The following is a 144,179-nucleotide window of genomic DNA, read 5'->3' on the forward strand; positions in this document are numbered from 1 at the left end:
AATTGGTTACATTAATCGTCATTATTAAAGATTGAAATTTCAGGGAAGATATTCCCTTGACACTCTATATAAGAACACTAAATTAAGTTTTTTTTTTTTTGTATAAACACTGCCTCTAAAAAATATATACTATTTTAATTATTCTTTCTCTAATGTAATGGAATATACGTAGAATTAACCTGTGTTGAAATACAGATACTTTACCAATCTTAGCTACAATTTCACCAACTTCTTGCCAAAACATTTCCTTTTTTATGGGTCTCTGTATTTTTTTAAACTCATATCGTACAGAGCAGAATGATTGGAAACATGATTAATTAAAGTTTTATCATTTATTTGTAATTAACTGCTAACTACACGGTTTTGCAACCATATTGTATTATCGTCCTTTGTTTTCTAAATAGGGCTAAATGACGAGCATCGCTGTCAATTTAAAGCCAGGTCAATCCAGAGTGATGAATGCCACTGCAGATCACTGTAGCCCGGTACTTATGTTCGTAGTGATCATGAATGTAGAAGTTTGTGTGACACCTGCAAAAATACGAAGAGAAAAAATTGTCACGAATTGTTTTAATTAAACAAGTATGTTACAGTACTTAATTATTTATTTATTAATCTGACCAAACATTTTGGGTTTGCCTTGCAACACAGAATAGCTCACAATAAAATTTAAAATGAAAAAAATATATAAAAAGCTTTCAAACAAAAGAAATGAAGACATACAAAAATGAGACCTAGTACAATTTAAATTGAGAGTACTCCATGAAGATGCTGGTGAAATATCACTACAAAAAATTGTATTATGATGGTGATGATGGCATCTTGAAGTTCTCTCTTCAACTTGTATTTTTTCCTCCACTTTTCAAAGGTTTCGAAATAGTTCCTCTCACTCCAAAGAAGAGACCAGTAACTTTGAATGTTTTAATGTTGTACTTGACTGATAAGAATGGAATGATAGGCTCGTAGATTTTCATTTTCTCTTCGTTCACTTCAGATGGGTTGAGTGGCTGAGTTTTCAAATCTGATCGTAGGATCAATTATTTCGGCTGTTTGTTTGTTTCTATTTATAGCTATGATATTAGATATCCTACAATTGCTCCCACCATCAGCAATACATTGATCTTCCTTGTGGACTTCTAGATTTTTTAATCGAAGTGCATATGCGATCATAGAACATTGGTGTTGTGACGTTTTATTCTGAGTACTCCTCCCTGAGGGCAACTCCGAAGCATATGTGGTAAAGTTTCATTCTCACTGCATTGTCTGCAATGGGTTGTGCCTGTAGCGACCAGGGAGAGAACTTACTGGTGCCACCATTGCAATCATTTTTAGCATTTCTCTCGTCTCAGAACTTGATATTCCTTCATGCTTGATGATCCACGAGTTGGCTGCAGGTACTTCTTCAAACAATACAGCTCGTTTTCCTTTCTGGGGGTATGCACACCAGGTTTTAAATTCACAGTGCCGAAGATGTTGTCTTAATTGAAGACCTGAGAATGATAAGTGGATAAAGACCATTTTTTATGAAATTGAGATTTTAATGCGAAATGCAACTATAGCCCTTACTTCATATACTTGTGTGAAATGATAGTCAAATACTTCGTACAAAGGGAGCTACATGGCTCTGAATGTTATCATTTTCTAGATTTCCACTTTTGTTGAGAAGGAGAAGTGGACAAAGACCAGACTTATCCTGTTCTTACTGTCAGTGTTACAGCAGGCATGTCTAAAGTATGGCAATTTCGGTCCTGGCCCAGATCGATGGCATTTAAATGTGCTTAAATGCGACAGGCTCATGTCAGTAGATTTACTGGCAAGTAAAGAACTCCTGCGGGACAAAATTCCAGCACATCGGCGACGCTGATATAACCTCGGCAGTTATGAGCGTCGTTAAATGAAACAATTGACCATTTTTTCTACTATTTGACGTGTAGAATATGTAAAATGTTTATATATTCAGGTGAAAATATTGCAGTATCTGAGACACAACATGCTCGTATCTGATACTTTTGTTGCTATGAAGAAAAAAGTGCATGTGGATGAAATTAATTTGGATTTAGCTGGAAATCTGTACGAATCGTCATTACCAAGAAATCAGAAAAAAATTGAGTGATATTTTGAAGCTTGAGAAGTTCATTCCTCCAGTGTATAAACTGTGGTATAATCATATTCATGAGTAGATGTGGATATTAATAAAAAGGACATAGAGATGCACTCAGAGTCAAATACTAGCATATAAATATGTTGTTTCCTATTCTTTTAACTAACTGCAGACATTAGTATTTTAGTGAATAGTATTTACATTTACTTACACATTTTGTCTTGAAATAATTTGAATTCTTTCTTTGAGTGTGAGAACTGGATACGTTTATACTTATATTTGTTAAAAATAATATAAAGGGAATTAGTTAATTTTTACTATAATGGCATAAAATGATTTTTAATTAATGTTAAAACACATTTTAAATAAAGTTATTTATGTAGCTAGTGTTTAAGTTCACATTTTTGTCACTTTGTATTGAAAGAAATTCAGAATTTTGATTGAGAGTGAGAACTGGATAATTCCATCGTCATTTTTTATTAATTGTTGATTGGAAATTCAATTAATATTTACTTTAATGGTATAAAATGTTAAAAGATGTCCGAAACTTTTCAACTTTTTTCTCGATTATCTCAAAACTACTGTCTTGGTCTTTATCCACTTATCATTCTCAGGTCTTCAATTGTTTTATGGATCCTGTCACCTCATCTATGCTAAGGCCGGGTGCACACAGAATCAGACGCGGCGCGGCGCGACGCGACATTTTGTCTCGTGGTACTTGTCTCCCATTGATTTCTTACGGTGCGATGCACACAGAATCAAACGCGGCGCGACGGTCGCGAGGAGACACAAGGAGACACGAAGAGACAACTTCGAATGACTGCTAGAAGTTCGTCGCGAGGAGACCGTCTGATAGCTGCAGTGTACTGCGCATGCGTTAGTAGTGGCTATGATTGCACGCTTTCCTTATCTACAAAAAATACTATTGTTGTGTAGTGCACATTATTCATAATGGAGCTCGATGCGGATAAATTAGTTGATTTAGTACAGAAAAGATACGTTCTGTACAATTTTTGAAACAATATCACGACAATAATGTGGTTTCTAAAAATATGTGAAACATTGCAAATGAGATGAAAGCACCAGGTGAATAATAATTTATAATAATAACACTGCGTAACAAATGTTAACATTTTGTTTTTGCGCTAGGCATGTGATATATGTTTTCTATATAATTTGAGCCTCCTGAATACGAATATGACAATAAAAACAGTTGTTGGTTACGGTTTTTGAGAAATGTTGGAATTTATATCTATTCAAAATATTGTTTTATATAATGACAATAAGGCTAAATATTCACTGTTCAGAAGATTACAGCTTTCTTTTTCTGCATTTTATTTTACACTGGGCATCAGGTACATCACGAGCTAAAGTCCAACCATAGTCTGCTAGCATATTGGTACTCCATTGTCCTTGGTATCTTTTTTCCATAGTTGAAATTTCTTGATGGAAGCGCTCATCATGCTCATCACTGAAATCGCACAATTCTCGGGGAAAAAAAAGTCAAGATGTGAGTGAAGGAAGTGAATTTTCAGGGAAATTTTACAACCCCTAGTTTAATACGCCAACAGTAAATTTTTCACTAGTTCTTCATAGTTCTCACTTCTACAGTTATCCAGAAAATTAATTCAACCTCCTTGAATGCTATCCAGACGGCTGTCTCTTTTCCTTCCTGCAAAGATTCGAAGTGATTGTCCTTCATTATTTCTCTAATTTGTGGTCCATTGAGAACTTCCTCCTTTATTTTTGAATCACTAATAGCAGGAAATGTTAAGGAATGCGCGCTGGTCCGAGTCCTCATGGGGGAAGATATTTTCTCATGAAATTTCGGCCAGTGTATGGGATCGGTGCCCACCTAGCATCGTGATGCACTTGGGAAGCTACGATAGGTAGCGAAAACCGGTTGCGAAAGCCAGATATAACGACTGGGGGATCATCGTGCTAATCACATGATACCTCCATTCTAGTTGGATGATCGTCCACCTCTGTTTTGGCATGTGGACGTGAGGCCAGCAGCCGGCTGGTCGGTCTTGGCTCTTCACGGGGTGTAGCGCCACGGATTATTAATAGCAGGAAATTTTTCCTAGATATTTTTAAATGCTTCAGTTTTATAATTTATCCCTTTAACAAAATTCTTCATTAACTCTAACTTATTGTGTAAAAGGGGTAAAATTACTTCGCTTTGATGTACAAGGGGTTGATGTATAATATTTTTCTTCCTTGGCTCTAGTGATTGTCGTTTTATTTTATAATGCTTATCTCGAGCGCGAGTCCACACCTGTGGAGTAACGGTCAGCGCGTCTGGCCGCGAAACCAGGTGGCCCGGGTTCGAATCCCTGTCGGGGCAAGTTATCTGGTTGAGGTTTTTTCCGGGGGTTTCCCTCAACTCAATACGAGCAAATGCTGAGTAACTTTCGGTGCTGGACCCCGGACTCATTTCATCGGCATTATCACCTTCATTTCATTCAGATGCTAAATAACCCAGATGTTGAAAAAGCGTCGTAAAATAACCCAATAAAATAAAAATAAAATATCTCGAGCGCGACTGTCCAATTCGTACGGAAATCAGCAAAATTTTTTGTAGCCTAATTGCATTCCAAAAAGCAATGCTACAACCTTCAAATTCGCACATATAAACCATTCGTACTTTGAATATTATCATTAAAGCACACTTTAAAGAATTACACGTCTTACACAGAATAGTAACACCACAGAAATATCCTGGTAAACTGAAGCGTTTTCATACGGCGAACCTGTTTCTTCCCCTCCAAATGGAACCGAAAAGGGCAATAAAACAATTTCCGCTTCTAGAAGTTGTTTTAATAAGAAAGAAGTGCGCACAAACGTGCAATTTAGATTGGTATGAGTTACTTGTCTTTACTATATTCCATTAGTAGTGACTTCGTTCTATTCACACATTTACTAAAATGATATTTTGGACACACTTCGTAGCACAGTTTGCACACGCATTCGGGGGAAGGTTCGTGGTACTCTGATCTTCTGCACAGTTTGTGGTGAAAACCGTGAACTGCTAGCCTTGTTATGGCGCTTCGTAAATTGTTGTTCGGTGGTTTTGACATGGTGATATATTGCAAAATATAAACTACAGTAATGTAATTAAAGCTCACCGTGAAAGAAATGCACATCTCAAGTAAAATCAGGTAAACTCAAGTGAATTTATACCGCGAACCTGTTTCACTCCCTCGAAATAGACTCGTAGAAGGGCAACAAAATAATTTCCCTTTCTACAAGTGCTTCTAACATGGTGCCCTACTTATACTAATATTGTTTTCACATAATGGGTCTTCACATTTGTAAAACAAAATAGTTACACACGAAATACGGTGATTTTTTTAAATAAAATGCAAATAAAATTAATTATATTGTGCATCTCGAAAACCTGAAGTGTTGGAACATTTTGCTTGTTATTTATTAATTCAGGAGGTCGAAATTAGTAAGAATTTGTTAGTTTTATGTCTGGCGCAAAATGACTGTTGACCAGTGTAATTTGTAGTAAGCCTAATTCTCTGCTCTATACTATCACTCATTATTGATTTAATATATTATTTTTCTTTATTGTGAGTCGTGAAGTAGTCATAAACATAAAAGATGACGTTTGTGCAGTACATTTTAATTTTAAGACTCTTTCAATCGTATAGATTTTTAGGAGCTTGCGTCCGTAGGAAATAATAAGCAAATACAATAGAATTTTTCATATAGACAGTCCTCTATTATTGACGTCATTTTCTAGCCTAGGCCAGTTTTCCAAACCCACACAGCCAACAAATCAGTTGTCGCGAGCAGACAGTTTTAAGCTGTCGCGAGGCGTTGTAAAGCAAAACGTAGCGTCGCGTCTGATTCTGTGTGCACCCGGCCTAATATGCAATTCCGACAAGCAATGTGTTCTTATAGATTCATAGTCTCTTACAACATTAATATGCTGGTCATTTAGGTGTTCTAGCTTGGTATTGATGTTGAGCTGCTACAGATAGGCTTCCCATGTAGCACACATGACTGACAATCCTTTATATTTGATATTTTTGCATACAGCATGCTATTAGGAGTGTCACCTGGCAATTGTAATGTTTCTTTCACTGTGCTTTTAATAATATTGTCAGCTTTAATGAGGAACTTTTTGGGAATCAGATCCACAGATATAGTTTGAAATGGATATAATTAAGTTGGGCCGATGAACTGGTTTAAGACGACTAATTTTTGTTGTGGCTGAAGCAAATGACTTGATGTTAGTTTGTTGAAATGTGTCTTTATTTTTCCAATACTTGATTTTCATTGAATATTTGAGTTTGTTTAAATGTAGCGCCTCAATATTTAATTTTTTTTATCTACACTAATGCTAGTAATATGACCCATAACAGTTGAAATTTGATCATGCTCAAGTTTTCCATTGTTGATAATGATGACGCTTGACTTTTCTGTACTGAATAATGTATACACTTAACACATTATTATAGACCAAAATTATCTATGACATCAATTTTGTTGTTATTTTTAAATTTAGACTTGATTTAAATAAGTTAAAATAATTTTTTTTTTGAAAGGAGGAAAATCATTTCAACTGAAACCCTGGCAGCTTTCATGTGTACCATTACACCAATTGTTTTACATGGACCCTCCTCATTCTTTATCAGGCTCAATTGATTGCTGTGGCCAGGAAGCGATCCTGCTATCTTACGCACAATATGCTGGCTGGTCATATTTTGTGCACTTTAAACCGCTCGGCTAACGAATCCAACACGACTTTATCTAGTTATGCAGCTATATGAACTTGTGGTTAAAAGTTAGAAATTTGCGTGAAATACTGGTATAAGTCTTCCGGACGCAAAATGTTATGCTATTTGAGAACTCGCTACATTATCGATGTGGCGCTGTTACCTACGAAATATAATCCTGCTACCTAGTGAGTAACCCAGATACTACGTCCACAAGAGAAATTACATTACCGACGAAACAAATACCTAATTCCAGGCTTAGAATATGTTGTCATCAACGAGTCTGTTATTTGTCTATCACTTCAATACAATCATTTTCTAAAACAATTTGAAACATTGTTAGTTATATAATTATGAAAACATGTCATAAATTCATAATTATTTAACATATTATAATTATGGCATATAGCGCATGCGCAGAAAATGTTATGGAAGGAAGGAGAAGAGCGGAAATTTAAATTTCAGTTTTGCAAGATGGCTGCTCGCATAGAATATGTTAAGCTTCGGAAAGGCAAACCCTTGACAAGTGGCGAAAAGCAAATTGTTCTAAATGTGTTCAGTAAATTCTGTGAAAAGTATCCAACATTAAGTACCGTATTCAGGATGTAATGAATTTGAAGGCAGAGTTTACTGGTGTTTCTTCACCAAGCATTAACTCTGCACGCAGTAAAGTGATAAGTAAAAAGCATTTATCTACACCGGGTAAAACGCGTAAACGCAAAAAAAAAAAAAAAAACCTGTGATAAAAGTGCAGTGCGTCGTGAAGTGCATCACTTTTTTTAATGAACGAGCCACCTGCAATAAATAAAGTAATGACTTTTATAAATAGTGATCCCGACTTGCCGATCTTCAGAACATTATTCTTGACCGCGAAGATATATTATTGTGGCGTAGAAAGTATTTGAGGAAAATACGTGAATACAGGCGAGAGGGACGTAAGTTATATTTTCTTGACGAGACGTGGGTCGACGAAGGTCATGCTGTTTCTAAAGTGTAGGTAAATTCTACCATAAAAACAAAAAGCAGGCGTTTTTGTCAGGGCTGACAACCGGGTTGAAAAATCCAACTGGGGAAGATAGGCGTCTCATTTCACATAGAAAGTGAAGATGGTTTTGTGGAGGGTGGGGAGTTCACTCTGGAATCAAAGAAAACCGGCAACTATCATAGATGACAGGCGACATATTCATAAATTGGTTTAAAGGAATTTTGTCTTCGCTTGCACCTAACAGTGTAATTATTATGGACAATGTGTCCTACCATAGTGTAAAGTTGGATCGCGTTCCCACTAAGCAGTGGCTGAAAAAAGATATGATCGAGTGGATGCGAAAAGAATAGCATAGGCCTACAGCACGGACATGGTGAAGGACGAACTGATAGAACATATAAAGATAGCTAACGTTAACAAGAAGTTCGACAAATATGTTTGGTTTCTATGGCAGAACAAGCAGGTCATACAGTGTTAAGACTCCGTCCTTATCACTGTGTATTAAATCCCATAGAAGCCGTTTGGAGCAAAGTGAAAAGGTATGTTGCTTTAAATAATAAATCTTTTTAAACTTAATTAAGTCAGGACCTTACTAAACGAAGGCTTAAAGTTGGCAACACCTGATATGTGGCGTCGTTCATACGCCATGTAGAAAGAGAGAAGAAATTCTGAAAATCGGACGGCCTCTGAGACACCATTGCTGACCGGTTCCTTATCAACCCAGCTGAGTACAACAGCAACAGCGGTTGAAGAGGAAGAGGGGAGTTTCCTGGAAGGAGTCCGCGCCTTGTCTGATTCTTATTAGGTAGGCAATTAAAATAGTTATTTTATGTCTTTCATTCATATTAGTAGGCCTCTGACGCTCTTAACAGGCCTGTTCATGACATTGGATCTGGATTGCATTCATATTTACTTACTTTAGTCGTCATTTTTTCGATTTTCTCGTAAGAATGTAACCTCTACCGAGCGGTGACAGTTATATACAGTTAAAAGTGACAGCCACATGGCGGGTAAAGTAGTGCCGCAATTCTGTCCAATCACAGCAGCTCGCGGATGGATACCTTTTGCAGCTTTGTTTACAGCACAACATATTCTAGCCCGGATATCGTGGTAAAGCTGTATCTATATACATGGTTCAATCACAGTCTAATACATGTAGGCTATTAGACTGTGGTTCAATTTTTAATGTGCGTACGCATGCAGTCTGGGAAGAATATTGAAAGAATCAAGTTTAAAACGTGCGTTCTATTAAGATGCATGAAGATTTTGTGTCTACATGGTGCGCCGTTTTGAACGTTATCTTCACTACTTAGGCCTATACAGGGCTAGCACAAATGATTTTCAATACTGTAGGCTTCATACTTTTCATAATACATAACAATGAAATCGCTTAAATCATTTGTGCTAGCTCTGTATATTAATTAATATTAAATATCAATCTTGCATGCATTGCTTGAAAGCGTAAAGTTGAAAGAAAAGTTGAACCGTGTAGATGCAGCTTTAGAGTGACACAATATATCCATCGATATAACGAACATTTTATATCCAGTAACAATTTACGGAAGTCAAACACAAAATGGCAGATATTACAGAACAACTTAGAAAACGTAAACGTACCATACAACGCTCCCTGTAATAAGTGAATTAAATGATTCCACCACGTGGCTAACTTTCCTCGTAACTTGCTAATATACCGGTATATTTCATTTATGGAAGAGCAAAAGACAATGGAAGGAAAGTTGCAAGGTTTAATCAGTCAAAATATCGTTTACGATGCCAACTAATTTATATCATGTTTATGAGAAATCACCAACGTTTGCAGGAACAGGTTGTCTGCAACAAAACTCCAAAAGGATGACCTTGAGTTCGATTCTAGCTGATTGCACTGACTAACATATCTACACTTGTAACTTGTTTCCGGACATAGGTTTCTATATGAAAGTTGTTAATAATTGTCTCCTCTATCATCCCTAAGAGTTTGTAACATAGTCACTTCATCACCCTGTATATCGAATTTATTTATGGTATTATACGGAGTGGTCCAAAAGTCTCGATTCATTTTGTTGAAAGCATAGTCCAACGTTAATGATTGTTACATATGTTATTTATCAGAAGTCTATGTATAATATTCAATACAGTTCAATCTGCCTCCTTTCCATTTCGAAGCACTGCTCCCTGCGTTGCACTATCGCTCTAAAAGCATTACGAAGCTTGCGTGGTGTAATAGCTGCTACTGCTTCGTAAATGCCTTGCCGTAAATGAGAAAGGTCACGGATCTTTGTCTTATACACATGGGACTTCATCAAACCCCAACCAAAAAAATTAAGTGAGGGTTAAGTCTGATTGGCGTCACGCCGACAGTCTTGGCGCAGCTCTGCCGAGCCATTGATCCAGAAAGGTTTCATGCCGATAGTCACACACAACCATAGCGAAGTGGGGTGGAGCACCATTTTGCTGAAAGACAACAGAGTGTAAAACACCATCCTGAGTAAGCTGTGGTTCTAGGAATTGTTGAAGTATGTGACTCCAATGACTGTGGATTCTTGAAACATGATGTATCGACCAGTAATTCTGGATGTATCCCTTTTGCCATTCGTAAGTAGCATTAGGTTGCTCGTCGGCCCATATTCCACAGTTATGCCTACTCACATGACCACATTATGAAATGTAGCCTCGTCACTTAGAAGGATATGATTCATTAGATTCTCATTAGCAATAGCCTCAAGTAGATCATGGCACATAGCCGGACGGGCAGCATAATCTTCCTGTTCTAAATGATGTAGCACTTGCAGATGGAGTGTAAACCGCAGAACTCTCCAGACTGTTGTCCTGGGAATGTCCAGTTCATTACTGAGGCGGCGAGTCGACGCGCCTGGACTGCGTTCAGTCGCATGCTGAAGAAGTGGAACATCATTTGCAGAGGTCTGTGGTTTGCCGGAACGCTTTTCATCAAGAAAACTTCCTGTTCTTTTGAATTTGTTCACTAACATCCGAATATTGTTCTAGTAGGTGCTGGTTTATAAAATTTTCTTTCACACTCCTGACGCACTTGTTCATAGCTTAATAATCGCAATCGTGCGGAAACAGCTGTGAATCGTTCTTCAATAGTAAGTATACTTCTCGATTAAGGCTGATTCACAATAAACCGAGAACGGAAACGGCAACGAGAACGAGAACGGAAATATTGTTAAAATAAATGTATTTAAATGCGAGGATTCACAATTAACTATTGTGAACGCTCACATTTAAATTCATTTATTTTAACATTATTTCCGTTCTCGTTCTCGTTGCCGTTTCCTTTCCCGGTTTATTGTGAACCAGCCTTTAAACTGAAATAAAAAGAAAATATTGCAGATTTAATGGAAATGGATCGAGACTTTTGGACCACTCTGTATTTGTTTTTAGGGCATAAAATTGTTCGGGCATACATAAAGAAAAGAATAAGCAAGAATTATCCAATGAAACTGTTCAGGAAGCAGCAAAGTCTACCAGTGAAGGAAAACTCTTATTAAGAGTTTCAGCTTCAAAGTGTGACATGTCATTATTTTAACAAATGAAGAAGTTTAAGAAGGCGATGAGATAGGTGGAAAACATGGTTGGCGATGTCGAGCCAACAGGTGTTCACCGGGGAACAATTAGTTAATTATATTATTAAATGTAGCCTACTGAGATCAGTGGCGTATACTGGTTAAAGGGTTTGGGCTACCGCTGACCCTATTATTACACAAAATATATCTAACAATTACTTTAATTTTAATTACTATGGTAAAACTAATAATACAAAATTATTACATTATGTTATATTATAAACTTTTTCTTTTGTAATTTCCTTGGGCTACCGCCGGTAGCCCGCAAAATACGCCCCTGACTGAGATTAATTATGGAATGACTTACACGAGCATACGTCAGTTAACATATGATTAGGCCACCGGCGTAGCTCAGTCGGCTGAGGCGCTTGCCTCCCGACCCGGAGTTGCACTTGGGCGCGGGTTCAATTCACGCTTGGGCTAATTACTTGGTTCGATTTTTTCTGAGATTTTCTTCAACCGTAAGGCGAATGTCAGGTAATCTATGGCGAATCCTGGGCCTCATCTTCCCAAATACCATCTTGCTATCACCAATCCTATCGACGCTAAATAACATAGTAGTTGATACAACATCGTTAAATAACCAACTAAAAAAATTAATTAAGTCGTAATCTAGCTTGCAACTGTATCGAAGCATGGAATAATATCAGAATTGACTGACTTTAGGGTTTCATTAAGCTACATCACAACTCAGAATGAGAAAACCTGAGAACACCAGTCTGTCAACAGATACAATTTTAGGTTTATGTCGAACTCTACAAGATATAGTAGCTAGCAGTAGAAAGAAAAGAAACTGAGGAAATGTTTTCTGACGTAGCATGCAACAAAGGAAACCAAAGTTCCCTAAGTTGAACAAGCGGAAAAGGTAGATGGGCAATGTCAGGTTTATGTTGAGGTTTCGACAACTGAAGACTACAGTAATTAAGACAAAGAAAAGTGATATTGTCATGAAATTCACACAACCGGAGAATTCAGGAGAAAGTGCTCGCACTATGACAATGAAACACTTTGATGTGGACTTCAGTAGTTTTAAAGGAAAACTAATGAAATCATAGTAGTGCTCTTCACATGACATTTTGAGAGTTATCTAAATCTTTAGCAGATGATTTGGATATTTTTCAAAAGTTCCCTATACCTGTTCGTAGGTACCCCATACATGGGGCAGTTTTGAACATGTTACAAGAGTTAGTTCTGACTTAATTTACGTTCAGTTATATGTAATTTCTGCGAGCTGTTCATTAAACAATGTCTTGTAATTCTGTGCCATTTAAAATTAAAAAAAAAGAACTGATATGAATGTGAATAAAAAATGTAAGTAGAAAAACTGTTTTTAAGTTCTTAAGAACCGAAAAGTTCTGTATAGTTTTGAAACTTGGACTCTCACTTTGAGGGAGGAACAGAGGCTAAGGATGTTTGAGAATAAGGTGCTTAGGAAAATATTTGGGGCTAAGAGGGATGAAGTTACAGAAGAATGGAGAAAGTAACACAACGCAGAATTGCAAGTATTGTAGTCTTCATCTGACATCATTAGGAACAGTAAATCCAGACGTTCGAGATGGGCAGGGCACGTAGCACGTATGGGCGGATCCAGAAATGGATATAGAGTGTTAGTTGGGAGGCCGGAGGGGAAAAGACCTTTGGGGAGGTCGAGACGTAGATGGGAAGATAATATTAAAATGGATTTGAGGGAGGTGGGATATTATTGTAGAGACTGGATTAATCTTGCTCAGGATAGAAACCGATGGCGGGCTTATGTGAGGATGGCAATGAACCTCCGGGTTCCCTAAAGGCAATAAGTAAGTAAGAAAAACTATTCAAATGTGCCCCCTCTTCCCTACATAAAAGACATACGTAAATACGTCATTGATAACTAGTAGTCTGTGTTTTTCACTGTACATTGCACAAATATGATACTAAAATATAGTCAGGAAAGTAGGCTACATGAAATTGGTTATGCATAACACTGGATAAGACAGGGGGAAGTACGCAGCTGTTTTGGAAGAGTAGTACCCGGATTCATTCACGGAGTCACAAGCAAAAAAGGAAAAGCAATTAACAATAATGATGCTGTTGTGTGCCCCGGCGTACTCTGTGGCTGCAAGCCTGTTGTAGGGATGCCCCAAGTTTTTGTTTTGTTCTGTGGGAGTCCGACAAATAAGCTTACGTGCTCGTGTTCCCCGTCACCTGATAGAAACCAAGTCAGCTTTCGTTGTTTTTCAGCGCTGAAGTAGCCATGTATGTTATATTGTGCTTCTCTGTAATTTTTTACACTGCTCGTATTCACAAAGATTGCAAGAGCTGTGTTTGTGTAACGACACTATGATGTGATTGCCATAGTTTCACTTATTCATTTCCTTCAGTGTTCTCCCAAGGGCAGATATTTTACTGCAAACCCAGCTTTCTCCCATCGTTCCTATTTTCTGCCTTCCTTTTTGTCTCCTCGTATGATCTATCTTATATCTCAATATTATCTATCATCTGATATCTTCTTCTGCCCCGAACTCTTCTCCCGTTCACCATTCTTTCCAGTGCATCCTTCAGTAGACAGTTTCTTCTCAGTCAGTGACCCAACCAATTCCTTTTCCTCTTCCTGATCAGTTTCAGCATCATTCTTTCTTCACCCACTCTTTCCAACACAGCTTCATTTCTTATTCTGTCTGTCCACTTCACAAGTTCCATTCTTCTCCATATCCACATTTCAAATGCTTCTATTCACTTCGTCGTAATGTCCATGTTTCTGCCTCATACAATGCCACACTACATGTAGTCTTTTCCTTAGTTCTTTCTCCGGAGGTTCGCAGAAAATGCTTCTTTTTCTATTAAAAGCTTCCTTGGCCATTGCTATTCTCCTTTTGACTTCCTGGCAGCAGCTCAAATTACTGCTTATACTATACCCCAAGTATTTGAAGCTGTCCACTTGGTCTACTGTCTCATTTAGAATTCGCAAGTTTACCTTCTTTACTTTTCTTCCTATGACCATTGTCGTCGTCATATTTTCATTATCTTCATCTCATACTGCTCGCATCATCATTTAGCTTCAGTAGCATATCCTTTAGTATCATCTCTTTGCTAACAACGCCATATCATCAGCAAATCTTATGTATTTTATATTAGAATAGAAATGTCGTATGCAAGTCCTTTGGAGAAAACTAGGGTTACCATACGACCGTATTTTGTACGGATAGTTTGTACAGGGACATCATTTTATTTTTACTTCAATTTTATTGTACCCGAGTTGTTGAATGTACTTCACTCCCACTCCCTCTACCAGAGGCGGCTCCTCAGGGCAGGCAGGGTAGGCTAAGCCTACCTCAACACATTTAGAAAAACCTAAAAGTGGATATTTATTAACTACTACAACACATTTGGAAAACCTTATATAATTATATACTCTTGTCTAGGTGCTTAGAAATTCAATTAACTATGAATGGGATTTTTTGAGGGTTAGTTGGACGTTGCTTACTACTGGCAGGTCGATTTATGCGACAAGAATACACTGGACAGATCACGATGCGTCAGAAGGTAGGCAGAAGCGAAGTTAGCCGACCTTCCACGTAACTTCAAAGCTGGCCCTGGAGTAAGCATTAAAAGAGATCGCTATTCTAAATGCTTTCTTAGCGCATGCGTTCTATGCTTAAGCCAGCGCGCTAGAATTCTGCCTGCCCTAACGAGAACCCACGAGCATTATCGAACACCTACGATTTGCGAAATTTTTGTTTGAAAGTTTCACGAGTTGGAACGTAGATTGTTACGAGTAGTATAACAGTTTTTAAACAGTGTGTTTTAAAAGATGTTTTTTTAACAGTGTATTTTAGAAAATGTGATTTTTGCAAGTACGTACTGTATATTAATGTTACGTATATTTGGTGATTTATAGTTAATGTAAGTGATAACAATAATATTATATTATGACTGATATAATAAGTAAACTGTTACGTTGTCCGTTTTCACGTCGTAATGACATTGAAAACAGAAGTATTTTGGACAATGGACGACTCACTCCTGCATTAAGCTCTATTGTTGATAAAGTCAATGCTAAAGGTGCAAGAAAATTTAATCCTTCATGGTATGAAACACTATGAAATGGAAATATAAAAATTGGAGGTTTATCTTTCGAAAAGGTGGAAAAATTCAAATATCTTGGAGCAACAATAACAAATATAAATGATACTCGGGAGGAAATTAAACACAGAATAAATATGGGAAATGCCTGTTATTATTCGATTGAGAAGCTTTTGTCATCCAGTTTTCTGTCAAAAAATCTGAAAGTTAGAATTTATAAAACAGTTATACTACCGGTTGTTCTGTATGGTAGTGAAACTTGGACTCTCACTTTGAGAGAGGAACATAGGTTAAGGGTGTTTGAGAATAAGGTTCTTAGGAAAATATTTGGGGCTAAGAGGGATGAAGTTACAGGAGAATGGAGAAAGTTACATAACGCATAACTGCACGCATTGTATTCTTCACCTGACATAATTAGGAACATTAAATCCAGACGTTTGAAATGGGCAGGGTATGTAGCACGTATGGGCGAATCCAGAAATGCATATAGTATGTTAGTTGGGAGGCCGGAGGAAAAAAGACATTTGGGGAGGTCGAGACGTAGATGGGAGGATAATATTAAAATGCATTTTAGGGAGGTGGGATATGATGATAGAGACTGGATTAATCTTGCACAGTGTAGGGACCGATGGCGGGCTTACGTGAGGGCGGCAATGAACCTGCGGATTCTTTAAAAGCCATTTGTAAGTAAGTAAGTATGGTATGAAACACATAAATGGCTAACAGGAAGTGAAGTTAAAGCTAAGCTGTAGGTGGTCACGTTTGTTATTGTAATCTAAAGAAGGTACTTGGAATCAGATCATATTTGTAACTCGGTAAGTCTAAAGAGACTTGAAAAGAATTTGAATCCAATTTCGGAAATGTTGTCTGAACAACAAGGGTTGCAAGACAACAGTATAACAATAAACTAGAAAAAACCCGACAAATTATGAGACGGCTCATTGATGTAACAGTATTGTTATGTAAGCAAGAGTTAAGTTTTCGGGGGGCATGATGAAAGCGAGCTGTCATTGAATCGCGGGAATTACATAAAAATGTTCTGTAAATTTTGCTTACCCTGGACATTTGACTACGAGCCGCCACTGCCCTCTACTAATAAACTTTCAACCGTCCACCACACAGAACCAAGGCCGCGTATGCAGTCAAAGTCGCCTTACGGTCATAGTAAACAGTACTGAGTTCTTTTTCTATTAAAAGCTTCCTTGGCCATTGCTATTCTCTTTTTGACTTCCTGGCAGCAGCTCAAATTACTGCTTATAGTATACCCCAAGTATTTGAAGCTGTCCACTTGGTCTACTGTCTCATTTAGAATTCGCAAGTTTACCTTCTTTACTTTTCTTACTTTACTTAGTACGTTCCAGGAATATGTTCGCGTTTTCCAGTGACGAAAGAGCTTTCCATATTGAATCATATTTTCGCACAGGTACTGTCGTTCGTTTGCCTACGTCGCATCCCAGTTTCCCTCGCCTGCTTCTGCTCGCCTCTCTGTAAAGGCTAGTAATTTTATCTTTTCGGATTGGGCAGAAGTGAAGATTGAATTTACAGTACGTAAGGTACCTTTTATAGAGTAGGTACAGAATTACTTCAGCATGAGTTACTAGTACGAAGGACGAAACTAGTAATTGGAATTAAGTATAATAGTCTATAGTGCGATAATATGCACAAAAGAACTGAAGCCTGTATCGAAATGAACGACCACCGTTTTCAAAAATGTGTTTAAATATCCATATTATGATTATTTTTTAATTTAACTTCATTCTCTATATTGTACGCTAATGTGCTGTAGACAGTATAATATACACTGAATAATGAATACGTCCGAATGGATAACTCAGTTCGTGAGTAAAAACACTTGCCTATTGTTAATGCAATACTATATTTTCATTAAAAAAAATCTAATGAAAGTTATCAAACTCAAAATCGCGATATTTCCTAGTTTACTTAAATGAACTACTTTTTTCCCTCCTATACCTAGTAAAGTGACTTGTTTGTATTTTAGGCCAGAATCATCGAACTCCAGTCGTGGAAGAGAGTAGCAAACGGTTCTTCCGGTTCTCAACCGTTAATCCAAAGGTATAGTCAGGTGAATATTAGAAATGTTAGTAAAAATAAAATGATTTCCATGTATTTTAAGACTAATGTCCGTCTCCGTACCGTATCGTACCTATAAGTAAAAAAGTGACGAAATATCCGTATTTTCTGGTTCGAGCTCGGAAAGGAGATCAATAGCAATTTACTTGCTACATTGTTTAAAAGATGACGCCTATTAGGCCTATATGGTCACCAACGGTAATAGCCACTATTTTGTACATTTGCTTTTAAAGGTACTGTACATCAAAATCCAAAGGACTGCATTCACGATTATGTAATTTTATTTAAATGAGTGCATTCTCTACTAAATCAGTGTTCTTTGTTTAGTAACTCTGCTACTTGAATGTTTCGTTCTTCTTGGCTTCGTCAATGCACACGTAGTCTAGTCTTAGAGTTTGTAGCATTGCAGGTTCAGTCTCTGTATGTTGCCGTTGAATGTGATTTTAACAGTGGAAAGTTTTATTTAATGCAGGTAAAATATCGAAAAGGAAGTGTAACTTCTCAATTTAGTTTTCCATTTTTGAAACGCAATTTACGAAGTCCTATCTACAATGCGCAGTTTTCAATTTTATTACATTCGGTGGTCTTACAAGGGAAGGCTTTGACCTCCCGACGAGAATCGTCACGAAACTTTCTGGAGTGGATAAGCATGAGACCAAAGTAACTGGTGCGAAGTGCAGCATTTCGCAATAGCCCATAACCCCTATAACATGGCTTATAAAAGTGGAGCGTGTGCATGTAATGTTTGCAGCCATAAAGTGTGAAACACACTGTACCTGAGGCCTCTAGTGTCATTAGGTGATACGGCGCATGCCTGGTAGGTGTCCGTTATGTACATCAGTGACTTGTGGTGCTTAATAAGTAGTATGATTCACGAGTCACGACACAAGTCTGTTCCTACGCTAATATGAATCCTGTATGTGGAATACGTGTAGGCCAAGAGGAGTAGAATAATCTACTCCTCTTGGTGTAGGCTATAGTGTGCTTTGCAAAATGGCTTGTAACCCTCACGCTGTGGTACAGATACTGGTGAACAGTGTTGCCAAGGCTTGTTAATGAAATTATCCATTTGTAATTCATAAATTACTCGATTTTGCTCCAAAATACCCTCCTTTCCAAAAATAATCATAACAAAACATACCAGTCTGAAATATCAAATAACAGGGCATCATATTACATATTACGATATGTTAAAATTTAAAAACTATGAAATAAGCTAAACAGACGTTCCTGGCATTGTACCATACCACACCTTACTTTTTATCACGTCGTTAATAGATTCAAAGGGAACACATCTTCTATCACCTCCTTTGCAGCCATCAATACCACCAATGTTTGTTTCCAGTTTGTTCCTATGGGCAATTTTTAAATTTTTTAAGGCGTTAAATACTCTTTCGAAGGAAGCATTAGAAAAAGGCAGACTAACGAGGTGGAAAATGATTTCAGTGAATTTGAAGAAAATGGGAATATTTCGTCGACTTACAAGGAAAACATATGTCAAAAATATTGCTTCTGATTGTGAGAAAAAGGCATTTAAAAGCTCTTAACAAAACTGAATCCTGAAAATATTTTAGTAAGTTGTTTCTCTTTATATGTATTTCATTTTAAAATTCTAAGTTTATGCACATAAATTAGTACATTATATAAGCCATTTTCTCAAAAGTATTTTCTTAATTAATATCAAAAACTTCCCTCCGGAGGTGTAGACGTATTTCAGCATTGAACTGAAGGAACATAAAGTGAAGTTGCGAGCAAAGACACTGCAAATTCACCAGCCAGGAAGCCCCCAACACATGCCTCTCTCTGTTCTCTTATAGGGCTATACCGTACAGAATAGAGCTGGGAAATCACTAATTTAAATTTACTAATTCTAAAAATATTGAATTACCCGAAAATACCCAACACTTCTTAATACCCGCTAAAACACCTTCCGATCACAATTTTACCCGAAAATTGGGTAATTACCCGTCATTTGGCAACACTGCTGGTGAATGAGGTGATGCAGAATTACCAAGTGGACAACACGGCTCCAACGTACAGAGACATGCGAATTGCACGCGAGCAGTGTTGCCACTTTTGGTACATTTATACGGATTTGTTACTATTTAAATGATCTATACTCTGGTAGGCCTACGTATAATTTATTTTTTTGGTATAATTTGATATAATCTGTACTTTTTTCCTTCTGTAATAAGAAACTGAAAAAATTACAAATTTAATGTTTTGTGAGCTACCAATGTTAAATTGCTGGTAGCAACAGAATAATTATCGTCGACGATGAACAGTGTTATTCACTCGTGGTGAGCTAAATCACTTGTTCGCACTTTTCAAGTAGCTTGAATCAAGTGCGATATAATGAAATTGAAGAGTGTGAGTTGTATTTCAAGTTGAGTTCAAGTCAAGTAGTAGCTTGAATTCAAGTTTCAATTGAAACTTTTTCCTTGATTTGAGAGGACACCTGAAACAACTTGAAGAGTGTGAACGTCACTTGATAATAGAATTCATGGAAAAAACGAGTGAATTAAGAATGACACCTATTTTAAGCTGATTGTTTTTTCTGTTCTGCTGAAAAATAAGAGGAACAATTTCAAAATGTTGTGTAGGTTTCTTTAAGAGGTTCAACACACCACTGGGAATTTTAAAATCTGTAGCAACAACAATAGTCAGGTACTCAGTCTTTATTGTACGAAATCATATTATTGCTAATTTGTAAATTAATAATTTTCATATTTATATAATTTGATTTTTTTTAAATTTAATAAAGAAGCTTGCTAAATGGAGAAAGTTACACAATGCAGAATTGCACGCATTGTATACTTCACCTGACATAATTAGAAACATTAAATCCAGACGTTTGAGATGGGCAGGGCATGTAGCACGCATGGGCGAATCCAGAAATGCATATAGAGTGTTAGTTGGGAGACCTGGGGGAAAAGACCTTTGGAGAGGCCGAGACGTAGATGAGAGGATGATATTAAAATGGATTTAAGGGAGGTGGGATATGATAGAGACTGGATTAATCTTGCTCAGGATAGGGACCGATGGCGGGCTTATGTAAGGGCGGCAATGAACCTGCGGGTTCCTTAAAAGCCATTTGTAAGTAAGTAAGTAAGAAGCTTGCCAAAGAGTGTAGTTGCATGCCCGAGAAGAAGAACCAAGAAAATTAATACACATTTATATATTTTTTTCAAACTATATAATTAATGTATTTTTATATAATTTATAATATGCTATGTTTTATGGCAACCCTAAATTAAGGGCCGCTACCCTTACGGGTTCCTATTTTTAATAGGAAACAACGAGTAAGTGGAATAATGACTAAGTACTTGGGATTCTGGGGTTGTATGAAACTCACGTAGGCCTGTGGAAGTATCGTGACAAAAATGCAAGGGAATCTGCTATGAAAGAGTTTGTTGAGGAACTGAACAGGAGAGGTTTTAATGTGGACACTGATGAGGTACGGTACGAAAGAAAACTATTAAAACTGTATATACAGAAGAATAGAGGACGATAGAAATAAGTAAGAAGAGGGTTAGTCATCGGCGTAGCGCTTGCCTGCCGATCCGGAGCTGCGCTCGGGCGCGGGTTCAATTCGCGTTTGGGCTGATTACCTGGTTCGGTTTTTTCCAAAGTTTTCTCCCACTGTGAGGCAAAGGTTGGGTAATCTATGGCGAATCCTTCGCCTCATCTCGCCAAACACCATCTCGCTCTGAATGAGATGAAGGTGATAATGCCGGTGAAATGAGTCCAGGGTCCAGCACCGATAGTTACGCAGCATTTGCTCATATTGGGTCGAGGAAAAACCACGGAAAAAACCTCAACCAGGTAACTTGCCCCGACAGGGAATCGAACCCGTGTCACCTGGTTTTGCGGCAAGACGCGCTAACCGTTACTCCACAGGTATGGACTTTAGACCTGTATATTTCATAAAATTTACATTAATTATTTTATTATTAAACCTTTGTTTGGTCATTTCATTTATTCTATTTCCAATGGTCAATGATCGTTTATTTTTCTCTTACTAATCAGCTAATCCAATTCCTAACACGTACTGAACGACGCTTCTTGCATTTCTTCAATATCTTTTTCAGTTCCCTGACAAAGAGGCTTGCTTGCTCATACAGAAATTCCAATTTGCACAACTTCCATCGACGCCATTTTATCCTATTCGAAAACAAAATAACTTGAATATGTCTGACTGAACCGCAACTTGAATTCAGGTTACTTGGAAAGTGTGAAGGAGTAGAGATGGGAACGATATATCGGTTTTTACGAAATACCGATATTTTCGTTTCGATATAGCGATATATCGATATCGAAATTTTGATTCACTATATCGTATAATATATCGGTTTTCTATTAAATTTATCAATTTTTTATGGAATTATTATTATTATCAACAACAACAAAATCCACACTAGACAACTCCGATAGTTCCCGAGAGATGGCGCTACTGAAGGTGGACAGTTACATAATTGTGCAACCTCACTCAGTACCTTGGTCTAATTGACTGGACAGAAATTCGAATTCAAATTGTTTTAATATGCAGCACCAAATTCAAAATGCAGCTTGTATGAACGTGATACAGACGAGAGGTTTATCTACTACTGTTCTAATATTGTTAGGCAGGAGAGCAACTTCCTTCCTGAAAGGGAACCGTCTGACCTCAAAACGGGTATCAAAACTTTTATTTCTATATTCTGAAATGGAAAGAGAAACAAGGATTTAATACCGATGTGATATTTGTTTACGTCTATGATTTCTATGCACAACCTGATGGTGACATTATGTTTTCTTATTATATCTCTTAGTGCATAAAAATTCTATCCCTATAATCATCACCATTGTTGTTTGGAATGTTGGAGTGTAACAATAACTTGCAATGGGAACTTACTATAGAAGGATTGTATCAAATCAACTGTGAAGTTTGTTAAAACTTATAACATTAAGTACGAGTTACTTACATTTAAAAATAATTACAAGTTCTGTTTATTTACATTTAAAAATGATTACGTCGTTAGGTATAAAAGAGCATTTTATCTGTGTTCTGGATGGAATCCTATATAACGTTAGAATAATTGAATCGTGTTCCAATATCAAATACTCAACCATGTAAAGTTCACTTAATTCTTTCTCACTATATCATTTAAGCTCCCTTGCCTCCATCATAATTTTTATTTAGGTTAGGACCTACATCATATGGTATTGAAAATGTATTGTTTATTGTTACAAGTTTACATTTATGCTTTTGACTGTTATTATGTTAATTTCAATGGTAAAAAGGAATATTAAAATTTAAGTAATTTTATTGTAATACAGTAAATGTACGCCTGAAAATGCAATTTGCTTACGGAATGGCGATATATCGATAATCGTTCGATATATTTTCTGCGATATATATCGTTTATCGAAATTAGGTTTGCAATATATTTCAATATCAATGTATCGGTATATAATTTATTTCTTCCATCACTATGAAGGAGGCTTAATGTCGGATAAAGTAGATTCGAATTCCACGTTAACCACGTTAGCCAATGATTTAGCGACAATGGAAATTTAGTCCGCCGGCTTCCTTTGTGTTCTGAGTCAGCTATCTCGGTGCGACTAAGATTTAGACATAGTTGTCACGTCTACCCTCTTCTCATCGCATTCTTTGATATTAAATACATACATTACATACATTCTGGCAACATCTACTCCGCGTGTTCTGTTAGAATAGCTAAAGCAATACGCGCTCCCATTGTTGGGTTCTATGAAATCGGAGCTGTCCTTTCCATGTTACCGCTTTTAATTAACATTTGGCTTCAAGACGGTCTTGCCTTTGATTTTAGGCAGGGTTGCCATACGCAAACGACTATTTTGATTAATTGTACGAGGTACGACCGAACTCTATGTCGTACGCAATTTTGTACGACTATTTTACTGAAGGGACAAAATTATTTTGGAACTTATGTTGGATTATAAAATTAAAATAAAATTAACGGTTCATTCGTCCCTTTCCTTCATTCAGTACGTCATTGACTAATAGAAAGAAACATGCTTTAGTTTAAAGGGATAAAAGATGCTTTAAAAATCAATATGGTGACTACACTTGCCGTACAAGTCATAATTCGTCATCTTGAGGTCCAGGTTACATGTACGGTGCGGTTATTTCAAAGTAACCTGAGTTCAGATATCTGCTATTAAATAACTTCAATGTATGTTCAACAATGAAAGAATTTTATCAATGAAATAGTACCGAGTAGGATTATGAAGTCTAAACGCGCCGTCATTATAGTGGTGTTGAATTTGAGTCGTCTGCAGGTGGATTAATTTGATGAAATCATCAGCTACCGCATTGATTTGATAGTGTCTGCCGTTGCTCTGGGCAAAGATAAAGTTTCTACTGGCTTTCAAAATACAGTAATAATTTGTTTCCGATCAAGCGTCATCGTGCATGCTTTACGCGGATGACAGTGTCAAAGAAGAAATGGTAATTTGAATGCTAAATGTCATTGTGGATATCAACTATAATTACTATTATTAGTAATACACGTATTTGATTGGATGAAGAAATGGATGCTGATTTGTTTGAATGTTGAAAGTCATTGCGGATGTGAACAACAGTTATTAATATTTCTAATTGGAACTAACATTTTGTGATAGAATTATATATATATATATATATATATATATATATATATATATATATATATATATATAATAATTCTATATATATATATATATAGGTCTATGAACCACTTTTTTGGGTTTTCTGTGAAATATATTTGTGCGCACTATCTATAAAAATAGTATAGTTATGAATGTACGACAATTTGATGCTGAAGTACGACTTTTTCATAAGTTGGTACGACAGTTGCGTTTCCTCCTAGATCATAGGGTTTCCTTTATCTGGCAACCCTGTTTTAGATGTTAATGTGGAATTCGAACAAACTTTACTTGACTGTTCATCATTCTCCTATACGACATCATAGCTTACATCAAAGCCACCGACGTAGCTCAGTCGGCTAGGCGCTTGCTTGCCTGCCGATCCGGAGTTGCGCTCGGCCGCGGGTTCGATTCCCGCTTGGGCTAATTACATCGTTGGGTTTTTTTTCCGAGTTTTACCCAACCGTAAGGCAAATGTCAGGTAATATATGGCGAATCCTCGGCATTATCTCGACAAATACCATCACGCTATCACCAATCCCATCGATGATAAAAGTAGTTATACAGCGTCGTTAAATAACGAAATAAAAAACGAAAATAACTTTGATCGCTCTACCGATAATCGTTGTCCAGGATGCGCCGTAGGAGACTGGTCTACACTCTACACTACACTCGCGATGGGTTGAGATGACACTGGAGATTTTTTGGGATGCCACAGGGGAATCGGAGCTCCCGAAGAAAAGTCGTGTGTTATCTGGACCACGGGCTTTTCCAACACAAGTTATAAATCGGGGCGATAACAAGGATCTAATCCCGATCCATATGATTATAAGTCCAGCGCTCTAGCCACAAGATCACCGTAGCTGCTTGAAATTAATTGCGAATATAGGCCTAAATTGTTTTTAAAATTAAATGTTTTCCTTCTCTTCAAATGCTCTTCTTTACTGCTATTCTAAAAGTAGGTTTCAATTGTTGAGGGAATCTAGGTCCCCATGGGACAACAAAGGATATATCTGTGTTATTTGGGTAAAGAGAGATGTCATAAAAATGAGTTTGGAGATAAATGAAAATTGAACTTCGGACCCTTATTGCAAATAATTTTTTACACAAATAAAACACGTCAACTACTGGGTGTTCATTTCAAAGTGTGTCATGACGTCACTGTTGTGAGTCAGCGATTTGAAGCGAGTTTCAGCTTTTATGTCAGAGAAGTTGCCTATTAATCAAGGCGTTCTATCTGAACTTGAGAACGTGTACGGTATAACTTGAATGTCGTAGCAACAGATGCGGTCTGTAAAGTCTGTGTGCTACCATAACCTCTTTCGAACTGTGTTTTGCGCGGGCAAGTCGTACGCAGGGTCTTTGTTATCATCGATTGCGTACGGCAACATTCCACAACACAAATCAAAATGCTCCGTGTCCATGTTGACCGTCCAGGTTAACAAATACGTAAGTAATCGTCTTAACCCTCTCCCCATATCCCGACAGTAAGAAAAAAAACTCACTTCAGTACGTGTTTCCAAACAGTTCACATTCTTGCCACTACTAGCGTTACCGTGCGTATCGGTAAGTAATCTTCAAAATGAACGCCGTACTTGCTAGGCAACTTCTCTCGCATTTAGGTAATACGCCTCTGCGGAAGTGTAGGAAGATTGAATTCTCTAGGCTCATCGGCTAGCCACATGACGACATACAGCGAGCCATGACACATTTTGAACTGAACACCCAGTACTAGTATTCTTTTATTTTTGCACACTCACTTGTATAATGTAATTTGTGTGTTCATCTAGGGAACAAAATTCCATCTGCACAAAAAATGACGTCCCCATTTACCCGAACACCACAGTATGATATATAATCACTGAAGAGGTAGGAAAGGAGATTCTGCCAATATTTTTACAGAAAAGAGACAGTGATAACAAGAACGATGAGGTAGAGAAGTTGGAAGAGAAGAAGAGGGAAGAGAAGAGAAGACAACAAGAGACAAGACGTCATGATGAAGGATAAACGCGGAAAAGAAGAAGGGTTGTTGGGGAGAAGAAAATGACAATAATGACGGACGAGGAGAGAAAGAAACGGAAAATAAAAGCTAAGAAAGGTAAAAATGAGGATATGAAAATTTTGCAGGAGAGGAACGAGCGATAGAAGAATAGCATAGAAAAAGGCGACAAGGAATAAAATGAGGAAGACAAAGTGAAGGAGATATGTATACTGAGGATCACGTAAGAGTGATTTCTAAAAGACTATTTTGACCGTCTCTTCAGTGTTGCCAACTAATACTAGATATCACCAAAAGAGGATAAAATCACACAATGCCATGTAGAATAATAATAATAATAATAATAATAATAATAATAATATAGTATTAACAATAATGATATCTTACTTATTTACCTCATCTCACCTTCATGTTGGGGAGGTATTTTCTAAAAGGTTCAATAATTTGTGAAAGAGTATATTTTTCTTCCGGACCTCTCGCACATTACCGGTATGTTAATAGTTAGTAGATTAGTGTATGATCTAATATTAAAATATATTTTGCCTGACAACATGAAATTCATTGCTTTGATTAAACAGTTTACGATTCACGAGACCTAACCTAAAAATGTATTTTGTTTAATCACGTGAAATGATTAGTATGAATTCCGAAAACGAATGCCACTTTGAAATGTATGCTTTAGAATATTTAATCCATTATTGTAATAAAAGTCTAAACACGAAAGAAATTAATTAAAATGTGAAATGGTATTTCTATCGATTACCCAAGGGCATGTATCACACGAAAATGTTAAATTTATTTACACTTAGCCTACGTAACTCTAATCTTGAAATTGTAACCATAACACAAAGCAGCACATACAATAACTATTATATATTAATATTAATACTGATATTAATTAATTATTAGTATGTTCAAATTTCACTAGCTTGCAGTAATGGGCTCAGAAATCTAGAATAATTTGAATTTTCAAAATTTAAACTACCGACAACTTGTGGCACTGCTGCCATCATAACAATTATAAAATCACTACCAGTTGTAGTATTGTATTGTATTGTATTTATTAACATTCCATGCTATTCATACATGCTTACAGCTAGAATATGGAACAAGTCAAAAAATTTAATACTATTATAAAGTCTTAATTTATAGTCACAGTCTAGATGAAATATATATATAGACGAGATTTACAATATAGTCTACTAGTACAACACAAAGTTTTAGTATCAATTTCATGAAGTGTTATTGAATGTCATGAATTCACCTACACATTAGAAGGCGTGAGAAATTAGGTACTTCTTTAATTTGGCCCTAAATAATTTTATGTTTTGAGTTTCATTTTTTATATCGATAGGGAGGCTATTAAAAAATTTTACTGCCATCTAACGCACTCCTTTTTGATAGCACGATAGACTTGCCGATGGAGTATGAAAGTCATTTTTTGACGTGTATTTATGCTATGAACTGTTGAATTAGTTACAAAGTTTTCACGATTACATACAAGGAAGATTGTTAAAGAAAAGATATATTGACAAGCCATGGGTATTATTTGTAGTTTTTTTTAATAGCCCTACACGATTCCCTAGATTTGGCACCTACTATTATTCTAATTACTCTTTTTTGTAATAGAAATATATTGTTACTGTGTGTGGAATTTCCCCAGAATATTATTCCAAAACTCATTACCGAGTGGAAGTATGCAAAGTATGTTGTTTTTAAGGTATTGATATTTACTATCTTTTGCATAGATCTAATAGCAAAACAAGCTGAATTTATTTTGGGGATAATTTCTTTAATATGATTTTTCCAATTTAACACATTATCGATTTTTAAGCCAAGAAATTTGGTTGTTGTTGTTTCTAATAGGGATCTATTATTAATTATTGCGCTAGAACTTTGCGACGTTGAATTTGGACAGGATTTAAATTGAATATGTTAGTTTTGTTACAATTTAATACTAATTTATTGACTGAGAGCCAGTCACATATTTTAAAGAGAATTTCCTCTGTTGAAGATTGGAATGTGTTGGAGTTATTGGCTATAATTACTATACTTGTGTCATCTGCAAATAATATGGGATGACCTACATCTTTTATTAGGGGGGCAAGATCATTTATAAACACTAGAAAAAATAGGGGACCTAATATTGATCCTTGAGGAATTACATTATTAATAGTTCCCCATGTCGATGCAGCTTTCATAGTTGTATTGATTTCAACTTTCTGTTTCCTATCTATGAGATATGAGTTAAACCATTGGTGTGCAACACCTTTAATTCCATAACAATCTAATTTATCTAGCAGCATTTTATGATTTATACAGTCAAATGCTTTGGATAAATCACAGAAAATCCCTCCAATTTGTAATTTTATATTAACTGCCTCCAGAATTTTGCCAGTTAAACTAAATGTTGCATTTTCTGTGCCTTTATTTTTTCTAAATCCAGTACCGAAATTCGAAAAGAAAATTCAACCTGCAAACTAGAAAATCACCATAATCCACTAACTTATGTAGTAATGGAGGAAAAATAAGTTTCACCCTTATGGTATTAAGTAAGCTGACCCGGACTATAGTGTGACTTGAATTGAGCGTAAGTGAATTATGTTTAATCATAGAGAGATGCTTGCTGCACATCACAACAATAATTGTACAAGTGCTTAAAATTACTTGTCAAACTTGAGCAACGCTATAAAATTGTAGGTTAAGAAACCAATTTCTTAATTTTGCTGTCGGAATATTGAAGATATTGGGTGCGTAGCGTTATGCAGAATATCCATATTACACTGAACATTGAAGAGTCCTCTATCCTGTTTGATTGCACTGTTGTTCTTTCGTGGCGAGCCCCCGGATGTGACTGCCCTTGACCTTCTCTGCTTGGAGCCTGCAGCATACACACATACCAGTACCACAGGGTGACCAAATCTTATAGAGGGACAGAAGTGTCGTCAAGCACAATTTTAGCTATATATATATATATATATATATATATATATATATATATATATATATATATATATATATAGGCCTATACGAAACATACAAATTTTGCTTATTGTTTTCAAACTAGTTGTTTCATATTCTCTTTACACAACAATAGTGTTCGAAACCATGGATGTAGTGGAGGTGGAGCGGAGCGGAGCGACGCTCCGGCACCGCGTGCGAAGGTGGAGCGGAGCTCCGGCACTGCGTGCGAAGGTGGAGCGGAGCTCCGGCACTGATTTGAAAATTTAAAATCTCTATTTTGACATCACAATACTTTACCAGCTAACGATATCTGAGTTAATGTCAGAATATTTAGTGATTATATTTTCTGTGCTTCCTTTAGAAAATCGGAACAAGTTCGGAAGCAGAGGGTCGCGAGACCACTAGGAGCGTAGAAGATGTGTGTGGTGAGAAATGGGGGAAGAATCAGTGACAGGACAACCACCAAACTAAACTTTAGTGCGCCTGCGCGAAATAATCACATTCCTAATTCACTTTCGTTTCGTTTTGTATCGCATTTCGTTAGTTTTCGCGTCTCTGTACATACAGAAGATCGTCTATGGTGTTACTTACCGAAATGTGTTGTTTGTTTCCCAGTTATTTTACGAAGTGAATTTTAAACAGTTAATTTACTGCCTATAACGTGACTAAAAGACTGCTTGAAACTTTTGTTTTTATCTATTGCCCTTCAGTAAATATGGAACAAAATAAACATAGACAAAAAAAATAAACTTCTTTCTTTTCTCGTGCCATTCCTGTTACTAGTGGAGTTACAAAAGCTTCATCTCCTGATATTGTTGATATCTCAAACCTGTCGCTTCTACTTGATGAACCTAGTAATTCAACCAGAGATAGTCTACTGTTATAGAAGCTACAGTTCCAGTTTGACTGTGAAGAATATTCAACGTCATATGTTCAAATTGGTGAAAGCCAAACAGTCGGCCTGCAAAGTGAGTGGCCGAATGTATGGAATGAAGAAAATATGACGTGGTCAAGAAAAAAAAAGAAGTTTATCCGTTGATTGAGTGTAAGCAATGTAAGCTAGGCTGTAAAGTGTGTCATGAAGTAACTACATTAGGTGCATTAAAAAAAAGAGTGTATTTCTGTATCTAATGAATGGCGCTCATATTCAGTAAATTACTACGGATCGATCAGATCAGATCAGCTTAAGTCACTACGGAAAAAATCATTGAACACAAGAAATCCAGTGCCCATAATATAGCACAAAAGATTATTCGTATGTCTGAAAAGCATCAATTGAAAATGTTGGCGAATAAACGAGTGCAGCCCACCGTGAAGCAACAAAAGCGAAATTTAGATCAGCTTATTACATTGCGCAGAATGATCACCCTTACAGTGATCATTTCGGTTTACTTGAGCTTCAGAAGCTAAATGGAGTAGGTATTGATTGGTGTTGCCTTGCATTCTCCTTACAGTCTTACTTTATGGCATTTCTTTCTTTGTCTTATTTTTGTTTTGCATCCAAACCTTCCCCTTCCCTAAAAGTTAAAAAAAAACATAAAGAGCTCCGACACTGTAAAGTTTGGGACTACAACCCTGTTCGAAACTCGATTTAGTAGTGTTTCTCAGACTGGAGTTTTCATTCTACTGTCGGTGACTCAGGAGAAGACGAGAGCGGACTGAGGAGGAAGGGATGTGAACAGATAACGTACAACACTTGCAATATTTGTACTGCAGTAAGAGAAAGCATTAGGTCTCCTTCTGTTCAACTTAGCTTTAATTTCCATAAGCATTGTTACTCATGTTTCCTGCACGAGTAATAACCTGGCTACTGGGATGCTTATCTGAGCGATGTTTATTATAAACAGCGATAGTCAAGAATGCCACATTCTTTCCGCTCGTCTTCTCCCGAGTAACGGACAGTACGTGTTCGTACAAAATCAGAGGCATACGTTATAAATCAAGTACCGGTAGTTCTCATTTTCAAATCAGAAAAAGCGCTGAAAAATCAATTATACAGAGTGTAAGGGGTATAAGTGCCATTATTTTAACTGATGATTATTTATTCAAGCCATAAGGAAGAAAAAAGTCCTTACGATTTTTTTCTAATTGCAATATTTCATTAATTATTAAAGTTTACAATATTAGACTTTTGCAACGTTGCTGGATGGGGAGGAGTGGGTTTATAAGTACACAGTACAGCTCAAGCGGGTACAGACATACCCATGGATGGGCAACTCGTGCTCACAAAGTGCTAAAAAAAACCTTGAAAGAGAGAAAGACAGACGGAGCCAGCCACAGCAGTTACAAGTTGTTTGTAGTTTCGCTGCAAAAGCAGGTCACTGCCGCGGTGCGCTCTGGCGGCTCATGCAGGTGCTCGTGATATCTACTCCATGATTTGAATTTCAGAATGACGCTGGTACAATAATTATTATAGTAATTTTTTCAGACTGTACCTAAACACACATAACAAAATTATACTATTTCTTAGGTTTGTAAATTAGTTTAGTACTGGAAACACAACCTGAATATACCTTTTCAAGAGACAACAAACATAGCTGCAACACTTATACTATACTATTTGTTAATATTTATTATTATATGTCTTATTTGAAACATAGAACGCGAGAATCTACACGTCTTTGTGCATTAAATAGTATTCCTCTCTTCTCAGAAAGGTAATAGTATATATTTGCAATCAAACACAAATTCAAGGAAGTATTTTTCACATGTCACGGGAGATGAAATAAACTTACTTCTAAGCTCTTTCTGTACGTTGAGAGCTTTTACACTTCTTTCTTGTATTAAACTCAAGTACATACAGTATATATGGAAGCAAAGAGTATATTTGGAAATTCTGACTTAGGCAGCATTACGAACAGTTCGATTCCTGATTTCGCTGGAATCTGAGTGGCGCGCTGTTCTGCAGATTTATCAATTCAAGCTATAAACTTTCAGAATCTTCTATCGGCTGTAAGCCAAAAGGATTTCAGAAAAATCTCGATTCCTTGTCAATTGTCACTGTTTCTCCAAACTTACCAGTGAATTCTGCTGTAGGTCTTGAAGCAGGGTCTTATATTTGATAAGAAGATTTTCTTATCACTCTTCAAGATAATTTATAGTCAAAGAAAGTGAAGTTGTCTATGTTCTACATGATACTGCCACATTTCGAATTTATCCATAAATGCTCTTAGGCTCTTAGCTAGTCAATCATATGTCGTGCAATTCTGTAACTCGCACGCACAACGTGCTAACGATATTTGATACCAGTCTCACCTTGTTGATATCCCAGTATTTCTTTAGCCTACTAAAACCTTCACTGTGTTTATTTGTAACATAAAATGTCATGCGTAAGAAAGTTAATAGAACATAATACAAGCTTTACCTCCTTTCTTAATAAAAAATATTTCTCTTTCGACTCATCACTAAAGGGAAATGATCTGGGGATTATATTGTTTTTCACTTCAAACTAGCCGCCACTTACTGCAGACGCGAGCAAACTTGTATACAGAGTCCGTTTACCTGCACTGAGGTTGTGTTCACACTTCGAGAGCACGAGTTGCCCACCCATGGGCATAGGCCTACCAGTACAGATACTCTGTTCTAATGCAGGAGCGAACTATGATAATACTGTTGTTTACATAAAACGAACAGCAAATACAAACTTTTAATCTCATTAATAGAACATTATGGTAAATTTATGTTTTATTTAATAATATTGGGAATAATGGTCCATTTTTATTGTATGTCTAAAAAATAAACAATAATGGTTTACTGCACAAAATCACACCAACATTTTTTTTTAAATGCAACATTGTAATCTCTCTCGCTTCCATAAACCAGTACCATTTTTAAAGAAATTTCTATTTGTGTGATTTTCGAAACGAGGTAAGAGACTCCTAGTTTCTAATAATCGTTGAGAAACCGCTACAAAAGTTCGCCGATTAGGTAATCTTCATTGCGGAAAACATTGACGGTACATCTTCTTGCCTCACTTGAATTACGACGACTTTCCCCATAAATTAATAATGTATGATATTCCTAAACTGTGAATGACATTGTAAGTTGTTTATCGAATAGGCCTACCTGGTACCGAACTGTCATCCGCTCGGCAGTAGACCTGTGGACGGGCGTTTGAACTCAGCTGTGACATGTACTGTCCGTTACTCAGAGAAGACGAGCGGAAAGAATGTGACCTTGACTATCGCTGTTGATTTTATAAACATCGCTCAGATAAGCATCCCAGTAGCCAGATTATTACTCGTACAGGAAACATGAGTAACAATGCGTATGGAAATTAAAGCTAAGTTGAACAGAAGGAGACCTAATGTTTCCGCTTACTGCAGTACAAATATTGCACATGTTGTCTTACGTTATCTGTTCACATCCCTTCCTCCTCAGTCCGCTCTCGTCTTCTCCTGAGTCACCGACAGTACTGTACGTACGTCTGTGCAGAGTACTGCCTGCTGAACATGTTGCACATCTCTTACGCCAGAATATTAACAAATTTAAGCATGCAATTTTATTTAATTTCAAGAAAATGTAATAGAATACAAATATTTATTTAAACTAATATTAACTCTTTGCTAGATATATCTACTGATGTCATTGTTTTCGTAATTTTACAAACGATATAAGCAGTATAACGCGAATTAAATAAGAGAAGAATTTTTTTTTCCTGGGAAAACTATCAAGTTTTGATCTATATTGTATGACATTTTTTGACCCTGTAGACCGTCCCCGACGACTGTGAAAAGGACGGCACTTATATCCCTTACACCCTGTACACTAGGCCGTGGTATTAAACTGTTGCATGCCTAAACATTCTCTCAGTTTCACTTACCGTATTTTTTAAGGATTGTGTACATATTTGTATTGTTATATACAGTATGTCACTTTGATATTCATACACTTGGATTTTATAAATAAAGCAGTAAAATTTTCATACCAAATTACTGTAATTGAATCTTTTCTTTAACAGAAATTTTTCCAGATTGATTTATTTACGTGATACATAAAATAAATAATAGTAGGCCTATGTCGTCTACGTATCTGTGCCAGTAAATGTTGTCTTTGTGTTTGCTGCTGTCCTTGTTTAGAGTGTGTGTCTATTCTATGTTGTGTACTGTATGTAAATTTCGGTTAGGATGCTGGGTTGGCCTTCAGTTTGAGTGTAGTATTTATTGTTGTATGCGAAACTAGTCACCATGGTAAATTCCTAAATATTAACAAAGTAAAGAAGTTGGAAAGTTAATCAGTAATACGTATATAAAAAGTGTTAAAAGTACATATAGAAAAATGAAGAAACAATATCAAAATATGCAATCATGTGCACTTCAATATGTGATAAGTAATTACTATTGCCATAATGATTATCTAAAAAATCATGTTTGCATGCAATATGCATTTTGCATTTGAATCTTGGTTCTAGTTATATGACCCAGAGCCAAGCGAGCTCAGAGCGCGAGTCCTAGCGAGGGTCTGCGTTGGAATGCTAGGACGCGCGTAATCTAAACATTGCGAACGTTGCAATTCCTGGACCGCATGAGTTTTCCTCGAAATAAAGTGAAATTGTTCACATTGAACCAGTGGCGGTTACTTTATTAGAGCACTTGAGCACGTGAACCCCCAGTAAAAATGTAGTAGAATAATATTCAATAAATAATTTTTTGCTCAAAATGTTTTCAAAAATGGCTCCGTAAAGGACGGTAAATCCTCGTGAATCACTCTGTTTATTATATACAGGCAGCGCATTTTCGTTCCCAAAAGTACAGCGGATCGAGTAGTTTCTTCTGGTAGCTACATCTATTACGTCACGTGGATGCGTAAGCAAGGTTGAATTGCAAGGAGGTACGAATGAGATCATTAAATAATAATGATGCAATATATTATAAATATGCCCCTGTAACGTCATATGACGTAGAAACAACATTCTCTTATTTTAAACAAATTTTATGTGATGTTCGTAAGAGATTTGCATTTCATAACCTCAGAATATATGTTTTCGTTCACTGCAACGGGATAAGTTTGGATAAACGAATTATTTGTATATATTGTGTAAAATATAAATATTGATAATTTGTATATTGATTTTTGTTATTATTATTTTGTCACCATAATTTATTTAACGAAATCAACTCCGTTACGGTGAACAAAAACATAGACTATATGTTCTGAGATTATGAAATTCACATCTTTTATTACAGCTGCCAGTAAAAATCTGTTTAAGCTAAGAAAATGTTCTTCCTACGTCACATGACGTTACAGGGATAAAATAATAACAAAAATCAATATACAAATTATCAATAATTATATTTTACACAATATATACAAATAATTCGTTTATCAAAATCTATCCCGTTGCAGTGAACGAAAACATAAATTCTGAGGTTTTGAAATGGAAACCTTTTATGAACATCACATAAAATTTGTTTAAACTAAGAGACTGTTGTTACTACGTCATATGACGTTACAGGGAAATATGAATAACACATTCCATCATTATTGTTTAATGACCCGATGCGTACCTGCTTGCAATTCGACCTTGCTTACGCATCTATGTGACGTAATAGATGTAACTACCAGAAGAAATTAGTCGATCCGCTGTACATTTGGGAACGAAAATGCGCTGCCTGATTATATATTACAATAGAAAAAGAACGTCGTAGAATTATTTGCTTCAGTGGCGATTCCTCCATGAAGGATATGAGGATGATTCTACAGTTTAATTTCGTGCATCTGAGGACAGAAAACATTTTAATTACAGATTTTGATTTTCAATGCATCCCGATGTATTAATTTCCTTTAAGCTTCCACTTTCTGTCGTGAGTTATCGCCACTGCACAGCTCAGAAATAATTTCCGAGAAACCATCCCAATATCTTACAGCAAACGGTATTTCTAGCAGTGAAGTTAGCGGACAGGGGAGGGTGCGGAGGGATGGGCATGGCTTGATTTTAACTGCGTTTGAGGATGTGACCGTGTATCCTAATACTACGATCCTTCTTTCTGGGTGGAGACCCTGTCAGAGACTACAATAAGAATTTTCAAGATAGCCTCCTTAAATACAGTTCTCTGGTCATTTTAAAAGAATAGAATAAATGAAATAATAAATAATTTAAAATGATATAATATAAAAAACAAAATGAATAAAAAACAAAAATAAAAATAAATAAAATAAGGATGAATCTTCCTTATGGCACAACCAGTATAGGGAATTTTTAAAAAATACTGAAAATACCTTAGTTTTGTAGTATGGAGTAGTAGAAACTCGATGTGATCGCTGGGAGAGCTGTGGTCCCATCCAACCCGCCCAAAATAGGTTCCTTACTTATATAGGAAAATCGTCCTGCTCGAATGAAGAAGGCGGCCATATTTCGTCGTTGTGACGTAATTTGAGGTGGCGTGGGAGAATAATTGCAGTGTCGACAACTATGGTAAATGGCGCGCGTAGTGTGAGATCTGAACCTGAAATGACGTGCGTGGGATGTGATATGATCATTCATTTCGCAGGTATACTGCGAAATACAGTAGAGTGGAAGGATTTTCTAGTTTCACATAATATTTTCAGGCAGTCAGTGGCGTGTCCAACATGTGCCGATATCAGACTGCTTTACCCACCGCAACCATAAATGGGTATTACTATTAACCTAACGTAACCTTTCACATAATCTTACACACCTAATCTAACCTAACGTATGAGAATAGTACACACCTAACCTAACCTAACATCTGAGAATAGTACTCACCTAACCTAACCTAATCTAACGTCTGAGAATAGTACAAAATGTAACGTAATGTAACCTGTGAGAAACTACACACCTGTTCTAACATTACACACCTAACCAAGCCTAACATAACCTGTCACGCAATACACACGTTATGTAACCTAATGTAACATTATACTGCACACCTATTGTAACATTCCTCACGTTTAGCACACCTGTTGTAACATTCCTCACATTAGTTTAATTTCGTTTGCAGATATTGGCTTTCCTGCTACACCTATAGCCAGTCGTCTGCTGGAAATAGAGAGTCATCTAGTGGAAGTGAAGTGAAAGTGTGTGAGTTGTGATGGCGGGAGAGAAATATGGCGACTCTGTTAATTACAGTTCCTTAAATTGATTCTGTGTTATCTGCAAGAATTATTGTCATTGTAGTGATAATTGCATATGTATATATATATATATATATATATATATATATATATATATTGTACAATAAAAATTGAAATGTGTCGCTGCTGTGATAAAGGTGTTCAAAATTGATTTCCAGCGCCACAATCCCAGTGATAAACGTGTGAATATTCGTTACGAATCCGTTGGAAGTGGCTGTTGGAAACTCTAGATTCACCAAAATAAGCTATAATAAATAAAATAATTAATAGAACTTTCAGATGACAGGACAGACGAAAGAATATCTGAAGTTGTTTCTGATCATTTAGAAGAATTTAACTGTAGTAAGAAATTAAATGCGCAAACGTACGAAGGAACATCGGTAAATATCGGGCAGTACAATATTCGCAACTAAAAAGGAGAGGAGAATCGAACTTCACTACAAATAAATTGCCAGTTCCAGAATGGTGAGTCAAAGACTAACATAGGCCTACTTGTATTGATTTTGCATGCTCTATTATTATTATTATTAATATTAGTTTCTGTCTTGGTCATCAGTCGTCAATCTCATATCCTACATATAAAAAATATCACGAGTCGCCACTGATTTGCTTCCAAGCTCTTTAAGAGAAAGTTTTGTAAATTGTTGACTTCTGAGTGCTGTTGTTTCAATACATTGTAAAGTGTGGTATGCCACCTCATTCCTATTAGTTTGCAATCCGTGATAATATTAAACTGTGTGGCAGTGGCGGCTGATTGACTGAGGCAAGTGAGGCCGAGCCTCAGTCACTTGGCTTAATTTTGTGTTTTTATATAATGTATTAGTTATTTTAAATGAATCATATCGCTGTAGAAGCATTTGAAAACTTTGTGATGTATATAGACCTGTTTAGCAGTAAAATTTGCTCCTGAGGCCAGGATCGCTCGTGCCGGGTCTGGCTTGTGATGTATATAGACCTGTTTTGCAGTAAAATTTGTTCCTGAGGCCAAAATCGCTCGTGCCGGGTCTGGCTTCCGAATTTCCTGTATTTTCGCGGGCTTTGAGCGTGCGCTTAAAACGTTGTAGCTGAGGCACAATTTCGTCTGGCCTCGTGGCCTGGTCAGGTTTCACTCCTCCCATTCATGGGCCGGCCTCAAGGGTAGTGTGGGGTGGGAATAGCAATGGTGACTTGTCTTCGTAAATAGGCCATAAATAACAAATTCCAGCTCTTTGGCAGGCAGAGACCCACACTTCCCTCCTCTTATGTCTTAGTTTATGACTTAAGCGAGGGTGTTGTACTATTGTACTTCGTAGTACAGTAGTGAATCTGGGCCAATGTTGTTAGGTATTTCGAGAAAATATAAACAGAAACAAATGCGATAAATAATGCTGGTGTAGTTAATTCATTGTAAGAGTGTCCTTTTTCGAGAAGAAATAATATTGAAAGAAATGAAGTTTTAAATAAAGAGAGAGTCTACCGAGATACCTACGACATCGCTGACAATTTTTCTGACAGATAATCTTAAAACGCGAGTTTCTATTGCATCCTGGTATGGGCAACGTAAGTGGTGATGTGGTGTAAAATAAACTTCTCTGTTGGCTTTGTTCGTTGCTGTCAAGGGGAAAAAATAAAAGGAAAAGAAAGAAAGAAAGGGATTTTCAACATATGATGTGGGTTGCTTCATCACACTGAAACAATCACTGAAACTCACAGCATAACAGCTTATTTGGTGAGTGAAATTATTATTTTTCATTAATAATAGGCAAATAATAATACAGTAATAATGATATTAATATAATAACAATAATAATTAGTATCATAAATAAACATTTCCTATCGGAGGCACTTAAACTAGTTGCATCTGACCTCACCGAGGATTTCGATCACCGGCCGCTACTGCTGTGTGGTGATTCATTTAACTGTTGGACCTGAATGTCACTCAATTCGGTGAACCTCGCCGGTAAAAATACACTATAACCATCACATAGGTCACACAAGATCCTTTTACCGAATCGAGTTTTCACAATTCTACTTAACGCAATTGGATATTCAAATCCAAACAACAGACTATGCAGTGATAGAATCGGTCTGATATTGTACTCACACCTGGAAATCTGGTTGAAACATGATGCGATGTCGTTCATCGGGACATGTGGGGTCTGCGCTACGGCTGGTGTGCCATTGTTGAAGGTTGTTGTTGCTGCTGTTTTGCACTTTCTGGATGTTGTTAAACTAATGACCATCACTATAGTCCCGACGCTGTTATTTCCGGCGTGACTCCGCCTCTTTGCTTACGTCTTAGAAAGTGAAGGCTCTATAAAGTCTAGGTAGATAGTATCGTTCGCCATTTTTGTTCTTACGTTGCCGAGCTACCATGCGAGGAATCTATTTGCCACACCATTAAACATTATCATGTCGTAGCTCCTATGATAATAAATCAAACGCAATGTAATTCAGCAAATAATTGAGCGGCAAATAACGACTTCGTGTGCTTTCTGTGAACGCCAACGAAAGAGCTAAAATGGCGGGCGATTATGTTAAGTATTTATCGAGCCTTAAGAAATGAATCAGCGAATCACAAGACGCACACGTTTAAATGTAGCCGACCTGCAACGCGATTGGCTGCCGGAAATTAGAGCGACGGACTATAGAGCCCGGATGTTTAGGCATATATAACAGTTAAAATAGGCAGGCAAGAAAGGTAAAAACGTAAAAAAAAAAAAGACAAATTTTGAAAGAGGCATTGTAAATTTTAAAAAAGCATAATATCTTTTAGCAATAAATTTAAATTATGTCAACATAACTCACATATTTACTTCGTAGTTGACACATGCTGACTTTTCGTGATTAACTGTCTTTTCACAAACCGTACATAACAAAACTGTTCCAACAGTTGAAAACATATGGGCACCAAATTCAGTAACGTAAGCATGAAGTTTACTTTTCAATGGTTTACTGAATTTAGGCATTCTAGCTAACCGATCTTATACCTTCTGTCACCCGACAATAACTGACTTTCTCACTCATATTTCTTTCTCATACAGTAATAAACACGTGTAGCACAAAATTGTAACAGTAAAATTTGAAAATATGAAAGCAAACAATTGAAAATGCTACGTAGCAACTTCTATGAGAACGGGTTTAATATTTAAAATTATAAAGCTGATTGTTGGTATTGTGAAGACACGGCATATTTTTGTCGATCATTATTCATATTACACACGCTAAACTTTACCATTGCCCACCAATAGCATTAAAGCACGATTATTAGCAGACTAGGCACCGAAATAAATTACAATTATTTGCTATTGTTACTTAAGTGTGTCATTGTTTCATATATTTAAATTTCATACACATTACATTACAATTATTTAGAAAATTGCAAATAAACAAGAAATATTGCTTTAAAATTACAAAAAAGGCATTTATTATTGAATTAGTAAGAAACACCTTAAAAAAAGGCAAAATAAGCAAAATAAACATTGGCTCTATCACTTTGATTTATCCCAAATCATATTTATATCATTATGAAAATAATGATTTACTTCTACTCAGTAAAAAGGCATTTTGCCAAACATCCGGGCTCTAGTCATTACGTACGTACCGGTAAGCGTTGAGGATGATCGGCTGTAAATAGGAACAGCTGCTGCTGCTGCTGATAATGATGATGATGATGATGATGATGATGATGATGATTTATCAACACTTTGGGAGTTTTGGGGGTTGTGAAAAAGCCTGTAATCGAAGACTCATACCATCGCCTATCTCCATGCGATGTTTTCTCTTTCCAACTTTAAATTCAGCTTTGGAGCGTGTTTACGTTGCTTCTTCAACGCGGCCACGACAACTTTTTTTAATCCTTGGTTTCTCTGAACCGACGCATGCGACGTGCGAGATGCGAGGCTCATCTCGCACAAATCCGGATTACATGACAAATGAGCCGTTCAGAGCAGAAGTGGCGTAAGTCAACATTGAGTAATGAGGGTTAAAGTAAACATTCTGTAAAATACAGCGCAAAGTAGCAATTAATATTCAATTTATTTAAACTATTAGTAGTCAGTGGATAGCAAGAAGGACATATTAATTGCTACTTTGCGCTATATTTTACAGAATTTTGACTTTAAACCTCATTACCCAATTTTGACTTACACCACTTTTGCTCTGAACGGCTCAAATAGTACGTGGTTTCTATAACTGCGTGATGCAAGGTCTGCGTACCTCGCAGTTATGGAAACCACTATCTCTCGTGTAGTCCGGATTTGTGCGAGGCGGGCCTCGCACGTCGCATACGTCGGTTCAGAAAAACCAAGGCTTTACTAGGTGTCCGCTTGCAATATGAATTCACTTCAATAAGACACAACTGTTAGGCCTACATGTATCGTTGAAATTTATGTCAGCCAATAAAAATATAACTTACGAAATGTAGGCGGCGTTTCCAATTATGTTCATTTTAAATGCTGAAATATGTAAGTTTGGCTATGAAGAATGTTTATGTTGTAATACATTAGCTTAAACAAGACACAGCTGTTATATGTATCTATGAAAATTAAGTAAGCCAATAATTATGAAATGTCCAGCGCCGTGGCGTCGTGGTCTAAGGCATCCTGCCTAGAACTCGCGTTACGGAATGCACGCTGGTTCGAGTCCTCGTGGGGGAAGAAATTTTCTCTTGAAATTTCGGCCAGTGTATGGGACCGGTGCCCACCAGCATCGTGATGCACTTGGGGAGCTACGATAGGTAGCGAAAATCCGGTTTCGCAAACCAGCTATAACGGCTAGGGGGATCATCGTGCTAACCACACGATACCTCCGTCCTGGTTGGATGATCGTTCACCTCTGCTTCGGCATGTGAACTGAGGCCAGCAGCCGGGTGATCGGTCTTGGCCCTTCATGGACTGTAGCGCCACGGATTTATTTTTGTAATTGTGAAATATAGGCGAGGTTTTCCGAAAACATTTTCCACCAATGATTTTTGCTCTTGCATTTCACAATATTCATTCGTATTTCTCACGTTTGATATAATTATTTATTTTAAATCTTACTATGGTTTGACGATAATAAAATCCCTATCTTTTATTATATGTAGGAATATTTTCCTTATAACTGAAACATTTTAAGCACTTACACCCGTATTTACAGACACTACGACCATAATTTATTGCAGTTACACAATTAAACATTTCTTCTTTTTCCTCCTCTTCCAAATCCCAAGTATGTATAATCATATTGCCCTCTCCTACATTCCAGGTATCTGATACAACATTCGCTCTTCCTTTCAATGCTTTCGGAACAATTTTCAAATATAAAATAAAATCTTCACCATCATCATCCAAGGATCTCAACACTCGTGTACTTTTCTTTTCCATTCTAAAGGTTTTCCTTCTTCCATTAGGGGTTTCAATGTCAATGTCCTTCGCATTTCCATCATAATTTTCAATACACAACTTGAACTTAATACCATTCAACTCAATTCCTTCCGTAACATTCATACAAACTTCTACATAACTTTTTTTCCTTCTGTTTCACTTCTGTGATATTTATTCCAACATCATCAAATACTATGGTTATATGCACATTATTACCTAAGTTAAAATAATACATGTTTCACATTCAATGTGGCTCACGATAATAAAGTATTTTTTCGTATGTTGACTGTTTTCAGTGTATATCATCGTACTTCATTTAATTTAGGATGCTTCTTGTTAATACTATTATTATATTATTATTATTATTGTAAATTTTATTACTGAACAACAATGTAGTTTTATTCTTAACAATATCTCTTCACTCTCTACAATTTAACTTCACTCCCGTCAACAATGGGATTTGCTCTCCACACAGTAACACAGTATTCGTTAGTGCACTCCACGGACGACAATGACAATTTACTTGGAATATTGAGAACAATAATGAACTGAAATTTAATTAATGTTCACAAAGCACTATTTACAAATCAGAACTGTCAGTTCTCAGTTCTTCTAGCTCAGTCACTCGAGTTCACAGTATCTCGAACCACAGACCTTCAGAGACAGTCCACTGTACTAGAACTCAGGCCTCTCCAACTGCGGTCCACTGCACTCGAACTCAGGTCCCTCCAACTGCGGTCCACTGCACTCGAACTCAGGCCTTCGGATGCGGACGCACACTCAAGTCGAACTCCGTACACAAGACTGGCTTGCTTGCTCTGGCTTACTTACTGAATGGCTGAATAAACTGAAAACTGCTCAAGTTCGCTCGCGTTTCTTCTTTTATAGCTAAACCATATTTACGAGAAACTTCTACGGGTGTCCTCTCGAATTATCTGGATATCTCCACTTCGGACGGACTTCTGGAAGAGTCGGGAGGGTCCGTCCCCCCTTCACTCCGCACGTAGCAGTTGCGCGCGCAACCTCCCCTCGTCGCGTTGACGTAATACACCCCCTCTGCCCTTCAGCATGCAGATGCTCAACGTACCAGCGTTTCGTCTGCCGCGCGCCCTGTTGGACGCGTGTTCGAACCCCGTTGCAGCTGTCACATTATTATTATTATTATTATTATTATTATTATTATTATTATTATTATTATTATTATTATTATTATTAACAAGGAAATAAGGTTAGGTTAATTCCGAATGACAAGAACTGAGACTTTACTCTCGAAATAATAACTCATTACATTCATTTGTTTGCTTTTGTGCTACCATACTACATAGTTTTTGAACACACACAGCACATGAGCACTCCTCATCTGTCTTCTCCTCTTCCTCTCTCTCTCTCTCTCCTCCATCTCCATCTGTTGCTCTACTTGTGTTGAGCGGTTGCCCTCCTACTTGTGTGGACTCTCGTGGCTCGAACTCGAAAATATCTGTGAAAGTAATACAATTATTATATTATTATGAGCTCTGGACGTCATCTATGAGAAAGTAATTGCCTCAACCCACTGAAACATTATTAACCCGAGAACGCTTGCGTCTATTGTTGTCAGAAGGAAGAGGAAACACTTGTTGTAGACGTGAAGATGCAATAAAGTGCACTGTGCTATTTAAGAATCATGGGTTGAATTGATGCATCACGTTATTAATAACGCTGTCGTGATAATCATAACAATGAAGTAATAACAGAAAATAACATTTGTTAGAGCGCGAGCGATTATGGATAAACAAACAATAATTAAATGAAATATATAATCTAGTTAAATGATTACAATGAATATCACTGACGCACGGATTAATGCAATTAATGATGTGCAATGCAATAACACTATCGTGATAATCACAACAATGAAGTAATAACAGAAAGTAAAATTTGTTAGAGCGCGAGCGATCGTGGATTAACAAACAACAATGAAATGAAAATACAATCTATTTAAATGATTACAATGAATGTCAGATTTAAAAAAACGTGAATGTGACGCACCGATTAATGTAATTAATGATGTGCACTGCACTAAGAATCACGCAATCTTGTCAATTCGAATAGTTCTAGTATTAAATTTAAAAAGTTATGTATGGATTTTATAAAAATTGAAAAATTGTAAATTTAAATTTATATATTCTTATTGCGTAGTAGATATAAGACAAATTGTATTGTATACCTACTTCTTAATTTCAATTCAGGAATCGCCTCTGAGCACGAGTTCTACTCTTTCAGGGGCGAGCTAAAGTGTTTCTGTTTATTTATATTTTATGTTACAATTATTAGCAAAATAAATAAATAAATAAATAAATAAAATAACTAAATCAATTACAGAAAAGTAACATTTGTTAGAGCGCGAGCGATCGTGGATTAACAAATAACAATTAAATGAAATATAACTTACAATTTATTTAAACGATTACAATGAATGTCAAAAAAATAAAAACATTTAAGTACATTAATACAATCTAGTGAAATGATTCAAATGAATATCATAGTTTAAAAAAAAACATGAAAAAAAAAATGAATGTCACGTTTAAAAAAAGGACGAAACGTATAAGTGCATTAGATAGTAAACAAGTATACAATCTAGTGAAATTATTAAAATAAGTGTCATAGTTAAAAAAAACATGAAGCATATACACAATCTAGTTAAATGATTAAAAAAACATGAAACATATAATGAAACAAGTAAGTATTGATGAATATGAGACTTAGATAAGCAAAATATTCAATGAACTTACGTTTGTTTCTGCGTATGATGAGTAGATACATATAGCAATCATAACGCATACATTAATGAAACAATGAATATGAGACTTATATTCAATGAACTTGCTCGGTAGGTAGGTGTGGCAGGTCTCTGCACATTGGTGCACGTGATGCATGGATTAGTCTGGTGTTGCCAAATCCTTGTTGAAGTGTGGAATGTCACTTAATTCCATTAGGCAAATTAAAATTGATACTGGAGTAGCTGTCTGAGCTGCTGAAATTAAAGATGTTGCAGATTTATTATATGCACATTTTAGTGAAAACTGGACTACACTGCCTAATCTCCAATATTATAAAGTAGTAGTGGAAGGCCCACAAAACAATGCAATAGATAATCCAGATTCTGATTTTGATGAAATTAATGAAGAAGGTACTATCAGTTTTGTTTAAAGCCAGTTTCTTTAGTACTGTATGTTTTATTATTGTCTTACGGTACCTAGTTGTTACATTTTCAATATGTTCAGTTTTCTATACTTCCTGTATGATAAAGAATCATTTAAATTCCCTTTTCTTTTGTAATCAAAGAGACTTTCAAAATTTCAGTGAGAGAATAATATACCGGTAGTATGTTTGTAGATCTTTTTACTGTTACAAATGTATCATTGTACTGAAATTCATCTGTTTCTTTCAAAAAGATATTACTGTACATTTAATTTAATTAACGTAATAAACCATTACAACTATTTTCTGAGTTTGATCATAACAGTCTCTGCACAAATAAAAGTGCAGAAATGTTGCAAAAAGCGATAGGTCCATGATCAAGTTACATAAGGGGACAACTCCAATATTATTTTCAAATTTTAGAGGAAAGTACAAATCCAGGATCATTGAAATTATCGATCACGAATGTATGTATCCATAGTGATCTAATTAGAAAAAAAAACAGGAACATTTTTTTAAAGTCAGTTACAGTTTTTTTGCGATTTCCCAAAACTTTGTTATTTTGGACGTGTCCTCTTTTGCAAATCGACGACAGAATTGAAGTACACTATCTACCAAAAAGTAATTGGGCACCCAGGATTTTACGTGCTAGATGCCATGTTTCGGTGGCTACTATGCAATGGTATGCAGACAATAATGTTCACCGGTTGGACTGGCCTGCACAGAGTCCTGGTCTCAATCACATTGAGCACCTTTGAAACGAATTGGACCGGCGATTGAGGTTTCGGGAAATTCGGCCAACTTCCATTGTCCAACTCAATGCCATATTGCAAGAGGAATGGCGACGCATTCCAGTGGATATCCTACACAAACTAGTGGAGAACATGCCTGACGGGGTGGCTGCTGTTATAGCAACAAGAGATGGTACCACGAGGTTCTAAAGGGGCAAAAAACAGTGCCCAATTACTTTTTGGTAGATAGTGTACAAGGTTTCCAAGAAGCCGGGACAATTAACTTCATTGTAAAAGAACTCGCCATCTCGACAGGGATGAGTGGCAAGGATGCTGTTTTTCTGTTCAACCCACCCCCTCACGTGGTACCATCAAACTCGTCGAATTGGTTGACAACATATATCATCATGGATACTGTGGATTAGTGGTTGTGTTAATTATAGTGATGATGAATTGATTTTAAAGATATCACATGTGATTATGAGTGTGTTTACACAAAGGGTGTGGAAAAGAAAAAATTCTTGAAACAATTCGTCAATAGTTATGTGTATAATTTGGAAGATATAGATTGCACAAAGTTATCTATTTTTAAAAATGGTATTAAAAAAGGAACACGTGCTTCTATCACTTCAGAGACAATAATGTTGAATGAGCCTTTCAAATTGTAAAAGTTCTCCAGTTTTGATGGAAACACCGTCATAATTGGCATTCATTAATTAGAAATGTATTTGTTGCATTGTAATCAATATATATATATAAATATATATATATATATATATATATAATTTGATTTTGTTACTATTTTCTTTTACCCCCATCCCCATTCCCCATGACAAGGAATGAAGGTTAGGTTAATTCCCAATGATAAGGAATGCATGTGAATTACATTGCCCCCCCATCCATTTCCATCCCCAGCTTTGCAACGGGTGATGGAAATGCCTCCGACTGAGCATCGATTTGAGTGGGTGATGACAGTGGTATCTGTGAAAGTAATTAAATTATTATTATATTATGAGCTGTGGACATTTATCTGTGTGGATAGTAAATAACACATGAATATATGTAAAATATTAATGAGTCGGGTGCAGGTTGCACATCATCTGTAAAAATAAATAAATTATTATATTACTAGCCGTACCCGTGCGCTCCGCTGCACCTGGTAGAAATAAATATAAAGTAATTACATAATTAAAATAGGATGTTTGATCCAGAGAACATTCGTGTTTGATAGAAGGATAAATCGTTTAATATGTTACTTAATTTCAATTGTATTTAAATAATTACAATGCGGTCATTTTGGTCCAGAGAGCAATCATTTGTTGCAATGACAATTCCTTTAACATGTCTCTTAATTGTTATTACATACAACCATAGTTTAATGAAGATTGACATATCATTTAGTTTTAATGTGTATACTTTATATTACTTGCTACATGTTGCCATTGAATTATGGTAATAACTTAATTATTTTAACCCTTGTTTTCTACGTCTTCAGGAAATGGCGCACCATGATTCTGAACCCTTCAAATAACTTAAATAGTGATGCATAAACAGTGATATGTAATTTTATTATATTTCTTTCTTTCGAAAATGTAAGAATTCACGATCTCCTATGTACCATTGCCATGGAATGAATAAATGTGTTTTTTCTTCCTACTCAAAAATATTATATTTTGCACATAGGAGTTACTGCAGGAACAACAACGCTATAATCTCAGGCGGTGAAAATGTATTGTATTGTTATTTTAAAAGTCTTGTATACCCTTAAATATCAGTCCTATCAAAATTTTGCATAGAATGAAACTTATCGGAAATCATTTTTAAAGAAATTTTTGTTATGTAACATTTTTCACAAAAAGCAATAATAAGCGAGACATATATTATATTATATTATATTATATTATATAAAAAAGTGTATTGATAACGGATGTACTCCGATAAGTGGGGGCTCTTGAATCTCAGGAGGAACAACTTTTACAACAGCGCAACATAATCTGCTTGGATCATTACCCAATTTTTTTGCGTTGCATTTATTGCATATCTATTTTATGTATTTTAACACGATTCAATTGAGCATAGTTAAAATTTGAATTATAAAATAATGGAATGCTAAGCTAACGTACTATTACTGCATACTAAATCAATATACTCTCGTTGTTTGTTAATTAACTGAGATGAAAGTGAATGTGTACATAAACATTATTTTAAGAAGTACAGGAAACGAATATACAGAATAGCCTATCAAGTTTTCTGTGCATAAGAAGCTATTTTAATTTTACCTGTCCTCGATTCACTCATAACTTACTGTAATAACATTGTAGAATTATGTCCATCTAGAGAAACTACACTTTCCAATGGTGAAATAATAGCTTTCGATTGGTGTGGTCCAAGGCCCCTTATAGACGAAGTCATTTGTTTTTATTTCATTACAGCGCCTTAGATAGCATTGTTATTGTAATTTTAAAACTCATTTATCTCATTAAATATCAATCCTATCAAAATTTTGTATAGAATAAAACTTATCGGAAATGATTTTTAAAGAAACTTTTGTTATGTAACATTTTTCATGAAAATTAATAATAAGGGAGTATTACGATTTATTTAATTCAAGCCCCCTTATACCTCCCTTTTAAATAAAGTATTTTCAATGCCGTATAGCCTAAAATCTAAGTTACAACGAACTTAATTTATATTCCAATGTTCATATAAATCGGTTCAGCCACTATCGCGTGAAAAGGTAACAAACATCCAGACAGACAGACAGACATACAAACAAAAATTTCAAAAAAGCGATTTTCGGTTTCAGGATGGTTAATTATACATGTTAACACCAATTATTTTTGGAAAATCGAAAATTACCAGAAAAATTTTGGCTACAGATTTATTATTAGTATAGATGATCTGTGGATGATCCTGTGAAAGTAATTGCCTCAACACATCGAGGCATTATGAACCTAAATTATATAATCTAGTTGTCAATGTATGACAATGAGTTGTTGATGAAATAGTAAAAGTAATTGTCGCCACCCGCTAACAAACACAAATTAATTCAAATAGTAAACAAACGTAAATAAATAATCTAGAAAATTAATGTTAGTTTCAAAATACATTAAACATTAGATAAATCAATGAATATGAGATTGATAGTTAGATGATTAAAATATTCATAAGATGATTAAAATATTCAATGAACTTACATTATTCTGCAGTCTTCTATCCAATGGAACTTCTGCCCCAGTTATCATCTGTGAAGGTAATTAAATTATTACATTATGAGTTGTGGACGTCATCTTTCACAAAATAAATATGTGTGAAAGTAATTGTCTCAAGTCACCGAGGCATTATTAACCCGTTAATCCGAGATCGCTTGCGTCTATTGTTGTCAGAAGGAGGAAACACTTGTTGAAGACGTGAAGATGTGATAAAATAATCAATAAACTGCACTGCGCTAAGAATCACGAGTTAGATTGGTGCATCATGTTATTAATAAAGTTGTCGTGATAATGAAAACAGATGGATGGAGAAAGGCAATGTTGGAGCAACACCTTCGCATCTAAAACAAGAATGAAGTAATAACAGAAAAATGATATTTGTTAGAGCGCGAGCGATCGCGGATTAACAAGCAAAAATTATATGAAACAAAGATAAAAAATGATTAAAATGAATGTCATAGTTAAAAAACATTAAATATATATATAGTCAAATGATTAAAATGAATGTCATAGTTAAAAACATGAAACATAGGCTATATACAATCTAGTTAAATGATTAAAATGAATGTCACGTTCAAAAAACATGAAACAAATAAGTACATTAGATAATAAAGAAATATACAATCTACTGAAATGATTATTTTAATGTCATAGTTAAAATAAACATGAAACATATCCGTATCTGCATCAACAATGAAGTAATGACAGAAAAATAAAATTTGAAGGGTCCAGGGGAAGAACCTGCTAAGTCACATTTTACTGTTTTTACAAGAGAGCAAGTTAAAAGTTTCAAGGTCCATTACATTCTATTGTCTCTGAGATATCATTCTTCAAATATTTCTGGCTTAATCAAGTTTTTACTCTGTACAATTAAACCACAGAAATCTATACTCCCTGAGTTATTTCATGGCATCCAAAACAAAAAATTGATAATTTTGGAATTAACAAGTTTTTCCCCTGGACCCTTTTTGTTAGAGCGCGATACAATCCAGTTAAATGACTAAAATGAATGTCATGTTAAAAACAAACATGAAACATATAAGTACATTAGATAATGGAACAAAAATAAGTATTAATGAATTAGACTTAGATGAATAAAATATTCAATGAACTTACGTTGTTTCTGCGTATGGCGAGCAGATACATGCGATAGACATGAAGCATACAAGTACGTTAGTGAAACAATGAATATGAGACTTAGATAATTAAAATATTCAATGCACTTATATTATTTCTGCTCATATGTAGAAGATATATGTACCATGCCTCTGCGTACTGATAAATGGTCAAAGCTGGCTCAATGGTACACGGATTTATACAATCAAGACGTGATTTAAACTATCACATCGCTCGATGTGTAACTCCTACAATGTTCCTCGGAATTCATGTCGTCACTATATTCCTATAAAAAACCAAAACGTCTTTTTTATATGATCTGCGTCCAAATAATTTCACTCGCTTCACGTGTGTCAGTCCACGTGTAGCTTTTGCCTCAGAGCCTAGATCATATATGTAACAGATAGGTCGGCCTTATAGACCTTGACGTTAACAACATTTATCAGGTTTACTACGCTGCCATCAAGTTGTTACATAAGGAGTCACGTAATAATTTCCATTTGAATTGCATTACCGACTGTACTGCCATCTCATGTTCGTTTACGGCGGACGGGTGGCGATCCTGGCGGTTGTTCTCTTCAAAGTGCTGCCGATTTTAACATAGCGATGAGTTATCTGTTACATATATGATCTAGGCTCAGAGTTAGCTGGATTCCTCTTTAAACCAGCAAGCTTCCGACATAAGCATAGTTTTTTGTTGTAATTACGTTCGTATTTTACAGTTGTAACAGCTGCATGCAGCGAAGGGGCTCGCATCATATCAAATCATTTACAACGTATTACCTACATTAAAATAGTACATATTTCTAACACACTACCAATAATTATACAACAGGCTTGGTGATACTAACATATTTGAGTAATTGTATTCATTTCTACTCACCTTTCCTCTATTCTATCCTCTTGAACTCGATTTTATGCATTGTTTTACTCCCACAAATCGGTATCAATCCTTTGTAGATCAACGCAGTCTGTTTCTGAATTGATATCATTCACTACCGATTCTGGCAACTCACTAAATCTGTTTGGCAGAAAAACCGACAAGTTCTGTAATTCTGCAACCATTGTTGGACCATGTATTGTATTTAGTTTTTTTTAACTTTTTTGTATAATATATTCTTTGTTGGGAGTTAACTCCCCAATCTTATGTACATTTCCGAGCAGAAAAAACGCAACACTTCAATAAATTGGAAATATCAAACCATAATACAAATTATCACATTACTGTGTGCTACTATGGACCTGTTTGTGGTATGCAAGTGTTGATTCATGTTTTGAGAAGGAAAGTATACCAATTGGTTGGTTTATGACACCTTCTTTGTCACTTCTTGTCCCTCACTCTATATTGATTGCTATGCCATTAAAATTTACAACCCTAAACAGAAGCAGCTAAAACAAAAGGTTCGTTCCAACAACAGTTAGGAACCGTCCGTAACCATCGTGAGCATGCGCAGTACAAAAAAAGCGTTCCAACACAATCCGAACCAGTCCTGAACCGGAAACATATACTGCAGTCGGGCGTTCCAACAAGCTTTTGACACGGGTTCGGAACGGTCAAAAGTAGTCCGTGGATTGAGGCATGTACGGAAGAGTACGCAAGACGCGCATGCGCATAAGCTCACCAACGTCTCCTGGATACTGAAGAAAGACATGATCGACTGTTCACATCATTGAGGTTAAAGATGAAAAGTGACAGTGCAGACGAATAATAGAGCTAGAGATTTAATTTAAATTTTCGCCAAAAAGAAAGGGAATGGAAATTATTTGGGTACTGAAACAGTTAATTACAATTTCAACATGCAGCTTTGATTAAAAATATAATAAATAACGTACATTAATAATTAAAAAAAGAACTATTTTTAGATGAGAGTCCCCCAGTACACGACGTTGAATTATCGGAATTCTTGCCTTCCATATTTTTTGTCATCTTTTTATAGAAAATGATCGAAATTCTATTTTCTGCAATTAGAATTAGCTGCGAAACGATAATAATTAAGCATCCCGTTCTTAGCAAAGATGATCACAGTTATAGCATCTCTGGATTTAGTACATAACGATCCGCGAAAGCGTTCCAACAGCGTCCAGTCCAGTTTCAATCCCATAGCAGATGCTCAACTAGCGCATGCGCATAAGATGGTACAGGAACCGTACATGAACTGATCCATGAACCGCTTGTTGGAACGAACCTAAAGTTACAACACTATTGTTTTCTTTTTTTGTATATAATGGAATTCTGTGATATTGAACTCAGTTTTAAACAACATTTAAGAGAGTTAAGATTTGTTAAGCCCCAAGAACGCCGTTAGAGCAGTCAAGTTGGAAAAGGATGAATGTAGCTTACGTTAGGTGGCTTAGGTGTTGCAGAGATGGCCCCGTAGCTCTTGAAGAGTGTCTGGAGCATGGTGACGGACGTTCCTTCCTAAAATGTCCCACAGATGATCAATTGGTCAAGATTCGAAATGCATGAGTGGGATTCCTACTTCATTGAGATACAACAGGACATATCGCTCCACACGAGGACGTGTATTGTCCTGCAAGAGCACGAAATTGTCACCAATAAATGATGCAAAAGGAAGAACATGTTGCCCAAGGATTTTTTCAATGTAGCGGTGGGCCGTAAAAGATCCACCCTCCACAAAGACGAGATCCGTTCGTCCAGTCAAACTGATGCCTGCCCACACCATCACTGAACCGCCATAAAATCATGTCCTTGATGAAAATTTGCATGGATAATACCTTTCTCCAGTCCTCCACATTCTTTCTTTTCCATATGAGGATCTGAGGCAGAATCGGGACTCATTGAGAACAAAACAGTTCCCCACTGTTCGTCAGTCCATTCTTGATGTTCCCTGTCAAACTGTAAGCGAGTTTGACGATGTTGTCTTGTAAGTTCTGGGCAGAAGCAGGTATTCTGGAGATCAGGCCAGCATCATGTAACCTCCTCCTCACAGTGCACTCACTGACATTCACACCTCGCACTTGTTCTAGTCGATTTCTGGCTTCGACCGCAGTGGTGTGGCGGTTACGCAGCACTTGAAGGCGCAAGAACTGGTCTTCTATTGCAATAAGTTGACCTTTTCCTTCCATATCTCGGTCTTCGAGAATATGAACGAAGTTCCCTATACCTTTGCACAATACGTAAAACAGTCGACGGAGTTGTATGCAACACCTGAGTCACACAAGGTAAACTGCAGTCATCCTCTACCAATGCGACTGCTCTAGCGGCATTCATGACGTTTAACGGCACCTTAACTGTCTCAAATGTTGTTTAAAACTGAGTTCAATATCACAGAATTTCATTATGAGCAAAAAAAAAAAAAAAAAAAAAAACCAACAATAGTGTTATAACTTTGTTTTGGCTGCTTGTGTTTAGGGTTGTAAATTTTAATGGCTCAGCAATATAAGATTTTATAATGATGATGACGATGATGATAATAATAATAATAATAATAATAATAATAATAATAATAATAATATACGCATCTATATTTCGTCGGCTCAGAATGAAAACCTCGTATCTCAATTTTTTTGAAAAAAAATGCTTTTTTGGCTTAAGATAAAATCGTAACTCATCTGTAAAAAGTCTAAAAACAACTGTTTCTGATTTAAAAGTTAAACTTTTTCAGTTATGTTTAAAAAATATAAAAATGAAGTCTATAGATAGTTTTTTGTTCCTCCTGTAAAGTTTGGTTTTCGTGAGATACGAGGTTTTCATTCTTATCCGACGATGTACTAATTTCGACATAAAATTCATTATCAGTATAATAAGTTACTATATATTTACATACTTTATCCCTTGGCATGTGCTGAGCATGCTAAACAACTAGTAGGATTAAAAATCAAGTTTTATGAAAAAATAAGTAAATAAAAAATAAACAATAAACCAAATACAACAATCGAGGAAAAACATTCTTGAAGCGTTCTATGAAGTTGAGTGGGAAATTGCTAAAGGAATGAACCGTAATCACAAGAAGAATTTATTTTAAAAAATGCCTCACTAAAGTAGCACAACATGTATGTCCTCGAGAAAATACGAATTTTGGAAAAGAGCACTATCATTATGATAAATGATGTTAAAATTTCTGGTGAGTGAAAGAGAGACTTTTTGTTTGCATAAATTTGAGTTTTTAATCCCGACTGTTTGTAATATATAAACCACTCTGTTTTCATTAAGGATAGCAGTGAGTTTGTACTGTTTTATATTACGAGCCGCCACTGAGCAGTAGCAAGAAAGGTTTGAGACCATCTAGAGGTGAATGAGTTAGGTGGATTTGCTGCGATCGCTGTAGAACGACTAAATGTATAAAAATGCCGATCACTGCCTAATTGTATCGGAAAATATGTTTAGAAGCCAACTGAGATCACTTCTAGTCACAAAATGGATTGGACTTGGTTTAGGAAGCTTAGGACCATTTAGGACAAAAAGAGAAGAAATGTCAGCTGACTACATTTTGCACGCCTCTTACACCATTGCTGAAATAGACGGTAACACTGAGCATTTCATATTCGTACTATGAAGTCCGTCAAGCATGTTGTCTGCTGCATTCATGAGACGACTGTAGTTTTTGGTGTGACGCTGCAATTCCTTTTACTATGCCATGTCATTGATCTCTAGACTGTCTCATGCTGCCGCACCGTCAACCTTCCTTGTCTTTGTAAAATCACAATCGAGCTTGGAATGTACGGTACGCGTATATAGAAGCAAGACCGTCTCCAGTATTGGAGACGGTCTTGATAGAAGATAGTTCGTTGCTGTTTACATCTGTTGCTCTTGCATTCTTAAATAGTTACCCATCATTTCCAAAACATTGTGGTTTTCAAACAGTGAGACGCCCTCTATCAGTCTATCACGAATGACGGGAGAGTAATTAGATACCAACTGTGAAGTTTGAGTTAGGAGTTTTTAATTAATTTATTTCATGAACTTCATAAATGAATTAGTTTTAATACAGGTATACAAAATGGAGAATAATAGGATTACGGTAGTACAAATCCATAGTCAAAATTAATTCCTTCAATGTCTAGATTAATTTCTAGTCTTTCATAAAGGTATATTAACACGAAATAACCCTCCATAAATACAGATTCTGTGAAATACATAATTAATGGTTTATTGTATCTGGTGTGACATACTGAATATTTTATCGTTCTTTTGAAATGTTGCAAGGGTCGAAAACTGCACCATAACTTTCAATTAATGATTTTAAGGGAACTTTTGCAATAAGTTCGCACTGTTTACGTACCGTAAACACATTTTTGCAACTGTCTTAAATGCGATCTTGAGTTCTTCCTTCTTTTAGAAATGGCAAGCCCTGAAAATTTATTGTTAAGTCTAAAAAATCAAAAGTAGAATAAGAACAACCTTCTTAGAAATTTACTGTTTCAATTATTTTCTTGAAACAAAGAGTAACAAACAAGGACTGGAGCTGTACGGTTTAAAACATTACGTAATGTACGATTTTTAGAAATGTTTTTCCTTTAATTCTTACAGCCTAGTTCCTGAAGAACGCAACAATGTTCTCAAGATACTCTTTTATAATATACGTGGTACAGCCATTAAGTTCTAAGACTTGACGCCTGGAGGGTAGGCTCCCACAAGAATCTGGATGTATCACAAGATGCCGCATAACACGGCGTACATTTAAACAGAACCACATCCTCCCTCAAAATAGTCTCCGTTGACCGTTATGCACGTTTGCCAACGTTGGTATATCTGCTGGAAGCACCGTTAAAAGATGTTGGCAGGAAGGTCCCGTATGGCTTCTCTTGTGGCAGTCATGACCTCTTCGGAAGAATGAAATCTACGCCCACGTAGGGTTGCTTTCATGCGAGGAAAGAGAAAAAAAATCGCATGATGCGAGATCAGGTGAGTACGGAGGGTGTGGAAGAACTGTCACCTGTTGTCTTGCAACTTCCTCTTGGACAAGGACAGAACGATGTGCAGGGGCGTTGTCATGTAGCAACAGACAATTCTTTGTACGCCATAGCTCAGGTCGCTTACTGCGAATTGAATCTCGTAAACGGCCAAGGCTCTCTTTGTAGCGGGTTTTGTTCACAGTTGCACTTTCTGGGATGAATTCCATGTGAACATTTCCATTTGAATAAAAAAACACTTCAAGCATCACCTTGCCTTTTGACCTGTCTTGTCGTGGTTTTTTCTGTCGTGGTGATAACGGCGTTTTTCAGGTGGCGGATTGTCGTTTCAGTTGTGGATCGTAAAGGAAACACAAAGTTTCGTCTCCAGTTATTATCCGGTTGAGAAACGTCGGATCATCGTCAGCACTACTGATGAGGTAACCACAAATAGTCATGCGACCATCACGTTGGTCTTGCGACAGGATTCGTGGCATACTGTGCTGGGTAACACGAGACATGTTCAGGTCATCAGACAGAATTTTTAGCAAGTACCATGGCTGACCCCTACTGTTGCTGCGATATCGTCTACCGACTGGGAGCGGTTAGCACGCACCAACGTTGCAACTTCTTGGATCTTACGTTCAGTTCGAATTGTTTGTGGTCAACCAGTACGCACATCACCTTCCAAACTGTCTCTTCCTTGCAAAAAACGGCGGTGCCACCTAAACACAACACTGCGACTCACAGCGTCCTCACCGTAAACTTGCTGCATCATTTGAAACGTTTCGGCAGCAGTTTTGCCTAATTTCTGGCAGAACTTGATGTTTGCCCGTTGCTCAAACTGTGACATCTCGGGTTCCGACGTGCGCATTCAAATCACCGTCACAACAAAGACCGTAGTTCTGCTTACAGTGCATGCACTCAACTGTCTCTTGTTGGGTCGAGAGACTAACTGACAAGATATCATACCATGGCGCCAGCTATGCGCTATAGTGCACCGCAACACCACTATGCGCTCAGTATTAGAACTTAATGACTGTACCACGTAACTCACAGCTTTGAACCAATTACTCCACCTGGTCAAAGTAAGTATTGGAAACAATTGAGGGACGGACGGATGGATGGACATACGGTTAGGCAAGTAGGCAAGTAGATAGGTGGATGGGTAGGAGGCTAAGTAGATAGGTAGATAGACAAGTAGGTAGGTAGACGTTTTACATAAAATATGTGGTTCAGTCTATTTTGAATCCCCCCAACGGCTTCTTTGAGTGAATGAATAATTGGCATCATTACACCCGAGATTCGCAAGGCGAGACAAATCCTTAGCGTGACTTCCTTCAGGAGGGAAATAGGTTGAGAGGCACATGTCGTAGATTCACAGCACATAATAGAACTATATCTTTGGTCAGAGGACTCATTCATATCTATATTTGAAGATAGCACAAAGAGTCCGTCTTCCACCCGTAAACCATAGACTTGTTCCTGCAGCAGTTTCCAACCGTCATGAGCAAGTGCACATCGACTTCACTGTTCTTGAGTAGTAAGGAAAGTGTATTCACGTCATCGGCTTGAGGGCATGGAGGGCCTGGAGGGGCGTGGCCAAATGAGGGATGAGGGGAAGGGGACGTGGCCAAAGGAGGGATAAGGGGAAGGGGGCGTGGCCAAAGGAAGGACAAGGTGAGCTGGTGTATGATTGGTGAATGGGTATTTGCAAGCGAGTGGTGTGGGAAAGCGATTGACGAATGAGCATGGAGAGAATGTTGAAATGGAGTGGGGCTGTGAGAGGGAGGAGTTTTGGTTTCCATGTGAAAGTGAAAGCTGTGTTACATAAGTTCCAAGGCAAACCTTTCGACACTTGTCGAGGTCCATTGTTTGTAATTCACCTTGAACCAAATGTGAAAGTGGAAGCGTAACGTGTTGACACATGACAAGGTAAACAACACCTCGACACGTGTCGTGTGTTCGGTGTACACCGGCTGACCTTCCGCAGCCCAGCCGGTTGAAGAGAAAGTTCAGTTGCGAAAGAGCTTTTTGCTCCATGTCACTGGTATAAAAGCGGAAGTATTAGGGCGTGATGAGGAGTCATGGACAATAACGCTTTGAAGAACGTAGAGGTGTTAGACGTTAACATTCCATTAATAACAAAAGAAGAACATTGTAAATTGCCATTTGAGGTAACATATTCATACCCAACTTGTATGAGAGATGAATGGTTGGATGAGCCGCACTAAATCGTTCGCAATTACTACATAAACAACTCTAATAAAATATGTACGGAGGTGAAGAGAATAATACATGGAGAAAATCAGTTACATACTGATTTCTTTAACTAATTCTAATATGATATACATAATGACTATGTTTGTTATTTTGTTTTTGTGCAGAAACCAGAAAGTGTGGATGTGGTTGTGAAAGCGCCAAGAAAAAGATTTTACCGGGAGAGATGTGATGACACATGTCCCAATTATAAACCTGTAAGTGTATTTATTTTTTATACGAAGTACAACTGTATTTGTGATGCACAATGATTATATTTGTTATCGTTTTGTTTAACAGAAACCTGAAATTGTGAAAGTGGTCGTTGATGAGGAGAAAAAAGTCAACAGGAAAAACAGATTTTGACGGGAGAATTGTATTGAAACATGCCCTAACCACAAAGCGATGAGTGTATTTTTTGTTCTTCTTTCATCAAATAATGTAGTGTGTATGTGTGACTAACTTACATTATTGCTTTCAGCAGAAAAGTAAAAGAGCAGAGAAGAGGAAACGTGAAACTTTGAAGGAGGCGACGGATGTGGAAGACATTATTCAACAATTGACCGCATAAAGAAGAAAAAAATGGAGAACAAATGCGACATTTGTGGCAAAACATTTTCACATAAATGGACATTAACAGCACATATGAAGGACACACATAGTGCAATGGGGTACAAATGCGATATTTGTTCAAAAGACTATTCATCCAAATACATTTTAGCACGACACAAAAAAGAATATCACAGCACAACCAGGTTCAAGTGTAAACTATGTGGCACAGTTGGTAAACTCGAAAGACATATGGTCCAGCATGTGAAAAACCATAATATGGTAAGTATGTAAATATAAACACATACTAAGTTTGTTTAATACTTATGACAATATTAATGATTAATTGTATATCAGGTTACAAATGTCAAAGGGGCTTATGAGAAAGTGAATGGAGATGAAAACGCTGCACCTGTGATCAACACCGCACGGGTTGATGTTATGCCACCATCTACCTATGCATCCGAGATGGTTACGTCATCATTCTCGGGAGCGGTTGCTATCCCAACATCAACATCTGGGATGGTTCCACAACCGACCTCTGGAACGGATGCTGTCCCAATGGTGGCGTAAACATCCAGTCAAATATGTTCCGCATCTGTGTTTGTGTTATCGGATAGAGCTTTCAAAAATCGTTTGAAGACTTATATTGCTCTAAATCTAACAAATCATGAGAGTGAACTGAAAGATATTTTAGGATGTGTCATTGATGAAATGCAAGACATTTTAAAGAGATATTTAAGCGAGTACCATGTTTTAAAATTTAACATATTTGTTGAATGTATGTTTGCCTGTGTTCACAACGAGACAATATTTCATAATTCTAAAAGTAAAAATGATGTGCTAAATCAGTATTCGGATATCAGGGAATTTATCAACAAACAAAAGGAAAAGATTCTGAAAGAGTTTGAAGAATGCAGTATGCAGTCTGTCCGAGATAAAATAAATCGAGGTTCTTATGTCTTCCCATACTCAACAATTTCGATATTGTATTTTGTAAATCAGTCATTATGTCGTCAAAGACAAACACGGAGTTTGCTTTTATGTCTTCAAATGGTACAATATCCTCGCTGGCATTATATCTAAAAAGTCCAATTTCTGGTACTTTTTCCAATACTTTGGCTAAATATTCGTATTTTGGCTGGAATAGGGATTCTGAATAGATGTAGATATTTTCGAATTTTAATCCAGAGCTATGAAGAATCCAATTTAACAAGTTTGTTTTCCCAGCATTGCTTGGACCACATATGATACATCGCACGTGATAGGGAAATAATGCACTGTGTCGTACGTAATTTGTATCGTTTCCACTTTCTCCTATAACTTCAATTGGTAACGTTTGTGTTTGCTTCACAACTTGCATGTTGTTTGATTGTTGTCAAACACTGCAGTGATAGATACAGGTGTAATTACAACTGTTAAATACTTTAACATGAATACAATTTTCGACATGTATGCAACAAGATATCATTTTCAACATATCGATGCTTTAAAGCAACAAGGTATTATTTTCGACCATTTGTTGCTTTAAAACAACAATATACCATTTTAGACCGTTTGTTGCTTTAAAACAAGGTACCATTTTCGACCGTTTGTTGCTTTAAAACAACAAGGTACCATTTTCAACCGTTTATTGCTTTAAAACAACAAGGTACCATTTTTCGACCGTTTGTTGCTTTAAAACAACAAGGTACCATTTTCGACCGTCTGTTGCTTTAAAACAACAAGGTACCATTTTTCGACTGTTTGTTGCTTTAAAGCAACAAGGTACCATATAATGTTACAAACATAGGATTTTCGTATCAGTTGCAATTATGAACGCTAAGAAACTGGATGTGCGACTAACGTGTTCCCCGAGTACACACGATAGCAGAGAATCCCGATATGATTGCATGAATCATTGGGTTCAATATATCCCATTTAGAGGGAGAAAGAGATGTATGCAAAAAGGGTGTAACAGCATTGTTCGAACACAATGTTCAAAGTGTTTTGTTGGATTGTGTATAAAGTGCTTTTACAAATATCGTAACATTGTAGAATAATACATTATATGTATACGTGTATAAGGAACAACTTTTTATAAGTTATTTTATAGTATGCTTGTCCACGGTGGGGAACGTACCTTAAGAGGACGCGGTATTTTAAATACAATTATCAACAAGCTACCAGTGGAACTGCATCTACCAGGCTATCACTTTTGCGGACCTGGCACGAAACTGCATAAGAGAATTTTTCAAGGTCAACTGGGCGTCAATGTTTTAGACGAGGCGTGTCGAGAACACGATATTGCATATGCACAAAGCACTGATCTTCCATCAAGACACGCAGCTGATAAAGTGTTACAAGACAAAGCCCGAGCACGTGTAACTGCATCTGACGACAAACCGAGTGATAGGGCTGCTGCTTTTTTTGTCTCCAAAGTAATGGGTGCTAAACGTTTCTTTGGTGCTGGAAAGCGAGACATGACACTCTCCAAGTTGAAAGCAGCAATGAAAAGAAAAAAAAACAATACGCATAAGAAGAAGAAAAAACCTCGAGTCATAAAGGGACCCAAAAGAGGTGGAATTCTCCCTCTGCTCCCAATATTCGCAGGTCTCAGCGCATTAGGAGCTCTCTCCGGTGGTGCTTCACAAATAGCGAAAGCTGTAAATTCTGCCAAAAGTGATAAAAAGCAACTTTCAGAATCTATGAGGCATAATAAAACTATGGAGGCTGTTGCGATGGGGAAAAAACTGGTGGTGGGCTACCTCTCCCTTTAATATTGGCTGGTTTACGAACACTTGCAAAAGTTATTTCACCAAAGAAAGCATCGGCAGGAAAGGGTTTGTATGTGAGACAATAGAAAAGCGGTAAGGGAATGCGGTTAAAAAAAGCCCTAAGTAATTGGTTAACAACGCTATGGCATTTTTGTTCGAAAGTATACGATTGGAACTTAATGGGCAGCTTATTGACAGCGTTAAAAAAGCAGGCATTACGTCAACGATGAAGAATTTGATTTCTCTGAATACATTTGAATCTAACATGCTTGGAAACAGCGGCTGGATCCATCCCACTAAGGATGTTGATATTGTTACCATACTAAATTCAACGTTTGCGTCCCTCTGAAAACTCTTCTCGGATTTGCTGAAGATTTTAAAGATATCATAATAAATGCGCAATTGGAACTCATACTTGTACGAGCAAAAGACTCTATTAATGCGCGAATGGGTGAGAATTGCAAGGTCACGTTAACAAGAATTCATTGGAACATGCCTCTAATTACAGTCTCTGATTCTGAAAGACTTCAACTTTTAGAGATACTGAGAAGTGATAGACCGCTTAGCATTCCATTTCGATCATGGCAGTTGTTTGAATATCCATCACTACCTGCAACTAAACAGATTATGTGGAATGTCACGACTACTAACAAGCTTCGAAAACCAAGATATGTTATAATTGGATTTCAAACAAACAGAAACGGGATTTACAAGGATAAGTGTCTTTGATCATTGTAATATTACTGACGTGAGACTATATTTGAATGATGAATTCTACCCATACAATAATCTAAATCTGGATATTGAGAATGGTAAAGTGGCTCTATTATATGAATCATACAGCAAACTTCAAAATTCATATTACAACAAACCAAACAATCCACTGCTATCGAGAAAAGATTTCATCGAAAAAGCACCACTTTTCGTCATTGATTGCTCTAAACAACATGATGAAGTAAAACTAGGAGCAGTAAATATTCGTGTCGACATATTGGCAAATGCTAATAGAGCAGCAAATACTGTTGCACATTGTCTTATTCTACACGATTGCCTCGTAAACTATACACCCCTCACAAACCTGGTGCAAACAGTGGTGTAACAAAAAAAATGTAAGTATGTGTTACTTTTCTCCGTAATATTATACAATTTACATTAGCTCTCATTCTACACTGCTCTTATTTTGTTTCAGGATGTCCATTATGATAATTGATGTACAAGGTTTCCACGAAGCCTGGACGAATAATGTTTCTGTAAAGGAACTCACCATCTCGCCGGGAATGTGCAGCTGTTCAAACCACCTCCTCACGTCATACCATCAACCTCGTCGAATTGGTTGACAACATATCATCATGGACTATTGTGGAATAGTAGTTACGTTAATTACGATGCTTAGTGGTTATGTTAATTATATTGCTTTTAAGAGATATCACATATGACTGATTGTGAGTGTGTTTACACAAAGAGTTTGTGGAAAAGAAACAATTCATTTTGATATTGTTTTCTGGAACTGTATTTGTTGCATTGTAATCAATATATAACCATCATTTGCTTTTATTACTCTTTTCTTTTACCCCGATCCTAAGTCTCCCAAGATGGAAATGACAGGTTTCTTGCTCAGTGATAAGGAATGTGATTTCACTTACGAAATAATAACTCATTATCTTCATTGATTGTTTTTTTATTCAATCGTAATTATATTACACTGGATGCAGGAGCATGCCTCTTCCCCATTCCTTCTATCCATCACGACATGCGTCTCACGCCTGAGCATCTGTGAAAACAGCAAGTCATTACATAAAATAAATTAGTTGACATCTATGAACGTAATTAATGAAACCAAGTAAAATTTTGATTAACAAAAATCAGATAGGAGTGGTTTATCGTATTAGTAATTGAGGCGGTGATGACATGTAAATTTCCAATCTGACAGTTGTCTTTATGATCGACCACGGAATTTGAACCCATGACCTACTCAATGCGAGTCTCAAACTCTCTCGATTCTGCATCATTGTTTATGTAAATAAAATAAATTAAAATGAAATTAGGTACATAAATATTAGTTTAAGAAACATGGGAAACGAATAGTATGGATAAATTATGAGCGCAGGAACGTCATGTAATTACAACAATTAAATGAAAATAAGCCCACAATAAAGTAACATTTCTTAGAGCATGAGCAACCGCTCAAAAACATTTAAGTATGATTAACATATCCAATGAACTTACGTGGTTATGGAGAGGCATCTCCACTGGTGCGTTATTGTTCGGAGGTGCCTCTACTCTGGCTGGCATCTGTGAAAATAATTAATACACAAAGTAATATTTGTTCAAGCGTGAGCAATCGTTGATTAACACACAACAATGAAAATACTATCTAGTTAAAATGTGATGCATGGATTTATATCATTTATCGGAGTATTTCTATCGATAAAATAAAAACTTTTGGGGGCGCCGGGTATCGATCCCGGAACCTCACACTTTCTAAGCGAACGCTCTACCAATTGAGTTACGCTCCCAGTTATTAAATGAGCATATGATATAGACATGTTAAACGACCGGTTCTGCATCACTGTTTATGTAAATAAAATAAGTGCAGGGAGTAATTCTATATAAAAAAAATAAAAACTTTTGGGGGCGCCGGGTATCAATCCCGGAACCTCACACTTTCTAAGCGAACGCTCTACCAATTGAGCTACGCCCCCCACTTATTAAATGCGCACATGATACAGATATTTTAACTGGTAGTTGTCTTTATGGTCGGCCACGGAATTTGAACGCGTGACCTCCTCAATGCGAGTCTCAAACTCTCTCGGTTCTGCATCACTGTTTATGTAAATAAAATAAGTGCACTTTGATAGGAATCATGCGTTAGATCTATACATCACATTATTAATAACGCTATCGTGATAATCACAACAATGAAAGTAACATTTGTTAGAGCATGAGCATACGCGGATTAACAAGCAAACATAGAAATGAGGCCTACAATCTAGTTTAAAAAAACATGAACGTGTTGTATGAATTTACACCGTTTGTCAGAGTAATTCTTATGTAATTACAACAATTAAATGAAAATAAGCTCACAATCTAGTTAAATTATTACAAAAAACATAAATGTGATGCATTGATTAATGTAATTAATGATGTGCACTTTGATAAAAAAAATCATGCATTAGATTTATGCATCACATTATTAATAACCAGGGAAAGGATTTATATGTAAATACATATTTACTTATAAAGCTAATATAATTTATATTTTGCATTATCTTTATGTTTCACAATGTGTAGGGTTGAAAAATCCTACTTTTATTTTCCATATTTTTCCATATTTTAGAGTTTAGTACATATTTTCGTTAATTTCCATATGTTTTCCATATTTCATATAAAACAGTCCATATTATAGTAGGTTTAACAATAAAACAAAACAAAATTCCATTAACTTTTAAAAATACATTTCAACAATAGAGATTTAAACACATGTTCAGTAATCCCTTTAACATCAGAGTTATTTGAAAATTAGCAGTCCTATCAACAATGGGAAAGTAAGTTACAAAACTGTATTAATTTAATTTAAAATTTTTAACAGACTTCAGTTGTGCAGCTCAACAGTTAAATGCCAGTCAGAGTACACATAGGTTCAGTTTTGTAAATCATACTATAAAGACGGTAAATATGCCAAAAGTACGTCATTCAGTCAATTTAAAATCAAAACTAACAAGTTACATTTCAGAATTTAAAGAAGATGGTTTATCAACTGACAATAAAATATTATTTTGTAATTTGTGTCAGTGTGCAGTATCATCTACACAAAAGTTCCTGGTGCAACAACACATTACAACTAGTAAACATCAGGCCAACAAACAACTAAATTCCAAGCAGAGACAATTGTTTTTAACACAACCAACAACATCGAATGTAAGATCTGAGTTTAACATCGACCTGTGCCGTTCTCTCATCTCTGCTGATATTCCTCTCTACAAACTAAAGAATAAGGTCTTCAGGGAATTCCTTGAAAAATATACTCAACATACAATCCCGGATGAGTCAACACTTAGGAAGACGTATGCTCCATCCATCTACGATGAGACAATACAGAAGATAAGAGATGAAATTAAAGATAGTTCAATTTGGGTTTCCATTGATGAGACTCCCGACAAAGAAGGTAGACTTGTTGGTAATGTAGTTATCGATTTGTTAAGTGAACAATATTCTGAACGAATTCTTTTACATTGTGATGTTCTAGAAAAGTGCAATAACAAAACTATAGTTAAACTGTTCAACGAAGCTATGGGTATCCTGTGGCCAAAGGGTATTATGTACGATAATGTGTTATTCTTTATTAGCGATGCTGCCCCTTATATGGTCAAAGCTGGACAAGCATTATCTGTTGTATATCCTAAATTGACTCATTTTACTTGTGTGGCGCATGCATTTCATCGTGTGGCAGAAGTGGTCAGAGACAATTTCCCTAAAGTAGATTTGTTGATTTCATCAGTGAAAAAAGTATTTCTCAAAGCTCCCAGTAGAGTTAACGTGTTGAAAGAAATGTACCCTGAAATTCCATTGCCACCAAAGCCAATTTTAACTAGATGGGGTACATGGCTAGAAGCAGTTGAATATTATGCCGAACATATAGAATCTATTAACAATGTTCTCCTTGCATTGGACTCTGAAGATGCAGTCTCAATTGATACTGCGAAAACAGTTACCTGTGACATAAGTGTGAAGAATGACTTAGCTCACATTCAGCATACATTTTCATGCATCATAAAAACGCTCAAAAGTCTCCAAAATAGGCACCTTTCACTATCTGAAAGTTTTGAAATTATAAATAGTACTGTGGAACAACTGAATCGTGGTAGAGGTAAAGTTGCAGATGCAGTAAGAGCTAAGGTGGACACTGTACTTTCAAAAAACCCTGGATATGAAGAACTACAAAAGGTTGTTGCTGTGATGAGTGGTGAATCAACAGTGAAGATTAACTTGGACTTATCCCCAGCAGACATTGTGAAATTGAATTATGTACCAGTTACTTCTTGTGACGTCGAACGCTCTTTTAGTCAGTATAAATCTATCCTCAGAGACAATAGAAGAAGATTCACTTTTCAGCACTTGAAAGAAATGTTTGTAACCTATTGTTATGGTAACAGACAATAAAAATTGTGTTTTGTTGAAACTACATTGGAAGATAAGGTACGTCCATTATATTTTTTGTTTAGTTTGATTAAAATGTACCAATATTTAACGTACATAGTCATTTTTTTATAATTTTAAGTCCATATTTAATTCCATATTTTGGTAAAAATCCATATTTAATTCCATATTTTGGTAAAAATAACTACATATATATTTACATATTTCATATATTTTTAGTCCATATAAATCCGTTCCCTGTTAATAACGCTATCGTGATAATCACAATACAAAAACATCTAAGTAGACATACATCAGATAATGAAACAAAAATAAGTATTAATTAAACTATTCAATGAACTTATGTTGGTTCTGTGTATGGTAAGCAGATACATGCATACAAGTACGTTAATGAAACAATAAATATGAGACTTCGATGATTAAAATGTGCAGTGTACTTACATTCATCTCCAACTGGCTCAATCTATACAGATAACATGTTGGTGAACAATCAAATATCTGTAAGGACGGCTCCATACCCGGGTTTATGCATCGTATTGTGTAAAATATGTCATTACACATTTCACTATGGTACAACCTGCAATGTAATTTGAAGTCCATTCTTGCACTGTATTTCTATGAAATCTACGTCTTATTTATATGATTTTCCTCCACGTGTTTCGGGGCTCATTCAAGGTTAATCCCCATCTCTCACACAGATAGGCATTGTTTTTTTATCCTAAACTAATTCATCTTGTACTTCCGGCAGCGAAGGGGCTCCTGTCCTGTCTAACCCCTTAAGCAACATATTACCTAAACTACATCAGTACGCGTGTCCAAACACTTTCGCTTTCAACCTTTCCTCCTTCCCACCTCTATCGCATGCAGATGCAGGGGTTCACGCCTCGCCTGACTTTCTCCTACACACCGTTACCTAACTTAAATTTCCACACGTGTCCGTCCATGTCAGGGTTAACCATTATGTTGTAAGTAATTAGATTCGTATTTCCGAGACATATAGCGTTATGTCAACACATCATCCATATCTCATCATATCAACTCAACATTTACAACTTATTACCTAACTTAAAATAGTACATATTTCTAACACACTACCAGTAATGCAACATACTTGGTAATACTAACATATTTGTGTAATCGTATTCATTTCTACTCACCTCTCCGCTATTCACTTCTTTTGAAGTCTACTTTATGCATCGTTTTACTCCCTCCACCAATCGGCACCAACCTTCGGTACACCAACACAATTTTCGAATCAGACGTTATGTCGTTTAGTACCGATTCAGTTAAGTCCGTAAACCGTTTGGGGAGAAAAACAGAAACGTCCTGTAAATCTGTTACGATCACCGGACCATTTATAGTATTTAATTTTTTTAGCTTTTTCAAAACATACTCTTTGTTGGAAGTTAACGCCCCAATCTTGCCTATTCTTGTGTACTCCCCAACACTAATGCGTGATAATGCAGCTAATGGATCCATGATGTTACAACTGTATACAATATTCATCATATCCGAATTATGCCTGCTTTTATACCAATGATGATGGACAAAAACTTACACATATATTGTAATAGAACTTTCTCTTCAACCGGCTGGGCTGTGGAAGGTCAGCCAGTGCACACCGAACACACGACACGTGTCGAGGTGTTGTTTACCTTGTCATGTGTCAACACGTTATGCTTCCACTTTCACATTTGGTTCAAGGTGAATTACAAACAATGGACCTCGACACGTGTCGAGAGGTTTGCATTGGAACTTATGTAACACAGCTTTCACTTTCACAGCGGAACCAAAACTCCTCCCTCTCACAGCTCCACTACATTTCAACATTCTCTCCATGCTCATTCGTCAATCGCTTTCCCACACCGCTCGCTTGCAAATCCCCATTCACCAATCACAGACCACCTCCTCTTATCCCTCCTTTGACCACGCCCATTCCCCCTATCCCTCCTTTGGCCACGCCCCTTCCCCTCATCCCTCATTTGGCCACGCCCTTCCAGGCCCTCCATGCCCTCAAGCCGATGACGTCAACACACTTTCCTTACTACTTTCTTGCAGGGATAACTTCAAACTCTGACTACATACACATACATACATTATATACATACATACACACATACATGCTGTACATAAGTGTTCTGCCCATGGGCAGGTCTTTCACTGCAAGCCCAGTATTCTCCAATCTTTCCTATTTTCTGCCTTCCGCTTAGTCTCCGCATATGATCCACATATCTCAATGTCGTCTATCATCTGACATCTTTTTCCGCCCCGAACTGTTCTCCCGTTCACCAATCCTTCCATTGCATCCTTTAGTAGGTAGTTCCTTCTCAGCCAGTGATCCAATCAATTCCTTTTCTCTTCCTGATGAGTTTCAGTATCATTCTTTCTTCACCCACTCTTTCCAACATAACTTCATTTCTTATTGTCTGTCCACTTCACACGTTCCATTCTTCACCATATCCACATTTCAAATGCTTCTATTCGTTTCTCTTCACTTGTCGTAATGTCAACGTCTCTTCCCCATACAGTGCCACACTCCACACAAAACACTTCAACAGTCTCTTCCTTACTTCTTTTTCCAGATGTCCTCAGAAGATGATCCTTTTTTGTATTCTTGCTGATTAAATGCAGGAGTTCTTGCAGCATATCAAACCGTCATTTCCTGACAGTCAGAAAAATTTGCAGATCAAGCGCAAACCAATCTCAAATCACATTGACGAATGCGCATTAAGATAGTTGTGCTTTTATGCACCGGATTGGCACACACGTACTTTCTGCATTAATATTTTTATGTTTCCATGCTTATCTGTATCTGGTTATTAAAATATACTGTCAAATTTAGTTAGCCTACATCTTCAATGTACGAGATTAGTAAATTGTTTTACAGTATACTGTATGAGCGTTCGTGCAGGGATGGTTTGAAATTAATTTTAAATCGATCATTGCTGATCATGCGTAATAGTTGACAAATGACAGAACTTATACAAATTATTTTTCACATGTACAGATTAGTAGTAGGAGTAGCATTATATTTAACGCTGTTTTCAGCGGCAGAGGTTATTCACCGTCGAAATTGAACATGGGCGAGAAAGAGCCTGCAAATTTTACCTATGTCCTCTCTATATTTCCTCTATCAGGGACAGGATTTTTATGTGCCGTACATCCAGGACAAGAGCTCCCAATTTTACTTCACTGCCGGAGGAAACCATGACACGAATTGACTCCCTCTTTAAAATCCACTGTTCTCGGCAGGGTTTGAGCTCGCGAATCTCGGATTCAAAGGTAGCATGGCAACCATGAGACCACCGAGGACTACATGTATAAGTGACCTGAGTGGAAAGTCTTATTGTTTGAAGTGAACGGAAATCAGGTTTACCCAATAAAATACGATGTCAGTTTCTCAGCTGCTATGTTTTAAATTATTACCTTGAAATGTTCTACCATATAAAAGCAAACAGTCTGTTACTTCAAAACCAGATGGCGCTGTAATCAAGAGTCCGTGATGTATGCAAATTACATCATGATGTCCACCGACCGCTGTGGATGAGTGTGGATCTAGTCATGGGTATCAATTATGGTCACATGCACCAGAAACACATCCATCCGAAGCAACCAGAATTATTACTGATAACAAGGTAATAGGTAACTCTGTTTCAAGCCATGATGAGGGAATTCATGTTCACATACCAATAACAGACTATGCTGATATTTAAAATAGCCGACAGAAATGAGTAGGCCAGGCCAATTGTTTCAGGGCTATCCGTCATTTTCATCTTTTGTTTACATTTACCGCTTCGGAAACGGATAATTAAAGTTTGCTTTAACAAGTCAATTGATTATCCAACTAATTTTATTTATTCCGATTTTATGTTTTCCAAATTCAACAAGTATATAAATATATATTATTAAAATATTATCATAAAAGTCGTCTGAATTATAAAGAAGAACAACATGTTTATCCTATCAGAAGAAATCTGACATGTCCTTTAGCTGAATCTAAATGTTACAGGCTCATGTCAGTAGATTTACTGGCATGTAAAAGAACTCCTGCGGGACAAAATTCCGGCACATCCGGCGACGCTGATATAACCTCTGCAGTTGCGAGCGCCGTTAAATAAAAAATAACATTAAACATAACATCTAAATGTTACACAACCACTGAAATAAATCATAGCCAGAGTTACGGGGCAAGGTTGTACAAATCTATTTTGATAATAAATCCTGACCTAGGTTAGTTTGATTTTAATGCAGTTAAGAAAAAATTAAGCAAATTATTTAGTATTCATGTCCCCTTTTCCTTTTCTTTCTTTTTCTTAATTTCAATATACTATTTATTCATTCCAACTTATATTCTGTTCTTGACATCATTCTCTCTCTCTCTCTCTACTTTTATCTTCGTAATTATCTCTGCTTTGTATAATTCTATTGTACAAAATAGTTATTTATAGGAACCGTCCCCGAACACGAGCTTAATCAAGCGGGTGTGCGCAATATCATTAACATGTATTTATTTTGTAATTTATTAGCAATAAGTATAGTATTAGACAACGAACATTTTCGAGTCGGTTATATCATAACAATGAACATGGATGTGCCATTCATTATCTTCACATAGCATACGCAACGCCACCGACTTTTACGTTTGACCTTAACCTTGAAACCCAGTGTGCGCGCCCAGATATTCTTGTTGTAAGCATTCCCCGCAGAGTTTTCAGAAAACAAATCGCTGTCTGATTTTTGTTTATGTTTGTTTACGAATATGTCTGGTTCACAAAGTAAAGTCTGTTTGTACCGTCTGTGCTGAAATCATATTCATACGCATGTGTGTTTGCGTATGCGGCACAAACTGTGTTCGTTAATTGTGAAGTTGTATTATTACTAGAGATACCTAGTTTTCACAAACCACGGTTTCGCTATATGTGGTTTTCCACCTCATAAAAGCAACAATTTTACATTGTTAACTAATTTCGCACTAGTGGTGTCCTCAGGTTTCTAATATTTCCTTCAGTACAACTTTCGCAAGGGAGGATGTATAAATTTTCACTTTTAATACGAATATTGAGTAATTTTCATTGATGGCTGAAGGATTCTGCGGGAGAAAGGAACCCGTTTCTTTTTTTACTATTCTTTCTTCAAATATTGACGAATTAGCCACATTTAAGGGATCCATCGTCACTTTACTTTATATCCGTATTTTGTGAGTAAGTGTATCGAGCGAGATGTCAAAATCCTGGTTTCAGAAGTTGAACTAACGTATTCAGTTGATGTAGACCTGATATAGAAGTTTTGAGGAAACTGTAATCCCATCTTTTTCGAAGATGTACCTAACTTTAGAGTAATAGTTTCACCCCTAAAATCAATCAACTTTCCGTTTTGATCAACTATACTAATAGTAATATCAATATATTTATTATTTATTTTAAAATATCGAATATGGAATGGCTTTTCAGATAAATAAAAACCCGGATCAACATTTACAATTATTAAAGAATGAATTGCATGAATTAACTGTTTCAAAATGATCTCCCAGTTAAATTACATTCTATTTTTATAACGTGACTTGAAATATGTTATCTGGGTAATTGGATGTATGTTTACGGAGAGCTTCAAGTTTTCTAGTTTTAAATTCCTGCATTTCACCTATTGAATCTGGAGCAGTGAAGCGAATCCCAGATTGACAATAAATTTGAGGTGTAATGTGTTATTATTTGCAACTATTTGAAATGCGATCTGTCATGTGTGATTGTCTTTGACCATCATTTCCTGGGATATATATTTATTTATACAGGGACATCATTTTATTTTTACTTCAGTTTTTATTGTACCTGAGTTTTTGAATGTACTTCACTCCCACCCCTTCTACTAATGAAGTTTCAACTGTTTTCCAGACAGAATCAAGGCCGCTTATAGTAAACAGCACTGAGTTAGTGAGTATAGTACGTTCCAGAAATATGTTCGCGTTTTCCAGTGACGAAAGAACTTTTAATATTGAATCATATTTTCGCACAGGTACTGTCCGTTTGCCTACGTCACATCCCGATTTCCCCCACCTGCGTCTGCACGGCCCTCTGTAAAAGCAGGGCTGTCTTAGCTCTTTTCTGAAAACATTAATTTCTGTTAGGAATTGGACGTTTACGTAATATTATACAACTGTTTAAAATAACTTAATAAAAGGGCCTCGTTAAGTAATTAACTGTCACGTGATTTCCCTCCTTTCTACGATCCTGCGGCATAACCACTTGGACGGAGAGTAGATAGCATGTCCGAGTAATTTTATCTATGCGGGTCGGGCAGAAGTGAAGATTGAATTTACATTACATAAGGTACTCTTTTATAGAGTAGGTACAGAATTATCTCAACATGAGTTACTAGTACGAAGGACGAAACTGGTAATTGGAATTAGATGCAATAGTCTATAGTGCGATAATATGCACAAAAGAACTGAAGCCTGTAGGCTATCGAAATGAATGGCTACCATCTTCAAAAATGTGTTTAAATATCCATTTTATGATTATTTTTCAATTGAACTTCATTATTCTCTATATTGTACGCTAATGTGCTGTAGACAGTATAATATACACTACATAATGAACACGTTCGCATGGATAGCTCAGTTCGTGAGTAAAAACACGCATTCTTAATACAGTACTGCATTTTGATTAAATAAAAATCCTAATGAAAATTATCGAACTCAAAATCGCGATATTTCCTAGTTTACGTAAATGGATGAAGTACTTTTCTTCCCTCCCATACCTAGTAAAGTGATGTGTTTGTGTTTTACGCCAGTATCATCGAACTCCAGTTGTGGAAGGGGGTAGCGAACGGGTTTTCCGGTTCTCTAAAGGTATAGCCAGGTTAATATTAAAAATGTTAGTAAAAATAAAATGATGTCCCTGTATAATCGATTTCATACGTTCCTGTGGGTAATGTAATAGTTTTACTTTCCCTCTTTGACTTTGTAATATATGTGAATTTGTTATTCCCATCGGAAACATTGGGTATGGTATTATATGTTGAAAAAATCACCAGACCTATCTCAAACTCTGCATTTTCACCCAATTCGATTGGTGTATGATAGTTACAAGATATCTCTGACGTGTCACTTTGAAAGACATTGTCATAGCATATATATTGTTAGTTCACATTTATATAAAAAATTGAAGAGCTAACTTTCAGCATAACTGCGTATTAAACTTTTGATAACGATTCGTATTTATATTTAATTGTTACACCTCGTACAGGTGGGGGGAGGTTTGCAAACGAATCAAAGCAAAATGCTTCATTGTTATTAATTTTATTAAGCGCAACCCGTGCGTTCAGGGTCCCTCATCAGAATCTGTATTAATTTTATTAGTTTTTTCTTATACCGCGATTTCTTTGGCAAAGCATTTCTCATAAATACACCGCGAAAATTTCGTATTTAACAAACGCTACGAACTTATGCAATAACCTAATAATATATCTATATTGTGTACAGTATTAAATCTGTGTTATTTGTGGCTTATTTATTATCTGCAGAGCTGTTGCAACGAATAACAATATACAAGGTCATCATTTTATTTTGACTAGCATTTCTAATATTAACCTGGCTATACCTTTGGATTAGCGATTGAGAACCGGAAACATCGTTTGCTACCTCCTTCCACGATTGGCGTAAAATACAAACAAATCACTTTACTAGGTATAGAAGGGAAGAAGAAAAGTAGTTCATCTATTTACGTAAACTAGGAAATATCGCGATTTTTAGTTTGATAATTTTCATTAGGTTTTTGTTTAATCAAAATACAGTACTGTATTAACAATACGTGTTTTTACTCACGAATTGAGCTATCCATTCGGACGTATTCATTATGCAGTGTATATTATACTGTCTACACCACATTAACGTACAATATAGAGAATGAAGTTACATTGAAAAATAATCATAATATGGATATTTAAACACATTTTTGAAAATGGTGGCCGTTCATTTCGATACAGGCTTCAGTTCTTTTGTGCATATTATCGCATTATAGACTATTGTACCTAATTCCAGTTACCAGTGTCGGCCTTCGTACTAGTAACTCATGTTGAAATAATTCTGTGCCTACTCTGTAAAAGAGTACCTTACGTACTGTAAATTCAATCTTCACTTCTGCCCGATCCGAAAAGATAAAATTACTCAGACATGCTATCTATTGTCCGTCCAAGTGGTTTTTGTCGCAGGGTCGTAGAAAGGGGGGAAATCACGTGACAGTTAATTACTTAACGAGGCCCTTTTATTTAAGATATTTTATACAGTTGTATAACATTACGTAGACGTCCAATTCCTAACAGAAATTAATGTTTTTAGAAAAGAGCTAAGACAGCCCAGGCACTAGCCTTTACAGAGGGGCGAGCAGAAGCGGGTGGGAGAAACCGGGATGCGACGTAGGCAAACAGGCGTCAGTACCTGTGCGAAAATGTGATTCAATATGGAAAGCTCTTTCGTCACTGGAAAACGCGAATATATTTCTGGGACGTACTATACTCACTAACTCAGTACTGCTTACTATGACCGTAAGGCGACTTTGATTGCGGCCTTGATTCTGTGTGGAGAACGGTTGGAAGTTTACTAGTAGAAGGGATGGGAGAGAAGTACATTAAAAAATTCAGATACAATAAAAATTGAAGTAAAAATAAAATAATGTCCCTGTACTTGCATAAAGTAGCGAAACAGAAATTCTTCAAATACCCAAACAAAGTTTCTATTGTAAAAAAAAAAAAAAACTCCGTTCCATTGTATAGGAGCGAAAACGAAAGTAACTTATGTCACAAGTGTCTGGCATATTAAAGTTACCTGTCTTTTCGTTAACCGGCATTGTATTCTTTATATTACAAATTTCTGCATATCAAGGGATTTTCTCTCGAACACTTTTCAATTTCTGGTTTGCTATTTCAGCAAGCAAATTTTTCTGTATTTCAGTAAAATGTCGCGACAAATTTGAACAAAGTGTAGGGAAGTAGACAGTGCCATATTTGATAATTCAAGTTGTTTGATTGTTAAAGGAACACATTTTAAGATATAGCTAATTAATTGCAAAATTTCATAAAAGTGTGATATCAACGATCTCACTAGCAACCTTACATTTTCAATTTGTGTTTTGTTTTACAGTTGCAATGAGTCTGTACAAAAATTTTTCTTTCCCCTTTTAATAATAATTCTACATGACATAATTTACAAAATATTTTTTCTCATTTTATACTGAATTATTCACGTCTTCAATCTACTAAAGAAACCATCTTCCTTTCGGCATGTTTAATCAGATGACAGTGGCCAGTCTTTAAAATTACAGTTCATAAGGGTCGGTTGTTCGCAGATTCGATGACTGAAGCATTGCTCGGGGGAGGGGAAGCTCCATCTATACTCTGTACATTCAACTACCGGTACTCGTATTTTCAATCACATGGCAATGAAGTCCGAGGACTAGTCGTGACCGAATTCCGGAGTCGTATGGGACAAGATGCTAAACATTGGTGTGTTAAAGTGACCAGTGAAGATGATGAGGAACCAACATGTGAATTCATCGACAGATACGCTTCAGCAAAACCAAGACGCATTCGTCTAATTTAATCGGTGAGTAATTACTATTTGTACTAAATTTAGGTGATTTACTATAAATGACTATTAACACCGGGTTTATGTGATAATTTTACAGAGAAGAATAGTTACCTATTCATATTCACCATGTTTTAAATAACAATGTTAACATTTTAAAGTTTTATGAGTTAAGATTGTTTATTATCGCAAGCAAAAATTACATACATTAACAAATGTTTTACAATACTATTGTAATACTCGTATATGAATATTCTTGAAAATTAAAAAATTGCTTACCAATCTCATATTAAAATATATATTACAAATTATGTATAAATAAAATTGTAACTGGGTCACACCTGAAAAACGCTTTGGGTGCTATTCATAGACATTTCGCAGCACGCGCTACGAGCGTACTAAGCTAGCCCCGGCTATCCACTGGTTACTAGTACAGAATTCAAATCATATCCTATCGCTAACACTGGTTTATGAATACGAAAAACGCTGATCATCCACCGGAAGCCAGCGCTAAAAATGTCTATGAATACTGCCCTTAAAGTTAACGCCCGTATTAACATTTGGTAGACTACTATTTAAAACAAAAAATATAAACGAATGAACGCTCTGTTTCTTTACTTGGCCCCTTTTTTTTTCTATATTCCCCCTTATATAGACTACATTTATTGTTGTTAGGTAAGATCTGAATACATACATATATACATACATACATACACACATACATACATACATACATACATACATACATACATACATACATACATACATACATACATACATACATACATACATACATATTGTTCCCATGGGCAGGTCTTTCACTGCAAACTCAATATTCTCCAGTCTTTCCTATTTTCTGCCTTCCTCTTAGCCCCCGCGTATGATCCACATACCTTAATGTTGTCTATCATCTGATATCTTCTTCTGCCTCGAACTCTTCTCTGTTCACCGTTTCTTCCAGTGCATCCTTTGGTAGACAAGTTTCTTCTCAGCCAGTGACCCAACCAATTCCTTTTCCTCTTTCTTATCAGTTTCAGCATCATTCTTTCTTCACCCACTTTTTCCAACACCTTCATTTCTTATTCTGTCTGCCCGCTTCACACTCTCCATCCTTCTCCATATCCACATTTCAAATGCTTCTATTCGTTTCTCTTCACTTCGGCGTAATGTCCATGTTTCTGCTCCATAAAATGCCATACTCCACACAAAGCAATTCACTAGTCTCTTCCTTAGTTTTTTTTCAGAGGTCCGCAGAAGATGCTCCTTTTTCTATAGAAAGCTTCCTTTCCCATTGCTATCTTCCTTTTGACTTCCTGGCTGCAGCTTATGTTACTGCTTATAGTGCATCCCAAGTATTTGAAGCTGTTCACTTGCACTACTATCTCATTTACAATTCGCAAGTTTACCTTCTTTATTTTTCTTGCGACAACCATGCACTTCGTCTTGTTTGCATTTTATCTTCATCCCATACTGCTCACAGCTGTCATTTAGCTTCTGTAGCATATCTCTTATTGTTAGTATCGTCTCCTCTGCTAACAACGCCATATCATCAGCAAATCTTATGCACTTTGTTCTTCTTTCTCCTACATTTACCCCTCCCATGTCCTGAAAACAGTTCTTCAACAAATTCATTCAAGTAGATGTTGAACAGGGTAGATGATAATCTGAATTATTCTTTACTGTAATGTCGGTTCCGCTTCCTCCGTGTCCCCTCAGAGAGAAAAAGTCTGGATACTGTCCGCGGCTGTCAGTACAATAGTGGCCGTGGTTGAGTAATGAATGTTTTCAATGCATATTCCTCGTTCTATGACTGCTAACGGATTTCTCCAAAGCTCAAGTCACGCTCTTTAGGATTTCGACAAATACTATATCTCCGTTCAGCTCTTTATGTTTCATGCATTCATAAATAATGTTATATTAGCTCTTTCGGGATCAATCTCTTTCTTTTCTCAGGTGGTATGGAATCAATGTTTTAGTTGTATGCATTGCATATGACTATACGATTTAAGCTGTTTTTTCCTTTATTTTCAAAATATCTATTTTCTGCACAGAACCCATTTTTCTCGTATAATTTCGTTTTCGATTTTATCTTTTCTTGAGATTCTACAAGGTCATCTCAAATCTCAATACATTCGTCTCTGCAGCGACCCTCCATGCATTGCATTTGTCAACATTTTGCTTGGGTTTGTTTATGGTTTTGTATGAGGAATAGTATATACTTTGGTATGGTATAGTTTTCTCAACTCTTTTTTTTCTATTAACGTTAGAAAATATTGAATTCAAAAGAACTTTTTTACCTTTGTTTATTATTAAGTTTCTGTCCCTTGATGTATTAATGTCTTCAGATCATGTGTCTGGACTACAGTGTTTATTTTAAATTTCTGAATGTATAAGAATTTCTATACCTCATTTGAGGAATGGAAGCACTGTAATGTTTCTTTTGTAACAGCCTGTACTCATGTGTTAGAAGTTTGCAAGTGTTGGAGAAATATGAATAACATACTGCACAACAAAGCAGAAAAAAGAAAAGTGATCCCGGTATAATATGTAAACTTAAAAACGAGATTAGGCCTAAATAAAATAATTAGAGTTTACATTTCATATGATATCTTCAGATAAAAGAATTTCTGTTAGCACTGGTACGTAATTTTATTGATGTAATGCATGTGTTTCTGTATGAGAGAGAAAAAAGAGGGAGATTGTCTGAAGTTATGCCTTATTATAATTTGTAGTAGACCTACAGTTCAAGCCCTATAGACCTCGGTCCGAAACATCGTGGATATGGATATAACACTGTAAGAAACATGCCCCCGAAAATACCTTTATTAAATAATATTTCGATATACTGTACCACGGCCAAGCTGTAACGGGGGGAGGAGGTACATGATGTCCCCACAACCCCGTTATATGGGGATTCTATGGTTTTGCTTTCCCCTTCCCCCCAGGAAACGGTTCTCTTTCCGCCTATGCTAAATAACCATCATATTGACATGTGTTCTCTTGTCAATTAATGCGGAGACAAGATAAACTGTTCGAATTTGGCGATCTGCTCGATTCAGCTTGCGTGCAGCTCCGATGTGCGTACAACGCACATTTCTTTGCAAATAAAAGTTAACCTGATGCAATTTGGTATTAAAAGTGCTGTTAAGAATGCCGAAAATCTTTACACATGCTGATTATGCTGATATGTTGCAGCTTATAGAGAACACAGTTGACTCGTAACCGCAGAGTGAGCCACCAGCGTAGCTCAGGCGGCTAAGGCGCTTCCGGAGTTGTGCTCGGACGCGTGTTCGATTCTCGCTTGGGCTAATTGCCTGATTAGGTTTTTTCCGAGGTTTTCCCCAACCGTAAGGGAAATTTCAGGTAATCTATGGCGAATCCTCGGCCTCATCTCGCACAATATCATCTCGCTATCATCAATCCCATCGACGCTAAATAACCTCGTAGTTAATACAGCGGCGTTAAATAACAAATTTAACAAAGCAGCAGAGTACTGCATTCGAGAATTTCCTTATAATGTCTACAGTTATCTGCTTTGAGACTGGTACTACTAACAGGGAGCAGCCATACAGTTACATTTGAAAATACCTCTGCGGTGGATGAATGGTCAGATCTCCGGCCTGTCACCCAGGCGGTCAGGGTTCGATTCGGGTAAGGTCTAGGATTTTTCATTGAAAAAATCAATAGTAACACTTTTATTTTGTGTTTTATTTTACAGTTTAGACGATTCATGCATTTGGTGTTGAATTCCCCTCATTAATTCAATTCTCGTCCAAATACTGCCGGCATACTTTGCGTCCAGTCTTAAATTTTCTTATCTGATGGAAGCAGACCTACTAATAATATCTTCGCCACAACAAAAAATTGTGTGTTTTTTTTCTAGCAATGAATCCATGTACTTTAGGGCGGATTGGTGATCAAGCAAATTCGTCATACTTCACATTTAATAGGTCTACACTTGTGGGGCAAGGAATTTTTTTTTAATGGGGTAGAGATCTCTCGTTATCTTCTCCTTACGAATACCATAGAACAGCGGTTCCTAACCTATGGTCGTCGATCTTCCTCACCGCGAGAGATTTGAAAGGGGTCCCCGGAACCGAGGTGTCATTTCAAACGCTATTTTAACTAAGCGTAACTTCATCACGTTCTCCGATTTTTATCAGATTCATCAGATATTTTTGTCAGATTTTTTAGACATAGAGTTTAAGAAGAATGAATTCACCTGAGGGACTTTTCTTGGATTGCAAGTCTCGCGTACCTGTCCTATATTTTTTTTTTAGTTTTTAATTTTAATTTTTAAGGTGCAACTTTACCTATGTTCACCGTTCAGGATAAGACTGAATCAGCGATAAACTTGTGGTCTCGCTGAGTTATCAATCGAGAATTCGATTCATTTTCCACTCTCAAAGACTTTTGTACGAACACACCACGATGAACTCCCTTCCGTTATCTTTGAAAGTATAGAAAATATCTCAATTCATTGACAATACAATTATTAAAAGTATATTAACCTCTCTAAAATGAAAAAAAAAAAATTATAAAATGAAAAATGCCTTCTTGGTCAGAAATAATAGTTTGACCGCCAAAAAGAAAGATGGGCTGTTACAATTATTATACTTATTTTGACATTCCAGCTTAAAAGTTGTGTTTCCTACAGCGTCTCTTTTGCAGCCTTGGTTGTATGTACCACTCATATATTCCGAAGTTTCCCGAATTGCAATATAATTGCTGTAATGCCATTTATATTAGTATACTTGTGTGAGATTGCACTTTCTGCTCTGGTCTTCTTGAAGAACAAAATATGGAAGTAAACTTAATGTTGAGGTAGATTTCCGACTTACATGTATAATTGAAGGGTTCAGAGCCATATTGGGCCAAGCGCCATACATTATGGGAGAGTTGGGTAGTATTGGACATCGGGTAATATCGGACAGTGCGTTTCTTTCATCTACCACCAGATGATAGTACCTGAATAACATATTTACGTTTCTGTATGCGACTTCACAGAAACGTAACCATGTCATTCAGGTGCTATCATCTAGTGGTAGATGAAAGAAACTCACTGTTCGATATTACCCGATGTCCGATACTACTAAACTCTCCCCTAAAACCGGAGAAAGCAAGTGTTAAAATTGAGTGATTACCATAATAATGAAACATATGGCAAGTAATATAAATTATATACATTAAAGTTAAATAATATGAGAATCTTCTTTAAACTACGGTATTCACTTAACTTTAACTCTTGCTTTCTCCATTTTTAATAAATGGCGTTTGGCCCACTATCGTATTGAACCCTTCAATTGAGCCAGACTTTGCGAAGCAAAATCACTCATCCTACTGATAACGTTACAGTAAGTCTAAAAACTGGATTCATTTTTCACAGTAAAGACATGATTATAACGTAACATTTCACAGATACACAGCCGGAGAATAGATTACGTATCGTTGGCGAAACTTGAATTACACTTCTAGAGTAGCCACTGAGATATTTTCTAAACAGCATTTTCTATAGGCCTACCTTATAATAAATATTATTACGTTGCAATTTCTGCGGCAAATCGCTAATTAAAATGCTAGTTTCCACGCGAAAGGATTAAAAATGCACCAGTTGAGCGCGGGGTCAGTTTTATGTATACATCAGTTGAGCGCGGGGTCAGTTTTGGATATACATTAGTTGAGAGCGGTGGTCAGTTTTCCTTAGGCTTAGTGGTGACACGTAGCGTGTGAGAAAATTTATGTGTGTGATGTAAGTAAGGCTTGGTGGAGAAAAATTCAGTCCTTAGGGCTTTCTAATGAGTAGGTTATAAAGATAACAATACTGACAACTGTAAATGGTTGCACTGGGTATTCGGTCTTTCATTTCTTCCTCCAAATGAAGTCGGAGATGCATTTTTTTTCAAGATTTAGTTAGCAACGAACCTGTTAATGAAAGTATCACAGCCTTTGCTGATTATTTGGTATCAAATTTCATAAAACCGGATTCGTTATTTCCCCCTGAAATATGGGCTTCCGATACTATTACATCAGACAGAACTAAAAATGTATACGAGGCGTTCCACAAAGCGTTCTCTGCAAATTTTAATAGTGCTCACCAGGGAAAGGATTTATATGTAAATACATATTTACTTATAAAGCTAATATAATTTATATTTTGTATTATCTTTATGTTTCACAATGTGTAGGGTTGAAAAATCCTACTTTTATTTTCCATATTTTTCCATATTTTAGAGTTTAGTACATATTTTCGTTAATTTCCATATATTTTCCATATTTCATATAAAACAGTCCATATTATATTAGGTTTAACAATAAAACAAAACAAAATTCCATTAACTTTTAAAAATACATTTCAACAATAGAGATTTAAACACATGTTCAGTAATCCCTTTAACATCAGAGTTATTTGAAAATTAGCAGTCCTATCAACAATGGGAAAGTAAGTTACAAAACTGTATTAATTTAATTTAAAATTTTTAACAGACTTCAGTTGTGCAGCTCAACAGTTAAATGCCAGTCAGAGTACACATAGGTTCAGTTTTGTAAATCATACTATAAAGACGGTAAATATGCCAAAAGTACGTCATTCAGTCAATTTAAAATCAAAACTAACAAGTTACATTTCAGAATTTAAAGAAGATGGTTTATCAACTGACAATAAAATATTATTTTGTAATTTGTGTCAGTGTGCAGTATCATCTACACAAAAGTTCCTGGTGCAACAACACATTACAACTAGTAAACATCAGGCCAACAAACAACTAAATTCCAAGCAGAGACAATTGTTTTTAACACAACCAACAACATCGAATGTAAGATCTGAGTTTAACATCGACCTGTGCCGTTCTCTCATCTCTGCTGATATTCCTCTCTACAAACTAAAGAATAAGGTCTTCAGGGAATTCCTTGAAAAATATACTCAACATACAATCCCGGATGAGTCAACACTTAGGAAGACGTATGCTCCATCCATCTACGATGAGACAATACAGAAGATAAGAGATGAAATTAAAGATAGTTCAATTTGGGTTTCCATTGATGAGACTCCCGACAAAGAAGGTAGACTTGTTGGTAATGTAGTTATCGGTTTGTTAAGTGAACAATATTCTGAACGAATTCTTTTACATTGTGATGTTCTAGAAAAGTGCAATAACAAAACTATAGTTAAACTGTTCAACGAAGCTATGGGTATCCTGTGGCCAAAGGGTATTATGTACGATAATGTGTTATTCTTTATTAGCGATGCTGCCCCTTATATGGTCAAAGCTGGACAAGCATTATCTGTTGTATATCCTAAATTGACTCATTTTACTTGTGTGGCGCATGCATTTCATCGTGTGGCAGAAGTGGTCAGAGACAATTTCCCTAAAGTAGATTTGTTGATTTCATCAGTGAAAAAAGTATTTCTCAAAGCTCCCAGTAGAGTTAACGTGTTGAAAGAAATGTACCCTGAAATTCCATTGCCACCAAAGCCAATTTTAACTAGATGGGGTACATGGCTAGAAGCAGTTGAATATTATGCCGAACATATAGACTCTATTAACAATGTTCTCCTTGCATTGGACTCTGAAGATGCAGTCTCAATTGATACTGCGAAAACAGTTACCTGTGACATAAGTGTGAAGAATGACTTAGCTCACATTCAGCATACATTTTCATGCATCATAAAAACGCTCAAAAGTCTCCAAAATAGGCACCTTTCACTATCTGAAAGTTTTGAAATTATAAATAGTACTGTGGAACAACTGAATCGTGGTAGAGGTAAAGTTGCAGATGCAGTAAGAGCTAAGGTGGACACTGTACTTTCAAAAAACCCTGGATATGAAGAACTACAAAAGGTTGTTGCTGTGATGAGTGGTGAATCAACAGTGAAGATTAACTTGGACTTATCCCCAGCAGACATTGTGAAATTGAATTATGTACCAGTTACTTCTTGTGACGTCGAACGCTCTTTTAGTCAGTATAAATCTATCCTCAGAGACAATAGAAGAAGATTCACTTTTCAGCACTTGAAAGAAATGTTTGTAACCTATTGTTATGGTAACAGACAATAAAAATTGTGTTTTGTTGAAACTACATTGGAAGATAAGGTACGTCCATTATATTTTTTGTTTAGTTTGATTAAAATGTACCAATATTTAACGTACATAGTCATTTTTTTATAATTTTAAGTCCATATTTAATTCCATATTTTGGTAAAAATCCATATTTAATTCCATATTTTGGTAAAAATAACTACATATATATTTACATATTTCATATATTTTTAGTCCATATAAATCCGTTCCCTGGTGCTCACCCTCATATATATTTGTTTCTTCAAGTCATTACTGAGACACAAACTAGCAATTAAAATGAATGACAACAGGAATACTGTTAGAGACAATCCTACATATGAAAGAGGAAACAGTATATATAAGAATTACTTTGTAGATATAGACGCAGAAATATTACTAGAATTGGTTTCCTACAGAGAGTGGTTACTATTATCCAAGAAAGTGACCTAAATATACAATACATTACTGGCACTGGAACAAATATTTTAAACTCCGACAAATACCAATTTTTGTACGAGTATTTTTACGAGAGCAGCATTTTTAACCATACCTGTCAATGTACAGAGAGTCTTAAGTCTCTACAAAATTGGAAGGAAAATTGCTGGGGCTTGTGTTAAACTGACTGCCGCGCTCAATTGATGCATTCAGTTAGGTAAAATTTTGTCTGATGAACTCCCAGTTTCCACTGCAATCAATGTGCCTAACTAGGCCATGTTAGTGTTACACTACCAACAATAGTTATGGTATAAGGATTATAATTATTACCGGTATATACAGACATAGAAAATAAGCGAGTCCTTTAACGGATAATTAATTACGGCTGATTGAGTTGTATTCCGATTAATAAACAAATCGTAATGGCAAAAGGGCAAACTGGAAGTCACTATTTTTGACCTTGTGTAATAATGTAAGCAACTAGGCTATATATTGTTCATTTCATTGATACTGTACATAGAGTTTGTCCTCCTAAAATACTGTCCGTCCGAGTGGTCATGTCGCATTAATAATGGAAGTACTTTCACCATGTGTCGCATCTCGGTTTCCCCCACCCGTTTCTGCTGGCCACTCTGGCCTTGTGGCTGTAATGTCTCAGCCATTTCCTGAAAACATTTGAAGAGTGCACGGGAAAACGATCAAAGTCACAATTCTCTTAAGGATGATGTCATCATCTAATTCAGTATATTACTGCAAAATTTATTGCTGTTCCTAATGTAAAAAAAGGAAAGTATGATTGTATCCGTGTGAAAATTCTCATTTACCAGTTTTCATAAGAGAAACACTAAAGTTTGCAGTAATATACTGAATTAGATCATGACATCAGATTTAAGAGAATTACGACTTTGATCGTTTTTTCCCGTATATTCTTCATTTTCTGTTCGGAATTGGACTTCTACGTAACATCCCAGATCACATACTATAACAGATTGATCACTCTTATGAAATTTGAAGGCAACAACTTTTATCAATTTCATTATGCTGCCATCTAGCGACAGTAGAAGAAGTCGTGTTATAACTCAAATTTTAATTGCATGGAGCAAATGTACTTCCATCTAGCGGTCGTTACCAATCGACAGTGGCGGTCCTGGTGGTTGTTTTCTTCTACATGTTACCGTTTTTAACATGGGGATGGCCAATCTGTTATATATGTGCCCAGGGGTAACATTATAAACACTTGTTTAAAATAACTTAAATAAAATGACCCCTTTAAGTAACTGTCACGTGTGTTCCCCCGTTTCGATGATATAAACATTCAGACGGACACTATAGTATGGGTACATAAGCCGAACGCCTTTTGTCTTCCTTTTGAATGAAACGCGTCTTTTGAAAATATACACATATAAACGAAGAACGAAGATTCAAGAAGGAATACACTTATTAAATTTAACTGAAGCTTGCTTTTTGAATCTGTTTTCAATATACAGTATCTAATTCTTTATTGTTTAGTGTTGAGTAGGCCTATACGCGGCGTGATTTTTCATAGCTGAAGGATCTGTTTGCCATACTAAAGGCTGGGGACTATTGTTAAAATAAATGTATTTAAATGTGAACATTCACAATTAACTTTCACGCTCCCTTTCCCGGGCTTCGGCAAGCTTCTCGTTAATTGTGAATGCTTACATTTAAATACATTTATTTTAATAATATTTTCGTTTTAGATCTCGTTGTGTTTCGGTTCCCGGTTTATTGTGGACCAGCCTTAAGGTCTCTTCCGGACTTCCGTTAAGTCGAAAGAGTTGTCAACTTGCCATGCTCATGTATAATGGTACTACAACAATAAAATTAGCCTATTGATAATATAGGCCTAAAATATTTTACGATATATATACACACATATATATATATATATATATATATATATATATATATATATATATATATAAACCAGGAGGAGCAATGCTGTACAAAAATAAGTTCCATTCTTATTGTTTAATTTCTTCTACTCGACAACAATGAATCTACTTCCCTTCCCTACCCATTAGAGGTGAGTGAAATAAAATAAACGTAGCCTAAGTAATTTTTTATTCTATAGTTCAGGATGATGGTCCAATATAAAAATGTTATTTTGACTTGATATGTGTCCTTCACTTTACAAATCTGGCAACCCTATTGATACGTGACCTGTCTGTCGTAACGTCGCTAGTGATGTAACGACTTCAGAATTATTTTTTATACTTTGTACAGAGAGTAATATTGAGACTAAACGTGTAACAAGACAGTTAAGTACTCCGTAGGACTTGTGTAATTCTGCTCACAAAGAAGACTAAGATTTCCCGACATTATTTGTATATATGACACGTATGGCCAAAACTACTGGAATAAATATGCTGTTTTACTTACGACAAGACATGGAATTTAATTTTGTAAAATCAAAGACAAATATTAAGAGAAGAGAGAGTGAGGAGAGGAACAAGAGAGTACGTATGTTATGTTATAAGGTGAATTATAATATATTTTTTAATTACGTTGAACGGTATATAGTTATATAGCATTATGTTTGCCACCCCTCATTCCAACCAGTCTCTCCCACTCTGTCTCTGTCTCCCTCTTCATTCTTCTTTTCCTCACACTTCTTTTCTCAGTTCTCACCCTCCGAATCCTAATTAGTAAAACTGGTGTAGAGGTAGAGGTATTAAATTCAACACTTCACTAGCGTCCAAACTGATGGATATAATAAAATAAAAGGTAAAGGTATCTCCGTAACATGCCATGAAGGCACTTGGGGGGGGCATGGAGGTAGAGCCCCATGCTTTCCATGACCTCGGCACTAGAATGAGGTGGTGGTGGTCGGCACCACGCTCTGACTGGCTGAGTGAACCTCGGGGCCGTTCTGAAAGTTTGGCAACGAGAAAAATTCCTGTCACCACCTGGGATCGAACCCCGGACCTTCCAGTCCGTAGCCAGCTGCTCTACCAACTGAGCTACCCGGCCGCCGGATATAACATGGATAATATTTTTAAAGTAGAAATCATCAATAAAATTACTACGCGTCCCAAATAATTAATACACTTGACTTTCTATTGTAGTGTCCACTGTCCAGTAAGAAATTGCAGTGACGTACTATATATATATAATCCTATACGATTTTGATCTTTATGACCAGCATTATTCTATTCACTAGCGTCCAAACTGATGGATATAATAAAATAAAAGGTAAAGGTATCTCCGTAACATGCCATGAAGGCACTTGGGGGGGCATGGAGGTAGAGCCCCATGCTTTCCATGACCTCGGCACTAGAATGAGGTGGTGGTGGTCGGCACCACGCTCTGACTGGCTGAGTGAACCTCGGGGCCGTTCTGAAAGTTTGGCAACGAGAAAAATTCCTGTCACCACCTGGGATCGAACCCCGGACCTTCCAGTCCGTAGCCAGCTGCTCTACCAACTGAGCTACCCGGCCGCCGGATATAACATGGATAATATTTTTAAAGTAGAAATCATCAATAAAATTACTACGCGTCCCAAATAATTAATACACTTGACTTTCTATTGTAGTGTAAAAATATCCGGTAAAATAATACACAATTAGGTCACAAAGCACTAACCAAATCTCGAACAAAAGTAAGATAATATGAATTGCACTAATTGACAATGTCAAACTGAGGAATACCCAGTGGTGTATTTCTAAACAAAAAGTGCCCTGACTCTGAGATTTCAGTAGTGCCGGGAATAGTTGTCTCCGTCGTAGTCTTCATAATCATTATTGGATAAATTTCAGAACAAGGATTCCACCATTCCCCTCTGTCCCAGCACACCTACCTTGCATTCAGCTACTTTCCCTTCAGACAAAAATGCATAGGTTCAAATCTAGATATGGTCTGCGAAGTAAACTTCACTATGAAACTGTTTAAATATGAATAAAATATTACTTTTTATAAATACAAAATTTGACAATAATATGAAAATCATAAAAATGTCCTGGCACCGCCCGGCCTCGAAAAACAGTAGGCTACCCTGGCGCGGCCAGGGTCCGCTAGGCTTGAAATACACCCCTGGGCATACCTGTTCCATTAGGACCTGTATAGTAGGCTGTGTTGTTAATTTATAACTGTGAAAATATTTTCTGTTGCTAGGTGTTAGGCGAAAACTTTAAGGTAGTGATTCTCAACCGGAGATCCGTGGCCCTCTGGGGGGTTAAAGAGCAGTTAATAGGGATTCGCGAACAAAATAATAATAATAATAATAATAATAATAATAATAATAATAATAATAATAATAATAATAATAATAATAATATTATTATTATTATTATTATTATTTTTAAGTTGTGCTATGAAAATTTAAACAGCAAACTATTTTACGTTAAATTAAAATATGATTAAATTATTTTATTTTTAAATTGATGTCGTTTACGAAGTTTCATCCAGACGAGTCGCCACTTTTAATGATATTTGATTAGTCATGAGTATTCGTTGAAACTATTGCGGAGAAATTTCAAAATACGCAAAAACATTAAATACATGGAAATAAGGAATGAGTACCGGTACCAATTTTTTTTACAACTTAACATATAGCCTAACTTAAGCATGTATAAATAAAATTGTATTATTATTATTATTATTATTATTATTATTATTATTATTATTATTATTATTATTATTATTTTAAAGTTGTGCTATGAAAATTTAAACAGCAAACTATTTTACATTAAATTAAAATATAATTAAATTATTTATTTTTAAATTGATATTATTTACGAAGTTTCAACCAGACGAGCCGCCACTTTTACTGATATTTGATTAGTCATGAGTATTCGTTGAAACTATTGCGGAAAAATTTCAAAATACGCAAAACCATTAAATACATGGAAATAAGGAATGAGTACCGGTACCAATTTTTTTACAACTTAACATATAGCCTAACTTAAGCCTATATAAATAAAATTGTGTGATTGACACATTTTCTCAGCCCGATACTTTAAGTTGGGTTTAATTTAAAATTAAAAAAGACGTGTTGAAAGTGTGAGCTACTACGTTGTCAAACACAAATACGTACTTCAATTTCCACATGTTTTTACAAGGTAATGACCGACCAATGATTAAATTCCTACTCAAGGGAAAGAATTACTTCGTCGCATTGGCGTCCCATAGAAAATGAATCAACCACTCTCCACTTTATGCCTAGTCACCAATTTAAATGCCAAATTCTTTTTCACTGCCAACATTTAGAAGACAAAAACAAAATGACCGACGAAATATCGTATGAAAAATTTGCTTCAATAAATATTATTTCCATAGTTCATTACTTACACAGAAACCTTACAAAAACATTCGTTACTTACCATTATCCGGCTTGGAACAGTAGATACCGTAAATTGAACAGCCATTTACAAGAAAAGTTTCTTCTTACACATTTCTTCGAAGCAAAATTTTAAAGGTCGTATCTCACTTCACTAAACACACGTACTTTTACAATAACACAGTTTACTCTTATTTTTGGTAACACAAAAAAGATGTTCTTTGAACAAGTCTCCTTATCTATGATTGTTTTCTTTTCCCCTCTGAACTTCCTCTTCGCTGCAAAACATCCGTTTACCTGCTTTATTTTCACATTGAATAAAAAGATCGCTTTTCTCTCACGAGAGAAAGAAGCCAAGACTTCAAAGTTTAAGGTTAACTACTCACTCGCATGACGCCACACTGTCCAGTAAGAAATTGCAGTGACGTACTATATATATATAATCCTATACGATTTTGATCTTTATGACCAGCATTATTTCTTTGACATCAAATTACATCGAATGTTTGATCGTGAGTTCTGCGCAAGTTTCTCTTTTATGAGTCAAAAATCTAATAAAGCATTGTAATCAATTACATAAGATCGAACCACGAACCAGTTTGAGTAGCAGAATATGGCGCTACGTCTTAGGAATAAAACAGATATAAAATGAATAAAGAAAAATAAATATAATGTGTCTGTCCTACACTACAACGTTGTGCTTAAGCAGATGAAGAGGGATACCAATATGAAGAATTCCAACGGTTGCTCAGATTCAAAAAATCCGAGTCGACTCACGATGTTAAACTTTTTTTTTTAATATAGGCGGTCCATAGAACAGAAATTCGTAATGGAGGGGGGTACTTTAGATGTGGGAGGAAAGAGGGGAAACTAAAGGGATATTTTTCTCTTCCCAGCAACCAATAGAATTTTATCATGATCCTGCAATTGTGTGCTTTTGACAGTCATGGACTATGAAGAGAACTGAGGGGCATGGTGAAGGGAAAAATTCTTCTTTCGCTTCCTTGAGTCGCGTCACTGGCTGGGCTGGGCTGGGCAGGGCCGGCTGTACAGCCGTTGATGTTCTTTTCTTTGCAAGCGTCTCATTCTTCTTTCTCGTGATGATTCCCCTCCTCTGTCTCACTCTTACTATCTGTATCTTTTTCCCCCTCGTCATGGTTCTCGATCTTGAACCTATCATCTACTCGGGCTGCGTTGCCAGACTTAGTAATAAATCCTGCTAACCATAATTAAGACCACAATCCAACGTTTATGTGACGGTGTTTGTATTTTTCTCATTATGATTAACCCTCAACAACAGATGTGCGTAATGTGAGCCATCAACAGACGTGCGGTCTTTGATACCGTTAATGTATTATTATTGTTGTCGGCACAAGAATAAAGCAGTAGATGTGAAATAACTTAGGTGGTGTTCTTTTACATCCATTCGCTTAATTTAAAAAGCAGAGATGTAATACTTATATATTGCAATATTTTATTTACAAAATCATAAGTGCTCAATGTCGTGACAACTGCTGCTTGTAAATACACGAGTACACAATATATAGACGCGTCTATCAAAACTCATTATGTATTAATGTTCAGTTTTGAATGAAATTTGCGGAATAATATACATTTATGGTTAAATGAAATGGAAACTGTAATAATACTGTATAAGTTTAAAGTAAAAAATAGAAATGTTCAAAACCACTATCTACTTTATATACAGTACACTTTCAATAGGAAATCACTGTTGATAACTCTCAAGGACGAAATCTTGTTCACCTGCAGAGTCAACTCACTATCCTCATCCTCCGTCCACTCAAGCACTGTCTCGTCAAAGTTTTCATCACTAACACAAACCTTTTGCGAAGTGCCTTGTGTAGAATCCATTGCGACAACGCAGAACAATAGTCCAGTTATACAGAAGTGCGGTCTACGAGACCGCTACCATATACTATGTGTAATATCTCCATTACTATACGAAATAATTATTGAATACCACTACTGCGCCACCGGCTTCCCGCCAAAAAGTACACAGGCATTCACAGCGTAAAGTGGCGGGAACAAGTTCATTTCCACAATACAAATTTTGGTACCGCACCTCTATGTTTGAGGATTAAACGAATGTTGGAAAAGATAACTATGTTCTTTAAATTTCAGTGTGTCCAATAATTCACAATTTACAAACAAGTGTTAAAAGAGTAGGCCTATACATTTTAGATTCATTCAGAGTGTTCTGCCCAAGTGCAGGTCTTTCACTGCAAGCCCAGCCTTTCTAGTTTTTTTCCTATTTTATGCCTTCCTCTTAGTCTCCGCATATGATCCATATATCTTAATGTCGTCAAATTAAGTGATATCTTCTGCCCCGAACTCTTCTCCCGTTCACCATTCCTTCCGGTGTATCCGTCAATAGGCAGTTTCTTCTCAGCCAATTCAGGTTTCTCTTTCTGATCAGTTTCAGCATTATTTTTTCTCTCCATTTTACACGCTCCATTTTTTGTCCAAAATCTCCATATCTACATTTCAAGTGCTTTTAGTCGCTTCTCTTCTTCGTCGTAATGCCCACGTTTCTTCACCATACAATGTTACACTCCACACAAAGCACATCATTTTTCTCTTCCTTAGTTCTTTTTCCAGAGGTCTGCAGAAGATGATGCTCCTTTTCCTACTAAAAACTTTATTTTATATTCTGGATATTCTCTCGAAATAAAATTGCAGGAAGCACGATACTGACAGGGATTATGAAAGATAAATAACAACACTTTGATTTCATCGTGCATATTCTGTTTAGTTTAATTATGCATCCTAATGTACAGTCTTAAAGAATTTACAAGAATGGCGTGATTTGTAACAATTGTTGTGATAAATTCGTAAGAAAATGTAATTTTGTAGTTAAAAACCGAAAAAAAATCTGTACGAAGTAATTATGGAATTCACAACATATTTTTAGCTTCAAAATATTATCTACGTAAAGATTATTATTATTACTATTATTATTATTATTATTATTATTATTATTATTATTATTATTATTATTATTATTATTATTATTTTGGTCCTACAGAATATATCTGTTATGGTAGCAATTAATATTGGAGGAGAAAAATTCGCTCCGGCGCCGGTGATCGAATCCGGGTCCTTGGTTCTACGTACCAAGCGCTCTCACCATTGAGCTATGCCGAAGTCCAATCCACAGCACCGGATCGAACCCCTCTCCTCCAGTGTTTTTCCTTTTGTGGCCTGACTCCAAGTTGGGCATGTATGTTGACATTTTTATATTAAGTCAACTACCATTATACAAGGAGCTCACTCAGCCATTATACAAGGAGCGCACTCAGTTGAGTGTCTTGATGGCCGGGATTCGATCCGGTGCTGTGGATTGGACTTCGACGTAGCTCAATGGTGAGAGCGCTTGGTACGTAGAACCAAGGACCCGGGTTCGATCCCCGGCGCCGGAGCAAATTTTTCTCCTCTAGTATTAATTGTTACCATAACAGATATATTCTGTTGGACCAAAAAAAAAAATCTTTACGTAGATTCTTCTAACAACAGTGCATATTTCTGTACAGATTACTGTGCTTATTACTGTGGAATCCTGACCATCAAGACACTCAACTGAGTGCGCTCCTTGTATAATGGTAGTTGACTTAATATAAAATGTCAACATACATGCCCAACTTGGAGTCAGGCCACAAAAGGAAAAACAATGGAGGAGAGGGGTTCGGTCCGGTGCTGTGGATTGGACTTCGGCGTAGCTCAATGGTGAGAGCGCTTGGTACGTAGAACCAAGGACCCGGGTTCGATCTCCGGCGCCGGAGCGAATTTTTCTCCTCTAATATTAATTCAGAATACTAGCTAATTAAATAAATGATACTCCTGAATAGTTCATTCTTTATCTGTGATATTATTTTACTCCTAAAATTAAAGAATAATGGTATTTTACAAACAATTTCAGATTAGTGTAGTTCTGAAAATATTGAGATTAGGACAAAAGTTTATATGACTTTTTTGCTCAGAATGTCTTCGGAAATAAGCCTCGTAAGGGACGGTAAATCCTACTGAATCGCTTTGTATATATAACACTATAAACTGTCAAAATGACATAGGCAGTATACATATCGGTCTAGTGAAACAAAATAATGTCTAGTGAAATTTAATTATTTATTCTAATTTTATTTTTAATTTGTAAAATACCATGACGTCTCTGATATTGTAGTAGTGTAATATATGTTTACATTTCGACAGAACGTGATGCCATTGCTAATGACCTTCCGTCCAACATATTGTGTATGTACCAATACAGAACAGAGTAACAAACGATCACTTCAGCGTACGTATCGGGCAAAGTAGCTACGTAAATAATGAATGCCTCTTTTCATTTTCAAAAACGTTGGACTCAAAAAACATTCTTTTTTAACTTTGACAGAAAGAAACGTTATTTAACTCTTTTTTTAGTCGTATTATAATATATTATTATACACACAGTTTGTCCCAGAAACGCCGTCCACATCATTCGATAGGCAACCCAAATCACGCCATGAGCGAGGGATGGGTGAAATTGCTGGTTTAAAGAGTTTTAATACTCAACTAATATATTGATTAGACCCACATGGTTCAGTTACTTCGTACAGATAAGCGTATATTTTTAATTTCTTTTCTTTTATTTTGAAGGCAGTCAACGCCTAAGAGACAAAAGTATTAATTTTACAACATATTGTTTTGCTTTTATCCATAGATGTATCCACATCTAACCGAAATATTATTATTATTATTATTATTATTATTATTATTATTATTATTATTACTATTACTATCATCATCATCGCCACTGGCGTAGCTCAATCAGCTGACACGTTTACCTGCCTATTCAGAGTTGCGCTCGGGCACGGGTTTTATTCCCGCTTGGGCTGATTACCTGTAAGACGAATGTCAGGTAATCTATGGCAATTCCTCGGCCTCATCTCGCGAAATACCATCTCGCTAATACCAATCCTTTCGACGCTAAATAACAGAGTAGTTGATATAGCGTCGTTAAACAACCAACTAAAAAAGATCATCGTCATCATTCTTATTATTAACTAGTATTCGTATTTATTCATATTTATTATTGTTATTAGTACTATCAATTATATTAATATTATTTAGGCCTAGTAGTAGTGTGGTGGTGGTGGTGGTGGTGGTGGTGGTGGTGGTGGTGGTACGCATCATCTGCAAGCACTCACATAAACACTTCATTCTTGATTCTATTCTGAAAACTTCCAGAGAAAACAAATCGGATGTCACAGTAATATTTTTGTATCTACGAAAGGCATTTGATAGTGCTCCTCATAAGCACTTGCAAAAAACGCTTGTAAGAGGGTGGATCGGAAAGTAACTCACAATAATAAAAAAAAAATGTTTAATAGGTACACAAAAATTAAAAAATACACAAATGAATTTTCATATTTTAGCTACTTTTATACATACGCGCCAAGTTTCTCAACACATTTCTCCCTTCGTGGTACCAGTTTCAGTATACCCTGTTCATAGCAGTCCGTTCGGTTGGAGTATAGCCATCTGCACACAGTTGATTGCACTTCTGCATCGGTCGCTAAGCGTTGGCCGGCCAGGAATTTCTTCATGGGACCAAACAGATGAAAGTTCGATGGTGCAAGGTCTGGACTGTATGGTGCTTTCTGGAGCAGCTCCCAACCAATTGTATTGATTTTCTCACGAATAAAAGCCGCAACATGGGGTTCGAGCATTGTCGTGAAGAAGTTTAACATCGTCAGCATTAATGTTACGGCGTTTGTCACGAAGGCACGACGCAACTTTACCAACGTTTGAATGTAGGCTGCAGCATTCACAGTGGTCCCGTGTTTAGAAAAGTCCACCAACAAAACACCATGCATATCCCAGAACACTGTCACAAGCACTTTCCTAGCAGACTGAATCATTTTGAATTTTTTCTTTACTTGGGAAGTAGCATGTTTTCACTCCATAGAGACCTGCTTTGTTTCGGGCATGTAGTTTTACGCCCAGGACTCATCACCAGTGACAATTTCTTTCAAAAAGTCATGCCCCTCTGCAGCGTAACGCCTTAAGTGGTCCAAGCATGTCATCATTCGCTGGCCCTTGTCGTCGTCTGTCAGGTTCTTAGGCACCCAGCGGGCACTAACTTTATGAAATTTCAATGTGTCATGCGCGATATCGTACACCGCACCGTATGAAATGTTGAACTGCTGAAACAAGGTTCGCAGTTGGATCCGCCAGTTGTTCAAAATTTCCGCTTCAATGCCTATGGCATTCTGCTGGGTTGCAGCTTTTACCGGCCGCCCGGAACGTGGCGAATCACAAAGTTCTCACGGCCGTCTGCGAAGAATGCGCACCACCTTGAGATGTTGCTACGGTCCATACAGTCTTCCCCGTACACGCCACACATGTTCCTGTGAATTTCACTCGGGTTATGTTCTTTAGCCCACAAAAATCGCACACTTCGCTGCTCTTCACAAGTTGATGACAGTAACATACGCGCCACATTTGTTGCGTAGTTTACGTTTATCTCGCTAGAGCTGCACGTGCAAAACAAATTGTGTCTGTAGTGAAAACTTCAAACTATATCTCGGTGAAATGTCAACATCCCAGCCGCAATACCAACGCAGAAAAAAATTGTTGTGCGTTATTTTGCGATCTACCCTCGTATCATCTTGTATGCCTAAAAGCTAACCGATTTAATTTTACAATTTACAATTAAGGAACATAACCCAAATTGAAATCGCACAAACGAATGACAAAATGTATATAAATTAAGAAAGCGATTATGCAGGGATCTCCTCTTTCACCCCCCTTATTCAGTTTGGCCTTAGAATATATTTTCAGTGAAATGACGGAGGTCGCTGTAGTCAATCATTATGGTTTACAATTAGCTTCAGAGATGTTAGACGGTTAGGGATATAAAAAAACACAACCAGGTAATCAGCCCAAGCGAGAATCGAACCCGCGCCTGAGCGCAACTCCGGATCGGCAGGCCTTAGTCGGCTGAACTACGCCGGTAGCTCTTTATGTACTTCTATGACCAGTTTAACGAGTTTAAAATGTGATTCTCGAGGGAATCTGGGGACCCATTTTCTAAAATAGGCTATGTTCCTATAGTTGTAAAAAGATTGTACAAGTGTTCTACTGTTAGATAACATTGTTTTTCACACGATGTAAGAGAGACCCTTTGGTGGTTATTTATTTATTTATTTATTTATTTATTTATTTATTTATTTATTTATTTATTTATTTATTTATTTATTTATTTATTTATTTATTTATTTATTTATTTATTTATTTATGTCTATAACAGGATAAAGCCCCAATTACAATAGACAGTACAGAATATGTAATTATTCTCTGTCAGCATCTGTATAATCGCTCTTTCACTTAAGTGGCAAATTTCTATAATTGAGATGAAGGTGTAACAAGACTCCCATTATTCTTTCGTTAAAAAAAAAGAGAAAATTTGTTTACTGCTGATACGTATCATAAATCGAATATTTAAATTTATTACACCACATTTTCCTAATGATTTTAACAACAAAGCCATGAATGCATACAATAACATTTTCACAATATTCTGTCATTGAGAATGATGTAAGAATGAGGGAACTGTAGCCTAATGAGTGTCTGCAGTTGTAAATTCTAAAGAGTCATATCGCCTCCGATTCTCAAAACACTGAGGATTATTATTACAGTGCGTTAGGAGTTTCAAAAATAACACTGGGTATATAGGCATCTTTTTAGCGGACATCCCCCTCTTTGTAATATAACTTAAATAAGTTATTTACGTATTTTCTAACGTACTATATGAAAGAACATAAGTAAAAATATTCCATGTATTCGATCATTGAAAATAGAAATAAACTAGTAAGTCGATTTATGAGCAAAATAAAGCGTTTATATTTAAAGAAATGTTTGGTTACATTATTTAGATTTACTTATTATACGTTAAAAAATACGTAAATAAGTTTAGTTATATTACAATGAAGGGGGATGTCCGCTAAGAAAACGCCTATATACCCAATGGTATTTTCTAAACTCCGAATCCTTTATAGAAACAATCATTTGTGCTCCCCAAACATGGCGTCATGCGAACCTGCACGAGAGGTTTCAAATTTGTACACGACACCAGCGCCAATTGTGTGTCTAAATCAGTAATGTCAGAGTTGTAAGTTCCAAAACCGGTTGTGGAGCTAGAGAGTGCAGTCGGAACGTGAACTTGCTTATGTCTGTGGAAGCGCCGGAGCACGAAGCGAGGCATAGTGGAGCGCTCCGCTCCGTTTAGGCTCTGTCTGACAACGCTGGTCTAGATATATAACTACAACGTCTTTGAGTGGGATTAACACTGAACGAAAAAAGAAGGAAATATAACAAGTTTCAAACAACGCCCCATATTGATTAACTTTACCAGATAAAATCCCAGTGTAAAAATTGTTACAGCAAACTAAGTACTCACGACATAAAAATAATTGCAACAGAACAACCAGAGAACTTAAAATCGTATTAAAATCTCAACATTTTTCTCCTCTTAAAAGTTAATTAAAATCAATTAATATCAACGATGATTTCTTATGGTGAAAGATTAAGCATGTGGCTAAAGAGAGTTGGTACTGCATGGTTCTCAAGTTCAGAAGCAAAGTTAAACTTCTTTCTGAACAGTTATATTCTCAGTTTCAGCCTAATCCAATCATTAATACTGAATTCAACAAATATGTTCAGGCATATGTCCTTCAACCTCTTTTGACACTCTCAAATGGAATCTTCAGACCTGCTCAAGTTAAGAATATAATTTAAAATATCTCCTGGAAAGCAGTGTCCAGGATGTGCTCTAATAGTTCAGCCTCTGTTCAATTAACACAAATCTATAATGGGATTTCTATTTATTTTTCTCAGAAGTGAAAACACGCCAAAGTGGTTCCGAATTCTGATAAAGATGAAAATAACCCCAAAAGCTACAGACCAATAAGTTTACTTCTCTTATCCAAAATATCTGAACGCTTGTTACTAACACAACTATTGAAACAAGTACAAAAAATGTAGCCTGCTTCGCAATTTGGATTTAGATCACATCTATGCCCGCAACAACTTCATCGCATGGCGGATACAATTTTTGATAGCTATGAAGCCAAATTAGTCTTCCTGGGTCTATTCCTTGACAAGGTTTGTTATGATGATCTGCTCTACAAGATTAAAAATACTCGTAATATCTATGACACTAACTTCAGAATATCTGCCGAGTTAGCTCTGTAGTAGCATGACTGGCTCCAGACTAACCGGCCCGGGTTCGATTCCCGACGGGATCAGAAATTCTCGTGTAAAATTTCTACCTCGGGACTAGGAGAAATGGCGGTGCACAACTTCTAATCACTAAATTGTGCGCCAATATACCTGGGTTACATCCCAAATCTCTCTGCAGTGCATATGAAGAGAAGGCATATTATTTCACTGTTGATAGTGATTCGTCCGTCGGATGAGGACGTTAAGCCTGACGGCCCCCTTGGTACTATTCGACAGAAGTAGGCTACGTGCCGGCACCGAGTTTCTCCTTCTCCCTTCCTCATCTTCATCATCATCCTCACCCATTCCCTACACTATACATAGCCTACATGAACACTTAGGCTACACATACACGACATAACTCTCCACAGATACACATCCTGCATAGCGTGGCCCATCAGATTGGTGTGGAACTTGAAAATAGGTCGCAGTTCTGCCACCTATCCGCAATATGCGGAACCCGAATCACGCAAGTGAAGTGGATAGGCATTAGATACATACACACACACTCATTTCAGAATTATCGAATCATGTTTGTGCAAACGCACTTTTTCTGTTAAATATGAAACGACACAATCAAAATCGCATCCCATCTCCATGGCGTTCCTCGTGATATTGTTTTGGGGTCACTGGTATAGGCCTACCTATATCATTTATATTTCTAATTATGCAGTGCACGATAAACTCAAAATAGCTCACTTTGCTGATGGCATTTCAATTCTCAGCAAAACACTGTTGAAGTGGCAGCTAAGCAACTTCAAGACATCTGTGAAGATATTTACTGGAACAAGTGAAGAATTAACATGAACACTCTGAAATCTAAAATTGATATCTTTAATTATAAAAAGAATAATATCTTCTATCACCCAATAAAATATGAAGGAGTTTCTGTTTCAGAATCTCAATCTGTTAGATATCTTGGCCTCACTCTTGATACCAAACTAACATGGCATTGTTAAATTTCTGAAATAGTTTAAAAATGTACACATCTCATCTATAGACTGAAGCACATAATGTCACATGAATCAGCATTAGCAATAGAATATAAACGGATCATATATAGGTGATTCACGAGAATTTACCGTCCTTTACGGAGCTTATTTCCGAAGACATTCTGAGCAAAAAATGTCATATAAACATTTGTCCTAATCTCAATATTTTCAGTTATACTAGTTTGAAGTTCTTAGTAAAATATATTTTTCTTTAGTTTTAAGGGTAAAAAAATATTACAATTAGGGAATGAACTATTCAGAAGTGCCATTTCTTTAATTAGCTAGTGTTCTGAAGCTAAAAATGTGCTGTTAATTGTTTTACACAGATTTAATTTTTCAATTTTTAACAAAAAATGACATCATTCTTACGCACTTATCAACAAAATTGTTACAAACCATACGACTTTAGGAACTTGATTCTTTATAGTGTAATCATGCATCCTAATGTACACTCTTAAAGAATTTACAAGAGTGGCGTGATTTGTAACAATTGTTGTTATAAATGTAATTTTGTAGTTAAAAACCGAAAAAAAAATCTGTACGAAGCAAGTATGGAATTCAGAACACGTTTTTAGCTTCAGAATACTAGCTAATTAAAGAAATGATACTCCTGAATAGTTAATTCTTTATATATAATATTCTTTTACCATTAAAACTCAAGAATAATGGTATTTTACAAACCGCTTGAAATTAGTGTAACTTTAAAAATATTGAGATTAGGACAAATGTTTATATGACATTTTTTGCTCAGAGTATCTTCGGAAATAAGCTCCGTAAGGGACGGTAAATCCTCGTGAATCACCTTGTATACTTCAGTAATTAGAGTCATCCGACAATACGACTATTCAATATGAAGTTCTGCTTCTCACAGCCAAATTAAGATAACAAAATCCATCCAAAATCAGTATATTAGATTCATAACAGGCGCACCCTAGTATATGCGAAATACCACACTGCGTTCTGATTTAGGATTTCCGGAGATAAACACAATCCTCCGCAAAAGCTACAGAAGACTACACAGTTCTTTCGAGCATCATGAAAATCCTCTAATCCCGCTAAATTTCATGATATCATCCATTTTTGAAGACTGAAAAGACAAATACATACAGATTTAATATTATAAGATTGTTGTATAAATTGTTTTAATGTCGGGACTGTCACAGGAAAGCTCCCCGAATACAAGTCCCATGTGTTTTCAATATTACTTACTAAGTTCAACTCTAATGTATATTTTATACAATAAAAAGTTTTCTTGGATTAAAGAAGGCCTATTCGTATTGTTACGAAGGTATTTTTACACTGTTAAATTAAACCAAGCAATTATGTGAACAGCAATGACGGAATGAGGAAATAAACATTTTATTAATTTTTATTGTTATAAATATATAGTTAATCAAGAAAAATAAGCTGAAGTCAACATTTGTAATCGGTCCCTAACGTTATCAGCCTACTTTTAACTTCTTATTCTTTTTCTTCTTCTTCTTCTTCTTCTTCTTCTTCTTCTTCTTCTTCTTCTTCTTCTTCTTCTTCTTCTTCTTCTTACAATCCCTGATGCTATTAGGCGTCGGGTTCACCTCTCTCGGTCCATCTCTTCCAAATCTCTCTATCTTTACACATTTTCTTTATTTCAACCCTTATCTTTCCACGTTGTTGTGCTATTTTCTCTATAGTATTTCCCCACTTAAATCTTGGTCTACCTCTTCATATCCTTCCACTCGCATCTCCATTGCCTGTTTAACTTTCTTTTCTTCTGTCTTTCTATACACATGTCCGAACCACTGTAGTTGCTTTTCTTCTATAGTCCTATTCTCTATTATGGATTTCTTCAGTTTTACCTCTTCTCTTACTTTTTCGTTTCTTATTCAATGCCTTTTAGTTTTTCCTATTGTTCTCCGGAGATACTTAATTTCCATAGCAGTTATCTTGCTTTCGTATTTGTCAGTTAGCGGTACACTTTCTGTTCCATATTGTAGTATTGGTTTTATTATTGAGTTATATACTTGCATTTTGGTCTTGATATTGATCTCTTTTTTTTCAACTATTGTGTTGCTTATTTGGTAATAGGTTGTTGCATTTTTAATTATATTTAGTATCTCTTGTTCTGTTCTTCCATCACTGCTGATAATAGTACCTAAATACTTATAACTTTCTACTCTTTCCAGTATCTGATCGTTACATATAATATTTAATTCTTCATCATGTTTATTTTCTTTAGATATTCACATGGTCTTACTCTCATTAATATTAATCTGCATCCCTTTTATTAATAGTTCTTCATTTCATTCAATTATCATGCTTTGCAATTTTTTTGTGTGTCTGCTATTAATACAATGTCATCTGCATATAGTAGTGCTTGAAGATAAATTGGTCGTAGCCTCCAGTTCCCAACTTTAGTTCGTACCGTTCTCCGTCTACATATCTTATGTATTTCATCCATAAAAATGATAAACAGGAGTGGGCTAAGGCTATCCCCCTTGTTTCACTCCTTTTCGCATTTTAAATTCTTCTGACATTATCCGATCCATTCGTACTAAAATCCAACCATCTCTTCATATGTGCTTTTAATAGCTTTAATAAGTCTTTGTGGTGCTGCCTTTGCTTCTAGTGGTTCCCATATATATTTTCTTGGTACCAAATCAAACGCTGCTTTTAAATCTATAAAAGCAAGATAGAGGTCCTTGTTCTTTTCTATATTCTTCTCTATTTTACTCCTTATTCCTACTTTTATCAGCAAGACAAAATACATCGCTCTTAAGGATATGTTGTGCGGGTTCTAGAGAACACGCATTGCAGGCGTTTTGACATCCATGTCCTAGCTGTTTTGCCTTCAGATGTATCCGATTGAAGGTGTAATTATTACTAATTAAACAGTAATAATTTCTCCTGAACATAGGCATAAAGCATGAAGGCATAATGCCTACATTATTTAACTTACTGCTTTGTCTTAAGTAACTACGAATTGGAAGAAAAAGGAGATTTGATTCGAATAAATCGCTAATAATTCTATCTGTTTTGAATGCAGATCCGTTAATTAATTAATTAATTTATTTATTTATTTATTAATTTATTTATTTCATCAATCATTGTTCACGTCATGGCGGATTAGATGTATTCCAGTTCTTAATCCGCCATCACTCTCAATACAAATATAACACAAACTAATACATAATGAACCTATAAGTATCCTCTGTTTACAATAATAATAATAATGATAATAATAATAATAATAATAATAATAATAATAATAATAATAATACACAACTAATAATAAGTATAGCTCTTGTATTTAAAACTCCTACCTTAGCTTTTTCATTTTATGCTCAATCTCTTAAGAATTATTCTGTTAACTTCATTGACTACTCTTCGTAGTTTCTTATTGTGTGACTACTCAACATTTATAATTCCATCTCCGTTAGAGCTTTGACTTTCTCTTCCCATCTAATTTTAACTCTAAACAGAAATTTTCCTAATTTTTTCAAATTGCTGGCGTTTAGGTGACCATTCATTTTTTTATAAGCTACTATAGCGTTTATTTGTAGAAATTTTTTATCTACCCAACTGTGTCTCAAATCATTCGTTGCCTGACACTTTAGCGCAATTTGCATTGCGTCTTCAGCTAGTCCACACAAAGGACATTTGTCCTTCTGTACGTTCCCTCTTTTATTCTTGAGTCTCCAGATACCTAATCTCCACCATGCCATTCCTGTTCTCTCTTCCCTTAAATTTAGTCTAACATATTCTTCCTATTCCCAAAACTGCTTACCTCCCTATAATATTTTAGTGATCCTAGGTCTTTAATATTACTAAAAATATCTTGTCTCGAAATTTCGTTTGCCCTCTCTTTTACTATTATTCCAATAGTTTTCGTGTTTATAGACCCTAGTTCTCTCCATAGCCAATTTAGACGTAATCTGCTTATTTCTCGTTCCAGCTCCTTCAGCCAATTCGATTTCCAATTAGCGGCTTTCATACAAAAGATACATGTTTTCATAACTGCCGAATCATTCCTACACAAAATATTACCTAAATATTTGATTTTTCTTTCTAGAATAATTCCCAAACTCGAATCGATTCCCATCTCTAGTAACGCTGCCAGGTTAGAAGCATTCTCCGGTATTCCTAGAAATTTTTTTACATATTTTGGCTCTTTATCGATGTTTCTGCTGGATAACCTACTACCCCAGATCTCAATATTATATAATATCTTTGATTCTACTAGTGCATTATAGATGTTGACCAAATTCTTCACCCCAATATTCGGTCATTTATTTAGGGATCTGTCTACTGCTTGGAGTGCATTTTTACCTTTATTCAGTGCCAATTCATTTTGCAACTTCCAATTTCCCTTACTGTATATTATCACTCCTAAGTACTTGAATCTGGAAACACAATCAATTGGAACTTTATTCACGTACCATTTCTCTTTCTTACTATACACATTGCCCTTTTTGCAGATTAGGACTTTTGATTTCTTTTCGTTTATTTTTGATCCCAAGTTTTACAGAAGCTATTAATTTCGTTAATCGCCTTTTGAAGCCCGTTGACCGAAAATGCTCCAATAGCGCAGTCATCTGCAAAAAGTAGTCCCGGAATAGGTATGTTATCTAACACTGGGCAATGAGAATTCACATTTGCTACGTTATCTAAAATATCATTAATAAATATGTTAAATAAATAAGGGCTCAGGTTACAACCTTGTCTCACTCCTCTCGTTTGCTCGATCAATTTGGACAGATTTCCATCTGCTAGCCTAATCCTAAAACCCCCATCTCTATACACTGATTTTATATTTTCTAAAAATAAGGAACTGATACCAATTTTTTCCATCTTGTACCACAATTTCTCTCTGTTAATTGAATCAAAAGCCTTTTCTAAATCAATAAAGCACTAGTACATACAACCTATTTTCGAATTTAGATATTTATCAATTATAGTTTTAATGATTAAAGATCCGTTAATTTTATTTCCAGTGTTTGTATTTCGAATGCATCATTCTTCGTTGAAATTGACTCGCTGCTATTGAATGTCGATAAAATCAGGATAAAACTTATATGAACATGACGGGTAGACAGGTAGACAGACGACATGCTTAGACCTGTTGATGTCGTTGGCGTCAGTTCTCGCAGCAGCACAATACTTTCGCTTTGTACTTGGTACGATGAGAAAGTAAAAGACGAAGTCAATAATATTATTTATTCATTAATCCACCCAAATAATATTAATTATAAGCCTACGCAGTTCCAAGGAACTTATTATTATGCTTTAGTGTGACAAACATTTCTCCATATATGCAAAATGTAAAGCTGTTATGCATATCTGCAGTTACAAATTCTTCTGGCCTCTCGGGGTCTCGTTTCTTTGTTTCCGTACACACTCAGATTAAGCTAGCCGTCGCGTTCCCCTCTTCGGTTGCTTGGCAGGTAGGGAGGACAGTATAATTATTTAGGGTCGGATGCGTAAGCTTCCCGCCATTTTTCCTGCCTTGCCTGCGGCCTTTTGAAACTATAATGTAGGTACGAGAGGGATGAGGCTATTCTTTAAGTAGAAGCATCAGGGTCTTACAACGAAATATGTGCACGACAGTGTTGCCATATTTCCATTTTTTTTTTTTTCGATTTCTGTGCTTACCGACAATGCAGATTAAATAGCGTATTGACGCACATTCAGGCTGGCCTAGGTTCTTAGTTAGCAGCTAGTATATCTGAATTCCATTATCTACAATTAAGCCATTTTCACATAATTATAAATATTACAGGAATTTAAAGTTATGAACTTGTTCTATATTGAAGAGTTCGAATACTATTTTTGTACTAACCCTTACCGAAACAAAAATCGATCATAAGAGTATACAAACGCAAGACATGAAAACAAAAGGCTAATAATCAACAGATGCAAACATGCAATTTTTCCTATGTGCGAAATAGGTTAGCCTAAAGCACACATGCCTCAAAAGTGAGGAGCTCCGATTCAAAACCCGTTAAGTCCACAAATCATAAATTTTCAGGAAAGACGAAAAACTTCTACCGCTTAAACTTATGAATAAAAAAGTTAAAAGAAACCACTGTTGTAAAAAGGACTCTTTCTTGATAATATGACTAGCGCTAAAAATCAGTTGCATCTAAATTAGGAATAATCGCAACTTAAAAAAATATCGGGTGGACTTAACTTGTTTTGTTCCATACGGGTGGACAAAACGGCTTTTGAAACGGAAACTAACGAAATACAAGTATGGACTTTAGGAAATCAAGTTTACTAAATCAAAATTAACTCGTATCAGTACATGTTAATGGGTTATTTATGAAAGGGCCAAAGTCGCTAATTTTGTGAAAATGAGTTTGTAATATAATACTGCTCTTTTGGTGTAGATACATCGATTTAGATATGAAGAGGACTAAATTTCGCACTCTAATGCTTAGTAGAATTTATGATATAATTTATAGTTCAGCGTTAATTTCAAAATTTCGGCCTGTAAGCAGTTTTTCTTAAATTGCTAACAATTTGGTATTCAAGACTTAGGCCCTTTCATAAATAACCCATTCATGTTATAGTGATTGTTAATGAATTAATGGTTTAAAATGTATGACTATTATGTATTATTCATCTTCACAAGCAAATCAAAACACAAAAGAATATGCTATATCATTCCAAAACCTTCTTCATTATCAAGACAATCATATCTTTCATTTTCCTCTTCATTCTGGGTCATCTTTCTGATAATCAACAATGTTTGCGTAAAACTGTAGTTTTGCCATGTTACTTCACTCATCTCCAAATCTTTGTTTCAACAAACAGTCCATATCAGCCTTCTTTGCAGTTTTCACATTATCTGGGCAAAATGGTATGTTCAAGGGCCGAGTTATACAGTATATTCCACATGACAACCTCTCTTTAACAATGATTTCGAACGTCTAGAATGATCAAGTCGATATGACACATTCATTGCTACATTTACATTCGTTTTACCTGCCTTTATTTTCTTCATCAGAAGTATCGTTTTCATAGTACTGATCCCTTCCAACTTATGAACTTTGGAGGTAAATGCCTTGAAGTCTTGAACTTTCTAATCTATCCCCAGAACGGAAACTTTGTCGACATTACGACAGAAATTGTGGTAGTTTTCAAGCATAAATATTTCAGAGTGCCTTCGCAATGCTTTTTCTATTATACAAAATGCCCTACCTATTGGGAGGACATGAATGGCCGTGACCAGGAAAAGTCATACATATGTCTTTCACAGATTGCGGTGATTTTTGCGACGCCACCACTACAGAGCATGTACAAGAATGGAATTTCGATTTTATCTTCACATCCGTCTGGAACTACCCTTTTAGTGGAGACAGCTTCATCAAAATTCTGTCTGCTAAGAAAATTTTTAAGAGCTTGAACTACTTCTTTTGCTTCTCGGCTTGCCTGATTTTCAGTTCAGCAGTAAAAGTTAGGGGATTTGTTCTCAACATCTGTAATACAGAATGCGCAGAAACTAATCTAGCATGCTTATTGGTAGTTTCGGCCACGGCTGAACCTGTTGTAAATCGAAACAAAGAATGTCAGAATTTTTAGGAGTTTCTTTCAACATTTTGTAGAATTTCTTTGCTTTGATTTTATGGGCGATTAATGCAGCACGAGTTTCTTCCTTTTTCGTACTGCTGACGGAGGATTACACTTCATGATGCATTCTTGCACAATATCTACATGTTTCCGTAGCAGGTGTACCAAACCCCAAGTTGAATTCAGTGGAAAAGATGTTGTAAAAGAATCGCCATTTTCCTTCCAAAGAGTAATAATAATAATAATAATAATAATAATAATAATAATAATAATAATAATAATAATAATAATAATAATAATATATATTTTTAATCTGGTTGTAGTCGCTCTAGCAACTTGGTTATATCGCGACATAACCACTATTGAATTGAGTATCTTTAGGGTAATATCTTTGATGTGCTGTCGGTTTTAGAAATTTAAAAACCACCACCTGGGCCGGGTTTGGTCACACAACCTTTGAGTTCATTGGTGGGCACGCTACCAATGTGCTAACCAGGTCGGAAATAATATTTTTGAGACACTTACAAATGCATAAATTATTATGTACGCTATCATGAACATGATTACTACATTAAAAAATCTTATTACCATATATTTTACAACAAGACTGTTCAATTTTCCGAAATCGTGTTTTTGTTGATGTCGCCTCTTCGTGGATGAAACAGACATCAATGAAGCAAGAAGCCTGTCTTATTTCACTTTGTTATGATGTGCATAAACCCTTTTTCTGGGCTTTATAAAACTATATGAGGGGATCGAACAGCATTTGAAGCGCCCTTCCTTGTGACTGAAGGGAGGTTCAAATTCCATGATACCATAATCCTTGTCATTATAATATCTAGAATAAAATTGTGGAGACGTATATCCATGACATTTTTACCAACACTTCAAATCAGGACCATATTGTTTTCACTTAATTTACAACTTCATATTCTTTCTTTCGCCTTGTCTCCGACATTCTTTTCCTCTTTCTGGACCCTGAAGATCCCTTTAAGACAGAAACACTTCCCTTCATGGCACCTACTACTAGAAAAGTATTGCGAGACTGACTTATTTTCTATGAATACAATTTTATTCTCCTGCTTGAATCATTAAACATGTGTGATTTATGCTCCAACAATGATGACATTACAGTAACATTGATATGCCTCCAGCAGCAGATGCAGGTGCAACAATGAACTAATAAAATTATTAATATTATGTGGCTGCAGAATAAACAGAATTGTGAGTTTGCTGACTTAACGGGGTTTGTTCCGGCTGGAGCGCTGGACTGAAAGGATTATGAAATAAACACTCGATTTCGACCGTATTTTTAACAGGGATGCAACGGAGTTAGAACCAAATAGAGACTGTAGATCGATGTAAGACATTTCGTAGAGTAAGAATCCGTTTCAAACTCAATTTCGATCGGAGGTGGACTTAACGGGTTTTGTTTCGGAGCTCCTCAAGTATCTTTGCGTAAATTAATATACGTAAATAGGCAGTAACATCATGGTCTAAGTCATCATGCCTGGGACTCTCATTGCGGTATGCGCGCTGGTTCGAGTCCTCATGGGGAAAGAAATTGTGTATATAACCAGTATCTTGCCAGCATCGTGAAGAAGTTGAGGAATTACAATAGTTAGCGAAATCCTGTTACGACAACCAGGCTGGGGGGGGGGGGGGGAGATAATCGCGCTAACTACACTATAGCTCCGTTCTGTTTGGATTATCGTTAACAACAACCAAATTTCTAACAATAACAACAACCATATTTCTTGGCTTAAAATCGATAATGTGTTAAATTGGAAAAATCATATTAAAGAAATTACCCTCAAACTAAATTCAGCATGTTTTGCTATTAGATCTATGCAAAAGATAGTAAATATCAATAGACCCTACCTTAAAAACAATACACTTTGCATACTTCCACTCGGTAATGAGTTTTGGAATAATATTCTGGGGAAATTCTACAGAGAGTAACAGTATATTCCTACTACAAAAAAAAAAAGAGTAATTAGAATAATAGTAGGTGGCAAATCTAAGGAATCGCGTAGGACTATTTAAAAAAACTACAAATAATGCTCATGGCTTGTCAGTATATTTTTTCATTAATGATCTTCCTTGTATGTAATCTTGAAAACTTTGTAATTAATTCAACAGTTCATAGCATAAATACGCGTCAAAAATGACTTTCATACTCCATCGGCAAGTCTATCGTGCTATAAAAAAGGGAGTGCGATATTTGACAGTAAAAATTTCAATAGCTTCCCTATCGATATAAAAAATGAAACTCAAAACATAAAATTATTTAGGGCCAAATTAAAGAAGTATCTAATTTCTCACGCCTTCTATTCTGTAGGTGAATTCATGACATTCAAGAGCGCTTCAAGAAATTGATACTGAAACTTTGTGTTGTACTAGTGGACTGTATTGTAAACCTCTTCTGTATATCTTTCAACTAGACTGTGACTATAAATATCGAATCAGTCTGAACTAAAACGAACTAAATCACTTTTCACAACTTTTCAGGAGAAGCAAAAAATACCACTAATAACACAAATGTATATATGTTATAGAAGACAAAAGAATATTTAAAACTCTTTGTTTCTTCTTCCACCGTTCGATGCGCATGACATTCGTTGTTCAAATTGTTGCATAACGCAAAACTGCATATTTTGACTTAGTTCCTTTTAGCTCCGACCGATTCAATTAAGACTTTATAGTAGTATTACGTTTTTTGACTTGTTCCATATTCTAGCTGTGAAGCAATGTATGAATACCATGGAATGTTAATAAATACAATACAATACAATAACCTCTGCGGAGGCTTGTGGATGTGAGGTCAGCAGTCGTCTGGTTGGCTCTGGCGCTCAGTAGCTGTCACGCAGCGGGATTATTTTTTAATAGGCAATAAAACAACTCTAATATTCATCCCTATTTAGCTTATATCATAGGCCTACACTTCTTATTTACTTTTGAGAATAAATAAAACATAGCCACCGGTATCGTCTCGAGGTGGCGAGCGGGACTTGAGAACCGAGACTACGCTTGAGCGTAGGTTCGAATCCAGTTTCAGCTGATAACCTGGTACCTAGAGCTTTTCCCGAGGTTTCCCTTGCTATAACGTCTTTCGCTATAATTGAGCCAGATGTATGGTATGAAGAATTCTCGGACTCAAGTTCCAAATATCTTTTCTTTATCAGCAATTCCACCGAAGCGAGAGAACCTCGTACAGAGTCGTAAAGTAACTGATAAAACACTTTATTTCTTTTTCATCGGTCTTCTTAATTACACATAAGTCTCTTGTAATATTTTCAAGACTATTTTTAGGTGCAGCGTAATGAATAATAATAATAATAATAATAATAATAATAATAATAATAATAATAATAATAATAATAATAATAATAATAATTTTAATAATAAATTAATAATAATAACATTTTCAGCCTAACTTATCTCTAGCGCACAATTCAATCATTCTTACCTTGACTGCAAAGATGTTAGGGTTAGCTACCATGAGAAGAAATTCTATAGGAGGACATGGAGTCTAAAATAATAGGACATTTCTGAAAAAGGAGGACTTTTTAAAAATTGATATGAACAAAATTAAAGATAAAAAACAATGGCTCACCTTAGTTTTCTCACTAGTTGCTGGATCAGTATTACATCTGTACCCTACTTATCAGTGGAGCCCACTTTGTGCACAAGAACCTAAAGAGACAAACTTCTATCTTGTAACAAATAACTATGGAACTGTTCACAGGACATGTCCTTGAAATTATATTTCACTATGATGATATCTCTGACTGTCTCCGTTAGTATGCGATTTCGTTCTTTTGTCCATTGAGCAGATATTAGGGAAAATACTTTCTCAGCACTTCCATTGTGACTTGGGATAGAGAAATAGAATTGACATTTTAAAAGTTCTGATAAAGTTTCTTGCACCATTGTTTATCTAAAGTTAAATCTTTGTCCAAATTAACTTGATTGGCATATCTTTGTACATTGCACAATAAAATTGATAAAATAGCTTAGAATCAAGAATTGTGACATTTTTAGAGTGAAAGAATTCAATACAAGTCAATAGGTCATCATATTTTATGTTTTTTTTATGTGCTCCAGCTTCAACCATTGAAAGCAGTTAAATTCTTCATAGTTTTCACCATTTGTTTAGATATTCTATGTATAATATCGCACATTGTTCAATATTCATTTTAATTCTAGTTGAAATGCAAAATGCCGGACATCCCAAATTTTTTTTAAATGCCTGCCGGAGAGCATAAAATGATTAAAAGAGAGGACATGTCCTCCTTTTGCCGGACGGATGGTAACCCTAAAAGATGTCGATGACGTCAATAAATAAACCTGCTTTGAACAGAAGTTTATCACGAATACTCGCTGTGTTGATAAGTGATAATGAAATCCGTGAATATTTCTCGGGTATCACTAAATCGCGTATATGATGCAGAACGTTAACAATGATACCAAGAAACAATCTTTGTAGCTAGATTTCTAACTCCCATTTTCCGTACTTTCATGCTATCCTTCATAGAGTAGGTCTACTGCAGTGTCATTTCAGGAAGAAAATAGAAATATGTTTTTATTTAACGACGCTCGCAACTGCAGAGGTTATATCAGCGTCGCCGGATGTGCCGGAATTTTGTCCCGCAGGAGTTCTTTTACATGCCAGTAAATATACTGACATGAGCCTGTCGCATTTAAGCACACTTAAATACCATCGATCTGGCCCGGGATCGAACCTTGAGGAAGAATAAAAATAATTATTTCCTTTGAAAATATTGGGAAGTCGTCGTTAGTGGTCTTGCGGTTATCATACCACCTGTTGGATTCGAGGGTCGCGGGTTCAAACCCGGAAAGGGAGCCATGCATTTTAAAGGACGATAAAATTCCTAGCATAATTTTGATAGATTTATGGTACGTAAAAAAACCCTGTCATTTCTCACCCACGTTAGAATTTGACGCTGTATTACCTCGTAGACCGTAGACAAATACAGTAATCCCTGCAGTTGAAAACAGCGTTAAATAAATTACTGCAATTACAAATATCAGGAAGCCAAGAGCATAAATACCGTCTCAAGGGTCGGCCTGGTTGGCGGAGTTGGTATAGCGCTGGCGGGTTCGATCCCGGGCCAGGCCGATGGCATTTAAATGTTAAATGCGACAGGCTCATGTCAGTAGATTTACTGGCACATAAAAGAACTCCTGCGGGACAAAATTCCGGCACACCGCCGACGCTGATATAACCTCGGCAGTTGCGAGCGTCGTTAAATAAATCATAACATTTAACCGTTTCAAGGTCGCAGTTTCTATCATGTTTAATTATACTGAACAATAAAAATTTTGCTCCGACTTAATACAATGTGTCCCTTATGGATTTGTGTGCATCTCTTTTCTTCGTATCACGCAAGATTTTTAAGATATACTATGATTTCACTTTTCGATAAGCGCTCTCCCAGGAAACATTTGTCATGGGTTGGGGGTTGTAGACCGAAACAAAAGCTAATGCATTTTATGAGATTATGACCCATTTCCGGTTTCTTATGGTTGCTGGCATATTCTTTTGTACTTCTAATAAATAAAAAGATATTGGTTCTTCTATTCAGTAGATTTCGTAACAGTTCAAAGTGAGTTTTACACAATGAACAAACATGGTTGTGGTTTTCAGTATTTAAAAGAAAAATTTACCAGTTTGAGTGAAGGCAAATTAAAAGAGGGCATTTTCATCGCTTCACACATTCGCAAAGTTATGAGTGACACTTTCTTTGAGGGAAAACTTTCCGTTACAGAAATATGGCGCGCTTTCAAAGATGTTTGCTCAAATTTCCTTGGAAATTCTAGGACAGACAACTTCATAGAAGTTGTGGAAATCATATTAAGTGCATATGAGAAAATGTGGTGTAATATGTCTCTCAAAATGTATCTACTTTTTACATTCTCATTTGGATTTCTTCTCTCCTAACCTTGGAGCAGTAAGCAACCAGCATGAGGAAAGATTTCGTCAAGAAATATCTGAATGGAAAGGCGATATAAAGGAAGATCATCATCCAGCATGCTTGCAGTTTATTGTTGGTTCCTTGTAAAATACAGTCCCATGTCTAGTTACAAGCGGAAGGCATTCGGAAAATCCTTATAAATGGTAAGTTCAAATTCCGAGATTTTTCTCATTATACACATGATATATTTTCATTTTTGTTGTATTTTTTGTGTTTTAAACTATGTAACATCATTTTTCTATTTAGTACACATTTTTCAAGTATTATGAGGCATTTTGAATCCCTAGTTTGTTGTAATATTATCAGTAGTAGTGACAAATAAAAAAAGAAAGAAGTTTATTCATAAAATATTCAATTCACTTTCCCCGGAAAATGGTACGTGATGGGGCAATTTAGATTTTAAATTCAGATTTAGGGCACACCTATTAGTAATATTGACCTATTTTTATTTCGGAGCAAGACAATAAGTAAAAATTTGTTGTTAATGTTATTGAAAGGAGTACAGCAAGTTGTCAGTACTGTATTAATTTTGTAATGCTTAACTATCTCTACTCTATCAGAATTAGGCTTTTGGGTATTCCATCTTGTCCTGGAACACGATATTTCCAACGTTTCGAGACTACTTAAAAGCTCCATCATCAGGGCAGATAGGTCTATTCTTTTGGGCTCGTCACGCCAGACTAATCCGGACGACTTCGTAACGAAACGTCAAGTTCCAGGACACGGTGGCATAATCAAAAATCTAATTCTGATCACACTCACTGTGGAAACTAAAATTTCGTACATCTACTTTACTCCCATAGTTCGTTAATGTTGAAATACAAGTTTTATGAGCACTAGATCATCAAGGACGCGTCTAAGGTTTGGAAAAGGAGTGCTCCAAAACCGAACAAGGACGTGGATAGTATCATAAGTTGTTTTATGCAAATTTTACCTACATCTACAGAGTAGGTCCGATTATTCATCTTCAAACGGTTGGCCTCTTAACGTTATTTAAAAAGTATTTCCCATTTGAAAGATATAGAGCTCGTGGTCGGTGTGTGGTATTTATATGGTGTTCGTTATAATTGTATGGGTAAAATGATGTATTATCATGAACCTTTATACAAGAGAAAGAAATGAAGAGAAAATGAAAATTTCATTATGAATTACCATGTAACGTAAGATTGACAGACAAGTGACAGCAAGATATTTCCAGAAAAAAATAAGAACCATTGCATTCATTGTGTTTAGCTCGATGGAAGGGCCGCGAAATTAAAGTATGTCGCATACTTCTTAATATCTTTTAAGAAATCAGTATTCAACAACAATATTTTCATTGTCCATAAGTCCGACGTCAAGTATTTGGTAAACTATTTAATAAGTTAATACTATAAAATTTATTGGGTGAGTGTGAAATTCTGGCCTTGTTAATAGAAACAAGAAGAAAGACTAGTTGCTGTAGAAATAAACTTATTCAAGGATTAGAAGAACTCATAGAAATATATCGGGATATGATATAATATTGACTATTGCACTTTTACTACGTCATACTACTTTTGACCAATAAAACACGAAAGGGCGTCTTTCAACCGATCATGGCTGCTTATCACACAATTTTATCGCTTCCCTAGCATTTTTTTGTTTTTATCACTACCCTAGCATTTGTTTCTTTGTTTGCCAACATTTCAAACTGCAAATTCTTTACGGTACTATAAAACATATTTTGCGATCGTCATTTGTTTACAGCATAGACAATGGCGGCTCTATTCAAACGTTTTGTGAAACTAACATTAGTGAAATATAAATTCAGTAAGTTAATTAATATTTTATTGTATTAGAGTACTTTATTCCTTCTAATCTTTATATAATTTCTTCTAGTCGTGTAATAGTCAATTAAATCTCACTCGAGTTTTGATTTTCTCTAGATAAATCAAAACCTCTAGTGATATTACTTACTTACTTACTTACTTTTAAAGAACCCGGAGGTTCATTGCCGCCCTCACATAAGCCCGCCATTGGTCCCTATCCTGAGCAAGATTAATCCAGTCTCTATCATCATATCCTACCTCCCTCAAATCCATTTTAATATTGTCTTCCCATCTACGTCTCGGCCTCCCCAAAGGTCTTTTTCCCTCCGGCCTCCCAACTAACACTCTATATGCATTTCTGGATTCGCCCATACTGCTACATGCCCTGCCCATCTCAAACGTCTGGATTTAATGTTCCTAATTATGTCAGGTGAAGAATACAATGCGTGCAGTTCTATGTTGTGTAACTTTCTCCATTCTCTTGTAACTTCGTCCCTTTTAGCCCCAAATATTTCCCTAAGAACCTTGTGCTCAAACACCTATGTTCCTCTCTCAAAGTGAGATTACTGTTGATAATATCGTATAAAATATATACCGAATAATTGATTGAGATTTAATCCACGAGAAGATAGATAGAGTATAGTATTTTCTTTAGATCGTTATGTTGAGCACAGGTCTACAGCAAACAAGCGCCTCTTTGTCCTATTCCTGGCTGGGGCATCTTGGGATAATTCCAACAATTTGTCGGTGTGATCAGATATTGAAAGCTAGTTATAAGAAAGAGATAGTGAGAAGAGTTTTTGGAGACGAAATAGGCCTGACGACGTATAACTAACCCTTGAAGAAGAAGAAGAAGAAGAAGAAGAAGAAGAAGAAGAAGAAGAAGAAGAATAACAACAACAACAACAAGAACAAGATGTGAAATAATAATATGATAAAATAATAAAATTTAAAGAGAGCAATACTATTTGACTTTAGGACTAGGTAGCAGGCTACAGGAACTATGTAATCGGTATGTAGTGTAATGGACATTGTGAAAGAAGACTGTAAGGACCATACGAAGGAAAAAAACTAAAATTAGACGTAGAGGTGCTTATCGGGTGGGACATATCCTAAGTAGGTTTTTTTTTTATGCACTAGTGATGGAATGAGGTATGTACTGATTGGAGTCCTGCGTTTGGTTACCTAAAGTCACCAAGCAACTCATAATAGTGTAGTTGCGTACCTAGGGGTCATAGGTTAGTGGCACTCTGTGGCGGCTGATTGGCTGAGACAAGTGAGGCCGAGCCTCAGTCACTTGGCTTACTTAAACTCAAATTTTGTGTGTTTAGTCTACACAAGATATGATATTAGTTATTTGAATGAAGCATATAGCGTTGTAGAAGAAGTATTAGAAAACTTTGTGATGTATATAGATCTGTCTTGAAATAAAATTTGTTCCTGAGGCCCGAAATGTTCTGGTCGGGTCTGGCTTTACTTTTCGTATGGTTCCGCGAGTTTTGAGGTTGCAATCGGAAAGCTACAACTGAGTCACATTTCTCTTGGCTTAGTGGCTTAGGTATTCACCCACCCATCAGCCTTCACTTCTCCCAGGCCGGTCTTTTGTCAGTGTCGGCCTCAAGGGTCAGGGTGGGGTGAAAAAAGTAGTGGTGATTCGTTTTCTTAAATAAGCGATAAATAATGTAAAAATCTCCGCTGTCTGGGAAAATATAAACCGAAAAAGATGCGAGTAATAATGGTGATAATTATAATTAATTCATTATTAGAGTTTCCTTTTTCGAAAGGAAATAATATTGAACGAAGGGAAGTTTTAAATAAAGACAGACCTACGCCATCACTGATAATTTTTCAGAAAGGTGATCTTAAAACGCGAGCTTTCAATGCATCCTGGTATAGGTAACATAAATGGTTCTTTGGTAATGTGGTGCGAAATAAACTTTTCTGTTGGTCGTGCTTGTTGCTGTCAAAGAGAGAGAGAGAGAGAGAGAGAGAGAGAGAGAGAGAGAGAGAGAGAGAGAGCGAGAGAGAGAGCGAGAGAGAGAAAAAAGAACAGTGTGGTCTATTGACGGCTTCAGCAATCTGAAAAATATTTCCAGGGGAATTTCAACACATGCTTCTTCAGCTGAGCATAATATGCGTTGCTTTATAAAAATGAAAATAGTTACTGAAACAAACTCACAGCATAGAAACTAATTTGGTGAGTGATATTTTATTTTTAATAAATGATGATGATAATAATAATAATAATAATAATGTCAATCATAATAAAATATAATCAATAATAAACATTTTGTAAGGGAGGTAGCCTACCTAAACTGTTTACATCAGGCCCCACCGAGAATTTCGGGCACCGCCTGCTACTGGACTGACACTGAACCCCAAACACACAGTTCAAGTCTGCCTTTAGTGAGTAAGACAGTCAGCATGCCGAAATAAAACAAGAAGCAAGTAATCAGTGTAAATAATTTTGTTTTTACTGCGATTCATTGTATTATTGTAATTTCCACCATTTATTTATTTATTTAATTTGAAATGTAGCGGGAAATTTCATGAAAACTATATATCCTGTGAGGTCGTGTGATGTCTCAATCGAAAGCTAATATTATTAATATTGCGGGAAAATCTAAATGGTTTGTAGCGAAGTTCATAAAAAGCTTTAAATTAAAAAAATATATGTGCGTCCGTCGCACCAAAGCGTATACCGTAGGACAGCGGTTCCCAAACTTTTTCAGCCACGGAGCCCTTTTTGAAGCAAAAGTTTCTCGTGGAGCCCCAAGAAATGTTTACTTTCTAGTTTTATCTGTCTACGTTCTATGAAGCATATTTCACATGATACATAAACGGAAGTATGAATATATATATATATATATATATATATATATATATATATATATATATATATATATATATATAATTTATTTAAATCTACAAAATGATATTAACAAGTAGTTAATATATTTAAAAAAAATGTTACAATGTTACATGTACACCCGAAGTTAATGTGAAGAATGTGCCTGTTTCTTGCGACAGAGTTTGTCAATGTCCGGTGTCATAGAAGTCAGTTGAAGACGTATATCGTCTTCTGTGTCCAAACAAGTTCGATATTTTGTTTTTGTAGCCGTGTACCTCGAAAAGCTCGTTTCACTGAGGTACACAGTACCAAAAGTCAGTGAGAGAAATTTAGCTTTTAAACTTAATATCAAAAGATCCTCCCCTAACTCAGCCCAAAATTCGAGTATTGGTTTGCTTTTAAATTATGCCTGACAGTGGCTGTTCGAAACCATGTCTATAAGGACTTCATATCTGAAGCAGTGAGGGCTGCTGGTTTTGACATCACTGGAAATGGATCTACAATCCATTCATATTTCTTCAGAATCGATTCCTGAGTGTCCTTTGGAAAGTATGAATTCATATTTTGAACAAATTTATCAAGGTGTTCTTTCATTATTGCTATGAATGAGACATTCATTGTTATGTTATTTTCTTCTATAAAGTTTGAAGTCAATGAGAAACGTAAGATCCTTATTGTCGACGCTTTCTATGTAGAACGCTATCTTTTTCATCAGTGCGACAATTACGTCATCAGCATCGAATATAGTCTTCCGTTTACCTTGTGTATATGTGCTGAGTTCATTTTTGAAAAATGTCTGCCAAGTAACATAATTTATACAACCATTCCTGATCATTCAAATAATCTGCTAGCAAACTGTTCTCGTAATTCAAAAGTGAAGAAACTTCTGTTCGAAGTTCATGTAATCGGGACAACGCTTTACCGCGCGACAACCATAGCACTTCTGCGTGTAATATTACTAACAATGACGTGTATATTACCCATATCTTCACACAGGATTTTAAGTAGCCTACATTGCGAAGGTCGTGCCTTAACAAAGTTGATAATTTTGACGGCGTTGTCTAGTACCTGCTTTAATAACGCTGGCATATTTTCGTTGCGAGGGCGTGTTGGTGTAGTACACAGTGACTACTTGTTCAGTTTTTAAAACTTTCTTGATCTTTGTAACACCGCCAGCAACAGGACCTACCATGGCCTTTGCGCCATCTGTGCACACGTCAATGCAATTGTCCCATTGTATTGATTTTCAATGAAGAAGAAAAAATTTCAGTACTGCTTGTAGAGGATGGCAATGGCTGCAGAACAAAATATTTCATGAAAGAACCTGAAAATTCATACCGCACAAACATCATTAACATAGCTCATCCGGCAACGATTGTGGATTTGTCAAGTTGTAACGAAAATTTCGTTTAACAGATACGGGAAATCATGATATTTTTTACGTCTTTTCATAGATTCTGGATTCGATTATGCAAAGTGTTATTTGATAAGGGCATACAGGAAATCAAGTTTGCAGTTTTCTCGTTCACCATGCACTTCACCTCCTTCACTAATAGTGGTTTCATAAGGGTTTCAGCAAGGGTGAGGTTTACCAGCAAAAGCCTGTCTAACCAAGTACGACGTTTTCAGTGCTTTCTCGTTGTTTACTTTACACTAGGTAAACTTTTGTCTGAACTGCATGCAGTTCGTCACTTTTTCTTTCGAAGTAGTCTGCAGTTTTATTTGTGAATTTTTGAATTGAAAAATGCCGTCTAAGCTTGGCAGGGAACATAGAACTATTGGGAAAAACTTTGTTACATATCACACATTATGGACGTTCATCAGCAAAATCAGTGAATCCCATGTCCAAATATAAATCACAATATTTTCGTTTGTTACTTTCAATACCTCTACACTAGGCATCGTAGACTCTGAGATAGAATCATGTTCAACATATTCCGAACTCAATTCCCAGGAATTCGCACTATCTTCTTTGAGAGTAAGGTTATAGCTGTTGTTATCTCCCTTTGACTGAGCACTGGTTGATGGCTAATGACTCTTAGGTCTTAGGGAGCACGTCTTAAGCCACAGTTCTGGTTCAACGAAAGTTTAGCTAACACATCTGCTATCAAATTAACATGCAGATATACAGTATGTATGTATATATATATTTTAGGTAACGTAACAGTCAATAGATTGTAGATTCCACGTACCACGAATAACAAGCGCTGCCTGCCCAGTATATAAAAAATAAAATAAATTTCGAGAATCATTGAGTACTTGGCAAGCAAGAAAGATCGAGATAGTTCCAGTGACGAGTAGATCTAATATTAATGCTTCCATGTAGCAAGAAGAAAAATGCAAACTACTTTCTCAGAAAGTATTTTTCGCTTGATGGAAGTAGTTTCCATTTTCCCCGCTAGAGACTAGATGGAATTAGCAATTTTTGTCATCTTCATGACTTCCGCGGACGGAGCCCCTGAGAATCATTCGCGGAGCCCTAAGGGCTCCGCGGAGCACACTTTGGGAACCGCTGCCGTAGGACATCTTGCAGTTCGTTCCGTACGTCAAATCGCACAAATTTAGCCTGGAATTGACTTTCATGTCTCCGATTTAGATAAAACAAATTTTACACATTCTATGGATTGAAAAAATAAATACGGGTTTTATTATTGTTGTCTATATCGATTATTGTAGTAGATATGTGTTATCAAAGATTCTGAAATAGGTCGCGCATCATTATTGTTAAACGTGATTATCTCCACTATAATCATCACAGAGATTTGATCTTTGTCTCAATTTGAAGGTGACAATACACACTTTATTCTTCGCATAATAATATAAAAATATAAGTTTGTTAACTTTGTTTTAAAAAACATTTAAATGTATAAAAATATGTTTTAATGGTAGCGACTTACTTTAAAATTACAGAAAAAATCCTTAAATACCTTGAAATTATTTTAACCGCCCTTAAAAAAATCAGAACTCCCCTTCGAACCGTTGAAGAATAATTAAATGACTCACCAAGCTGCGCGTCTTGAGGTCGCGGGCTGCATAAGTACTGTTGCAAGATGATGTACAGATGCAGCTCCGGATGAGAGTCGTGTGAACACTTTACACTGTTCCACGGTCTGAATATCACTCTTTTACGTAATTTACATAACACAGTCCTGTAAGTCCTGTATTTAAATATTGTTCTTGTAAAATATGCACTTGTGAAAATAACTACAGTTTACACAACACTGGACTTTTAAAACTAATCAACTACAACCAATATCAATTCTATTTAATGTCCACCACTTTGCTCTCACTTTGAAGGGAATAGTTCTTTATCATGGCCTGAGATTTTGTCAGTGGAACAAAAGAATGAAGTTGTAAGGTACCTCACACCACTTTTGCTTGTTGGTACCTTGAGTAGAAAATATTGCTATGTTTTTTGTGTCCACTAATGGTAAAAAATTTAAAAGCAATATTAGAAATATTTTTCTAATGTTTTTGTCCAAGGTCAGATTCTTGTCACTCGATACAGTATGCGTAGCACCACTGGCGCACCGCGAACACATCTTCAAAAAATTATTTTTAAAGTTATTTCTTACTCGAAATCAATCTGAAACCAACGTAGTTCTATGTAAAATATAATATATTGTATGTATATTTTTTTGCGTTTTTAAAGTAGCTAAGCTGTTATAAAAACATATTAAGTTATGTTTAAAAAGTGACCCTCTAAAACAACCCCATTTGTATTTCAACTTATACTTAAAAGAATTAATATAAAAGTTCATTTCTTCCCATTTCAGATGGCACCAACACTCAACGTCTATGATGCATAGAATATTAACAATGAGTATTTTCATACTGCGTCGTGGATGAATTTGTCATATAATTAAAAGAGTATAAATAGTAAAATTTTAAAGTATGATCCCAGAAAAAATTACAGACCTCTTATTTTGATCTGCACAACATATTTTAGAAGATTTAAGCAAATACTAAATGGTTACGTTTCGTATACAGGTGTTCGATTTGACATGTACACAACACAACACGACACGACACCTACTTCGAAAGACTTAGGAATTATTGTTAGATAAATTAAAGGGAAACTGCTAAGTGTTGAAGGGACATTACTAGGACTAGAGGTTATCTGTTTATTTACGTAAAGTAACACCGCACCACTGATAATGTATTACTCACTATCGCAGCTGCATGCTCCGGCGCGCGATCTCACTCAATCCGAGCCTTCCGACCCGAACACACCATCATTAAATTATTTGCACAGCGACTTCTGATTCGAATAGAGTTCTAAAACCAACGCAGTTCTACGTAAAACATTTCAAAGAATATGATTATATTTTTCCCCTTTTAGAAGTAAGTCCCTGATATATGAAAACATATTCAAAAAATATAACCCCCTAAAAGGGGCCCATTTAATATTTTGATTGAACACTAAAAATTAGTATATAATACTGCAATTATTGCACTTTAAAATGATATAAATACGAAATTTCTACGATATATAGAATCTTCAGTATAACCATTTTCATAATACGTTGCATCCAAATTTACGGAAAATGTAACATTTAATAAATGACTAAATAATTGTGTCAGCCCGAAAAAATTACACATGGGTTATTTAATTTCATCACTAGAATATATAAAAAAAATGGAGCAAATATTAAGTTGTCATGTTTCGTAGGTGTTCGATTTGACATGGAATGACTCAGTGTTGTGCAGAGGGCCGTGGTTCACGTAAAGTACTTTGTCTTCATTTGAGTAATACAGTTTTTTTGAGGTTTTTTGAAGGTCATGAATAGTGTAAGTAATGTGGGGCTTTGTGTGTAGGAAAGGCTATGTTTCAAATAATGAAATTTCAAACATCGTGTTTCCTTAAAACGTTCACAAATATAGTTATCGAAGCCTTCTGTACATGCGAGATGTTGACGTCACAATATCATGCTTTTCGAGACCTCGATACCGTTCATCTTTCAACTGTCACGTATTTTTTTCGTGCTTCAATACAGTACGTGTGTTTTTCATCTGGCATTACTTAAAAGGTAATAATGTTGTTACGTTGTGAATTTAATTCTTGTTTATTAGTTTATTATTATGAGTGTAGCTGGTCGACCAAGAAAATGTGGTAGAACGTTTAGAAATGTAGTGCATTAAGAACTCAAAAACGACTATGTAGAAAATGATGTTTGTAACAACTTTTAAAGAAGTGAAATTATGCATGAAGACAGTATTATATTATATTACGATGTAAAAATTTTTAAAATATGTGCATCCATTGGAGCAAAAACGTATACCGTAGGACATGTTGCAGTTCATTTCGTGGTGTTGTGCAGAGGGCCGTGGTTCACTTAATGTACTTCATCTTCGAGTTATTAATAAAGCTGTGTTAGGTTTTTTGAAGGTCATGAATGATATCAGTAATGGGAGAGTTTGTGTATAGGAATTTTATTGTGGTTTTCAATCTCTATCAAGCAGCAGTTGCTGCTACAAGCCACTAGTTTATTTATTTATTTATTTATTTATTTATTTATTTATTTATTTATTTATTTATTTATTTATTTATTTATTTATTTATTTATTTATGTATGCATTTATTTATTTATGTATTTATTTATGTATGTATTTATTTATATATTTATTTATGTATTTATTTATTTATTTGTTTATTTATTTATTTATTTATGTATTTATTTATTTGTGTATGTATTTATTTATGTATGTATGTATTTATTTATGTATGTATTTATTTATTTATTTTATTTTATTTATTTATTTTATTTAATTAATTTATTTTATTAATTAATTTAATTAATTTACTTTATTTATTTTATTTCATTTTATTTTATTTATTTTATTTCATTTTATTTTATTTTTTATTTTATTTATTTAGTTTATTTATTTAATTAATTAATTTAATTAATTTATTTATTTTATTTATTTATTTAATTAATTTAATGCATGAATGAATGAATGAATGAATTAATTAATTTTATTTATTTAATTTATTTATTTATTTTTATTTATTTATTTTATTTATTTATTTATTTATTTTATTTATTTTATTTGTTTATTTTGTTTGTTTTTGTTTGTTTTGTTTGTTTGTTTGTTTACTTATTTATTATTTATTTACTTATTTATAGGCTGCGTCCAGTTACAACGTTCACTTGTGAAACAATTAACGTGTATAATTAATATTTACAATCTGGCATTCATTCATTCATTCATTCATTCATTCATTCATTCATTCATTCATTCATTTAGTGTTCTGCCCAAGGGCAGGTTTTTTTACTGCAAACCCAGCTTTCTCCAATCTTTCCTATTTTCTGCATTTCTCTTTGTTTCCTCATATGATCTGTATATCTTAATGTCTATCCTCTGATATCTTTTTCTACCCCGAACTCTTCTCCCGTTCACCATTCCTTCCAGTGAATCCTTCAGTAGGCAGTTTCTTCTCAGCCAGTGAACCAACCAATTCCTTTTCTTTTTCCTGATCAGTCTGAGCATCATTCTTTCTTTACCCACTCTTTCCAACACAACTTCATTTCTTATTCTGTCTGTCCACTTCACACGTTCCATTCTTCTCCTTATCCACATTTCAAATGCTTCTATTCGCTTCTCTTCACTTCGTCGTAATGTCCATTTTTCTGTCTCATACAATGCCACACTCCATACAAAGCACTTCACTAGTCTCTGCCTTAGTTCCTTTTCCAGAGGTCCGCCAGAAAATGATTTTTTTTTCTATTAAAAGCTTCCCTGGCTATTGCTATCCTCCTTTTGATTTCCTGGCAGCAGCTCATGTTATTGCTTATAGTACACCCAGCGAATAGGGATTATAAAGAATGGACACTTTGCGTCGGTACCTTTGATGTAGCCGGACCGATTTCAATGACCTTCAAGCCAGCTAGAGCGTCAGATTCTGCTTTCTCCCTAGAGTTGGCGCTGACATCACACCAGCTAGCAGTCGACACAGCGGAAATATAACACATACAATTAATACATCTAGGTACATTATGTACTCAAATAAAATAAATTGGATCCATAAAATAATAAATCCTTCATTAACTGTAATGTCTAGACTCTAGAGTTCCTTTATAATGAGAGTTCAAACGTTGACCCCAACAACAATTAAAATATGTAATGATTTGATAGCGCTGAAAATGGAAAAACAAAACTCTTATGAGAAGTAAAACCTATATTATATTATATACAAATATTAAACGAATTCGATACTTAATTTTATAATGTATTATATTATTTTATAATATAATTTATGATATCTGAAATATAAAATATTATTATTACAACTAGTTTGTCACTGAGAAATAAGGAAAAGCTGTTAACTTGAATTTATTTGAAGCAAAGCGTTACTGGATTATGCAACAAGGTAGGCGATGTTTGGATCCTGTGCCTTAATTCTGTTCTCAATTATTATCTTAGCGTATGCTTGAGTACACTATCTCTAGCGCTTGAAAGTGGAGCTAGCCGCTGGCGCACAGAGAAACAAAACACAGGAAAATTCGCTCAGTGTCCATTCTTTATAATCCCTATTCGCTGGTACACCTACATCCCAAATATTTGAAGCTGTCCACTTGCTCTACTACCTAATTTAAAATTCGTAAGTTTATCTTCTGTATTTTTCTTCCTATGACCGTGCTCTTCGTCTTATTCGCATTTATCATCATCCCATATTGCTCACAGCTGTCGTTTATCTCAGTAGCAAATCCTTTAGTATCATTTCCTCTTCTGCTAACAACGCCATATCATCAGCAAATCTTAAGTACTTTATTCACTCCTCCCATGTTCTGAAAACAGTTCTTTACTAAATCCTCCAAGTAGATGTTGAACAGAGTAAATCATAAAGAACGTCCTTGACTTACGCTACTCCTCTCCCAATTGCACTTCCTTCTGACATAGAGGCGGGTAATACTTGGAGACGAAAGATCTACAAACATTTCTAAACGAACGTAAGTTGAAACAGCAGGACCGAAATATATTTTACATATTTCAGTATTAGCTCATTTTCAGTTGTGAATATTCAAATTTCAATCCTTTCAATAACTTGTCATATTCTTATTTCTAAGCCCCTTTTCACTTTGATAAAGTATACCGGTATCTATTTCTTTTAAAAAGTGTTATTTAAATATTCAAAACTCTGTAAATAGGAGAAAAATAATGAATATTTGTTTTTACTTTTTGAATGAAAAATATATTATGAAACGGAAAGTATCTAGAATCTAGATGTGTTTTTACTTATTGTAAAAATAATCTTCTATCGATCATATGATAGCTTTAGTTTGTTATTAAATCCACGTGACAGTATATTTTGTACGTGAGTACTATTCTTATTGTTTAATGTTTATAGGTACTAATAAGCAGATGTAAACATACGAAAAGGGACAGGAAGACAGACTGCCTCATTACATACCTACGCAGAGCGAAGCTAGTATGATCCATGTACACCTACCTTGTACTCATAGTAACTAAACGCAGGACTCTAGTTATGATTGTGCTGCCCGGCTAAGTCGCTCCACTATCCGCCACACCACGCATTCCTCTCCAGCCATCAAATCCGTATACCATATCTCTGGTGGTGGTCTGACATACCTCACAGATTACCTGAACCATCATGCCTCTCATGTGAGCTCTTGGACGTCCCCGTTTTCCGGAGACAGTTCCCGAATTTTGCTTTTTGTCCCCGGACAAAAGTCGTCTCCGGAATGACTCCGAATTTAATAATTTATCCCCGAATATTTCCGGATTTCCAGTGTTGTCGCAGAATATTATTATTATTATTTTTTAAATTTCATTATGTGTTTTTCTAACATTAATTTACATTTTCTTCTTTGTTCATTTGAATTGATTAGGATGCCGATATTTTAAGTCCAAGATGTGGACTGTTATCATTTCGATATACTACTTATAAAATTGCTGTTGAATATCTCAGTGCCTGCTGAATTCATTCACAAGATACAAGTAACTATAGAGTGTATATTGTTGAGATCTTCTCTAGAAAGAAAAAGATTTAACGAGACTGTTCATTATTTTCGTTCAAATGTAGATGGACTTGTCCTGATGAATATGATTTAGTTGACAAGATATATTGTTTGAAGAAATATGTGATTGCAGACAAAATAACAAAGTGAAATGAAGAAAATGCTACTCAGCTGAAAATCGAGTGTATTAAAAATTTTCTCTGAGAAAATGATTCCCTGTGCACAACTCCAGAAGGTGATAGAACTATCTGTATCTTCCTGGAAGTAGGGTAATGGTTCAATGGGAAGAGTGTTTTTTTTCCCCTTCATTGAACATGATGGAGACATCCCAAAAATTCAGAATAAGTTTAGAAACTGTTGAAGCCATGCTTGCTATCTTAACCATCAACATGACCCGTTGGAAGCAAAATTGGGATCCTAAGAAGACGTGCTTAAAAATTCACAGTTCTGAAAAAATACCGTAGTTTAAATAGCAGAATGAATATAATGAATATTGAGTGCGTAAATGGAATGCGTATTTTAATTCTTTAAAATGTGTAAAAACAATATTAGTGAACAGGAAACTAAGATAAATGTCAAAAGTAGTACAGTATTTTCATATGTCGACACCTGTCCCCGGAAATTGTGAAAAAAAAATTGGTATCCTTGTCTTACATAGATCTGTGAACCAGTACAATTGCAATTCACTTAGGAGTAGGTATATTAAAGCGAAACGATGTTCAGTTTGGCTGAAATTTCAAAATAATAATAAAATATTTCAAGGAAGTCTCGATGCAAAAGAAAATGAAATCTTAGTGTCGCGGTTTGATGTTCTAACCGATGTTTGCTCTTCTGTTCTCCGTGAAATTTTCAGTTTAAAACATACTACATTGCTCCGTCGATATAGGAGAGAGTCAATGTTTACTTACTTAGCTATAACACGCGGAGAGTCACAAGCGTAACTAAGGCACTTGCCTGCCGATCCGGAGTTGCGCTCGGGCGCGGGTTCGATCCCCGCTTGGGATGATTACGTGGTTGGGTTTTTTCCGAGGTTTTCCTCAACCGCAAGGCGAACCTATGGCTAATCCTCGGCCTCATCTCGCCAAATACCATCTCGCTGTCACCAGTCCCATCGACGATTTAATAATCTAGTTGTTGATACGGCATCGTTAAATAACCAAGTAAAAACCACACGGAGCAAATCCTCTGCAATCGGCAAGCGATAGAACATGAAAGTCGAGGAATATTATGAACAGAAAAACATCGATCATACGGGAATGGGTACTGTACGAGTATTTAAGAGTTGTTAATTCATTATAAAAATGAATCTGACACAACGTTAATACAAATTAATTTTGTTTTCTAGAATATATCTATCTATAAAACAATAATAAATAAATAAACAAATACATAAATATGTAAGTAGTAAATGAATGAATGAATGAATGAACGAATCAGTCAATCAATCAATGAATACGTAAATAATTATGTAAATAAATAGATAGATAAATGCTGTACAGTAATTACTTACTTACAAATGGCTTTTAAGGAACCCGCAGGTTCATTGCCGCCCTCACATAAGCCCGCCATCGGTTCCTAACCTGTGCAAGATTAATCCAGTCTCTATCATCATATCCTACATCCATCAAATCCATTTTAATATTATCTTCCCATCTACATCTTGGCCTCCCAACTAATACTTATATGCATTTCTGGATTCGCCCATACGTGCTACATGCCCTGCCCATCTCAAACGTCTGGATTTAATGTTCCTAATTATGCCAGGTGAAGAAAACAATGCTTGCAGTTCTGCGTTCTGTAACTTTCTCCATTCTCCTGTAACTGCATCCCTCTTAGCCCCAAAAATTTTCCTAAGAACCTTATTCTCATATATCCTTAATCTCTATTCCTCTCTCAAAGTGAGAGTCCAAGTTTCACAACCATACAGAACAACCGGTAATATAACTGTTTTATAAATTCTAACTTTCAGATTTTTTGACAGCAGACTAGATGACAAAAGCTTCTCAACCGAATAATAACAGGCATTTCCCACATTTATTTCGCGTTTAATTTCCTCCCTAGTGTCATTTATATTTGTTACTATTGCTCCAAGATATTTGAATTTTTCAACCTCTTCGAAGGATAAATCTCAGATTTTTATATTTCCATTTCGTACAATATTCTGGTCACGAGACATAAACATAGGGGAGAATTAGGTAGTATCGGACAATGAGTTTCTTTCATCTACCACACGATGATAATACCTGATTGACATAGTTACGTTTCTGTGATGTCGCATGCAGAAACGTAACCATGTCATTCAGGTACTACCACATGGTGGTAGATGAAAGAAAGCACTGTCCGATATTACCCGATGTCCGATACTACCCAACTCTCCCCTATACTTTGTCTTTTCGGGATTTACTTCCAAACCTATCGTTTTACTTGTTTGAAGTAAAATTCCCGTGTTTTCCCTAATCGTTTGTGATTTTTCTCCTAACATATTGACGTAATCTGAATAGACAAGAAGCTGATGTAACCCGTTCAATTCCAAACTCTGTCTGTTATCCTGATCTTTCCAAATGGCATATTCTAGAGCGAAGTTAAAAATTAAAGGTGATAGTGCATCTCCTTGCTTTAGCCCGCAGTGAATTGGAAAAGCATAAAACAGAAATTGGACTGTACAGTAATTAGATAAATAAATAGATAAGTATGTAGATAGACATATATATTTGCGTCGTTTTCTAGGCACTGAATAATATTTACGTTGTCAAAAACACTTACAGGCGTGAACGTTTTGTGACATGATGCCTTACCGGCATGCGGGAGCTTGGATTCTCGTCACAACAGACCACGTTGTAGTGTTTGCTGCTTTCTTTAGACTCAAACTCATTATACTAAATCGGCGGAGCAGTGTATCAACCGAAGATTGAAAAGCAGAGTAAAACATTTAAGGTTAGGTAGAAAGGAATTAAAAGATCAATGCAACAAGATCTCAAACACAATGCAAAAGGTGAACTTATCTGAACTATAATGCGCGCTGGAGTGTGACTTGACAGTATTGCTGAAAGAACTACATAACATGGGTAACGAGAGATTTAGACGCAAGAGTGGACGTAAAAAAGGCACAGTGCTTTACGTAAAAGCAAATCTCCATTTGCGCATGAGTTTGTTAGCACTGTGCTATATTGTTCATTCTTCAAACTACATTGAGGAGACACGTAAAGACTTATAACCCATGGCCGGAACACCAAGCCATTAATTCATTATCACTATCGAAGACCTTTACTTCACTCCAAGAAATCACGCCAGCCTATTTTTAACTATTGCAGATGTAGTTGAAATGAGGGTGAGGTGGAGAGTATTGCTGAAATGGCAGAGGGAAACAGGAATATCCTGGGAAAACCCGTATGAAAAGTCCGCTTTTTCCACTACAAATTCCAACACGACTAGAGCGGGGTCAAACTATGTATAGGTAGAGATGGGCGATATATACAGGGTGTTAAAAAAAAAGTATCCAGTATTTTAGGAGGTGCTAGTATGCATCAAGACAAGAAAATAATGTCTAATAAACATGGGTCCTACAACACATACTTTCTGAGATCTGAACACTTCTTCATAAGAGGTGCTCAATCTGACGTCCATTCATGGCAATGCATTCCTCTGCCCTTTGGCGTGAAGAATCACGCACTCTTTGAAATTGACCTGGTTCCTTCATGTGTCCCCATAACCAAAAGTCTAGGGGATTTAGGTTTGGGGAACAAGCAGGCCAAGGTGTGGAGCTTCCCCGACCAATGCAGTCGTCCTGAAAGATTTATTTCAGGTGTTCACGCACATTGCGGAGAAAATGTGCTGGTGCGCCATCGTGCATGAACCACATCTGTAGTCCTGCTGACATGGCACATTCTCCAGCAAAGCTGGCAATACGTTAATAAGAAAGTCCTGAAAGTCTCTGTGGTAGCATGTGTGGACCTATTAATTTATCACCAAAAACGCCTGCCCATACATCGATTGAGAATCAGTGCTGATGCAATATATGCGTATATGTGTGAATGTATACATATATGTGTGTGTGTGTATATGTACAGTGGTGTAGTTGGGCCGATACGCCGTACCGTCTAAAATAAAAACTCGCTGTTACCGTACCGGAAAAAAAAATTAGACTCGAAACTATTTTAATTATTTATAAATAGTCTTTAATCATCATCATCATCATCATCATCATCATCATCATCATTACCACCACTCCAAGGATTAGGCAATTGCCCGTTCCGACTTCATAATTCATCAGCCCAACGTTTTCTAGGTCACCCGACGTCACGTCTTTCCTTTTATGACAGTCTGGCTGATTTCTATGAAGCTTTTCAGTAAGATAATGTCTCCTGGAAGCGTTACGAGCGCTTCGCAGGACAAGGATGGTGGAAGGGCTGCTTCATCTGAGCCTCCAAACATGCTCCTCTGGGTATCCACCCCCCTAGAGAGGGTTGCTTCTTCCGCTCCTCAAGCCTTGCAAGTTTAGCTCTGCTTACTACTTGCCGCCTTGTTGACAGTTGAAGACTTGACGAAGATGTGGCCGCCCAAAATGGGTACAGACGCCAATCCCTAGTTGTGAGCTATTCTTAGTTCGCCTCACCTCTTACCCACCAGCAAGATCAACCTAAGTCAATCTTCCCCAGTAGGGTCGTCTGGCTCATCAGATACTAAGCCCCCCACCACGTGAAGGTGATAGCTCTTCGGGGGGTAGTCTTTAATATACAGTACTGTATTTTGAAATAGAGGATGTTAGCTATTTGAAAAAACATTTTCATTTTGATATCTCGCATAAAAGTAGCTCCTGGCATCTCATATCCATCATTATTTTATCGAAAACCATGGTCTGGCACTTCAGGAGTAGTTGTGATTTGTTTATTCGAGCTTGCATACCGCCGTGGTAATTCTACTTATTTTGTGTTGTGCGAGGAATTCGCTCACCAAGAGCGACCGATGTGCTGGGGCATTGTCGTGAAGGAGAACCCAGTTCTGCCCTTGCCACAAGTTGGGTTTTCTTCGTCGAACTGTATCACGAAGACGCCGAAGAATTGCAACATACGCCTCCTTACTACAGTTCGACTCTCAGGAATAAACTCGAAATATACGAGACCCTGGATATCGGAGAACACTTCAAGCATTACTTTCCCCTTTGATCGGTTGGCACGGAATCTCTTTTAGCCGTGGTGAGCCGGGAGAGTCAGAAAGTACCTCACACAACACAAAACACCTGTCCATCCACAGCCAACATATTCTCCAGATCTTGCTCCAGCAGATTTCTACTAATTTCCAAGGGTCAAATCCCTATTGAAGGGACGGCGGTTTGCGGCAACCGAAGAGGTGAAAATTCATGCGACAAGCACTTTGTGGGAAGTAACCAAAGATGGGGTGCAGGAATGTTTAGAGAAGTGGTATGGACGCTGGCAGAAGTGTGTCACTGCCCAGGGGGCGTACTTTGAAGGCGGTGTTGTGTAAATGGTTACATGTCATCTGCAAAAAAGATATCTACACATGTTCACACTGAGTCTATACGCCTAGAGAGTAGATCACATACTACACGGACAAGGCAGAGAAGTTGCCTATAAGCACGCCGTTGCCACCCGAAGTTCCGTTACTTTCTGACTACTAATATAAGTAATAATTAACACTAACTTTATGGCATGGCGCCTCAAGAAATCTGCTACACTGATTCGCTAATTTCAAAACTTGTGTAGATGCCTTTCGCATAACACAAATTTTATGATGTGGCGCCTCAATAATTCTGTTGCACTGATTCGCTAATTTTAAAACTTGCCCAGGCTAATGCTAGCAATTTGCTAGAGGAGGGAATTTTCGTGCTTTCATGAATCTTGAGTCTAGTTACATATTATAGATTCTATTCCAATTTCGACTAAAGAATGTGAATAAGCATTACTGAAATGAACGATATCTGCACTAAGAAAAGGAATACTCTTCCTATAAAAGAATTCCTAGACTTTTGTTCTTAAAAAGTATTGGGCCACCAATGTCAGCGTTTAATTTCTTGCCTTATATGCAATTGTGACTGCGTGCTAGAAGTTCTGCAGAGGCGACTGCATGACGAAGAAGTGCAATACGAGTCCATGCAGAGTCTAGTCTGACCAAGGACATTTCAAGAGTACCCCCTAAAATTTGTTTCCAACTACAGCATTGCATATGCTTGTGTTCATTCATTCATTCATCATTCATTTTATTCCATAGATCTTACATGAGCAATGAAGCTTTAAGATGTGGAACATGTCTACATTTTACAATATTACAATTACAATTTTTACAAATTTTTATAGTTTTACAATTTAGTAATTTTCTACCATTTTTACAATTTTGTACAGTTTTTTTACATTTTTTTTACATTTTGGCGAGATGTAGTGAGATGAGATGAGGTCCGAGGATTCGCCAAAATATTACCCGGCATTTGCCTTTTCGGTGGGGGAAACCTCGGAAAAACCCAACCAGGTAATCAAATCAAAGGGGTTGATGCCAAGGACTCGCCATAGACCATCCGGCTTCAGTCCCACGGCTGGGGAAAACCTCCGAAGAAACCAAAGTCCAAAGGGGGATCCAACCCAAGCCCGAACGCAGCTCCGGATCAGCAGCCCAGCGAGTCTGTCGACTGACCAACATCGATGGCTCTACTAAAAGTATACAATACATAGCCAATCAGATTATTAAATTTACAAACGCAAACGATCATTCATAAGTTGAGCTATATTATAATACAAAACAATTTAATTAAATTTAAGGCATAAACAATTCAACCAGTTGTGATATACAGAAATTGATAATACATATCATGCAAACTACTTCAAATTACAAACACAAACAATTTATCAGTAGAGCTATATAGATTACTATTCAATTTAAAGCATATACAATTCATCGGCCAAATCTATACAAATATATACAATACAAAGTAGCATACTTTCATTAAGCTATACAAATTTGTGCAATTAATATCAAGTAGATTAATTCAATTTATAATCATAAACAATTCATCAGTTGAGCTATACATATTACCATTCAATTTACAGTAGGTCTATATACAATACATCAGTAGAGCTACACAGACTAGTAATCATTTTAAGAACATATACAATTCATCAGCCAAACTATACAAACATATACAATCAAATTAGTATTTTCGTTAAGCTATACAATTCATATGAAGTAGATTATTTCAATTTATAAGCTTAAACAATTCATCAGTAGACCTATACAGTATACTATTCAATTTACAGTACATACAATTCATCAGTTATGCTAAACAAAAAATACAATACATAGTAAACAGATTAAGTCACTATAAAAACATATTTTAGTTGAGCTATATAAAATTGTACATGTCATTTAAGTAGAATAATTCAATTCACAAGCATAAACAATTCATCAATTGTGTAGAAGGTATGAGTATGTAGAAATTTGGTTAATTCTTTTCTGAACCTTTTCTCGTTGTTCTTCAAATCTTTAAGATAATTAGGCAGTGCATTGAAGACTGTTATACATGAATAGCGAACTCCTTTTTTAAAACAGCTTAGACTAACAGAGGGTAGATGAAGATCTGATTTATGTCTTGTATTAAAATGATGAATGTCTTGATTAGTACTGAATTTATCTTGGTTCTTAATATACAGCATCATTAGGGAAAGAATGTATTCACAAGGTAAAGTCAAGATTTCTAAGTTTCGGAAAATATTTTTACATGAGGTCCTTTTATGCACACCGGCCATTATTCTTATAGCTTTCTTTTGTAAAACAAAAACGTGTTTAGCTTCAGACGAGTTACCCCAGAATATTAATCCATATTTCATTACAGAGTGAAAATATGCAAAGTATGACATTTTAAGTAAGTTTATATCACCAATAGTAGATAAGGATCTTAATGCATAACAGGCAGAGCTCAATTTACGAGTAATACATTCTATATGCGTTTTCCAGTTCAAGTGATTATCCAATTCTAATCCAAGAAACTTTGTGCTTATAGATTCTTTGAGATGAGTTCCATTTAATCGAATACTGTAGGAAACCTGAGCACTATTGTGTGTACTAAATTTGACTGCACTGGTTTTATCAACATTAAGTGCTAGTTTATTTGCATGGAACCATTCATTCATTAGATTCAGCACTGTATTAGAAGTGTTTATAAAATGATCGTATTGTTTGCTTGAAATAATTACACTTGTATCATCTGCAAATAAAATTACATGGGATGAATTGTTTATGGTCAAGGCTAAATCATTTATATAAACTAGAAACAACAATGGACCTAAAATTGACCCCTGCGGAACACCATGTTTAATATTTCTAAATTCTGAATAAGTAACTTTATGACTATTTGGTACATTTATTTCTACTTTTTGTTTTCTATTTGATAAGTACGATGTAAACCAACCCAACATCTCATCTTTAATACCATAAAACTTCAATTTTTTTACTAATATACTATGGTCTACACAATCAAATGCTTTAGCCAAGTCACAAAAAATCCCACCTACATGTAGTTTCGAATTTAATGAATTTAGTATTTCATCCACCAAACTAAAAGCAGCATTCTCTGTCGATTTTTGTTTTCTATATCCAAACTGTTCTAAAACTAATATATTGTTGGACTCCAGGTAATGATATAATCTATTATACATAACTTTCTCAAACACTTTTGAAAATGTTGTTAATAATGATATGGGTCTGTAATTAGCAATAGTACATTTATCTCCCTTTTTGTATATTGGTTTCACTATTGAATATTTGAGTCTTTCTGGAAAAATACCACATTGCATTGACAAATTGCATAGATAGCTTAACGGAGGGGATAATATTTCAGAACAAGCTTTCAGAACTTTACTTGGAATTTCATCATATCCAGAGGAATATTTTGTTTTTAGTTGTTTTATCACATGCATGATTTCTGCTGCGGTAGTGGGAATAAATTTGAGACCTAAAAACTCAGTGTTAAATGCATCAGTTAGGTAACCAAGTGCAGCATCTTCTGCACAATCTTGAATGTTTAAGTTCTGAATAATATTTATATAGAAGTCGTTAAAATGATTTGCAATTGATTTTGGGTTATCTATTTTACTATTATTGATTTTAATGCAAGTAATATTTTCACTCTTTGAATATCGATTAGTTTCATTTTTAATAATATCCCAAATAGTTTTAATCTTATTATCTGAATTTTGTACTTTTTCATTCAGATACATTTTCTTTGCATCTTTTATAACTTTTGTCAAAGTTTTACAGTAATTCTTGTAGTAATTAAGAACATGAGGATCATCACTATTCCTACTCATTAAATATAGATTCCTTTTTCTAGTACATGATATTTTAATTCCCTGAGTTATCCACATGTTTTTACTTTTACATTTTTTCACCACCTTGACTGGAAAACATTCATTGAAATAATTCGTAAATGTAGTGAAAAATGCATTAAATTTAGTATTAATATCAATGGTATCGGTACTATATACATTTTCCCAAGATTCATTTTGTAGACATGTATTTAAATGATGAAGAGATTCAGCATTTATAATCCTTTTTTTTATTTTTAGATTAACACTTTGGAATTTTTCACTCATATTGAAAACACTTAGAATTTGTGCATCGTGATCAGACAGGCCATTGACTAATGGTACTGTTGAATAGGAATTCAATCTACTTTTATCTATAAATATATTATCAATGGCAGTACTACTTCCAGCTTGTGTTCTGGTTGGAAAACTTACTGTGTGACTAAGATTATAAGTTTCAAGAAGTGAGTTTAATTTTCTTTTACGTGAGCTTTCTGATAGATAATCTATGTTTATGTCACCACAGATTACAAATTCGGTATGTGGTTTATAAAGTCGTTTCAATAATGAATCTAAGTTAGTTGTAAATTTCTTATAATCTCCCATTGGCGCCCTATAAACACATAAGATAATTAAATTTGATATCTCATAACCAATTTGTATTCCACAGATTTCAATATCTTGTTCAAGGCAAAAATCAGATATATCAATTTTACTAAATAATAGATCCTCTCTGATAAAAATACAGGCACCCCCTTTTTGGAAGACATGTCTACAGAAATGAGAACCTAATACATATCCATGTAAAGACAGTTGTAGTATTTCCTGTTGCTTCATATGATGTTCAGTTATACATAATATCTGAGGTTTATGCTTTTGAGTTGCTAAAGAAGTGATCAATTCATCAGTTTTTTGTTTTAATCCCCTAATATTTTGATGAAAAATAGTGCAGTTACTGTGTTCATTACTAGAAACATCAGAGCATTTACAATTTAGTTGAACTTGTTTCAAACACCTTACTGGTGGGAGGTTTAACCTAAAAAAGGAGAAGCCCTAGCATTAACTAACACAGGAATATTACAACTCTGCTTTTTAACATGGCTGCCTCTGATGCTATTAGCAATAAGAACCGAAAGGTGCTCCTTGCCTCTACCATTCAGATGCAGGCCATGTGACGTATATTCATACCTTCTTATAGGGCTTACATCTATCAAACCAATGTGTGATGCCCCAGGTCTCATCAGAGCCCGCTCAAGCCGCATATTCACGCTCTGCACCCTCCTGTGAAGATACGGCTTGTCGTACCTGCTGAAAAGACTGAGAAATCCCACATTGGTATGGCTGCTCATCTCAATTATGTTGTTGACATCTTTCTCAATAGAATAGTTACAATCGTTATCAATACTATTACCTGGCCCACCCACTATAACTACATGATCCCTCTTAGAAAATTCTGAACTCAATTTCATCATATCCTCAACAACATTCTTGAGAGGAGCATTAGGCTTACATACACTAGATACTTCAAACTCATCGCCCAGTTTCGACTTCAAAAGTGAGGAAATACCTCTTGCATGGCTGCTTCCTAAAATCAATACTTTACTCCTACAATCATTAACCTTATCTGTTTTCTGACTTACCTTTACTAGTGTCGATACTGGGTCTGAGTTCTCCTGATCAACATTCATTGCTTGAAGAGCACTGAATTTGTTGGTCAGTTTGATTGATGCAGCATCATCCGCAGAGAAACGTCTACTCCTAGATTTGGAATTCTTCGGTTTCATCCAAGTGTGAGATCTCTCTTTACTCGAAACACTAATGCTATCCTTCAAAGCTCTCAATTTATTAATTTCACACTTTGCCTCATCTAATTCCAATTCTAGGGCTCTGATTCTCTCCAGTTGATCGCGCATCTTTCTATCATATATACAATCACTACATTCCCAACTACCTTTGTCAACAAAATTATCAGGATCTATATCTATACATTTCCAATGAAAACAGAAATTACAATTATTACATACCAATCCTTTCACTACAATCCTTCTACAACTACGACAGTTTCCAGACAGAGCAGCCATAGCACACATTATGTATATACTGTACCTTATTTACAAATTCAATTTCACTCACTTTTCAATTTAATGTACTTACGTATATTAGTTTTAGGTTATTTCTACCCTTTAGTATCACCACACTATAATATTTCAATAGGCCAACACTACACTTTATCACTTCACTATACCACACTTTTCGACGTTGAAACTACACGACACGTCACTGCACTTATATTTCGGTCTAGATGAAACTTCACTATTTATGTTTTAAATTATTTCTACTTTGAAGTATCACCACACTACAATATTTCAATGGACCAACACTACACTTTATCACTTCACTATCCGGTACAACACTTGTCGACGTTAATCTACACGATACGTCACTTCACTGCACTTATATTTCAGTCTTGATGCAACTTCACTATTTATGTTATTTAACACACGCAATTTCTTAACCAACAATATTATTTATATTGAAATGTGCTATTAATAATTTAGCCTAGTCCTTGTTAAAATATGTAAACACGTTCTATATTAGGTGTTACAATTAAGCCTACTTATGTATCAATTAAATATTTCAACTTTACAAATAACAAAGAGCCTTAAAATTAGTGTATAGGCTAGTGGCGTCACATGACATTTTGACATAGGGATGCGATTTTTTAAATGGTTAAAATAGGCCTACAGTAGTCTGCATTTTTTCATCACTATCACCAAAACATAAAACACTACAATCTTTCCCCCTTGTAGAAAGTCTTAGCCCGTGAGTCTTTAAAACACCAACGGAATCAACATTACGACACACCCTGCAAATGAATCATAAGTCAATAATTCTCTTTCAATTGTTGAAGCTGTACTCTGTTTCAATATGCAGGACATTTTTCTGAATCTAAATCTGATGTTTTAGAAACACTGACACTAGAAGCAATAACATACAGTAGTCAGGTCTCACCATTCTCATTGAATAATCAAGACTATATGAATATATTGTGCTCTTTAACCACCACACACCTGACAACAATGTGACTTTTATTCTTAATAATTCACCCTACAACAATGGGTACTCCACTCAATAAAGCAACACAATAGTCGTTATTGCACTCCACACGACGACAATGGCAATACACGACGTGTTATTGAGAAGAACAACAATGTACTCCTAATTTCAATTAATGTTCACAATGCACTATGTGCAGAACAAGGCTGTCAGTTCTCAGTTCGTTTGCCTTGATAGTTCTTCTAGCTCACTATTCAAGTTCACTGCACATCGAACTCAGGTCTTCCGAACTACGTCGCACTCATCTGGACACTGCCACAGTTACGGACTCACTCAAGTTCACTGCACGACGAACCCAAGTCTTCCAGATGCGGTTCCACTGCCCGTCGAACCCAAGTCTTCCAGGTGCAGTTCCACTGCACGTCGAACTCCGGTCTTCCAGATGCTCTCGAAGGCTGGCTTCTTCGCTCGAAGACTCACTTGTAGACTTGAAGACTCAATACTGATTTTAGCGCTTTTATTTATTACACCATAACTCCTGGAATCTTCGATTTGCGTGGCTTACAGAATCTTTGGGAGGAATATGCTTCTAGATGTTTCCCCTTGCTCTCTCCGCTTCGCGCCGTCACCGTAGTTCTCCTCCCCTTGCTTCGTACCTCTATTTATTTGTCTATGCTTCGTACTGCGCTACAGTTCCTTCCGAAGCTCGAGTTTCCGTTTCTCCGCGCCTTCCTTCTCGCTAGATGCGCGCGCAACTCCCTGACGCGACCAGAACATTCCAGATGGGTGCCACAATCTGTATATACCAATGCTAACATTATTCAATAAAACTGTTAAATATCGCTATAAAGTCATTTAAATATGCGCTCCTGCATAATATGACTTATATGTCTAAAATACTAGTAGTAAGCCATTGACGATACAATGAGGAGAGTTCGGCCGGCACCGTGGATTGTGTCCCGGCATATCTCAGATGGAAAGAGCGTTCACGACAATCTGTTCACGACCACAAAAATCTAACACTGCTGGATTTTATAAACCGAGGCGAGAAATGACTGACTTTGGTCGTGATCACGCGCTTGGACTGTGTTCACTGGGCGAGAACAGTTCGTGGCCGTAAGTGCGTGAAATCTCGACCCATGTAAATGTACCTTTATGCCTTAAATCAATGTCCCGGTCAGGCTCGCCGTATGGAAATAAAAGAGAATATATCATATATTATCATTGGATCACAATGAGATTAATAAATAGAGGACATTTTAGGACAGCTTCTTCGTTCATAAGCCACTACATAACTGGCTCATCATCTTCAGAGACGAAAGCCCGGGCAATTAATGTCCAGTAGTTGGACTTTTGTAGCCACGCTGATCAGCGCTTATGGTGTCCAACTTTACATGCCAGTAAATCTACTGACATGAGCCTGTCGCATTTAACCATACTTAAATGCCATCGACCTGGCCCAGATCGAATCTGCAACTTCGGGCATAGAAGGCCAGCGCTATACCAATTGGTCTAACTTTATAAATCCTAAGTGTAAAGAGGGTGGTGTTCCCAAGCGAGTTTCATTGGCTAAAGCTTCACCTGCGGTCTTAAAGGGAAGCAAACGGATTGTCATTGAAAATGGTCTGAGCTTTTCCATAATTGATATATCCAGTAGCATATTCTGGAATAATGGCATAGGCTATCACTGACAATAAAAACCAGATAGGCCTAATAAACTAGCACGTAAATATATATTCTACCTGAAAACCAGATTTGTATAATATATTGTTAAAAATTTGATTAAACAAGTCATCTACAGGCCCTAAAACAACCAATGCAATATTTAACAACTAATACATTTCAGTTTATCTGTTTTTTCGATACATGAGCTGCAGCTTTTTTGAGAGAACTCCTTAAGAGAATACAGCACTTAAAGTTCATTTTTCAAACGCACAAGGTCAAAATATCAGTTGCATAGCGTCAATGTAAGCTAAAAAGCTCAGCTTCCTTCAGTTAATAATAATTTCATAATAAAACTACAGTTTATGAACAAAATTGTTTATTAATTTTAATATAAATTTTATTTACATGTTAAATATTGTGATGCGGTAGCTCAGGATGATTTGTGATGCAACAGTAAACATGAAGCCTGGTACACACCAGCTTCCAATCCCCTCCACTGAATTACAAGCAGACTCGTTTCTTTCACGCATTCTTCTGTGTAACCTACCCCGCAGATTTTCCATCCCTTTCTAATTAAACTATCCTGGTCGCAAGAAGCTAGCTTTGATACTGAAAAGAATTTAGTTATCCCTTTCGTGAGTTTGTTCAGTTGAAGTGTTAGTGTGAACTGTGGCTGATATAATAAATAATGAGTGAATAACAGTTCCTGACCTAATTTACTTGAATTTTTTAGGACAATTCCATTATCAAGACTGATGAAAAAAAAAGAAAGAGTGTGATTTAAAAAACAATCGACCGATTCCCTTGCTGTCAATGAAGGACACAACCAAAAGACAGATGCATACTTGCGTAATTATACTAATACTGTATCTATTGACCGTTAATTTCTCTAGATATGACAGGGAGTGAGATAATGTTATACCTATACGTGTCTATTTGTTAGAGATATGTGTAAACCGTGAAATCATATTTTACTATGTACCACTTTGGTCGTGCCTTATTGGTGTTACGAGTTTCCAAACAATCTTCGACTGCTGACTTGATATTGACTACTATTTATTTTAAGACTGTATTTTTGCAATACGTTTTCTCATACATGAAAGACAACTTGAGTTAGCTTCCCCTGCTCAAAATTTCATGTTATACCACTGCAAAATATAAGCTTTAAGCTTCTTTAAATTCAGAAAATACATCAAAAGGAAAGTTTTCATCATAACTGTCAAAATTTTTTCGAGATTCAAATATTAATGTAGTTTATGAGCCATAGCGGCATCCAGACTTCACAAAATATTCTTGAATACATGACATAAATATCTTCATCATTACAGTTTCTCCTTTTAAACCTTGGCTCTTCTCCCTCTTTCAGATCATCAGTGATTACATTAAAATACTTTTTGTAGGGATTATTTTTCTCCTTCTGTTCACTTTGCACTTAATGACTCGGAATAGGCCCTCCACTCTTTATGATCACAAGTTTGTCTTCGTACTTGAACTGGAAGTCCCGCATTGTGGCATCGCGGTCTAAGGCATCCCGCCTAGGACTCGCGTTACGGAATGCGTCCTGGTTCGATTCCTCATGGGGGAAGAAATTTTCTCATGAAATTTCGGCCAGTGGGACCGGTGCCCACCCAGCATTGTGATGCACTTGGGGAGCTACGATAGGTAGCGAAATCTGGTTGCGAATACCAGCTATAACAGCTTGAGGGATCATCGTGCTAACCAAACGATACCTCCATTCTGGTTGGATGATCGTCCACCTCTGCTTCGGCATGTGGGAGTAAGGCCAGCAGCTGGCTGGTCAGTCTAGGCCCTTCATGGGTTGTAGCACCACGGATTATTATTTTTTATTATTATTACTTGAACTGGAAAAAGGGATTATCCAGTTAAGTGTTTCACATTGTATGATTCATACATTGAATATT

At 36.0% G+C, this 144,179-nt stretch overlaps 3 long non-coding RNA genes and 1 other non-coding gene across 12 annotated transcripts; 1 reads left to right on the forward strand and 3 right to left on the reverse strand.

Moving 5' to 3' along the window:
• Window positions 1-317: 317 nt before the first annotated feature.
• On the reverse strand, window positions 318-36,779 carry LOC138713637 (uncharacterized). Its single transcript, XR_011335953.1, has 2 exons — window positions 36,386-36,779; window positions 318-531 (listed from the first exon to the last, which is right to left on the reverse strand). It is a non-coding gene; the product is annotated as an uncharacterized lncRNA (long non-coding RNA).
• A 7,065-nt stretch (window positions 36,780-43,844) lies between these two features.
• Window positions 43,845-91,686, reverse strand: LOC138713640 (uncharacterized). 9 transcript variants are annotated; one of them, XR_011335958.1, is made up of 9 exons: window positions 90,831-91,686; window positions 67,861-67,996; window positions 64,489-64,554; window positions 63,834-64,033; window positions 51,729-51,866; window positions 50,991-51,131; window positions 49,715-49,762; window positions 45,378-45,616; window positions 43,845-44,083 (listed from the first exon to the last, which is right to left on the reverse strand). It is a non-coding gene; the product is annotated as an uncharacterized lncRNA (long non-coding RNA). The 9 variants fall into 9 exon arrangements; XR_011335962.1 differs by lacking the exon at window positions 67,861-67,996 and having other exon boundaries at window positions 90,831-91,685; XR_011335961.1 differs by lacking the exon at window positions 63,834-64,033 and having other exon boundaries at window positions 90,831-91,678.
• On the forward strand, window positions 59,076-59,997 carry LOC138713641 (uncharacterized). The gene is made up of 3 exons (XR_011335963.1): window positions 59,076-59,175; window positions 59,442-59,788; window positions 59,864-59,997. It is a non-coding gene; the product is annotated as an uncharacterized lncRNA (long non-coding RNA).
• Window positions 64,892-64,964, reverse strand: TRNAS-AGA (transfer RNA serine (anticodon AGA)). Its single transcript has one exon. It is a non-coding gene; the product is annotated as a tRNA-Ser (tRNA).
• Window positions 91,687-144,179: the final 52,493 nt, after the last annotated feature.

Source organism: Periplaneta americana, chromosome 14 (assembly GCF_040183065.1).
Source record: "Periplaneta americana isolate PAMFEO1 chromosome 14, P.americana_PAMFEO1_priV1, whole genome shotgun sequence".
NCBI classification, from domain to species: domain Eukaryota; kingdom Metazoa; phylum Arthropoda; class Insecta; order Blattodea; family Blattidae; genus Periplaneta; species Periplaneta americana.